The sequence below is a fragment of the Xenopus tropicalis genome, chromosome 4 (assembly GCF_000004195.4).
Source record: "Xenopus tropicalis strain Nigerian chromosome 4, UCB_Xtro_10.0, whole genome shotgun sequence".
NCBI classification, from domain to species: Eukaryota; Metazoa; Chordata; class Amphibia; order Anura; family Pipidae; genus Xenopus; species Xenopus tropicalis.
Window position 1 is genome coordinate 86,663,431 of NC_030680.2, and position 112,631 is coordinate 86,776,061.

A 112,631-nucleotide genomic window follows, 5' to 3' on the forward strand; every position below is an offset into this window, starting at 1 on the left:
AGGATTATAAATGGACTAAAGGACAGACAAAATATATTGAGGCATGGTAAAATATACCAAAGAATTGTTCTCTGAAATTGCTGGCCTTTGTGAATTCCATAGCCATAGCTTTTGTCTTTCAGATACAAAAGCAATTATTAGTCACAAAATGTACTTTTGTATAAGTTAAATTCCTTCAAAATAGTTGTTACATAGTTACTTAGGGTTGAAAAAAGACCAGAGTCCATCAAGTTCAACCCTTCCAAGTAAACCCAGCACACACAAACCTATACTGACCTATCTATACACACATACATAAACTATATATACCAACAACAATACTAACTGTAGAGCTCTGTAGGTTGTTAAAGGAGCAGTAACACCAAAAAATGTAAAGTGTATCAGAGTAATTTAAATATTATCTATGGTTTGCTTTAGTACTACAACGGTTTACATAAACAAACAAAGCTGCCGTGTAGCCACGGGGGAAGCTATTCAAATTGAAATAGTGCTAAATGGCACAAGTTACACAGCAGACAACAGACAAACCCTGCAAAACACCATTGTGTTCTATACAGCTTAACCGTTATCTGCTGTGTAACCTGTGTAAACCCCGTGGCTACACGGCAGCTCATTTCTACAACCCAGGAAATAACTGTAATTTAATTTTTTTTAAAAAATACCTAAGTTGTGTTATTGAATCTTAATTTTCCCTATGGGTTGGAAGAATGACATTCAATTAATTTTTCTAATTGATTTTTAAAATACAGAGACCCCAATGACAAATCAGCAACATTTAAATGAGAAGGAGCTGGGGATTTTTGTGTATAACAAGCTGTGTAATTCTATGCAGTGTCCTTCTGTGGCTACTACAGCAAGTAGAGTGCTGTCTTGCATAAAAAGGGCATTAATTCAAGGGATGAAAATATAATTTTGTCTCTTTATAGATCCCTGGTAAGGCCTCACCTTGAGTGTTTAGTGCAGTTTTGGGCTCCAGTCCTTAAGAAGGATATTAATGAGCTGGAGAGAGTGCAGAAGTGCAGAGACGTGAAACTAAACTGGTAAAAGGGATGAAAGAATGAAACTTGGAAGACTTTCAAGGTTGCTGTTGTTTTATCTGGAAAAAAAAGGACAAGATTACCCTTTACAAGTACATAGGGGGCATTATAGACAGATAGTGGAAGGATTTTCCATAGAAAAGATCAACACACTAGAAGCTATGCCTTTAGAATAGAGGAAAAGAACTTTCATTTCAAGCAGCGTAAGTGGTTCAAATGAAAGTGAGGCAGTGAGGTTGTGGAATGCCCTGCTGGGTGCTATGGTGTTGACAGATTTTATTTAATGCCTTTAAGAGGGGCTCGGATGACTTCTTGAACAAGCATAGTATCCAAGGCTATTGTGATTCTAAGAACTACAGTTATTTAGTTAGTATTGATAGTGGCATATATAAGTTGCATATGTGAGCGCATAGATTGAAAGTATGGATATACTGTGTATGTGCACTGGGGTTCATTTAGAGGGGTTGATTTTGATGGATTTGGTCCTTTTTTAACCTAACTTAACTATGTAATGTTTGTTTATAATGTAGTTATGGCTTTCCGTACTTACCAACAAAGGAAGACAATGAATAGAATAACTAAGGGAAGACAAAAACTAACCATGTAAGTTGCTTTCAGCTTTTAAAGATTCCGTATATAAATATTTTGGCCACTGACCAGTTCTCTTTCTTTACTGAATAACAATACCTCTGAAATACTTTTATTTCAAAGTACAGAAACTCAGATGATGCTTGTGCACCTTACTTTTGAAATATGCCGCACATTCCTAACTGGATTGAGATCAGGATTGGGTCATGCAGGACATTCACCTTTTTTTGCCTTCAACTACTGTTATTTTTGCCTTGTGTCTATTTAAACATACTACCAAATCTCTGCTAATGAAAAACAACCCCACAATATAATGTAACCATTGTAATGTTGTATGATGTGTCAATATATCAATTTAGACTAAGTTTAGGCCACTCATTCAAGGTGCTTTTCAATTAACACACATTTATGGGCTTTTTTTTAGTTTTTTTTAATGAACATTTTTAAAAAATTTGAATGTTTACTTATAAATATTAAAAGCTGGGTTGAAAAAAAACTTCCAGTTAGTCGAATTTACAAAATTGAAAATCTGAAAAAAAAATGGCTTGATTTAGCCTAGGACAATTGACTTCCACACGAATTTGCAAGCTTTTAGATGAACTCGCAAGCTCTTTACATTCAAGTTTTTTGAGTTTTTGCACTAATTAAATGTTGAACATTCAAGTTTTTAAACCTTAATTTGAATATTGCGAGTTTTAGCGCAAAAAAAATTTAATTTTGGAAAAAAAATGAATCCGAACGTTGATAAATCACCCCCTTAATGTGCATTTGAAGTGCAGAAAATCACCTTTATCTACCTTTATGTACCGATATAAAATAATAGACTGGCTACAGCAAGAAATTAAGGTTAGGATGTTACAATGAACCCCATTCCTCTGATGAATTGTCTGCCTGCAGTTTGTTATGCATTGGCCCTCATCTGAGAGTTGTAGAACAGGTTAAGGCATCTCTAGTCATTCGCATATTTAAGTTTTACTGGAAAAGGTAGTTATATGGTATCAGTGTCTACAAATACAAATTATTATAGGGGCAGGGCAAAAAATTCCAATATTTCCACACAAACAATTTACATTCAGACAAACAAAATGGGTAGCTTTAAAAGGGACCTGCCACCAAGACATATGTAATAAAAGACCTTTTTAAAATAAACATCAAATGCACAGTTTTTTTTTTATTAAATTATCCATATCCGTTAAAAATGTTATTGTTTGTACATATTTACATTTCATTTTATTATTTTATGTAATAAAAGGCACTAAGTTTTCCCAGGAGCAGAACCCATAGTGACCAATCAGAAGGTAGCATTTAAGCATTTACTGGTCACCTGTTTAAAAGCAAACATCTTATTGGTTGCTATGAGTTACTGCTCCTGGGCAAGATTAGGGTCTTTTATTAATTATAGGGGCTTAGCTCTTAAATAGCTCTGCATAACTGACATGTGGCAATAGTAATGCCTTCACGTATACTACCCAGCACGCACACACACAAACAGAGCTGAATATGTTTATTGCAAACATTTCTATGTCTTTATAAAATACACAAAGGAAATATGCATCCCCAAAATCTTGTGATTACCCATGATTAATACTGTATGTTATAATCTGGTAGTGGGCTTTCTCACAATTAAGAAGGTTTTTCTGTGGCTACTTTGCTGGATATATGTTTTTCAAGCATCACTCACTACACAGATTTAAACAGTCAGTGTGTACACCTCGTGAATGGCTTCAAATGATTGTGGTACAGACTAATATTAAGTTTTTCTTATAGTTATGGTGCACATTGCAGCTGAGTTATTAAAATCAGGGCCGCCATCAGAAATGACAGGGGCCCTCACAACAAAATTTTCTGGGCCCCCCTCCTCCCATGCCCTGCCTCCCACCCCCTGTGACCCCCCCATCAGTACAAAGGACACACAGACATTGGTAGCCAGGGCCCTCATTAAAACTCCAATTGAGCCTATGACTAAGTACCCCTTTTGGTACAAAATGTATAAGGCTTTATTGGTATTATGTGTATAGCTATAATAAACTGATATGTTTTTTCTTTAAATTTGAGCTACTTTGAAAACTTTATTTGGAAGTACCGGTGTGCCTGCCTGAATTTTCCCTATGTGATTCCCCCAAAAACATTGATAGCCAGGGACTCCCTAAACCATTGGTAGCCAGGGTCCCCCTAAAACACTGGTAGCCAGGGGTTACGTTTTGCATTGGTACCAGGGCAGGGACCCCCTAAAACATTGCTAACCAACCCAGGGCTCCCTAAAACATTGTTGGTCTTCCCCCAGTGTCCTCATACTATTGCCTGCTCCCCGCTGCTTCCTTCTACCCCACTGCTTCCTCCCGCCCCCCACTACGTCCTCCAGCTACCCCCAGCATCCTCCAGCTCCCCCAGCATCCTCCAGTCACCCCCCAGCATCCTCAAGCTCTCCCCTATAATCCTTCCCAGCATCCTCGAGCTCCCCCCCAGCATCCTTCTCAGCATCCTCCAGCTCCCCCCAGTTACCCGCTGACCACCAATGACAGGGCCCCTAATTCTTTAAAGGGGGCCCGAGCTAAAAAACTGTATCATGGCCTTGCCCCCTTTAAAGCGACAATCGTCTGGGCCCGGGACAACTGTCCCCCCTGTGCCCCCCTAATGGCGGCACTGATTAAAATCACAAGCTTGTTCTTTAACAGGCATAGTAACTTAAAATTGATTTAAATTCTGGGGCAGCCCAAAAATACAGTGAAATCTGGAAGGGGCTAAAAATTGTATCACCATATAGTGCTGTTGCTGGAATGCTGCGCCAGCTTGTAAATAAAGCTCTAAGCTGCATTGGTCTGAGATTTAAACCAAGACAAAATGTAAGGAAGGGACCCTGCTTGTGTTTTTGTGTAGGAGGAGGCTCTTAATACCATCAGAGATAGTGGCATAGAATTTCACCTCCACATTTGGAGTAACTGGTAGGACCATATGTAACCTCATATCAGCGGAATACAAAGTACCATTTTATGTCCTGCAGAATTAGTGACTTCTTACCACTTCTTTCACTATCACTGTAATATCTGTAATTACTAGGGATGTCCAAGATGTGCTCTGAGTGACTGTGCCTGCCTCCCACTTATCATCTGATTCATATAATTGGATGAACAAGCAATGTGAATCTACTATACTGAAAATCTGTGGTTTCACCGAAACAGTTTACATATAGCAGAAAATGGGGAACTTGTAGATTTCTTTTAACTTTTGTGTCATTTTTAAAAGGTTTTTAAAAATAGCTCTTGATTTCCAGGAAAATAACTGCTTATCATGCACTGACTGTCTAGAATTAATACATCCTGGCATTTGATAAGGTACATATTGTCCAACCAAAACAAGCTACAGTTCTTCTTTAAAACAATGCAAATGCAGACAGTGCAATGCAACTATATGGTCACAAAGATCAGCAGAGTTCTGTGACTTTTGACATTTGCAAAGACCAGGAGTGTTTACACCAGAATTCAAAATCTGCATTCACTTGCTTGTGTTTGTGATTTAAAAATGTTAAACTGTTTATTAAAAACACATATATTTTATTTCATGAAGCATTTAAGTTTCTACTATACTTTATATCTAGGCCATTTATAATAATGATTTCACCTTTGAAACTGTCTTAAAATTAAAAGGTGCAACTAAAATCACCCCCAAATATGAAGATCTATACACCGAAAACTTCATCCCACTAGCTAACACGACTAGGGCAAGTCTCCATAAATGGGACGTACAAGGTATATCCTGGTTTGGCAAAATAGCCTCCATAAAAATGAATATACTCCCCAAATTCCTGTACCTCTTCGAAACGCTACCTGTAGAAATCCCATTAAAATATTTCAAAGAAATACATACTGCCTTCAATAATTTTGTGTGGGGGTATAAACACCACAGGATCAGCAAAAAGGTACTCAACACATCAAACAATCAAGGGGGCTTGGGGCTTCCAACCCTTTATAAATACTATGAGGCATCCCATATCCGACAAATCTTAGCCTGGTCCCGCTGGTCTCCTGAAATGCCATGGGTGAAAATAGAAAATGAACAATTCAACCCATATCACCCCAATGCGTGGTTCTGGCCTAGCCAAACATGTACACTACCAAGGGTCAATATGCTGAAAGCGACTGCACTCACACTCAAAGTATGGAAAAAGGCTAAACTAAAGTATAAACTTAGCTCCCCGTACTCTCCCCTGACTGCAGTCCTAGGTAACCCGATGTTCCTGCCCCTGGCTACAGCTTTACCCACCCGACCCAGGGAGAGAATCTCCCTATTTGCGGTCAGAGACCTGCTCAACCCTACATCAACGTCTATCCTACCCCTTGAAACCCTCCAGCAAAAAATTCCAAACCTCCGACTCCACTGGTATGTGTATTTCCAGCTAAGGCACTTCTTAGAACCATTCATAAGATACTCTCAAAGTAACTCACATACCCAATTTGAATCCCTAGCCTATAGAGGTCTTCCTCAAAAAGGCCTAATATCTAGAATACACGCTCTGATTAGTGACCCATTTCTTGAACAAGGTTATAAACACCCCTATATGCTGAAATGGGAGAAAGCGATAGGGTCAGAAATTACAATGGAGGATTGGGATCTCATCTGGGGGAATGCTAAGACAAGTGTAACATGTACTAAACAAAAAGAGAACTTATATAAAATATTGATGTTTTGGTACCTCACCCCAACGAGACTGAACAAAATATACCCGGAACATCCACAGACATGCTGGAGATGTGGAGAAGCCCCCGGAGATGTCCCGCATATATTTTGGTTCTGCCCCCTTCTGCAACCTCTCTGGGATGAGGTCCAGGATCTTCTGTCATCCCTCATGCACCAAACAATCCCAAGAACCATAACCACCCTTCTATTGGGCAGGCCCCTGACTGGCCTTACCAAACCACAACAAAAACTTGTCAACCACATACTAACTGCAGTCCGCATATCCATCGCATCTAAGTGGAAAACACCAACCCTCCCAACATGGGAAGAGCTCCATCAGAGAATCGAAAGCAACAGGAACTTTGAATCCAGGATCGCCTACCTCCGCAACACGACTCCAGCATACCTAAAGGTTTGGACCGCCTGGGAGCTTCGACCACTTACGCAGAGAGGGCAAGGACACATAACCGCCCCAACAGGGACAGCGACTGACACTACCCCGCCCTAACCCAACTTTATCCAGTAGAGTTAAGAACTGAGAATTGCATATATAACTCTTGATGCATTTATGAAACTACTATATCCCTTTCCCTCTCTCTTCCCCTTTTCTCTATATTTCTACTCTTTCCTATGTTCATATAAATGTATTTGCTTGCAAAAAAAAGAAAAAACAATAAAAATATAAGTTACAAAAAAATTAAAAGGTGCAAGAAGGTTAGAGCCTCGGCAGAGGTAGGCCCAGTAGAGGGAAGTCAGTGTGAGGATATTTCTTTAATAGCCCACTCTAGGAGTGTCAGTTAGGATTAAGGTAGTTAGTGAGCAGGCTGATGCTCCTACAAGGAAAGCAGAAGGATAAGTGTCCTGGGTGTATCACCTTTAGGATAGGGAACCAAGTATACAAACTTAGGGACTAATGTAGCTCGCCTAGGTTCTACTTGGAGGGCCTGAAGCTTGAGGTTAGACATTTTCAAGTTGACTATTCGCAGACTGATTACTGGCCCCCTGATGGGCAAACACTTCTAGAAGTCCTATTCATGAGCATATGCTGAACTACTATACTGCAGTTTATCTCTGCCCATTCTCCAAGAGATCTGTGCTACAGTCCTACAAATAAAACAGCAATTATTGCTTCTAAAACCACTGGTGCTCACGTTTATTGATTCCACTTGAGAATTACAGTTCTGCGGCACACTTCCTTCAAAAGTACACAAGGGCCCATTCCCAGAGCATAAGAATTGCATGGTTTATTTGTGTAGTAAACATATAGTTTCCTGGGTTAAAGCACTTCCATTTAATTATAGGATTACACACAGTGACAAGAAAGTTTAGAAATACGGCAATGCCATTAACTATAGTGTCCCGGTTAAACAAACAATTCTTTCTACTTATCAATTTCCTTTTTCATTGTAATTATAAAAGAGAACTGTGCACTTGATGTTATCTAAGCTAGCATAAAACCATGGTGATGGCAAACTCAACTCATTCTATCAGGTTTTTTTTAATATCCTTAGAGGCACCATGCTCTAAATTTGAGAAAGAATTCACTGTCATCTCAATACACTTATAAGTAAAAATACAAGTCCAAAACGACTTAAAGTTAGTACCCTTGAAGGACCTACAGGTTAAGGCAGATCAACCAAAAAATAGAGACTTGTTGGATAAATGCACTTAACAGGTCTGTACTTGTTGCATTTAAATAAAATGCAGATAATACAGCCCTGCTAGCTGTTTTTTCTAGAAATGTTGTCATATAATACATTTATTTTACTCCTTTCCAACCAAAACATAAACATCACAGAATAATTAAACTATAATTTATATTAAACATTATTGAAAATATGAATAGAAATTAAAATGAAGTAAACTAAAATCTAGTACAGCAAACAATTTATCTTTTTGTGTTTAAATTAGGAAAGCAGTCACTGGAAGTGAATAAAAATAATCTGTTTCCAGTGTTACATAATAATTACTGGAAGGTGTTAATGTATGTGGCAGAATCCCTATAAAGATCCACCAGCTGTAATGAGATTTATAGGAGCAATTTATCAAAGCTACACACCACAAGCGTATATACAGTATTAGATGTTTATTTCCCGAGCTGCTTTTAAACTAGAAGTATATTCAGGAGCAGATCCTGAGAAGGTATGGCTAATCGAAGAAAGAGTATTTGGTTGCTGTTAGTAAACAATGGTAATTGTGAGTGTTAGCTATTTATGTAGTGTATGAGACCCAACTGATCTAACGATCAAATGTGATGACCCTTGCAGACAGGAATAGGTCCTCATTAAAGATAATCTCCTGGAAAGTAAATGTTTGCCTTACTAATAAAGCTGTCTGATGGTTCAGGTATCCATGAGGGAGCTGGTTATAGTGAATGCTACCCTTTTTCTAACTCTGTTAAAGGATTTGTAATACCAGTCCTGCCACATCAGGGGCCCCCCTCCCCAGTCACAAACTCTTCTTTCAGCTTGTCAACCCCAATGCCAGCCTGCAACCACCCCCTCCTGCACGTAAATGCCATACTTTTTACTTCTTCCTTGTTCCTACCATTGGAGGTGGGATATTCAAAGAGCACAGAGTGGGCCTGGGTCAGTGGGGGGGGGGGGGGGATTTTCCCAGTGTCCTGCCAGGCTACTCTGAACTTGATACCTGTTGAGTGACTGTTCAACCATCACCTATTTTTATCACTACTTATTATTATCACTTGATTATTGTTGTCACTATGCAAGAAATAAAGTTGTTCACTTATTAAACACCTCAAAACACCTACAGCTATACACCTGCTTCCAAAGTGGAGGACAAGGGCCATAGAGGCATAATCACTTATAGTATTTAAGATGTTTTATATACTGTAATCTTATATTTTTTAGTTCTTTTTTAAGGGCTTAGGAAAACCTTGGTAGCAGCAACATACAAAGTTAATTGCACCGGTAAACAGAATTAATGACAGAGATTTACAGCAGCATTCTTAACTGGGTAAAATTTCTTCATTAGGATGTACAGCATTTTAAAGGAAATAAGAATTTACTTTAGAATGACATACTGGACATTATGAATGTCAAAACTATAGCCTTCTATGTTTTGTAACATATTATTATTGCAAGTGATGTGCAAGAACATTGCCCCACCTTTTGAAATTTTGTATGATGTTGCCCCGCAGCACTTCATTGAGAGTGAGGGTGTTGCAGGTGGCATAAGAGCATCCCATGGAATTGCCCAGAGTTTGCCAATCATTCAGATGAACAGGGGCTGCCAGGTAAAGGTGCAAGCTGCACAGACTATTGCCCCAGGCACAAATGCTTTGTGTGCATGGGTTCTACAGGGAGCAATTGCACTTGGATCTAGGGTAATATTAAATAAACCTTTGTGTGTTGTAGTTCTAATAATAACTCAAGGGTTAGTAATTTGTTGCTACTGCTGTAAAATAACAGTCAATATGGTTTTTCTGAGATTATGGTTTTATATGAGATACTGAAGGAAGCATCTTGAAGGCTGCATGAGAATGCTGGGAGTTCTACTTCTAAAATCAAAACAGCCAGAAGGTGAATATGTCAAAATAAGTCAATTAATTTTGATTAATAGACTTGAAAATAAAGAACAAAAACAATAAAGTATACAGTGATCTTTATTTTATTATCACAGATCAACTTAAAAGCTGTTACTTTCATACGTTCCTAAGAAGCATTCCTATGATTCCCATACAGCAGTACTGTCCAACTACTGTGGTACCAAGGGCTGGAATTTTTCTGGGTGGGAACAATACAGGGACTTAAAGGTAGGAACAATGCAGGAATTTACAGCCTGAATCTGAGGTGTGAACAATGCAGGGGCACCATTTAATCTCAATACTGATACTATTTAAAGCTTACACAAAGATAAGCAGTCACAGCAGTCAAACAGGTGGGGCGGCTACAGAGGGGAGGGCCTGCGGGATGCCAGTACAGACCATTTAACAATTAGATATATAATGAATGTAAAGGAATGACCAGAGTGCTTGATTACAAAATTCAGGAATAGACTTTGCTTAGAGGCATATTGTCATCATTCCTAAAAAATAATACCATTTTATTTTGTAGATGATTTTTCTGGCAGAACAGTTCAGCTAGCACATTTAATAAGGGAGTTGCCCCTTGGCACCAGAGAAGGAACTTATAATAATAAATACACGTTTGCTTTATTATATAATAAGAAAGGGAGACTGTTATAATACTTAGCACAATGTCCATTCAGGGACTGCTCCAATTGCCATTGTTTTTGGGGAGAATTTTTTGCCCTTCGGGGCAAACTAGAGACAGCTGGAGATATTTTTTTTTTACTGTCCTCTGGATCAACTAGTTATACAGGATTTACTTGGATGAAAGCGCTTCACAGATATGTGTCTTTTTTTCCACCATAGTTATTATATAACTGTTTTGAAAAGATCAGTATGGAAGATATAAGGCCTCTTCTTGGTGGAGATTTATAAAGCAGTAGTAAAACTGACAGAAAGTCCCTATGGAGTGCTCTGTATTATTCAAAAGAAACGACTGTTCTAAAATGGAAAATCTACAATGTATCCTCCCAGCTTTTTTTCTGAACCAGTGGCTAGCTAAGGATACTGAGAGTTGTAATTCAGCAAAAGCCCAAGGATAGACATCTCTAAAATTTTAAAACTGTGCATATGAATCAAGTTATACACCAATGATTGATTTATTTCTGCCATGCACAGGCACACTTTGTATACCAATACCAAACAGGCAAAATAGTGGCAAACGTGCCTGTTAACAGATGAGCACAAGCACAGAGGTTTTCAAGTCATTATCCTTTAGCAAGTTTGTAGGGGTCATTTATACAAAGTGCAATTTCAGACACAAATCAAATTTTATTTCCTGTTATTTATATTGCGCTTCACATATCTGCAGCACTTTACAGAGATTATACATCATTCACATCAGTCCCTGCTACAATGCAATCTAAGGTCCCGATCATATTCACACACAGAGAGGACAATTTTTATTAGAAGCCAGTTAGCCTGCCTGTATGATTTTGGTGTGTGGGAGGAAACTCACACATATGGAGAACAAACAAACTCCATGCAGATATTGCCCAAGCCGGAATCGAACTCAGGACCCCAGCGCTACAAGGCTAATATGCTAGCCACTGTGCAGCCAGGTTTATAATTTAGGCCTGTACAGGGAATATATAATTAAATATACTGGAAGATGACTGAGCTTATTTTATTTTCATTCACAGATATAGCCACATGTACATTCATACAACACCAGGTTGTGCTAGCATCCCCTTTTGTGTAAAAACAGCTTCTTTTTAAGCAATGTTGACTTTTTAATTAATATCATTCGCAAATAATGAAACATCAGATTAACTGCTGGCCACGGGATATGTGGTTTTTTAGCTCTATCTGAGTCTGTTGGTTAAGTTATGGGTCGTCTTTTAGTGAAGTGTTTTGCGAAAGTGTTCATCAGCTTATCTTTGTCAACAATCGATGCAACAACTAAGCAGAAACTAGCAATGAAAGTCGCCTTTATATAGAGGAGTATTTTCTGACTTAGGGTAGACAAAGGATGGAGATTGTATAACTTCCCCACCCTGGGTCTAATTTAGATAATAAAAGTGCCAGTAATATAAATATTATTTAAAATATTATCAAATGATACCGCAAGCAGGTTCCAAGTCTATCTATGTCAGTCAAGATCTTGTCAATAAAGTTATGAACTAGCCATTCTCTGGGCTAGAATTCCAGGTTTTAGTTGGTTAAATAACTTGCCAATCTAATCTACACCATGCTTTAATGAGAAAACTGGGATTCTGATCCCATTCTGACTCTCCCTATCAGGTTCCTTAGTAACAGTTATTTAGTGGGGTAAACTCTTTGGGTGGGGTGTTTGCTGTGTATATACACCTCTCTAACCGGTCATTCACTGTCTCCTACGCTAACAAAATCTCATCTCCAGTTCCTCTTAATGTGGGGGTACCCCAAGGCTCTGTACTTGGGCCGTTGCTGTTCTCCCTTTACACGCTGTCTTTGGGAGATCTTATCCGTTCATTTGGCTTCAAATACCATCTATATGCTGATGATACCCAAATTTACTTTTCGACCCCTTCATTAACAGTTGAAACTGAAACTCAAATCTCTAACTGCCTCCTGGCTATCTCCAATTGGATGAACCAACGCCACCTCAAACTCAACCTAACAAAAACTGAACTAATGATCTTTCCGCCTAAACCTGGTCCTACTCCCCCCTTTTCTATCTCTATTGAAGGCACCCTCATCAACCCTGTCAATTCCATGCGTTGTTTGGGGGTGATCTTTGACTCCAGTCTCTCCTTCTCTGACCATACTAACACCACTGTCAAAACCTGTCACTTTTTCTTACGCAATATTGCCAAAATCCGGCCCTTTCTTTCTACTGTAACAGCTAGGCTGCTCATGCATGCCCTCATCCTATCCCGACTTGACTATTGTAACCTGCTGCTAACCGGCCTCCCTAATTCCCATCTTTCCCCCTTACAGTCTATATTAAACACCGCTGCCAGAATTCTCCTCCTCTCATCCAGGAGAGTTCAGGCCCTTCCCCTGCTAAAGGCCTTATCATGGCTTCCTGTTAAACAAAGAATAGTTTACAAACTCCTTCTCTTAACCTTCAAAGCCCTCCATTCCTCTGCTCCTCACTACATCTCTTCCCTGGTGTCTCCGCACGTTCCTGGCCGTCTCCTTCGTTCCTCGCAGAGCAACCGTTTGGTTGCGCCCCCCACTACTACTGCTGTTTCCCGCCTTAAATCCTTCTGCCTGGCTGCCCCTTACATTTGGAATTCCCTCCCTGATGTCCTCCGGAGAGAATCCTCCCTCAGTCTTTTTAAAACTAAACTTAAAGACTACCTTATGGAGCACTCGCCCAGCACCTGATCTGGAAACTGGCACTTATACTGTAATGTCACCCACTGTGACCTATAGCACTTATATTTGCCTATTTGTGTCTGTTAGTTACCCTCCCATATAGATTGTAAGCTCTACGGGCAGGGACCTCCTTCATCTTGTGTTTCTGACTCTTATTGCAACTGTACCTTGTATTTATTTGTATTTATTGTTGTACTTTGTATTTATCCATTATCTTTAACCCCCCTGTCTGTATTAATGAATTCTACTGTACAGCGCTGCGTACATAAGTAGCGCTTTATAAATAAAGATATACATACATATACATACATACATATACATATATAATAGACAATAGCCATGAATATTCTGTCAATTATATCCTTAGAAACAGTGCATACTGATGTAATTTTAGAGGGCGACCTTCAGGTGTCTATATAATCAATACATTTAAAAAATATACATAAATAAAAGACCTCCCCAGCCGCCACCTGTCGGTGAGTGAGGGTGCAGAGCGGTGATGGAGGGTGAATGTGACATCATTTCCGATAATGTCACATGTAGCTGAAGTGGCACTGGACCTAAATACAGCCCTGGCCTTAGAAGGGATCTTAGAGTTCCATGATCTGTATTAATGCATTCAGCCTTTGGCCTTGTGCCTTTATATGACCATAGAACTTCTTAGTGATGTATTATAACATCTTTATATCCTACAGCAGTAGATAAAAGTTTTCCTTTATATCCACCATGTAAAAATAACATTTGTAGGCTTTATAAAGTGTGGTCTCTTCAACAATTGCTCTTCATTCTAAACTCGCAGTAAAGGATGCAGCTGACATTTATAATAAGCATAAGCTAAAAGTAATTTGCAAATCAGTTTATCATACCTGTCTCACAACAAAGAAATGAAAATCATTTAACAGCGGAACATTACTATTTAAAACCTTTATTACTGGCATGGTTGCAGATTGACTTCTATTAAATATTCAATTATGTGGCGCATTTAAACATCAAGCACTAATTGGGTAAACTATCTTTCTTTCTGTAGGAATTAAAAGGGAATACATTATACTGTGTATCATAAGAGTTAAAGCCACTTTTTGGGTTCTGAAAATTTCCTGTTATTTTTTTAAGGTAGCACTCAAATGAGTGTTTTATCTCTATTTTGACAGGTCTTCTATTAGAACTTGACCATGATTTATATCACCCTTATTTTAAAACTGCAGAGAGCTACAGTAAAAGCAGTCATTGATTGAATTATGGAGAGTGGAAAATAAGTGGCCACCTGCGGCCCAAATAGGGTTACTTCAAAGAAAAAACACAAGCCATTTGATGGACTTCACAGTAAAGCTGTAGCGTTAAAAATCCATGCTAAAGGTTTTTTCTAAATTGCATTAGCAGGCACATCTGAAGTCACCAAGAGCTGAAAGCATTGCCCAGTATCAAGTGGAATTTATTTACTGCTCCTAAGGCACTATTATTGCTAATGGGAAATTCAGTGTAAATAATGACTGTAAGAATATCCCGCTTCTGTATTAAGAACCTAATAAACAAACAAGGGCTGTATTTATTACAAATGTTCTCTGCAAAGGCCATTTCTACCGAGGAGCTATAAACAAACTGTTCATGAAAGGTACAGTTTTCCATATTCTATGTCTGACTGATATCTGCCAAGCTTTTAAAAATATATGAAAAGAGCAGAGACTTTTAGGGAAATTTAATATAAAGAATACAAGCAGATATTACTGGAATGAGGTTGTATGTTCCAATCCATAGTTATTTGCATACTAAAAAGAATCCAAAATTATTTTTTAATTATGTGAATAGTAAAAAAATGAAGCAAGAAGGGGTGGGAACTTTATTATCACGGGGGGGTACGTTGGTTGATGAGAACGGGGAAAAAGCTGAAATTTTGAACTCTTATTTTTCATCTGTCTATACATCTGAGGAGCCAGATAATGAAGGCTTCCCTTGTAATATGCCCAGTTCTAGTAATTTAGCTACTGACGCGTGGGTCACTCGGGAGGAAATTCAAAAGAGACTTGAACATGTAAAGGTAAACAAAGGTCCAGGGCCGGATGGGATTCATCCCAGGGTATTAAATGAGCTGAGCGCTGTGATTGCCAAACCTCTTCACTTAATTTTTCAGGATTCATTGAGGTCTGGCATGGTGCCAAGAGACTGGCGGATTGCTAATGTGGTGCCGTTATTTAAAAAGGGATCCCGTTCTCAGCCTGAAAACTATAGGCCTGTTAGTCTGACATCAGTAGTAGGAAAACTTTTGGAAGGGGTAATAAGGGATAGGGTACTTGAATACATTGCAGTTCACAATACTATTAGTTTGTGCCAGCATGGTTTTATGCGTAACAGATCTTGCCAGACTAATTTAGTTGCCTTTTATGAGGAGGTGAGTAGGAACCTTGATGCTGGAATGGCAGTTGATGTCATCTACTTGGACTTTGCTAAAGCGTTTGATACAGTACCTCACAGAAGGTTAATGATCAAATTAAGGAATATTGGCCTAGAACATAATATTTGTAATTGGATAGAGAACTGGCTGAAGGATAGAGTACAAAGAGTGGTTGTAAATGGAACATTTTCTAATTGGACCAGTGTGGTTAGTGGAGTACCGCAGGGGTCAGTCCTTGGTCCTTTGCTGTTTAACTTGTTTATTAATGACCTGGAGGTGGGCATAGACAGTATTGTTTCTATTTTTGCTGATGACACTAAATTGTGCAAAACTATAAGTTCCATGCAGGATGCTGCCGCTTTGCAGAGCGATTTGACAAAATTAGATAACTGGGCAGCAAACTGGAAAATGAGGTTCAATGTTGATAAGTGCAAAGTTATGCACTTTGGTAGAAATAATATAAACGCAAACTATCTACTGAATGGTAGTGTGTTGGGGGTATCCTTAATGGAGAAGGATCTAGGGGTTTTTGTTGATAACAAGTTGTCTAATTCCAGGCAGTGTCATTCTGTGGCTACTAAAGCAAATAAAGTGCTGTCTTGTATAAAAAAGGGCATTGACTCAAGGGATGAGAACATAATTTTGCCCCTTTATAGGTCCCTGGTAAGGCCTCACCTTGAGTATGCAGTGCAGTTTTGGGCTCCAGTCCTTAAGAAGGATATTAATGAGCTGGAGAGAGTGCAGAGACGTGCAACTAAACTGGTTAAGGGGATGGAAGATTTAAACTATGAGGTTAGACTGGGGTTGTTTTCTCTGGAAAAGAGGCGCTTGCGAGGGGACATGATTACTCTGTACAAGTACATTAGAGGGGATTATAGGCAGTTGGGGGATGTTCTTTTTTCCCATAAAAACAATCAACGCACCAGAGGTCACCCCTTTAGATTAGAGGAAAGGAGTTTCCATTTGAAGCAGCGTAGGTGGTTTTTCACGGTGAGGGCAGTGAGGTTATGGAATGCCCTTCCTAGTGATGTGGTAATGGCAGATTCTGTTAATGCCTTTAAGAGGGGCCTGGATGAGTTCTTGATCAATCAGAATATCCAAGGCTATTGTGATACTAATATCTACAGTTAGTACTAGTGGTTGTATTTATAGTTTATGTATGTGAGTGTATAGATTGGTAGGTGTGGGTTAGATGTGCTGGATTTACTTGGATGGGTTGAACTTGATGGACACAGGTCTTTTTTCAACCCTATGTAACTATGTAACTATGTAACTATGTAACTATGATCTTATGTAGTTTCATTCAATGCCACTAATATGAATTTGCTTCATATAATTTCAACTCAAAAGTTGTACATAACCCTGCAGGAGATATAAGGATAATGGCACTAGCCCTTATATATGTATTTGTGACATATGAATCATTGCTGATGTAATGAATAGTGATTGGTGAAACACTGATTGTTGGGTGGGGTTTTATGTTTTTAAACTGTGTAGATACCTGTAGTTCCTTAGTACCTATGACTACGTGCCATCGGAGCACAAAATGCGTAAAGCTGCAGACTGTGGGGTTGGTATATATTTTAATTAAGTTGTAATAAAGTCTTTTTTACATTTTTTTTATATTTTGAAGTGCAAAATAAATGTATATATTTTCCTTATGAAATCAACCTTTGTGCACATGTCTGCTGTGTAAATATGATAGGGATATTTACACTATAAGCTTCACTGCAGAAACACTGATAGAAACATGATCAATCTCTGTAAAGCACTGAAGAAAATGTCAGCATTATATAAAGTATAAAAATGATAAAATGCCACATGTGCTTTCAGATTTGCTGCATGGGCAGTAACTTGATGGGTCTCATGGTTCTTTTTCTGTAATTGTACTTGAAATGTTTTTATTTTTGCCGACCAAAGAACATTCAATGCAGCGCAAATTACCTTTGCATCCACAAAAACACCCATGATAAAGATATATTAAATTTGTGTAAGACTCATTAAAAGTTAAATGTGTAGTGAAATGCGATAAACCAAGACTGGAAAGGCATGAGTTTAGATTTAAAAAAAGAATGTTCTTATTGATATACAGGTATGGGACCTGTTATCCAGAATGCTTGGGAACAGGGGTTTTCCGTAACTTGGATTACCAAACCTTAAGCAGGTTATGGGACCTGTTATCCAGAATGCTTGGAAAGTGGTGTTTTCTGTAATTTGGATTACCATACTTTAAGCAGGTTATTTATGATTATGTTAAGTTTTTTTTTGCACAAATAATTATGAGTAATGGTTTAAAAACATGTTTTTTTCATATGTATTAGGTATAAACATGTGAAAAACATGTCAAATTTCGGCATCTGAAAGCTTGTGAGGTCATGTAGAAGTCTATGAATACTGTCCTAGGCAGAATGTAAACTATTTAGTCAATTCAGGTTTTTTCATTTTTTTAGAGCTCTGCAACAAATTAAAATTACAAATCTGATGTATTTGATTTTTTTCAAGGTTTTATTATATTGTGTGTTTAATTTGGTTTTTGTTGGTTTTATTCTGTCGTGTTTTTTCTATTCTGATTTTTTAATAAATAAAGTAGCATTTGCATCTCGAAGTCTAGAAAAAATAATTCAAACATAAAATATGAATTGTTTTGCCTCCAATAAAGGTTAATTATATCTTGGTTGGGATCAAGTACAAGGTACTGTTTTATTATTACACAGAAAAAGGAAATAATTTTTAAAAATTTTAATTATTTGCTTATAATGGAGTATATGGGAGTTGGCCTTCCCGTAATTCGAAGATTTCTGGATAACAGGTTTCCAGATAATGGACAAGAATGTGTCAGTATAATTTCCAATAGGTTTCAAGCTAAGCAATCACAACTGGGAAACTTACTTTCTGGATAAATGGCGTATTTAGCCTCTTATACAGCTGTACACTGATATTTTCAGTTCCTTTTTTCATTACAACTGTCTGCACCACTCCCTTTTTTACAGAGTATACAAAGACTGCATGGAAAAAAAACAATCAGACCCCCAAAGTGAGAAATCCTTGAAATCCATGAATGGTTGGTGTCACGGTCAGCACCCTAAACCAGAACAGATGCCAAGTTCCCTTGTCTCGGCTCGGCTTCACCAGTATTGTGACCGCCTTTGGCTTCGGGAGGAGCCCTCAGCTACTCGGATGCCACCTGGACTTAACGAGAGGAACAAGGCAGGAGTTCTGGCAAGCAAAGGGGCACGACTGTAGTTAAAGTCAATTAGGCCGAAGATCACGGTACAAAAGGATGAGGCAATTTCGTAGTCAGGCAGGCTGGGTCGGGGCAGGCAGTAAGAAGGATCGTCAGACAGGCAAGGATCAAACCGGATAATCAAAACAGCAGGACGAGACGAAATCGGAGTCAAAGTACAAGCCGAGGTCAGATATGGATTATCAGAATAGTCAGGAGCAAGCCGGGTCAAAAACACAGGAAGGCAACAAGCAGGATACAGGAACGAAATGCACAAGGCTCAGGAAAGCACCAGGATCAAAATCCTATCACGGGCAAAAAATGTAAACAAAAGTCCCTTTAAATAGTTTGAATTTCGCTGCATTGCGCGCTGACGTCATGACGTCAGCGCGCATGCGCCTTTAAATTGCGGAAGTGCGCGCGCAGAGGGAGAACGGCGTGGCGGGCGACCACGCCGCGCTGGTAAGTGACTTTTTATTACAGTTGGTATACAGTAGGTGTGGGAGGATTTTCGCTCATGGCTGTGTGCCACAGTTTGACCCAAAATAAAAAGATGGAATGTAATTTAAAATGTTAATAATAATGAGAAAAGAGCAGCTGAAGCAAACCAACACAGACACCCAAAGAACATACTAAGTTTTCTGATCAGAATCAGACATGGGACCCCAGAAGTGCAAAGAAAAGGTGCTATATAGATTAAGGACAATTGCAGAAAGCAGGGTTCCTACTCAAACAGCAAATTGAGATTAAGAGATTAATCCAATGTTGTACCTACAAGCTTCATTAATCTTTAATAACAACCGTAATATGTGACCATACAGTAGGCCTTCTTCGTCTGTTTTAATTATATACTATATCTGGGGGGTGGATATTTTCCTCCATTTTTAATAAAAGGCCTTACATTTGCACAGGAGAAGTACCCACAGCAACCAAAAAGATGTTTGCTTTTAAACAGGTGACCAGTGAATGTTGCCTGCTGATTGGTTGCTATGGGATACTTTTCCTGGGCAAACTTAGTGCCTTTTATTAAATAATCCCCTTTATGTGTTAAGTGGGTAGAGAGGTTAATAAAGAACATCAGTTTTAAATGGTATACAAAATACTAAAAAGTTCATTTTTATGATTGTTTAGTTCTAGTGGAAACAAGTGCACTACAAGAAACGCAAGGTGTAAAATCATGTACAGCTCTAGGTGTAAAATCATGCACAGATCAATGTACGTTTTTGGTAAAGCCTGTGGGTTTCATAAACCATATGTCACATTTAACATTTCAGTCTTTCAGAATTAAAAGTGAAAATGAAATTAGAATTGCTCTTATTTGCTTAGATGGTCTATAAGGGGGATTCCAGCTGCCTGCCACATTGTTCTGTTAAATGCTCTTTCCAAAGTACAAAACAAAATTGCAACCACAGAGACCACTGCAAGGTTTGACAGCTTCAACCAAAAGGGGATTTCAGATGGCAAGGCATATCTGTTAAAGGACAATTGTAATGACTACTTAGTCACCAGGAACTTTTGAAGGTTTAGGAAAGTTAAAGTGGCCATACATCGGCACCAACATCATTAACATCTTTTGAGACTTTCTTCTTTTTCCTATATCACGTTCTGCCTTGATGATATCCTAATTTTTAATTCCATCTTGACAGAGTATGGTTTTCAAATTTAAACAGGTCACACAAGATACAATGTTTTGAGGTTTAAGAGGTTGAACATTTTTTGGACTGCTGAGGACCAATAGGCTTTTAAGATATTAAAACAACCCTTCAGTTCACCTCCTGTTTTGATCATGACACTACTTGTCTTTTTTTTATTTTGTTGCTGTGTTCCATTTTCTTCATTCATGTGCTTTAACATGTGTCCATTCATCCAAATCCATAACCCTTTAAACCCTTATGTAGTCTCACAAGATTGTTGACCATCCTGGAAATAACATTTTAACTTATTGCTATGAGCTCAGCAGAAAACTCAATTTCTTCCCTATGGTCTTCTTCAGCCTTTGCCAGTTTCCAGCAAACCTTGGTTTGATATTGTCATAGATTTCATCTGTTGAGTTTACCACCATATTAATGGTAGTGGGTAGGTTCTCTAAGATGGCTCCTTTTGTCACTTTTTAGAAATTCCTGTCTGCTGCTTTCCTGGTCCAAATTTTCAGTGACATGTTTTGCCTGCATGGGATTCCATCTTCCAATTTTTCAAAGCATGGGACTTAGTTAGTTACCTAGTTTGGTGTACCTTTTACAAACTTCTGGAAATTACGTTTTATCATCCTCAAAGCAATAGCTTGTCTGAAAGAACCAACCAATCTAAATGGTTAAGTTTACTTATAACAATCTCAAGCATGATTCCTTGGACTTATATATTTTTTCTGTATTTATGAACTTAATATCTTGGACTCTTTACATGTCTCCCTGTTAAAACCCATTATAATTAATAGATTCTCCACTGTCTACACTTCTCCTTCTCTTGTCTTTCTTGATGGACATCAAGAACATATAGTACAGGTATGGGATGCCTTATCTGGAAACCCGTTATCCAGAAAGTTTCGAATTACATAGACTCCATTATAAGCAAATAATTCTAATTTTTAAAAATTATTTCCTTATTTTCTTTAGTTATAAAACAGTACCTTGTACTTAATCCCAACTAAGATCTAATTAATCCGTATTGTAGGCAAAACAAGCCTATCGGCTTTGTTCAATATTTAAATGATTTTTAGCAGACTTAAGTTATGGAGATATCCTTATTCAGAAAACCCCAGGTCCCAAGCATTCTGGATAACAGGTCCTATACCTGTACAAGAAATTGTACATTAACTGAGATATACAATACCCTATTCATTGGAAGGGGTTTGGTCCTGTGGAAACGTCTTGGGTTTATTCTAAAGACACTCTTGCCCCCCCCCCCCCACTTGGTTAAGTCTTTTTACAAACCCATGGGAACTCATTAACCCATGGGAACTTGGACCTTGACTTCTAGACTGTCCACAACCATAAATGTTGCCTTATCCCTGCATCTTTTCTGGTCAGTTCCTGTAATGCATAGTTGCCTTGTCAGACCCACTGCAGAAAGTTCTGGAGACCCAAAACGGAAGAACAGTGCTGTTTTGACAAAGGCATTACCAGCTGTCATCTGAGCTTTCTAACTGTTAAGAAAGATAGAAACTTTTCTTTCAAAACCTTTTACTCCTTCATGATTAAAATATTTATTTTAATATACAGTACATTCATTTTAGAACACATTGCTTCTTAATAAAATAGGAGAAGCAATAGATCTTTTTAATACCCTATAGATTAGTTACCACACAGGAAAGGCATTGTTCTATAATATCAGTCACAGTTAGAAAGGTCTGTATGCATAACTTCCTCTGCTCATCTGCTTAAAGACCACAAACCATTTCACATTTCATTGTTGCTTTTCATCTGAACTTACACTTTACAACAATTTTTTTAGCATCACTATAGCATAATTCATAATAATATCATTAATGATAAACCAAAGTTGGTTGGTCCATAATTATAAAAAAACCACAACCCAGCATAATCAATTCCATTACAAAGTTGTTGCAGAACTAATAAGGGTTAATTCACTAAAGTGCGATAAAATGAGCGCTATTTATAGCATGCGTTAAAAATGTTATCGCGTATTAACGCACGATTCACTAAAAGGATATTTGCCTTAATTTAGACGTGATGTTGTTTGCATTATTTAAGTCGCGAAGACTATTTTTGTGCGGTATTTGACGAAATTAATGCATTCGGTTGCGCGCTCTTTAATGCATACGATATAAGACTTAGCAACTTACTTTAGCGAATTGCGCTGGGTTTTTTCGCGTCAATTTTAACACAAAAAAACATGCGATACGCGTTATCGCACTTTAGTGAATCAACCCCATAGAATTTAATTTAAAGATTAATATACTTAAGGAATATAAAATGTGAAGCACAGGAATGTTGGCAGCTTATTTAATTAGAATCATGACTTCCTTAGGCAGAATTAGGGTCCTGTACATCTTGGTAAGTGTTGCTTGTCGGACACTATGTTACATAACATTAAGGCTCTTGTATAACTTAACAATTATCGGTTTCCCCCGTCCATTCAAACAAACCACTCAGATTTTTTTTTTCTGGATTTCCAACATGGCTTTTAATATACTGCTAGACTAACTGGCCAGATTTTGCAAGCCAAGAAAAGGTTTTACTTCAGTTAGTTACATACCATCTGGAGATTCCTGATCTTTACTGTAGAGTTTGATGCAAGAATTGTTTTTTCTGTTTTGTAACAACCTGAAAACCACATCACTACAGTGGTCACAGAAAACACAGCTGTATGGCTGAGCCACGGTGCGGATGACATAATAAATATCTACTTTCAGCATCATGTTAATGCTGTATGTTAATCTTTCAGGGAGAACCCATCTCTGCAAACAGCCGCCTCTCATTTATTTGAATGTGACACATATCGTTTATCTCAGATGCAGTTCCAAGTGGCACATCACCCCACCACCAAAAACCACATTTACTAAGTGATCGGAAAGTTTTCAAAGAATAGTTGCTCAAAGATCAATAAATGAATCAAAAGTTCTATTTCCTTTTTTTTAATGTAAAAGTGTTTTCATGGATTGTAAAAATGTTGAGAGCTGTAATTAATCACATGTATCTTCATGTGCTATTGACTTTGCCATTATTTGCAGAAAACACTGTTGATGCATCTTGTTTCACCTTTCATTAAATGTGTATGGCTGCAAGTGTATACATGTGTAATGCAGGGGTTTTAGTAAATATTTTTATTTCTTTAAATGCCAAACCAACCAGCCACAACATATTACTCTCTCTTTGATGGGTCCTGTCAATTTGCTGTTGGTCTTACTGCATGGAGACACCCAGGCCATGTAAAAAATGTTGATGCCACTACTATATTGGAATACTGGCTGTCCCTTCATGCAAAACAAATATTAATACATTACCAAAATATAATAAAGCAGGGAAGCAATCTGAGTGAATCTAAGCATGAACTGTTACTGACTTGCAAAAGCGGCAGCAGATGAACACACCAAAACAATTACAAAAAATATCATATTTACTTCCAAATCATATTGATCAAAGTGTCATGCATTTAAAACACAGACATATTAATGATTATATATATATATGAATGTTAACAAAAATATTAAGTGTCCCCCCCACCCTTAAAGTGTGGTATGAGCTGTACATTGGTTGGCATGCTTAACATTTTCATAATAAAACAGTCAGTCAGTAAAAGGACATCAGAATTTGGGTTTGGGTATCCAGAAGATATTTAGTACATTTTACCAGTCCAATATTGTCCCATTTACATTTACTTTTTAAACAGTGTATGGGGCACTGTAATACATTTGCAAATCTGTAGAGCATTGTCTGACAATGGAAAAAAGCTGCATGTTTTGTAGTCTGGGCCAGTTCAGAAGTGAATCCCAAAATGTATAATATAGGATAATAATCTAAGAAATAGCATTACATTGCAAAATCTGATTGCTTAATACATATTAATATGCAACTTTGTACACTTGTGGCAGTGAAAATCACAATCAGCTACACTTCAGTCTTATGACAACCCTGTACACAAAACAAAGTAATTTCAAATGCAACTACAAAGAGGGATGTGGTTATCAAAGATAACTTTCATTTTTGGACTCCATTATTTGTCACAAGGTATTGCTTTTATTAATGTTTGTTAAATTATTTTATCTTTTAATATTTGTTATGCATGACATAGTAGAAAAGCTAAAAACAGAAATGCGCAAACAGGCATATTGAACCACAGCTCTAAGCGGAAGGGTAAGTAATTATGTGCGTGTGAAAATGTTTAATTAAAAGAAAATAGTTAGTTGCTTTATAAAAAATAGCAATATTGACAATTGTTCATAATAAATCAGACTGACATTTTTAAAACAATGTACACCTGTTACTAAGTGCAATTACAAAAATAGGTCAATAATATTTGATTTAATGAATAAAAACACAATAACCATAAGAGCTAGGGGATTTCTAGCTGTTCCATATTGCATTGAAGTTCTGTATTACCCACTCAGCAACCAGCAATGCTTTTCTTTGCTTTAACCTCCTGCAGAACTATCACTGTAAGCATTGTTGCATGTTGTGCCTGTTACTAGTAAATGCCATCTTGCTAGGAATACACAAATCTCTTTCACACAGGGCTGCTTTAAGGTACCAACAGGCCCTGGGCAAAATTTCATTGGTGGGCCCTTACTGCCCCAAGAAATTTGTGATAGAATAACCCTTAAGCATGTGAGTTTAATACAGTAAGGCAGACAGTGAAGAAATGGTCTTACTGAAGCAGACATGATGCCCTGTCCAACAGCCCTAGGAGCAGAAAAATTACAAAATGGTGATGCCATTCTGTATAACAGGTCCCACACCTCTATACCCATATCCACCATAGTTTGTCAACAACTATCAAATACTCTACTTCTCACACCCCAGTTCATTTTCTCTCTCCTCCACATTTCCCACTACTACTCTCCTTACCTTTCTACCTTTACCTTAACATGTTTTATTCTACTCCCTTTACTATTTGACCGCTTTTAATGGCCTTAAAGGAAAACTATACCCCCAAACAATGTAGGTCTCTATAAAAATATACTGCATAAACAAGCTTATATGTAAAACGCTGCTTCATCTACATAATTTCATAAAAATATACTTTTTTAGTAGTATGTGCTATCAGGTACTCCTAAATAGAAAACTGCCATTTTAGGATAAGTGCCACCTCTTGGGATCATAGGAGTCACAGTGCACACAAACACAATGCCACATCAGCCAATTAATGGACAGATTTCTGCCAGTTAAAGTTGCATTATTTCTAGTCATGTGATCTCTGAGTGAGCACACAGCCCATCACTAAATGGTGGATCAAGAGAACAGATGTAAAAAGGCAATATTTAATATTTACTATATATATATATATATATATATATATATATACTTGAACAAGGACAGCACTCCTAGGATTTAAAGAATTGTGAGCAAAATGTAAATGCAAAAATAGAAAGGTTTATTACTCCATGTTTCTGTCTCACACAGAAACCTTCATCTGGAGTGAAAAACACTCCAGATGAAAGTTTCTGTGTGAGACGGAAACGTCGTTGGTGATATTGTATTTGAACGTAACTTTATTTTGTATTTATCTTTTAATCTTATCATTGTATTGATCCCTGTTGGTGTACTGTTCTACTGTACCGGTATAAGAAGATAAAAAATATACATACATGCAACTCCCCTGCCTACTTATACATTGTCCCTTCCTTATCTAAACATATTTATTTTTCCCTTCTGCTAAATCAGTTCCCCACCTCTGTCAAGAAGCCATTACATGCTTTCTCTTGCACCACTGCAAGTCTTTGACCTATGCTCTCTAGTTAATAGAACCATTTCCTTCCAACCTGGTCAAATAAGACAAAGTTTTTTTTTTTTTACTGAAGGAGTAACACACGGGCACATGTCAAAGTCTGATCTTACTGCTTAATACTTTGATCTGTTTGGGTAATGTTATTTTTAGATTAGACTGCACAAATAATATCAGCAAAAGTTGCTACCAGGTTACAAAGGTTACTAGCTATTTTTAGTTTGAATGCCTCAGCAAAGCAAACAAATGTGTTGTAGTAACTCCACGTCATCAACAAAGCAATAAAACACAGGCTCAGCAAAAGACAATTCACATTAATCATTCCCTGTCTCTGTTTCCTCTCACTACCTGCCATAAATGTTTATGAAATTATTTAAAGTTTTACCAAGGTAGAACAGATCTAAGGGCTACCCCTTTTTCACAATAAACATGTCTAGATGAGTTACATATTTTTTCCTGTTAAGAGTTATACAGTCAATATTCCATGAATTTTCATGTAAACTGTAAACATTCATGTATCCAACTGCTTTATATAAATAAGTGTTATGTGATTTACACAGTTATGCAAAAAGACTGTAAAATACATGCATTAATCATGTTCAGCATTCCCTTAATCCTCTACAGTTGGTAAAAAGTAATGCAAACAGAAAATAGGATACAGGGAATGTTTGGTCTTTAAAAAAGTCACTTTAGGGCACTGGTACTTAATCTTACCAGGTTGGACTGTATAGGGGGGCCTGGCTGGTTGGACAGTGGAATGTGGACAGAGGAACTGTTGGCTCTCCTGTACAATCCTTGAAGCCCAGCTTTTAGTGTAAAAATAAACCTGGGTAACTAGATAGGTTGTGCAAAATCAAAAATGTTTCTAATATAGTTATCCTAAAAGTGTAACCTATAAAAGCTGGAATGAGTGGATGTCTAACATAAAAGCCCCAGGGGGGCTGCATGGGACATAACTGTTGATTTGATTTTTTATTCTTAGCACTCACATCAGATTAAAATTTATATGAACTGCTTATTATACAGTAACATCAGCTGTTTATATTGGGATCTATTTACTCTTCTACATGAACTTCTACTTCTACAGATCCTTCACTAAGCTATTAGCACATAGCTAATTTCCAATAAAAACTATGTGTACAGGCAGATGGCATGTCACAATAAACACACAAACACACAATGGCATTATAGAAAAAATGCGGGTTCAGTTTATTTTATTTCATCTAATGCCATAATAAGTTATTACCTTTGTTTCATGATATTGTTTGCGTTTTTGTAATGAGTGACAATAATAATCCATCAATATAAGAAATTAATACATTTGAAAATAATTCATTTCAGTGAACTCTTAATATTGCCTTATATAATTAAGGACATTCTGACTAATGAGTCATTAACAGGACATGCGCTTTAGGAATAAGGATCAAAGCAGTCTTAAACCTTTCATATCAGAGGGACCACCAACGTATTGAGAGTATTTTCTGCACCACCAAAGCAGCAAAAGGTCAAAGTTAAGGAAAAGGAATTTGTACGCATCTTTTCCAGGACTCTTCCGCTGAGTGTTGTAAGCAAGAGGCTGGTAAAAGCCACCAACGTTGTGTAGTATCCCATGTCAATATATAGGAGTAAGTGAGAATAGCATAAACACATTCTGACTTTTTATTTGGGAAAATAATACTTGCCGACAGAATCAGAGATTGATGTTAAAAGTTTCTTGTGTTTTTATCTGTCCCCTCTTCTCTCAGTCAGTAAAATGCTTATAGTTCAGCTTCATCATTCGCCTCACTGTCAGCTGATCTTTGTAAATACATCAACAAATCTAAACTGGCCATCTATCTGTCCATCTTTTGTGAAACTGACAAAAATTTGCTGAGCGAGGAAAAAAGTCATTGTCTTGTAAAAAAAAGTAGTGAGCGTCAAAAAAGTTATGCAGTAGAAGCTTTTGACAAGATTTTCCCCGTTTTGCCAATTTTTCAGCAGTTTTGCAAATATTGTGGCCAATCGAAACGGGACAGATTAGCTCATCATTAGTCAAATTGAATGAAGTAATAATAATAATAATATCATGTATGGGTCATGGTCATATTTTGAACTCTGCCAAAATAAAGCTACAAAGTATTGTTATATAACACTGACATTCTTTACAGCCAATTCAGAGCACATAATTCCTTGAACTGCCGACATCAATTATGGCTTCCTCTGGGATAATGAGAACTCACACACACAGGGTGCACCAAGACCCACTGACTAATTTCCCTCTGCCAGCTTTAGTGATGTGTGGGAACGTGACCTACAGAGGCTTGGCTTTCCTGGAAGAGGTTTATCTCGTAAATGAAAGTGAAGGTCTGCTATATGTTTCCCCAAGCATGATTGGAATGTTTACCCTGCCCAGAGGAACAGAATGTAGGATTTCAAAAGGAACTCTATAAGTGTCAATACACAACAAAAATAATGCAGTTGAAGTCTTTGTAGGTATAATGATTTCCTTGTAGTGCCGATGATTAACGTTTTACAAGTGTTTATGTAGTAGGGGTCAAAGGTACTATAGGGTGATCTGAAATGCTTTTTGGCAGTTGAAGAAACCCATTCACAGGGATGCAGAATTGGTTATGCACCTAAATACGGAATATGTATAGTCTAAATTTGTCTGTGAATATATATACAGTGGTGTGAAAAACTATTTGCCCCCTTCCTGATTTCTTATTCTTTTGCATGTTTGTCACACAAAATGTTTCTGATCATCAAACACATTTAACTGTTAGTCAAAGATAACACAAGTAAACACAAAATGCAGTATTTAAATGAGGGTTTTTATTATTTAGGGAGAAAAAAAATCCAAACCTACATGGCCATGTGTGAAAAAGTAATTGCCCCCTGAACCTAATAACTGGTTGGGCCACCCTAAGCAGCAATAACTGCAATCAAGCGTTTGCGATAACTTGCAACGAGTCTTTTACAGCGCTCTGGAGGAATTTTGGCCCACTCATCTTTGCAGAATTGTTGTAATTCAGCTTTATTTGAGGGTTTTCTAGCATGAACCGCCTTTTTAAGGTCATGCCACAACATCTCAATAGGATTCAGGTCAGGACTTTGACTAGGCCACTCCAAAGTCTTCATTTTGTTTTTCTTCAGCCATTCAGAGGTGGATTTGCTGGTGTGTTTTGGGTCATTGTCCTGCTGCAGCACCCAAGATCGCTTCAGCTTGAGTTGACGAACAGATGGCCGGACATTCTCCTTCAGGATTTTTTGGTAGACAGTAGAATTCATGGTTCCATCTATCACAGCAAGCCTTCCAGGTCCTGAAGCAGCAAAACAACCCCAGACCATCACACTACCGCCACCATATTTTACTGTTGGTATGATGTTCTTTTTCTGAAATGCTGTGTTACTTTTACGCCAGATGTAACGGGACACGCACCTTCCAAAAAGTTCAACTTTTGTCTCGTCGGTCCACAAGATATTTTCCCAAAAGTCTTGGCAATCATTGAGATGTTTTTTAGCAAAATTGAGACGAGCCATAATGTTCTTTTTGCTTAAAAGTGGTTTGCGCCTTGGAAATCTGCCATGCAGGCCGTTTTTGCCCAGTCTCTTTCTTATGGTGGAGTCGTGAACACTGACCTTAATTGAGGCAAGTGAGGCCTGCAGTTCTTTAGATGTTGTCCTGGGGTCTTTTGTGGCCTCTCGGATGAGTCGTCTCTGCGCTCTTGGGGTTATTTTGGTCGGCCGGCCACTCCTGGGAAGGTTCACCACTGTTCCATGTTTTTGCCATTTGTGGATAATGGCTCTCACTGTGGTTCGCTGGAGTCCCAAAGCTTTAGAAATGGCTTTATAACCTTTACCAGACTGATAGATCTCAATTACTTTTGTTTTCATTTGTTCCTCAATTTCTTTGGATCTTGGCATGAAGTCTAGCTTTTGAGGTGCTTTTGGTCTACTTCTCTGTGTCAGGTAGCTCCTATTTAAGTGATTTCTTGATTGAAACAGGTGTGGCAGTAATCAGGCCTGGGGGTGACTACAGAAATTGATATTGAAATTGAAAATTGAAATTGATAAACCACAGTTAAGTTATTTTTTAAAAAGGGAGGCAATCACTTTTTCACACAGGGCCATGTAGATTTGGAGTTTTTTTTCTCCCTTAATAACGTAAACCTTCATTTAAAAACTGCATTTTGTGTTCAATTATGTTATCCTTGACTAATAGTTAATGGTTTTTGATGAGCAGAAACATTTAAGTGTGACAAACATGCAAAAGAATAAGAAATCAGGAAGGGGGCAAACACCACTGTATATATATATATATATATATATATATATATATATATATATACACTGTATATTGTATGTGTTTTTGCACATATGGCCTCTACTTACTTTGATTCTACTTACCTTATTTAAAGAATATCATGCAATGTTGAAATTGAATATAGCACCTTGCTATATTAAATGAACTGGTGCCTCCATAAAACTAAAGGTACATAAAAAGCAATAGGACAAACATTTCAAATGTACTGGTACTGCCATGAAACTAAATGTACATGCATAATGCATGCAGAGCACTTGTGGGAAATTCATGAAATGCTGTATTGATCAGCCAGAAAGACTACTTCAAAAGTAGTGGGTACAGTATTTTTTGAAATACACATATTTTACAATTTTGTAACACAAGTAACCCTATAAGGCAGTCATAATATCTAATGATATCACTTTGAAATGGATAGATTTTATTGACTGGTGCCAAAATAATGGAAACAACCTATACTGGAATCATGTACTATTTGTTGATATACATAGGGTTACCTGTACATTTCCTTATTGTATATTTTTCTGACAAATATTGTGATGTCAGGGTTTAGAAAGCATTGAAAGTGCGGTAAAAGAGTTAAACTATTACTTTATTGCACTGAGAGTATCAAAGTTAAATAATTCCCCAAGGTTACAGATTATTCAGATGTGTAGGCGAGAAGAGATTAGATGCTTGTATTTGTAAATGTAATTTGTGCAAAATGAGTCACAGCTTGTACACTATGGGAAAGTTATTTCACAACACAAACCCATGATAACATAGATTGTCCTCCTCCATACTGTATGTTCTGCCTCTCCTTACCAGTGTAACATTTGAGGTCTGAAGGTGGAGCTAATGTCTAAAGTCCTTAATTTCAATTTAGCACAGATAACAGGTGAAAAAAGTGGTGACTGGGTGAAAGTTGAAGCAGATATCATGAATATTGGCATGGTCAAAAGGTTGAACCATCAAAGGTCCTTAAGGTACTGCTCCTATGTCTCACTACTATCCTTCCCCAACAACCATATTAACACACTGTGATTAGAGTGTGCTTTCCTCTCGTGTTTCACACAGTTCACAAAAGTGTACAAACACACACTTTATAAATACATGTTAATAATAAAATAATAACCCAGTTAAAACCATATGGGTATGGTATCTGTTATCTAGAAACTCATTTTTCAGAAAGCTCCAAATTACAGGAAGGCCATCGCCCATAGAGTCCATTTTCAGTAAATCATTCTCTAGGAAGCAACTCGTGGTAGCCAATCCAATATTTGTTTTCATTGTTCAACCTGCAAGATTAAAGGAAAGGAAAGGTAAAATCACTGGGGGTGCCAAATGTTACGTTAAAAAAGGATCACTCACCTGCATGTACCCCAAGCAAGCAGGTTTTTTTTTTTTTTAAATCTTTATTTATAACTTTTTAATTGGGGGGGGGGAAACAGAAAAAAGAGAGGGTGGGGGGGAGGGTGTGCACGAGTATTACAGCAAAAAATACAATTTCACAGTAAATCACTTCATAGTTTATACTGTATTGCTTACTTTTATAAGCTGTATGGTTTCCCTAACTGAAGGCAGTCTTTTATTAGGGGAAAGTAAAAGGACCAGGACCCTGGAGAATTAAGCATTTGTGCGTTTGGTAGCTTTTCACTAATTTGTACTAGTTCCTTTTGGGGCTTAGGGATTTGTCTTGTGCATTCCAGATTGCATGTGTATCGTTGGTTTAGTGGTTTCTTAAGGGGGGACCAACTGTATTTAGTGGTTTTTATCTATTTTGGCGTCTGAGGAAGTTTATCTTTGAGGACCATGTATCCCAATATTTTGTACTTTTCCCATGTATTATCGCTGTTATTTCTTCCATTTGTCTTGTTTCTTCTAGCAGGGAGATCCATTCCTGCTCTTTCCATTTTTTTTGGTATAATAGCGGCACGTTTTTTTTTTTTCTAACAGGAGCACCAGCCCAGGGTGTCAGGTAGGTCAATACAATCACAGGGGGTGACTAAAATGTTGACGCCCCAGTGATTCCACCTTTCCTTCTCCTTTAAGAGGCCATTTAACTAATATTCAAGTTTTTTCTGAAACTTAGTCGTGAAAACAATCTCAAATAAACCCAATCAACACAAATGATAAAATAGCTTAAATGTTTAATAAATTCAAAACCTATCCACCCAGGGCCGCCATCAGGGGGGCACAGGGGGTACAGCCGTCCCGGGCGATTTTAACTTTAAAAGGGGGCCCGAGCTAAGAGAACTGTAGCAGCGCCGGGCCCCCTTTAATCTATTCCGGGCCCCTGTCATTGGTGGTCAGCGGTAATCCTATTGGTCGCGCCCCGTGCATACATGCACGTCAGTACGCACGGGCCGCAACCTTATAAAAGGGCCTGGCGTCTTTCGGCACTCAGAAGCGCAGTGCTGTTGGGAACGAAGGACCTCGCCGGAGAAGCCGTCGCCGGAGGAGCCCAAGGAGGGTTGTGCTGTGCTGGCTACCAATGTAATAGGGGGATTGCTGGCTACCAATGTAATAGGGGGGTTTGCTGGCTACCAATGTAATAGGGGGATTGCTGGCTACCAATATAATAGGGGGGGACTGCTGGCTACCAATGTATTAGGGGGGCCCTGCTGGCTACCAATGTATTAGGGGGGGCCCTGCTGGCTACCAATGTATTGGGGGGGCCCTGCTGGCTACCAATGTACTAGGGGGGGCCTGCTGGCTACCAATGTACTAGGGGGGCCCTGCTGGCTACCAATGTACTAGGGGGGGGACACTGCTGGCTACCAATGTACTGTGGGGGGCACTGCTGGCTACCAATGTACTGTGGGGGGCACTGCTGGCTACCAGTGTACTAGGGGGGGCACTGCTGGCTACCAATGTACTGTGGGGGGCCTGCTGGATACTAATGTACTAGGGGGGGACACTGCTGGCTACCAATGTACTAGGGGGGGGGACACTGCTGGCTACCAATGTACTGTGGGGGGCACTGCTGGCTACCAGTGTACTAGGGGGGGCACTGCTGGCTACCAATGTACTAGGGGGGCACTGCTGGCTACCAATGTACTAGGGGGGGGCCTGCTGGCTACCAATGTCTCATATCTGTGAGTCCTTTGTATTTGTGGGAGGGGGGCCCAGAAATAATTTTTTGTGAGGGGCCCCGTGATTTCTGATGGCGGCCCTGTATCCACCTGTTATATAAGTCAATGCAAGGTATATACATTCTAATGACTTTGAAGGATGTGCTTGGTCTGTAGAACTTATAATATATATATTTAGGCTACTGCCAGGCTGGGCTGATTCTCAGCTTGCAGGTCGAGAATCAGCCTATGCTAGAATCAGCCCTTTCCTGGACCTGCAGTTGAAGCAACTACGTCACCCAGGTGGAGGCACACGGAGCAGACTTTACTGCTGAAATGCAAGAGCATGCCAAATCTGGGCCATGTGCCTGCACCTGAGCCAATGCTGTGGGTCCAGGTGTAGTCACAGGAGAAGGCTGATGCCAGCGGAGGGGCTAATTCTTAGCCTGCATTTATCCACAGGCATTAACCTTATATGCAAAAAAGGGGCTGTTGACAATCACATCACCCAGCCTAGGAGTTTGGGAGAAACAACTCAAAAACCCAACACTTATCAGAAGCAATGTTGGTTAAGGATATGCAATAGCAATTTGATTTACTAAATGTTTATGCACCATATGCCCCTGTGAATTTTACATTTATGTGTCTAATATCAATGCTAGAATTTGGGGACAGGGACACAAAGTATTAGAGGTTCAAAAACAATGGGTTTTAGCCTAAATATGAAACTACTGTAGCTCACTGAATACATTTCAATAAGTAAACAGACTACTTCAATGTAGATGCAATTGAAGAAAGTTTTGCAAGACCTATGATGGGGTTATCTAATAACAAGTAAAAAGTGTGTTACTGGTCTAGTAACATATAGCAACCAGCATATACCGGTCACAGCTAAGCAACATCTTATAGGTGCAGACTCTGTGACTTTTATTACATATGGGAGTTAAAGGCCGTTACCAGCTTTGAACTGCTTTGTGCTTAAGAGGGCATAAATACCCTAGATCAATGCCTCACACGTTGGACTTAGACATTCCCAGTCACAGAAGCTCAATGAAACACACTGTTTCTTACCATATTAGGGATTGGGGGAAATTGTAGGCCACAGAATTGCCAGGCTTTTTAATGACAGTTAAATTAAATATTGCCAACTTGGGTGCACAAATGTACCACATGCTGATTCCATTTCCTCCTCAGTATACAGTATTATTTGTACTGTTTGCCCAGTGCAGGAATTTAAATGTCTAAGCTATGGGTGCTTTTTTCTCTCTGCTTTGGGAAGGACAACTAAAGGTAAAGATTTTTTTAACTGCTCAGAAATTATCTGAAAAGTAACAATAAAACGTACCACTATATATGGAGGTGTGTTATCTAGAAATCCATTTTTCAGAAAGCACAAAGTAGGGCAATACTATTTCCCATACTGTCCTATTTAACAAACAGTTATTCATGGAGGTTAATTTTTTCTGTAATAATAATGCATAGAGATTAGTGTATTTACTGTACATACTGTGTTGCTCCCAGAACTCCTTTTTGTTTTTATACTATGATTTGTCATCTTTATAGAAATTGTATTTAGGTGATATTTTACAATTCATGAAAGAAGCAAAGCTCATAGCAGAGTAAATCCCTATCTGCAGAGTAAAGCTGTTCTTAGCCGAATCAGCAGTCTAGCCACTTTCTGCTGTGCTAACTGGTCATAGTATGTAGTGCTATCCAAACACGTCTTTGGTAACCATGGACATAATAGGGCATTTGCCAAGTGAAGGCCATTGCGCAAACTGCAAAAAACAGGCACAAAACTGGTTTGTTCTTTTGCACACTTACACTCCAAAATGGTATGAAGATGGCATGGAGATATATTGCACCCCTACCACTGTGCTCAGCACCTTAAGTAAGATTCTTAATCTGGCACAAAGTGAACATTGCAGATACTCCACTGACACAAGCGCATTGAGATTGAGCACTAAGAGAAACAATTTTGCACTTGCTGCCGGGGCATAAGTAAATGATCCTTTTTTTCTTTGAGCAAAGGATAATTTGGAGAAAAAGGTATAGGAACCAGTTAGAGAATCTTGGACATGCAATTTTAGAGAATTAATTGAATGTAACTCTCTGTGTATGAATGTAATCAATTAGAAGAGGGATATATATATATATATATATTTATTTCTATATCTAAAATGTCACAGTAGTACAAATTTGCTATAAAGGTATGCATTATCAATCTGCAGAAAAGAGCTAGTGACTGATGTGAATCCTTGAGCCCCCTCTTAAATTCACAGCCGAATTGTTAATGTCAGAGGACAGTTTATCCCCTCAAATAAATGCCAAGCACCCCTCACTGTGGGAGTGCTACACATAATGGAATTCCCTGCTGCCTGTATAGTAGTCAGAGGCAGAGGTGGGACTAAGCGTCACAATGATGCGAATCGTTGATGTCAGGAAGGTCTTTAAACCTACATAGAATTAGCCATTCTATTCTGTAGCATACACCTACTTAACCACACACTTGTACTGTGCAGCTACAGTACAGTACTTTAGTGAGATAAACTGAAACCAAAAGATACTTCTTTCTTATCTGCAGCTGTATTTTATACGTAACTTTTGCATCCACAGAGCTCAATAAGCTTATAATTTGCCACTATTTACAGTTAATTTTTGCATATTTTTACATTTACAGATATATATAACATATAAATATTGAAGTTTTGAGTGTAATTAAGAGCTCATTACAAGCTGCCAATCATATAAGGCTGTCACATATAGCCACAGATGTTGCTAGGCTTCTATTTAATATTTGGCATTACTTATGCAACATTTTTTGCAGTAACATTAAAGCCAACAAACTACTTAATATACCCAGTTCAGCTCTGTTTGGTCAACATCCTGGGGCACCAAGTTAGGCAAAAAAAAACCATTCACATGGCAAATCTGGCCAAATAAGTAGATCTTAATGTGCAATGCAAGCTTTTGAATAATTGACAACATACATCTGATTGGTTGTTATATTTACTGGACCAAACATTTGCATGTTACTACATAGCTCCACAATTTGGATTGTATTATGGGGCAAGTTCAATGGACAAACCTCTAAAATTGATGCAAAAATGCCTAGTTTTAATTCCTGCATTATTGCAGGCACTCGGTAAATAATGCACATCAGTACTTGAGTAAGAATTAGAAATGCATCTGCTTCCACTTTAGAATAACTGAATGCTGTCACTTTGTTTGCATAGTGACATTAACATGGACTAGGTGTAAGTCAATTCTGTATGTAGTTTCAATAAGTTGAGGGAACCCTGGAAGTACCAGTTCCTGAAGGGCAGTGTTACAAGTACTTTGTGTCTGTGTGTCCTGTACTTTGCGCTTGCACACAATTATATTTAACTGATAAGAGCAGGCTGTGCTGGAAGTATGTGCAAATTGCACGGAGTCTATATACTGTCAAAGCAAAGTACTTTGCAGTTGTAAACAAGCCTTAAAATGAACAATAAGGAACACTGCAGTAAAGAAAGTTTTTGCTGTGATGGTTGTGATTTTATGAATGACGTTATGGAAAAAAAGGTGGGAGTGGGGACTGTGAGCAGGGAATTCTGGTTGAATACAATTCCCTGTTATATCTAAGTCTGTTTTAAACATCAAGCATACATAACTATCCCTATAGAATAACTCCCACACAGGAAGAGATGATAAAACATTGACCATCCCCTGAACACATGTTCCCCTCTCAAGGGGCTTGGTTTAAATTTGTTAGTAGGACAAGGGATAATGGCAAAGCAATGATCTGAATGTAGGTTTTTTCTGGCAGACAGCAAGTTACATTTGTATCAGTAAAACAAAAGGCAAATGATGAATGAGCAGGACTAGAGAATACCCAAGCACAAGAATGACCTGTGTACAGAGAAAATGGAAGCCAAACTGATAGCAAAAGAGATAGATAATCTTACGAAATGCACTATAACATAAAAAATCAGATTTTTATAATACTAATTAAAATAATGCAGACACATATTTATGTAAGTTGGTTAACACTGGTTATCCTCATCTTGAGTGCCAAGCATAAAAAAAGGTGTAATCCTGATATGAATCTCTCCTCCCCTTTACAAATTCTACCAGCAGGAAGCAAAGACTTTTGCCCCTTGCCCCTACACGGGCCGATAAGCTGCCAAATTGGTCCAAGGGACCGATATCGCAGCTACAATCGGCCCGTGTATGGGGACCTTAACACTCCCACCCCACTGCCGTTCAATCAACATTAACAACTGTTGTTGTTTATTTAAAAGGACCAGAGGAGGTAGAATGGAATAATATTTGCTAACTGATGGTTCATGATTGGGAGACAAAAAACAACCTGTTTAAATTACTTCATAAAGAATTTTATTTATAACATTTAATTTAAAATAAATCTACAGTTAATATAAATGACAAGGAAAGCTCGATTCACTGGTGGGTACCAGTATGTTAAGCACCCCCTATAAATCGAACCTCTAAGGGGGGCATTTACTAACGTTTGGATTTTTTGCACTAAAATGCAAAGATGTGACTTTTCTGAGATTTATTATGCGACAAAACTGCGACACTCCCTAATCCGAAAATACTTAATCTAAAACCTGTTGAGATCATTTAGAACTCAATGCAGATTGCCCTTCCCTGGAAGAACTTTCTTTGCTTTGAATCTTTAGAGGTTTTCAGATTTTTTGATGCAGGCTTTGTGTGACAATACAAAATAATTAATGGTTATCATGCAAAAAGTTGAAAAAGTCACAGTTTCCGTGACTTTTCTGCGATTTTTTCCTGCACATGATTTTTCAGTTCGGATTTTTTGATCAATGTCTGACATTCGTGGACATGACTTTATTCGAAGTTTAAAAAAAATAAGTCAGAAAAATTTGAGTTTTAGTAAATCTGCCTCTAAGTCTTTTTCCCTTGGTTGGTGCTCTATTTAGGGACAAAATTGCATTGGCAGGTAAAAAAACAAAAGAACAGATAAGCATGCTTTAATTTCACCTATCCCAGGCATCCCTAGTCCTAGGGATGTACATGTTCATTAGAGTAGAATCAGATAATTTGGCCCTACTGTGTATGCACATGTGAAAGCGCAAGCCAGGGATATTTGGCAATAGAGTAAAATGTTGGCACAATACTAAAAAGGAGCACTGACCTGGGGAACACACTTGATTTAAATCACTGGGGAGGGGCTAACATTTTGGCATTGTGTAGTAAATTAGCCTTTCCTAGTACTTAACAAAAAACTCAAGAAAGGTACAGAGTACATTACACACAGGCACATAGGAGCACCTTTCATAAGCATCTGGTAAGCACAGGGCTCCCTAGTGTCCACTCAGTGTGTTCTGAATGACATGCCAGCTAAGGGCATCCTAGGACATGTTCTGCCCAGCTTCCACCTCTCCTATATGCACTACTGCCAAATGCAGGCCTTACTCCATACAGCAAGAAAGGCGCAACTTCTTGCACTCCATTCTGGGATCATAAAGAGTGGCGTGTCTGTGTGCTTGGCACGCTGCAGTTATTTTTTGCACTCTGTACCTTGGCATTTTTTTTAATAAAGTCAATAATCTTTATAAAGAAAATAAATGTACTTTTTTACAGGTATGTAGATTCAAGCCCTTGATTTTACTAAAGATCAGTGGTTCTCTTTCTTCACCAAGGCCACAACCTAAACAGTTTAAAACATTACAACCAAAACGATCACGTTGTTTACATGTCCCTCCAAACAGTCTGTCATTTAGTGTAGGCTCTATGAAAAAGAAGCAGCAGTTACTGCCACATGTTTGTTGCAAGGAGTCCAGCTGAGCCTCAACAGAATTGAAAGCTATCTTTACAGCAGGGGAAATGCTGCAACAGACTGTATAACTGATCCATATTAAATTATCTTTTTGTTTGCAGCTAGTTAGGCTAGTGCATAGTATAGTCCCCCAACATGACCCTGAACAAATCACTGCAGTTTGGCCCTGTAATTAATGATTTACATCTTTGAGCAGAGGGAAGGGGGGTGAAGGCAGGCTATGGGTGGGCTAGTAGCACTAATGTCCTTAAGGTAACTAGCTGCCTGGCCACTGCCATTGACTGAAGTGGCCCTAGCCCTAATAAGATATCTGCGTATCTTATCTGGAACCACATGCTGTAAAATGTGTACTTTGTAACATTCTCGTATAATTAAGTTTTATTCACAGATAAGCCTGTGATGTTTAACCTGCTTTTACATATCTAGGGTGTTTCTCTGTCTGCACAGAAACACAGGAGGAGAAACAGACAATTGTATCCCCAAACATCCACTCTGTTGGTTGAGTGCACTTTTAGGGCTCTGGCACACGGAGAGGTGTGTGTAAAGGTGAATGTAAATCGCCGGTCTGATGGCATACACGGCGCCGCAATTTCCCCCGAAATCTCAGGAGCTGCCTTGAGAGGAAACTTCTGTGATTTTGGGGAAATCGCGGCACCGTGTATGCCATCCCACCGGCGATTTACATTATCACCGGTGGGATGGCATTTCGGGGAGATTAGTTGTGGGCGACTAATCTCCCAGTGTGCCAGAGCCCTAAGGCACCGTTTTAAGTTGTGTGCACACAAATGGAGGAGATTTTACCAAAAAAATGCATACCTTTGCACACATAGGCTGATGAAGGACCTTATCACTAGGAGCAGATAGGTGCTAATTTGCTCCCATTTGCTGTTTATCCACCTGAGTTTCTAAGGCTGTAACAGGTAAGGGACCTGTTATCCAGAATGCTCGGGACCTGGGGTATTCCAGATATACTTTAAAGGTGGCCATACACTGAAAGATTCACTCTTTTGGTGAGGTCGCAAGCAGATCTTTTCCTGATATGCCCATCTTAAGATATAGGCATAGGCGCCATCAGATCGGGGGCCACATAAAGGAGCCGATGCGATCCCCGATCCATCCAAACCTGCCCAACTGAGATCTGGACGATTTTAGGACAGATCTTGGTCAGGAAGGTCCATCGGTGGTGCCCCAAATTGGTCTAAAGGACCTGAATAGGCAGCTAAAATCTGGCAGTTTATGGCTACCTTAAGTCTGCTAAAAAATAATTTGAACATTAATTTAACCCAAGAGAATTGTTCTACCTCCAATAAGGATTAAGAATATTTTAGTTGGGATCAAGTACAAGGTACTCTTTTATTATTTCAGAAAAAAACAACATTTTGTATTATTTGATTATAATGGAGTTTATGGAGATGGCCTTTCTGTAATTTGGAGCTCTCTGGATAATCTGGGTTTCCAGACACCAGATCCCAAACCTGTATCAGCAAGGTAAAGGTTTATTTACAATGAAAATTGCTAAACTGACACTAAAATGTGCACATTTAAGTGCTAATAATATGTGAACTTGAATCTATATATGCTCCTTAGCTACCTTGAGTTAGCAGCAATTACTTAGTGGGTTGTGTCTACACATGCGGCTAACTTGTGTAAGTAATCTGATGCACTAACTGACACCCAATTCACCAAAGAAGATGATGACAAGCAGCAGATTTAATTTCCATTTGTCACTTAAACTTATGAAACAAAGTTAAAAGCAAGAGGTCAGAAAACAAAATGTGCTCAGAAATCCTCCTACCAACCCCATCCCCCAATATTAGCTGTACAACAATGGCAGTATCCTCTGCTCTATCTAATGAGCTTTCTATGGAAGTTAATGACAAACATGACTCTGGGGAAAGGGTATTCCTATATTTGGAAGCTTTCTGGATAAAAGGCTACTGAATAACTTAATCCATACCTGTACATACAGGGGCGCTTCTGCCATGAGGTGATTTGAGAAACTTTCCTAAGGTGGCAATGCCCGGCACATTACCAAAGGAGATAAAAACACCTGCTCCTAGTTACTTAAAGAGCCAAAATTGCAAATTAAAAATTAAAATCTGAATTTCGGCTTTTCTAGTGCAGAGACTGCTATTGCGCTCCCTGGTATAGAGATGCGGTCCCTCTTACCCCCACCTCAGGGTGACAAGGCCCACTGAGGCAGCCCTGTGTACATGTATATAGTTAGCTCTATAAATGGTTTAGGAGGCTACTACATTTGTAACTTGGTGAAAAAATTGGGTTGTAAATATTTTTTGTATAGGAAAATAAAACCTGTTCAAGTTCCTGTAGTCAGAACCCTCCTCGGTTTTATGGGCACTGGATGTCTGCAGTGTTTCCTTAAGTAATCAGACATTTGTTCTGATAAGAAATAAGTGGGTGGAGAGAGAACTGCCAAAGTCTGTATGTCATAAGGGAAGTCTGATCTGACTGCCCTCGAGACATGAAATATATTGACATTGGACCTACTACAACATAATGGCCTGTCATGTTACTTATAACCTACGGTGACAGGATTTTTGAGCTTGTATTGTGGCTGCTGTGTGCCAGCACAATGAAACACTGAAAAGTGAGCAGAGGAACAAGCTTGTGCCAAGGAATGCAGGCATGCGGAAATGTGCTAGCTTCATTTTAGGTGACAGGATAGTGTCAATGTTCACGTTACTGCTCTGGTATACCAAGTCTGTGACTGGACAACAAACAAATTTAAATTACTTTACCGTGCATTGTTTTCAATAACTGAATATGATTTAAAAGTCACGTTTTTAAATAGCCCTATACTGAATATGCAAAAAAACTTTGCTTATTCAGGCCAGTCTCTCAGGAAAAAACATCATTGTGAGCTTATGGTTTTGCTTAGTTTGGGAGTAGTGTCTGCAGAGAATTCTATTTTGGAACCTGAAGCTATACAGATGTCATGATTCGGCCTGGATTTTGTATAAAGTACACCTGTAGTAAGTGCCGGTTCAAATCTTAACATCTAATATTTACCTCCATATTGGCTCTACCTATTATAATCCAGCACTCCTGCTTATCCCTTAGCAATTGCAGTACTGGGCTTTCCTCATTATTTTGAATTGCCCAATAATTATTGCTGACTTACATATATATTCTAATCAGAACTAATGCCAGGAATGGGGTATGCCTGGCAGTTACAAGGCAGAATGGCTGGCTTTTACACATACAGCACAGAGAGGTGCCTAGTATACTATACCTTGTCTTGGAGTTAGACTCATTGAGCTAAAGCAGTAATAGAGCTGTTGAACATCATTCATTGTCATTTCCATTGCCACAAGTTTGAGGGTAATGTCTTTGCATCGTCTTCTCTATAAAAAATAATGGGTATCTTAAATCAAAAACGAGACCACTCTTGGATAGAGAAGAATGCATGGATGCTTGCAATTAACAGAAGCAAGAAAACTTCTCAATGTCAGCAGCAGTAAGAGACTCAACAATACCAAAATGAAAAAGGGAAATGTTATAATGTTAATGTTATAAGGCCATTTTAATGTGGGACCAACATGGTAAAAATTGTTGCCAGAATGGGCTATGAAGCAGCAGCTGAAAACCAATTCAGTACCACCTTCCAATGATTGTGCCAGCAGTATATAATATTTTATCCTTTTGAGCACAGCGCACCAAATCAGATCATCCTTCTTCTACTTTTATATATCTTAGGTTACCAGGTGCAACCAATAAGGTATTTCCATCCTGGAGAAAATCACTATAAGATCATCAAAATTCTCCTTTCTTATACATGCCCTTCTATATATATTGTCCTTTTATAATACAATGTTACTTCCTCCACTGGTAGAACATGTTAAGTAGAAACATAGGATTTACATGGAGGAGCAGTTTTAATCTTACACATACATTTTAACTGGGTCCCAGAGTTTCTGTGCCTTATTTATAGAACAGTACTAAAGTAATAAAGGCAAGATAAAACTGATAGTTAATCTCCTCAGCAGTACCTTGAGCCCCTTTAAGAAACAAAAGAGAATGCTACCTGCTGTAGTGTGTAACCACTACTCTACCAAAAGAACACTGTCCCCACAGCCTGACTAGGAAATGGTCACTTTAACCTGGCTGACTTTAAGCCTCTTCCTCCACCATAGTTACAAAGTCTCTCAGACCCACACAAAGGAATGAAGGTGTTCTCAGTTTCTGAGAATTACTTTCCTCTCCCAAGTAACAGGCAACTCTGCCCTCTCTAACCAATGACTAACTATAAAAACAGTCACTATTCACAATAACTTTGGAATTGAACAAATTAATATAGGGTTATGTTCATTTGTTCCATTTTAAAGTTAGTTACTGTCTTCTACACCTTTGCTCTCTATGATCAGACAGCTAAGATCTTGATTCAATGTTATGCTATCATTTTCAAAAGAGCACAAAACTCTTTGGGCTGGCCATGGAAAAGAATTTCTAATTACAATCTGAACTATAAAGACTCATCAGCACTCCCTGGCCTTAATACCAATGTTCTGCCTGGTGCACAGTGTGTAATGAGGGATCAGCAACCTCCAACCCAAACTGGAACAAACATAAACACTGGCACAACAAAGCAATTACACGCAGGGTTTACACTGCTGGTAAATTCCTTGTTGTGCCAGTGTTTATGTTTGCTGCAAAGAATTTCTAAGGTTCAAGTTATGGTTATGATAACTATTAGGCTTTATATTAGTTTTGCTATGCTGCTCTGCTTATTTACCCTGAATAGGTGTATTCGTGGAAGAGCTCACAAAGGCTGGCCAAATGTTGATGCAGAAAAAGTAGGTCTTAAGCTACTGTTCTGGGTTTCTATTCTTTCACCAAAGATGCTAATATGTTTAAAGCTTAAGTGAAATGCCAAGGTGGTTGAATTAAGAAACTGGTGGATACTTGAGGACATGGGAGTTTTAGGGGATGGGGTAAGAAGGGGGCTCCTAAACAACATTTTACACTGGGGACTTCTAATGTCGGATGTGTCAGATCTGATATGATTAATTCTTCAAATATTAAAGTGTTCCTATGACAAGTGTATTTATTGTTTCCTTTATTGTCACTCACTTCAGGGTTGCCAGAGAAAACATGAAAAGAAATGGATTTATTTTATGATGGACTAAAGTCTTACACAATTAGCTACATGTTCCATATTGCAAAATATAGATACATTTGCAGATGAGACTTGGTGGAGGCAGAGTGTCACACGACACTGCCTAAGTTAGCAACAAGTGATAGAGGTGGGGGGGAGTATGTCACTATACATGGTGTATGTTATTCCTGGAAATTGGGAGTAGGACTTATATTTAAATGACACAAAATTATCCTCAAAAAGGCTTAAAAAAAAGGTGGCTAAGAGTGTTCACTTTTTTGTGTAATAAAAAGTTGAAAATTTGTCATATTATTTTATGATTTCTGCTCTCTCTAACTATTTCCTGTCACAGGAAATTTTGTAATTAAAAGCATGCATACTGTACACATAAGCAGGAGTGCTGGAAAAGTGCAAAAAGCTACAATCCAGTGATGTGCCTGTTCTGTGCCATTTAAGTTTATAGCACTTAGATTTTGTGTCCAGATCCAGCCTTAGTGGTAATATCACCTAGTGATTATCAGTACCTTGGATGCCCCTTGATAAACAGCAAGTATCTAACATTTTTATTCCTTCCCTTTCCATACACACACTCAAACTGATATTTAATAACATTCAAGTGTCATGGCTAACAAGTGTAAATACAATAAGAACATTTGTATTATTTATATAGTTTAAGTGAAGTTTATTTTGCTTAATGGTCCCCTTTAACAAAATTGGTATTATGTGCAACTGACTGTGGGGACTGCAACTGCACCAGTTTTTGGTTGCTGTGGTCAGAGACTTAAAAAGAGATTTAAAAGCAGGAAAAAGGCAGAAAAGGAAGACAATTCAATAACTATATAAGGTAAAAAAGTGGTTAAGAATAGGCTTTTCAATAACCTAGAAAAGGTTAAACTACATCTTTAAGCCCCAATATGTGTTATCTAAATTCATTGCTAACCAGAGAGTCTTTAGTGGATTCAAAGAGGTGTTTCCTGGGAGAAGTATAGTAGCTAAATAGTCATATGTTCCACAGTCCTACTATATACATAATACTATATAATAACAAATAATGGGATATGCAAAGTTTGTTTTGCCCTATAATCTGCTGGTAGACTCCAGCTAACGGTGCATTACTATTCCTAGGTCTGTGGTAAATGGCAGTATTTTTGCCCCAAAAACGGAATCCCATTTGCAGTATAGACATTTTTTTAGTAATATTTAAAACATGCAGACCTGCACCCTTGATAGTAAATGAGGCCTACAAAGTTTCTATATAATATTATTCCTAACTCCCTAATAAATGGGCAAGTTTGGGATCTGATGTAGAATTGTCAGTGACAACAAGGCTGGCATTCATTCTAACAATTCCTATAAATATTATCTCTTGTATCTGGGAAGAACAGGCTATCACTTGAATTGTTTCAGAATGTGCTAGAACATCCCATGCTCTGACCATAGTGATGTTTCCACCTCTAGAGTATAGTCTGTCAGGTTGTATATTATTTTTCTGCTATATATTTTAGTGTCTTTCATGTCCTCACAATTTATGGAAAGGCATGTCAATTTGGGCTCACCTGCTATTAAAGAGGTTAGGATGTATGTTGATCTTTCAAACAAAGCGAAGAATTCCTCTGATCAAAGTGTTGCTGCAGGTCTACAAATACTTTCCACTGCATTTCATATCACAACATGGGTAAAACTGACATGTTGTAGTTATGAAAACTATTTTCCATCCAATTTCCATCCATGCATAAAATACAAAGCTATGAGCAAAGTTCTGATATTCATTTCATGGGATTTTTCTCAGACAGGCCCCTAACACCTGGAAGGGAATATCTCCATAATAAACAAATGAAAGGGAAATCCAAAAGATTCATATAGCCTGGCCAAGATAACAAGCCAATCTAACTCAGTTATTGCAGCATCACTTGGGCTGAGCCTTTTCAGTGCTTGCAATAAATCGAAGCAAACACACAGAAAGAATTCAAAACAAATTAAGTTTTTGTGCCAAATATACAGATAGAGCTAGTTTACAAAATCTACAATAATGGGCACTTAAGCCTTCCTGTCAGTGTTGCAGCTCTGTAACCTAAACAAATGACTGAGTTAATGTAATAAAAGGTACAAAGTTTGCTGCTGGTTTATTAACACATAGCATCCGGTCAGCACGTAGCATTTTGCTTAGCTGTTTAAAAACACCAGATTGGTTGCTATGGTTACGAGACATGGGCAAACTTTGCTCATTTTCTTACATAACCCTGATTATAACCAAGAAGTCTGTGTTTGTTTAAAGAAAGGGTGACTTCTGCTAGATTCAGAAAAACAGATAGTTCCATGTACTAGAAAGAGCAAATTTCCTGTTTGCTCAATCAGCATTTTCTGTGGCTTGTGCTGTCACCACGAGAAGAAAAGATAGTCGGAGCAGCTCTGTGTTTATGGCCAGGTCTATATGAGCCATTAGGTCTCTGTGATGTTGGGTCACAAAAAGGGGCCTTGAATCCAAACAAATCTAAAAACCTCTGATGTATGGCATCAGTACTAAATATGTACATGGAAACCCTCCAATCTGCAGCCTTGGTCACCCCCAATCCCATAGGTTATCAGTTTTTGTATTGTAATCTGTATGTTCAATTTATACACCACTTATTGTACAGAGATGTGGAATATGTTGGTACTTTATAAATATGTCTTAAGAATGATAATAATAATAATGATAAGACAGGTATAGTATCCATTATCCAGAAAACCCGTAATCCAGAAATCCATATTACGGGAAGGCCATCTTCCATAGACTCAATTTTAATCAAATAATTCAAATTTTTAAAAAATTTCCTTTTTCTCTGTAATAATAAAACAAGTACCTAGTACTTGATCCCAACTAAGATATAATCAATCCTTATTGGAAGCAAAACAATTTTATTGGGTTTATTTAATGTTTAAGTGATTTTGTAGCATTAAGGTATGGATATCCAAATTACTGAAAGATCCCTTATCCAGAAAACCCCCAGGTCCCAAACATTCTGGATAACAAGCCCCATATCTGTAAAAACTGTATGTGATGACTCAAAATTAGGCCTCCTTATGTTAGGTGTCCACTAAGCAATGGTGACATTAAACAATATATTATAAAAGTGTATATTGGGAAATTAGCCAATGCTATAAACAGCAGTTTCTTGATGTGAAATCAGAGAGTAAACCTTCAGCTCATTCTATTAGGCTCCAACATTTTTCTGACCATGTCATTGTTCATGTGTTTTCATTTATCCATAGAAAATTATTTTTACCCAGGAAGATCCTTAGCATTTCAGTAAGTGCTTCTAGCATAGGTCAGATGAGAAGGGGTAGCTATTGAAATTGAAGATACTGAAAATACATTCAAAGTATTTTACAAAACAGACAAACTTTCTTCAAACAAGCATTTGTGAACTGAATTGCTGTCAATGTACCTCTGAAATCTGTCATCTACAGAGTTGATAGATTGTTTCACTAATCTTAAACATGTTTTAGATATCACACCTGCACTATCAACAATCATGGAGAACTCTTCCTGTGTGCTCACAGGCAGTGCATCAAGGAGGGGAGAAGCGCAGGAAGAGAAAAGCTGATCATCAGCCATGTGTAACATTAGCCTATATATATATATATATATATATATATATATATATATATATATATATATATATATCAATCCAAATGGTGTCCGCACTCCAAGGCTCAATATTCTGCGGGGTGCATAGCCAAAATTATGTATATACAGAAAATAATAATCATCCGTGGCCAGCACACCCTTCAATGCTTTATCAAAAATTTATTGAAAATATATTGTTTAAAACCGACGTTTCGGTCCTCATTAGGACCTCTCTCACCCTTGAGAAAGGTCCTAATGAGGACCGAAAAGTCGGTTTTAAGCAATATATATATATAGAACATTGAATGGAGAGCACACCAACAAACTTAGGCAATACCTGGGTGCCAGAGCTAAAATAGTAAAATAGACTTAGGCAGTGTCGGCACTCGCAGGGTTTTAGCAATAGTAGTATCAAGAAAAAGCAAAAAGAAAATGAGATGCAATAGATGAGATTTATTGGACCTACGTTTCAGTTTCCTACTGGAACTTTTTGTGAACTGAAACGTAGGTCCAATAAATCTCACCTATTGCATCTCATTTTCTTTTTGCTTTTTCTTGATACTACTATCGCAAAAAAACCCTGTGAGTGCCGACACTGCCTAAGTATATATATATATATATATATATATATATATATATATATATATATGCAACTACGTTTTTAATATGGGGTCAGAAGAATTAATGCCCTAAATGTATATTGTCTACCTTACTATTACGTACATTTATGGCTAAATGTAATAAATGTTTATTTTAATAAACAGATAGAACAAAAGTATAATATGAAAACAGTTTTGTGATTCGTGTATGTTACTGGGCTTGTGTGATTCAGATGGACACTAAGTTCTCATTTAATTTTCTTTTTTGCTTGAAAATGGAATTAGTTGTATGCTATACGAGACAAATTATCTTTATTGCTACGCTCCATCAAATGAACTCCTGTATCTTGTTCTCTGCCTTTTTCAGAAAGCAATCTGATTGACAGGAACCTCCTTTAAAAAACATTCTTGCTGCCCTTTGGTGGAAGGTGTTACATAGCTCCAAATATTTGTTGATCCAGTTACCCCAGCAACACTGGCACAGCAGTTCTCAAATAAAACACACCAAAAGTGCTCAATGCTCTATACTGGCTTTAGCTTCAAGGTTTACACCCTTACCTCATTGTGTGCTATAGTCTGAATGTCTTATTTAACTGTTTCTTGAGGAAATACAGGTTGCTTTACTTTTGTGTGCAATGCACAGCAGCTATTTTAAAGTGAAAAGAGAGACAGAATCACTGTAGGGTGGCAAGTTTTTAGGTACCCCTTAATTCTAGTCACATGATTTCTTATTGCTTATTATTGACCAGTGTCTTTCTATCCAAGCTTGAGAAGACTTCACTACAGCCCAAAGATTCTTAAGGGAGATAGGCCCAGGCCTTAGAAGATACAGAACGTCCAAGGCCCCTAAAGGTACTTTACTTGGGAGCATTATGCAGCCATGTTTATGTCTCAGACATCCCCTGAACCACCACTTAGCACAAAAGTTTTTCACTGATTGTGTGCCCAGCTTCAGGTAAATGTGGACCTGAAATATTGCTATCTGGAATCTGTGCCAAATATGTAAAATAAAAGCATTTTAATTAAAAAATGCTAATATAATCTTGGAGTGCTGTCTGGAATATATATACAAAGTCGTGACCTGTGTGGAATGAGCCCAGTGGATTGTGCACCCAGTTGAGTATTTAAATCCTGTGTGGTGCCGACTTCCAGTCTGATATGTACCAGCTTCAGTAGGTGCATAATATAATATTACGTTTGTTTTAAAATCAGGAACCATTTCATTCCAACCAATATTTAATAATATGGGAAATCATGAAGACAGCATATGTTTTCTTCACATCTAGAAAAAGGATAATAATAATGTTGCATTTCCTGTCAAGGCCCAACAAGGACCCTTGTTCCTTGCCTAAGTATATCAGCTTGTAGCAGATAAAAAATAGAACTAGTTTTGTTTTATTTATTCATTTGGCCATGTAATTGGCTTCTTCCTGTTTACTGCCTAGGCTGGCATATTGCCCAATCTTAAACTCTCTATTATTAAAATCTCTAGCCTGGCTCTTGACCACTGCTTGCTAAAAGTCTGCACATTAGGAAAAATCAAGGAGAGGTTTCACCTGTGCTTGTATAAATAAAACCACTTTGAAATACTAAAACAAACCAATTCTACCAAATAGTGATATAATTGTCAGATTTGCATTTTGTCACTGCAATAGCATATCATCTTATTTTTGATCAGTTTCTTTCTGCCTAAGCCTGCAGTCATAAGTATAGCCCAGATATTCTAAGGGTAGGTTGGACAAGAACTTGAAAACTTGTAGACAAAAAAAGTCTGGGGCCTCTAAATCACATTTATTGCATATTGGCTGCAGTAGGTCTCCTGCATTCTAATCCAGTAGGGCCCCCAGAATTCCAGTGTAGTTTTGTAGTGTATCTGTGGGTGTCTGTAATTTTACTGCATGAAATTAAGATTCTATGCCTTATTCTTATATAAATATATAATTTTTTTTAAAAAAAAGTCATAGCCCTTATGCACATTATACCTGAATATGTATTTTTATTACATATACTAATGTAGTCTCAAAATGCAAATCTAACAATTATATCACTATTAGGTACAATTTGTTTGTTCTGTTATTTATACTAGCACAGTTGAAACCATTAACTTCTTTCTTCCAATGTTCAACAGTTAAGCACCAGGTTCTTCTAGACAAAGCAAGTAGTTTGCTAACAAACAATTCTATACCATTTGAACAAGATCGTTGATTCCCTATATAACCAACAAAGCAACACACTGAAAGACTCCATTTACTGCAAATTATGGGGGAATGTTACCAGAAACGAGTTTATGGGTCTGTTCTTTTATTTATTTATTTGCTTTATACCAGTCCTTTAAGTAACCACTAAAATCGCACCCCCACAAAAAAAAGGGCAAAAAGAAAACCCTTTGAATCAAGTGAAAGTGTGGGCTGGCTGCCAGGAATAATGAAGTGGAAAATGTTCACACCACAGGCAAAGTTACAATGCACCTGTACAAATAAAAAGAAATCTGGACCTGCCCCGTGATATACTGCTCCATATTTATTACTTCTATTTTCTTTAAAACAAGTGATTGGAAAGCAGTGGGATTCTAGACAACCAAGTTGAAATTCCTGCTCATGTATCCAATTAGAATAGCCTGTAAATTCTAAGCAATTAACCATGTGTGGTGAGCAATCAGATTAATGCTTGCATGGCTAAAACAGTGAAATGGACAGATCTGGGCTATTTGAGCAGACCTCTCTCTATGTGAATGCTGTCAAATCAGAATACAGAACATAAATAGTGACTTACAAATACATTCACCTTGTGAATAAAAGACTAAAGTTAAATTAATGCTTTCTACATTAATATAAATTAATGGCAATAACTTGGTACAAGGGGATCATTCAAAATCTACCTTTTCTAACTAAAACATGTTTGTTACATAAGAAGCACACATTTTAAAAATACCTAGCTAATTGCCTACTGAAATCAGAATTCTTAAGTAGCAATAACTGGAAATTCACTTTCACTTAGTTACTGGGTATTGCCCTGCTGCAAGCTGATTTTTCATCCGTGTTTTTATTAAATACACTGTGGCCCCAACTAAAGCTGCAAAAAAACACCACATTATTTAATCAGCTTAGGGCTCTTACACACATTGCATCAAGTTGTGTTCCACTTGCGTTCTGGGTTTACCTTTGGCAGAGTTAGTACAACAACAAAAGGAAACACACAAGCAAATGCCCATGTGTAAAAACCCTTAGGCTAGTGTCACATGATGCATTATTATTATTAAATATAATTGCACAAAACATGGAAAGCACTGGAGCAAAGTTGTGAGCATACAATTTTTAAATCCAGCTCACACAACAAATTGTGGTATGCACAAAGAATTTTGTATTCTGACCTGAGCACACATTTTTTTTTAAATATGCCCAAAAAATGGCGCACATAGCTGAGAGGTAATTAGAAGGAACACTGAATAGGTGTCTTTGCTATGTTGCAATGGCATGATTAGTCAAGAAGAGGAGAGGAGAAATTTGTATTGTGAATATAAAAACTGCAATTTTTTATCAAAATAAACCAAATATTTCTTGGCCTGTGACTGAAAACATATACAATAATTAAAATCACTTTGCCAGTTTCCTGACATACTCTAAGATAACCTCTTATATAATAATGAATTTTAGTTTTGGTCCATTTTTAACTAATGCTCCCAAGTAACTAATTTCTACATGGCAGCACCACCACTAAGTTATGACTGTGTACAGTGTGCGGAAGCCTTTACAAGTATTACATTCTTTTTTATGGAGCAGTGTAAAAGTTACACTACGGAGACTGAATAATTGGAAAGAAATTGCATCACCTGCAACTTTGTCACGAAATTTCATGAACTCTCTCTTTCTACTTACTCCATTCACTGCTCAGATGGTACATGCAAAGAGTGAAAAGTAAAGCATGTGTTATAGTGCCCCACAAAAAAAATGGAAAAATGCAATATTCTGTTTGTGGGTACCACTTCATTAATCCCACTGATGCTGCCATAGACAGACAGGAGTAAATTGTTCCAAACAAAGTACTTGGTAACATTCTTTTTTATATTGTTTTCTTAGAATATGTACTTGTAGATTTAGCCTCTAAAGAACAAAACCCTAAAAATAAATATGGCCACAAATGCCATATCTTATATACTAAACTTGTTGCACCAACCTTAAAGTTCAGCATTTCAATAATAATAGTTATGATCTAGCCATCAAAGCTGTCATAACGGGTCACCATCTTGCATACTGTTAAAAGTGTCAGTGACACAAAGGGGCCCATTCACTAAAGTACGATTGTGTCCGAATGCTAAAAATTCGTATTTTTTCTAAGTTTTAGAACTGTTCGTATTTTCTGTGATTTTTTTGTTAATTTCCGCAACTTTTTTGTACTTTGCGACAATTTGTGCGACAAAATCGTATTTGTCGCAAGCAGTACGAAAGTTTTGTTATCCATTCAAGCTTCGGTATCGTGACTTTCCTTTGGCCAGGTTGGAGCTGCAGAGTGCCTTAGAGTCCTATGGGAGGCATCCAAAAACATGTCAGAAAGTTTTTTGCGCCATTTACGATTGTTCTGATACGAAAATTCCGAAACTTTCTGATCGTACCACTATATCTTCGTACAACCACAATTACATTACATTACATTAACATTTATTTATAAAGCGCCAACATATTCCGCAGCGCTGTACAATAAGTGGGTTACATACATTGGACATACAGAGTAACATATAAAGCAATCAATAACCGATACAAGAGGTGAAGAGGGCCCTGCCCAAAAGAGCTTACAATCTACAAGACCACAATGCGATTTTTCGAGCAATTAGCACACATCAGAAATTTTTGTATTTGATAAATCAGCCCCAAAGTGAAGCTGAGCTTAAGGGTTGTCACTTGTTGCAGATCAAGAAGAAAATTACATTTCATATAAGCTGAAACTATAAGGTTGATTATTAAATTCTGATGCTACTGGGGGCATCTTTGGAGGCACAGATCCTCCCTGCTAAAGGGCTGTGGTTGCCTTGGGCTTTACAGAAACCCAGAATCATGATATGCAGCATTTCTGCCCTATTTCTTTAGTTAAGCTTTAATTCTCCTGTAAAGAAAATGTCATGGTTCTATCTATTCCAAAAACAAATGTCCATTAGGGTAATGTAATAAAAGTTTGCTACCTAACTATAGCAACCATTCAGCAGGTAGCCTTTACAGGTTTAAAACTAAACATCTTATTGGTTGCTATAGATTATAGCAATGGGACGAATTTGTGGTTGTTGTTTCATATGGTGGCATGTTTTATATGGTACCATTCCACAAAAGGCATGAAGGCCATCAAATTCTGCATTATTTTTTTAGATCTGTGCAGATTTTCCACAATCCCCTTCTGAATGGATGGACATGCCCCTGACCCAATTGCTTTCATTTCCCAATGATTGTCATTTTAAGAGATTTGTTGGGATTCCCATCGACATCCCCTTCTGAAAAGAGGGTGGGTATGCTGAAACCCTTACCCAAAGGCAGTGGGAAGCAATACATCCTAAATACTGTTTGGGCTTAGGGATCAAGGTGAACTTTGAGTAGGATTTGGAATCCCATCTCTGTTTCTCTTTTCCTGTGCCTTGTAGAGTAGGAGCGTTGGGTCACCATTGAACTCCACCTGGTGGGTGCAAAATGAGTTTTGAAGTATAACATGAGGATTCTACTTAGAGAGGATGATTCTATACCTATATACTGTAGCAGATAACACCAAAAAAAAACCTATATACTGAAGGGCTGATTATTTTTATTATTTACTATCTACTACACAGTGGCTGTAATTTAAGCTGTATAAGGTTGAAGACACAGCACAGGTGTGGAAATGACATACTGAAATAATTTGGTTACAAAGAACTTACAGTGATAAGTGACACACATCTATCAAAATGTGAGTTACGAGCCTAATACATAAAAACTCACCCACATTCTATTTATTCCTATAAATATGTTTAGAAGCATATTCATCAATAAATATAGGAATTAACTGAACATGGGTGAGTTTTTAAGCTCTAAACTCACTTTGATAAATCTGCTCAACTCATTTTGATAAATCTGCCCCCTAAATGTGTGCGGTACCTCAGGCCTCAAGAAGAGAGCTACCAAACATCTGAAACTAATAGGAGCAAAGTCAGTGGCAAGGATCTTCACTGTAACAGAGCTTCTATTCCTTTGGACTGTACAAAGTACTAGTCATACACTTGTGTGTGCCTTAGGTAAAACATATCGCTATTGCATACTGTTATATAGATGTATTGTACGTGCAGAACAGGGTAGTCTAAGGAAGATTCACGTCTGCCAGCATGAAAGTGAATGACGGTGAATTTATTGAAGCACTAGGACAGCTGTCATTGACTGAGCAACTAAGACAAGGCTTAAAGTTTACTCTTAGCCAAAAAAAAAAAAGAAAGATTCTCAGATAAAGCTCAGACCTCAAAACAACTTCCTGCAAGCTGCATTTGTAAAGAAAGTACTATACTAGGCAGGAAAAAAAGCTAAAATTCATCTGCTTTCAGTTTAGTTGCTCCACACTTCCGAGAGCCCATTGCCTCTTCCTCTGTTTACATCTCTTGATAGGAGAATACTGCTAATCGTGAATCACATCAAAAGCTCAAATTCTTTAATTCTTAATAATGATTATAACCATGATCCATTCCATGATTTCTATAAATGAATGAGTTGTGTGGCATATTTCTGCCTCTCCCTTTCTTTTCCCCTTATAAGTCTGTTTCTAAATTACTCCAAGGTGTACCTTGGGTGATTTCTAAGGAAACTCGAAGTTAAAGGGGTTGTTCACCTTTGAGTTAACTTTTAGTATGATGTTGAGAGCAATATTCTGTGGCAGTTTACAATTGGTCTTTATTTTTTATTACATGTAGTTTTTTTAGTTATTTCAATTTTCAGCAGCTCTCTGGTTGCCAGGGTCCAAATTACCTTAGCAACCAAGGAGTGGTTGCAATGAGAGACTGGTATATAAATAGGAAAGGACCTAAAAAGAAAAATAAGTACTAAAAAGTAACAATAACAACTAGAAAGGGAAGTTTGAGAACAAACCTCATGTTGGGTTGAAAAACGTGAAGTCACTGAATGAAATCTGATCTTTTGTCTGCCCTGCCCTCTTCTTCTAACCTTGGCCCACGGTTATAGAGTAAAAACCTCTGTACAAAGTTTGGGGACCCTGGTTTTAATACTGTCTGAATGGCAGCAATTCAAATTTCCCCACTGAAAGTCAATGAGTGACATCTGATTGGCGGTTCGTGGCTCCACCCCCTTTATCTAACCTGGAACTGCTGTTACCCAGTGACTAACTCTGCAAAGTTTAGTTCTTTAATAGTTAAAGAACGGCAGCAGTTTAAATTTAAACCAATAAAAGTCAATAGGTAAATTGTGATTGGTGGTTGGTTGGTTGGTGTGCCCTCTTTTTTTAACCTTGTGTCGAAGTCATCCAGTGACAAATAATGGGCACCATGGCATAAATAGTGTGAGAATGACAGCATTTTAAATTTAAGCCAATGAAGTTCAATAGATGAAATCTGATTGGATTTTCCCATTTTTAAAATCGTCCCCCAGTGACCAACTCTGAAAAGTTTGGGGACTGACAGCATTTTACATTTCACAATTGAAAGTAAATAGGTGAAATTTGATTGGCTGTTGATGTCTCCACCCACTTTTTCTAACTTTAAACCACAAACACCCTGTGACTAACTTAAATAATGGCATCAGTTTAAATATAAACCAGTTAAATTGAATGGATAAAATCTGACTGGCTGTTAGTGGCCCAACCCACTTTCCCTATTTTTGAACTGCAGTCCCCCAGTGACCAACTTTGCATAGTTTGGGGACTCGGGCAAAAAAATTGTGGGACAGCATTTTACACGTCACCATTGAAAGTAAATAGGTGAAATGTGATTGGCCGTTGGTGGCTCCACCCACTTTTTTCTAACTTTGAACGGCAAACACCCAGTGACTAACTCTGGAAAGCTTAACAACCCTGGAATTAATACTTAAATAATGGCATAAATATAAACAAATTAATGGGTGGAAATGGATTGGCTGTTGGCTCTGCCCACTTGTTCTAGCCCTGAATATGTAGTCAGCCAGTGACTGACTGTGTAAAGTTTGGGAACCCTGACATAAATAGTGTGAGAAAGGCAGCATTTGAAAGTTAAACTAAAAATATTCAATAGGTGAAGTTTGATTGGTTGTTGGTGGCCCCACCTACTTTTCTAAACTTGGAACATAGTCACCCAGGGACAAACTGTGCAAAGTTTGGGGACCCTGACATTAAACATGTGAGAATGGCAGCAGTTAAAATTTCATAACTGAAAACAATGAAAGAAATGTGATTGGCGTTTGGCAGCCCCGCCCACTTTTTCTAACCTTGAGTATGAAGTCACCCAGTGACTGACTGTGCAAAGTTTGGGAACCCTGGCATCAAACCAATAAAATTCAATAGGTGAAATCTGATTGGCTGTTGGTGGCTCCACCCACTTTTCCAAAACTAAATCTGCAGTCCCCTAGTGACCAACTGTGAAAAGTTTGGGGACCCTGGGGTTAAAGGAGACATATTGGATAAATGGGAAAAACGCTAATTTTGTAGGGAATTATGAATAATATCCGGTGCTGGTTTCCCTTTGGGCTAAACATTAACCCTATCTGTAACAATGGCCCCTTTATTGGAGCTCCCTATAGATCCTATCACTTCTCTGTCCAGTGTGAAATAAAGAGTGGGCATGTCCTAACGGCCCCTGCCAGAAGCACAGTAGGAGGGGGATAGCCAATCACAGCCCTGCACTCACACAAGCAAAGACAGGCTTCAGTTCCCTATCAGGTCAGCTTAGCTGCTGATTGGTTCCTATCCTACAGTGCAGTGTACGGAGGGCCGCCGGCTCCCCAGCTCATCCAGAGAATTCAGCCAGCAGGAAGTGGAACGGATGGGCGGGGCTAGTGGGGTTTTTGTGGAATTTCTCAATAAATCAGTCAGAAACACAACTTTTTTAGCAAATTCCTTCTATATCTAGAGGAGTATAATTCACTGGTACATTGTTAATTTTTATAGGATATGTCTCCTTTAATACTGTGAGAATGGCAGCAGGTTGAATTTCCCCATTAAAAGTCAGTAGGTAAAATCTGTTGGTGGCTTCGCCCCCACTTTAAAAAGAAAAAAACAAACTTGAATACATAATCACCCAGTGACAAACTGCAAAGTTTGGAAACCCTGGCATCAAACCAATTAAAATTAATAAGTGAAATCTGATTGGCTGTTGGTGGCTCCATCCACTTTTTAAAACTAAAACTGCAGTCCCCTAGTGACCAACTGTGAAAAGTTTGGGGACCCCGGGGTTAACTCTGTGAGAATGGCAGCAGGTTGAATTTCCCTACTGAAAGTGAATAAGTAAAATCTGATTGGCTGTAGGTGGCTCCGCCCACTTTTTCTAACCTTGCACTGCAGTTACCTGGTGCCTAACTCTGCAAAGTTTGGGGACCCCAGAATTATTATTGTGAGAATGGCAGCAGGTTGGATTTCTGCCAAGTCAATAGGTAAAATCTGATTGACTGTTCACATCTCCGCCCACTTTTGGGCATCCAACAATCATCATATTTTCATTCAGACTGACTCCATGACTATGTGATTCAAGTTTGGGGAGTGTAGCCTCAAAGCTGTAAGATTGGCAGCAATTTCCCCATTAAAGTCAATGGGTGAAATTTGATTGGCTGTTGGTGTCTCCACCCACTTTTTAAAACTAAAACTGCAGTCCCCTAGTGAGCAACTGAGAAAAGTTTGGGGACCCTGAGGTTAATACTGTGAGAATGGCAGCAGGTTGAATTTCCCCATTGAAAGTCAAAAGGTAAAATCTGTTCATAACTGTTCATAGCTCTGCCCACTTTTGGGCATCCAACAATCATCATATTTTCATTCAGGCTGAGCCCATGACTGTGTGATTCAAGTTTGGGGAGTGTAGCCTCAAAGCTGTAAGATTGGCAGCAGTTTCAATTTCCCCATTAAAATCAATGGGTGCAATTTGATTGGCGTTTGTTGACGCCTCCCACTTTGGGTCATCCAACAAATGTTGCCGTTTCATTTGTGGGGACCCCATGATTAAATTATTCAAGTTTGGGGGTGTAGCTTCAAAGCTGTAAGTGTGGCAGCAGTTTGAAAATCTTCTCTGTCAAAGTCGATGGAAAAATTGGGGTGTTCGGAGCGGCGCCACAAAAAGACGGGGCGCGGGATCGCTTAGAAAAGCACAAGCAACCTGCTCCGCTATAGGGTGATGAAGTGTTGAGAGTTTAGACATTGTACCCCTAAAACTGTAGGAGCAGCGTTTAGAAAATGGGGGACGCTAAGAATAAGAAGAATCAGCTGAAGTCAAATAACAGTATATTGGGTTTTTCAAACCTACATAATGACACTTTAAGGGTTAAACAGTACATTTCCCTTTTATTAAGCTGCTTTAATATAGATATGTCATAAATTTTATAGATCCCTTTATGCCTACAATCTGACTACAAAATGAAAGGACAGTTGAGCCAGATCTGGCACTGAAATCTTAATGCCATACATTCTATCACTTGGAGTAGTGCTTTATCATCACTAGGATGGACTGTAAAGCAACCCAGAGTGGCTAAACTGTTCCGTATGACTTTGTCATGTGATTGTCCAATCTAGCTCCCATCCATAGCTTGTAGGCTTTGCTGCTTAGTAGCTCAGCTGTTTCATTTAATATTCTGTATGACACTGCAAGAAAGAGACAGGGGGATTCCATCTAGTCAGGACACAGGGAAGAGCCAAAATAAACAGAGTTTGGGAACACAGATTGGAAACTGCAACCACAAAAATAACATTCACAATATAAATGCTGCTGCCTTATTTTCCCAACAAAGGGAAGCACAAACAAAAGAAATGTCTTCGACTTTGGCAAAGGAAACCTAAATATGCAACTCTGAGAATATACTAAACATAAAAAGGGCACTTGCCAAAAACAAATGCTTAAATCATGTGAATTTCATTTACCGACACCCTTTTAAAGGGATACTGGCACACTTTCAAAAACTATTCCAGTGTTTCCCCAAAGGATATCACTTTTGCCATTTAGTAGCTGTGGATATAAAGTTGCTGATCATCTATACCAGCGAGATCCCCAACCAGTGGCTCTTGAGCAACATGGTGCTCACCACTCCCTTTGACCTCAAATTAGGTGCTCATTTTTAAATCTCTGGCTTGGGGAGGAGCAAGTTATGGAAGCACAGTGTTATCACAAGCAGAGCTTCCTGTGGGCTAGCAGATCACACGGGGCTACCAAATAGCATACCACAGTCCTTATTTAGTATGACCAAAGAGCTTTTATTCTTGCTTGTGGGGCTTACAAGAAAATAAAAAAGTTGGGAATCCCTGGTCTATTCTATATAAAGCATCCAGCAGCCTAACTTTTAGCGCTGCTCTAGTGTTTTGCAGCCCGAGCATTCTCGCTCCATGGTAAAGCGACAAGGTGTAGACATTGGCCCTCATTCAAAGTGTATGGGAATCACCTCTGAACACCATGCCCTTTCAGATGACAAAACCAAATTGTTTAAAAATGCATGTTTTAGAGGAGCAAGCACGTATTACTAGCCTGCACTTGGTTGTGGTTCCAATTGAGTTTGATGGAAAATAATTGTCTAAATCAGTTCCCCTCAATTGCGTTTTGCATTTTGAACTCAGAATTCAGCTGGGTATTAGTGCAAAGTGCAACTCACAGTAGCTTTTTCCACTATTACTATTAATTCAAACACACATATAACTGTAGGGAATTCAGATACCCAGTTCAGTTTTTAGCCGCGCCAGAAAACCTACCACCTGAGGCAAAGTTCTCACCTCGCCTCACGGCAGGAGCTGCCCTGAAACCCAGACCCATATAATTATATGTTGCTACCTTCAGTTTTTGTTTACTCTTGCACATATCTTAACATTTACCTACTAATACTGTGTATAAGTGTCTGTTCCACAACGGCATATTGTGTAAAAAAAAAAAAAAAAAAATACAAAAACCCCATAAAGCAAAGAAACAATGCATCAAAAGAGAAAATGGTTAAAATAGTTTATGTCCTCCTGAAGGAAGTAAAGAAGTAATTTTTTTTTTTTTTTTTTTTTTACTGATGATGTGGTTTCTTCTGTTCTCTCCAGTGTCCACATGTGTACTTAATTTAGGTCTCTTCTTCCTTCCCCAAATGTTTCTATGGTCAATATGTGCAAAATACTACATAAGAATTCTCATCAGTTTTACTTTGGAGGTGAGGGAGATCCCTAAACATTAAAAAACAACAAAACCTTAATTCTTCCATAGTCCAGATGATCCTTTTTATTTATTCTTTCTTGACTATACATCTTACACATAAGTATATCTTAATCATCCTAGGAGGTAGCTTAAACTCAAGAGATGTTTTCTGATACACATTTTCTGTTTCTTGAGAAGGAGGTTGTTGTCACTGCAAAATGACCATTCAGTGAACTGCACTGGAACCAGACTATTGAATAGGAGTAAAGGTGGCCATACACACTATCTATGGGTGGGCGATATCGGGCTAATTCGGCCGCTTGGCCCTGGGGCCAATTTGGCAGCCGATAAGCTGCCAAATCGGTCTAAGGGACCGATATCAACAGCTAGAACTGGCCTGTGTTTGGGCACCTTAAGGGTATTAAATCTAAAATATCCAAGGGCAAAATGGCCTACCCTTAAGGGTATTAAATCTAAAATATCCAAGGGCAAAAGGCCTACAGTGGTGTGAAAAACTATTTGCCCCCTTCCTGATTTCTTATTCTTTTGCACTTTTGTTTGTCACACTTAAATGTTTCTGCTCATCAAAAACCGTTAACTATTAGTCAAAGATAACATAATTGAACACAAAATGCAGTTTTTAAATGAAGGTTTACGTTATTACGGGAGAAAAAAAAACTCCAAATCTACATGGCCCTGTGTGAAAAAGTGATTGCCCCCCTGAAAATAACTTAACTGTGGTTTATCACACCTGAGTTCAATTTCTGTAGTCACCCCCAGGCCTGATTACTGCCACACCTGTTTCAATCAAGAAATCACTTAAATAGGAGCTACCTGACACAGAGAAGTAGACCAAAAGCACCTCAAAAGCTAGACATCATGCCAAGATCCAAAGAAATTCAGGAACAAATGAGAACAAAAGTAATTGAGATCTATCAGTCTGGTAAAGGTTATAAAGCCATTTCTAAAGCTTTGGGACTCCAGCGAACCACAGTGAGAGCCATTATCCACAAATGGCAAAAACATGGAACAGTGGTGAACCTTCCCAGGAGTGGCCGGCCGACCAAAATTACCCCAAGAGCGCAGAGACAACTCATCCGAGAGGCCACAAAAGACCCCAGGACAACATCTAAAGAACTGCAGGCCTCACTTGCTTCAATTAAGGACAGTGTTCACGACTCCACCATAAGAAAGAGACTGGGCAAAAACGGGCAGCATGGCAGATTTCCAAGGCGCAAACCACTTTTAAGCAAAAAGAACATTAAGTCTCGTCGCAATTTTGCTAAAAAACATCTCAATGATTGCCAAGACTTTTGGGAAAATACCTTGTGGACCGACGAGACAAAAGTTGAACTTTTTGGAAGGTGCGTGTCCCGTTACATCTGGCGTAAAAGTAACACAGCATTTCAGAAAAAGAACATCATACCAACAGTAAAATATGGTGGTGGTAGTGTGATGGTCTGGGGTTGTTTTGCTGCTTCAGGACCTGGAAGGCTTGCTGTGATAGATGGAACCATGAATTCTACTGTCTACCAAAAAATCCTGAAGGAGAATGTCCGACCATCTGTTCGTCAACTCAAGCTGAAGCGATCTTGGGTGCTGCAGCAGGACAATGACCCAAAACACACCAGCAAATCCACCTCTGAATGGCTGAAGAAAAACAAAATGAAGACTTTGGAGTGGCCTAGTCAAAGTCCTGACCTGAATCCTATTGAGATGTTGTGGCATGACCTTAAAAAGGCGGTTCATGCTAGAAAACCCTCAAATAAAGCTGAATTACAACAATTCTGCAAAGATGAGTGGGACAAAATTCCTCCAGAGCGCTGTAAAAGACTCGTTGCAAGTTATCGCAAATGCTTGATTGCAGTTATTGCTGCTAAGGGTGGCCCAACCAGTTATTAGGTTCAGGGGGCAATTACTTTTTCACACAGGGCCATGTAGGTTTGGATTTTTTTTCTCCCTAAATAATAAAAACCCTCATTTAAAAACTGCATTTTGTGTTTACTTGTATTATCTTTGACTAATAGTTAAATGTGTTTGATGATCAGAAACATTTTGTGTGACAAACATGCAAAAGAATAAGAAATCAGGAGCAGGGGCAAATAGTTTTTCACACCACTGTATATATGACCCAGTTAAAGGGGATTTCACAATATTGCTGTTGCAATTGTAAAGTACCAGAAGTTTTTTTGCACTAAAATATATTCAGTTTTCATTTAGTTACTTATTTTACAAGTTTGCAGTTGACAAATGATTTCTATTATACATGTATTTCACAAAATAGTGTGTGCTGGTCTTCCTACGTCCACATGTATGCCCAAGTTGAATAACAGAACATATACATTTGCATATATAAGTGGCAGTTTATAAAATCTGACAAAAAATGACAATCAGACACATGGACACATTAGCAGAATGTGTGCTTCTTCCATGAGACCTAACATAGTGGATATTCAGCCATATAGTCATACAGTCAGTATAATAACATAATTTAAAAAACTACTACTTAATAAATTTCAATAAAATCTGATATTTAGTTATATAACTCTACTGTAAACAATTCACCAGACAATATTTAAGAGCTGCTTTTACATAATTCAAAATGGTATCTTCCCAATATATAGTCTTTAACCATTAATAATGCCTCACTTGAGGGCAGGTCATAGATAAGAATTCAGCCCTCTAGGATGCCATTGTAACACTAAACATGAAGAATCCTAGAATTAACTATAAGGCTGAGAGCCTTTTCCCCCCCAAGGCTCATGGTGCATTCTGCCTTTATGATATTCTTTAGATAGAAGAGCCTTGTTCCATCCCAGTTTCTGTACATAGGATCCTTGAACAGAGGAGAAGACACTGTGGAGTTTAATCCACGATGGCAACCTGGGCTGTACAGAAGATCATTCACAATTTAAAAAGATCATTCATAATGTAAAATTTATGTGTCAGTATCACTTCTGTCAAAGATTTTGGACTTGTATTCAGTACATCTGTACCGTGCTACCAGGGGCATTAAAGATACACTCTACAAAATCTAGTTCTAGCAGTGGAAGCCTAGAGGAAGCGAGATAGTTAAACAGTTGATACCCAACATATAGTATTTGAGTAATCTGCAATTTACATAAGGGCTCTGGCACACGGGGAGATTAATCGCCCACGACAAGTCTCCCTTGTCACGGGCGACTAATCTCCCGAGTTGCCATGACCCGCCATCCCACCGGCGAACATGTAAGTCGCCGGCGGGTTGGCACACGCGGCCGCGTCTGCCATCCCACCGGCGACTTACATTGTCGCCGATGGGATGGCAGGGGAAGGCAACTCAGGGAGATTAGTCGCCCGCGAACAGGGAGTTTTGCTGTGGGCGACTAATCTCCCCGTGTGCCAGAGCCCTAAAGGCTCACAGAAAAAGGTTTGCATAATGAGGCTTGTAGTATCTGAGAGGCACATGAGCAGTCTCGACAGCAGCAATATTAAATTGTCTGCTAGTCTTGTCTACATTATAACACAGGGAAAACAATTCAAAGGGTGTGGTGCACTAACTAAATGGACCATCATGCGTCACTAAGTACAGCTTTTGTTAAGCACTTACACTGCAAGAGCTGCCAGATTTTCCAAGGTGTTGCACAACTGACCGGATGCAGCCTGTTGTGCAGATATCTTACATACTAAAATTATCTGCGGCTAGATTTCCCTGTGTTGTGTTTCCCCTCTAGTTTATATTTGAATACTACTTTGAAAAAGAGATTTGCAGATACACTATATAGTCATCGTAAATCCTTTAGTTGCAAACTGGAAGATCTTTCGTCCAATACCTCTTTGCATTCCTACCACTTTGAGAATAAACAAGCTCAACAGTGGCGTAAAGGAGAAAAGAGTTCATCTCAAGCTGCAGGCATACCTTCAGTTGTCTCAATAGTGCCCTTAAGTCTCCCCAAATTTCACCTCTTCAGATGATCAGAGGCAAAACAGGAAGAAAAAACGCTTAGCTGTGTAAAAAAAGTTCCCATAATGCCTCACTCCTGCACAGACACCCAGACATGCTCAGTTAGTTACTATGAGTCAGCTTCCTGCTGATTGGTTCAGATCCACATTCCTAAGGGGGGGGGCGAGTTCTTAGTATTCTTGAGGGAGGGGGAAGCAGGAGAGAGGAAACAGAACTGCGTGTCTCTGGTAGAGGAATTACAGACACAAGAAATCTTTTCACAGAGAAGTCAGTGCAGCGTTTCTGTGAGTGCTTATGGCTGTATTTACATAGACCTTTCTAATAAAGCTTACTTAGTTTTTACCATTCTTTCTCCTTTAAATTAAATTTAATGTGGAGCGCTAAAGTGACATCAAGCTGGAACATTTTTAGATTAATTTTAATCTAATATTAACATTGCCCTGGCATAAGTGCCGTTTGATGACATGGGCACTGCCATCTCCTCAGGGTAAGAATGTAATTAACAAGAAAGTATGATTTACAGTGTAATGCATACTTATCTATAAGCAGAAGACTCATCTGACCTTGAGTGTTCTACTGCCCAAATTATTTGTACTTATTTTCTAAAAAAAAAAAAAAACCTGCAATTTTGGCTATAATGCTATATCATATGTATAGATTATTGATCAGCATCTATATTGCTAAACACAAGTTTTTTATGGGCAAATTGAAGTGATATTTTTGTCAGATCAACTATAGTTAAAATATTTTTAAACAGTATAATCTAATATGAATGTGGTGAAATACCTCCTGCATCAGATAAATGTAAATAGCCTTCTAGTTATGCAATCAAAAAACCATCCCACTACTACTTCTGATTTTCTGCCCTGAACTGTATATTATACTACTCAGAAAGTAGCATTTATTAGGATTAAATACATATTTCTGTAGATACACATTAAACACAAACAATAGAGAGTTGTTTCGGACTTTATCACACCAGCATGTTTTTACCAGAATGGAAGAATGCATGCTTATTTCTGCCTGCAAGCAGGACAAAGAAATAAACATTACTTTTTAGGCTTATGACACACAACGGGATGCTTTCACACCAACAATAACGTAAATCACCAGATCTCCCAATGTGTCATTAGCCTAAAACTGCCCAATAATTCCATTGGACACAAAAGGGATCTAGCAATTCTAGTCAACTTTATGTACAGTGGAGGAAATAATTATTTGACCCCTCACTGATTTTGTAAGTTTGTCCAATGACAAAGAAATGAAAAGTCTCAGAACAGTATCATTTCAATGGTAGGTTTATTTTAACAGTGGCAGATAGCACATCAAAAGGAAAATCGAAAAAATAACTTTAAATAAAAGATAGCAACTGATTTGCATTTCATTGAGTGAAATAAGTTTTTGAACCCTCTAACAAAAAAAGACTTAATACTTAGTGGAAAAACCCTTGTTTGCAAGCACAGAGGTCACACGTTTCTTGTAATTGATGACCAAGTTTGCGCACATTTTAGGAGGAATGTTGGTCCACTCCTCTTTGCAGATCATCTCTAAATCCCTAAGGTTTCGAGGCTGTCTCTGTGCAACTCTGAGCTTGAGCTCCCTCCATAGGTTTTCTATTGGATTAAGGTCCGGAGACTGACTAGGCCACTCTATGACCTTAATGTGCTTCTTCTTGAGCCACTCCTTTGTTGCCTTTGCTGTATGTTTTGGGTCATTGTCGTGCTGGAACACCCATCCACGACCCATTTTCAGTTTCCTGGCAGAGGGAAGGAGGTTGTCGTTCAGGATTTCACGATACATGGCTCCGTCCATTTTCCCGTTAATGCGAATAAGTTGTCCTGTGCCCTTAGCAGAAAAACACCCCCAAAGCAAAATGTTTCCACCCCCATGCTTGACGGTGGGGACGGTGTTTTGGGGGTCATAGGCAGCATTTTTCTTCCTCCAAACACAGCGAGTTGAGTTAATGCCAAAGAGCTCTATTTTGGTCTCATCAGACCACAGCACCTTCTACCAGTCACTCACAGAATCATTCAGGTGTTCATTGGCAAACTTCAGACGGGCCTGCACATGTGCCTTCTTGAGCAGGGGGACCTTGCGAGCCCTGCAGGATTTTAATCCATTGCGGTGTAATGTGTTTCCAATGGTTTTCTTGGTTACTGTGGTCCCTGCTAATTTGAGGTCATTAACTAACTCCTCCCGTGTAGTTCTAGGATGCTTTTTCACCTTTCTCAGAATCATTGACACCCCACAAGGTGAGATCTTGCGTGGAGCCCCAGAGCGAGGTCGATTGATGGTCATTTTGTGCTCCTTCCATTTTCGAACAATCGCACCAACAGTTGTCACCTTCTCTCCCAGCTTCTTGCTAATGGTTTTGTAGCCCATTCCAGCCTTGTGCAGGTCTACAATTTTGTCTCTGACATCCTTGGACAGCTCTTTGGTCTTTCCCATGTTGGAGAGTTTGGAGTCTGCTTGATTGATTGATTCTGTGGACAGGTGTCTTTTATACAGGTGACTAGTTAAGACAGGTGTCCTTAATGAGGTTGACTAATTGAGTAGAAGTGTCTAACCACTCTGTGGGAGCCAGAACTTTTAATGGTTGGTAGGGGTTCAAAAACTTATTTCACTCAATGAAATGCAAATCAGTTGCTATCTTTTATTTAAAGTTATTTTTTCGATTTTCCTTTTGATGTGCTATCTGCCACTGTTAAAATAAACCTACCATTGAAATGATACTGTTCTGAGACTTTTCATTTCTTTGTCATTGGACAAACTTACAAAATCAGTGAGGGGTCAAATAATTATTTCCTCCACTGTATGTGTACACAATTTGCTTAATTATGGCATTAAGACAAATATTAATAATAGCCTAGATATAAAACCTCAAAAATATTTTATTAAAAATGGCAAGTAACCAGTTATAAAGCAATACTGACACATTCCTATCAGAAATGAATTCAGCATCACTTAAAACATGACTGCTTTTTTTCCTCTACAAAAAAAACAAAACAAAAAACTCTTCCCCTGTGCTCAATATAAGATTTCAAGACTCAAGGCTCAAGACTAGAGCTGTAATATTGCACCAGTGCCAGCAGTAATTGTTCCAACTTTCCATAGGGCAGGGGACATATCTCTGATAGGCTGCTGCACAAATATAATTCCAGCCTATTGGACATTGTGCCATCCTAGTTTATGAAAGAAAAATATTAAGCTAGATGCGGGTCATATCCTTACTGAAAATCAACATTTGTCTCTCTTTGAAAACTGTTCATATGTTATGCAGCTGTCCCACAACGACACCAACCTATGAATAAAATTATAAGCTGTACTGTTTAAGTCAGAAGAGTTATAGCAGATCAGTACAGCGTTAAAACATATTGCATATATTTATTCTGTAGGTTTGCATGGCTACTGGCAACTAGGGTAGATGTTGACACCAGACTGGACTGGTTTTTATATATTTATGCCATGCTGCAATTAAAGGAATACGGTCTTGGGAAAACATTTTTTTCAAAACACATCCATTAATAGAGCTTGTCCAACAGAACGAAGAATCTTTTTTTTTAAATTTAATTTTGAAATTTCACTTGGGGCTAGCCATATCCTTCATTTCCAAGGGTGCCACAAACAATGTGACCTGTGCTCTGATAAACTTCAGTCACACTTTACCACTAAGCTGCAAGTTGGAGTGATACCACCCCCTCCCTTCCCCCCCCCCCCTAGCAGCCAATCATCAGAACAATGGGAAGGTAGCAAGATAGCAGCTCCCAGTAGACATCAAAATAGCACTCAATAGTAAAGGTGGCCACACACGTGGCGACAATCGGTCGCATGAAAGATCGTTCTAATCCGCCATTAACGTTCAGGGGTGAAACGGCAGATATGGAGGTAGAAACAATAGGAATTCTACCTCCTTCTGCCGATTCAGCCCTGAAGGCAGATTTTGCTCAGGCGACTTTTATGGCGCCCGATCAAAATCTTTTAACCCACCCGATCGGCGAGTCGACCGATATCCGCAGCCTCCTGCGATATCGGTCACCTCGCCGACTTGCCATACACGCACCTCTTTCGTACGATATTATCGGTACGTGTATGGCCAGCTTAAGAAATGCAAGTCTGGCTTGGGACTCCTCCAGTTACATGGAAGTAGGAAAAATAGGTTAACTGAAAGCAGTTCTAATGTGTAGCGCTGACTTCTTCTGAAAGCTCAGGCACAATGCACTGAGATGGCGCCTACACACCAATATTACAATAAAAAAAAAAAATACATTTGTTGGTTCAAGAATAGAGAAAGAACTCGGTGCAATGTTTGTAAGTTCTTATGACTGTAAGAATGGGCTCCATTAACTCATGTGTTCCTTTTAGGTGGGGGGGAAAAAAAAGCCGTGGCAGAGGAACCCATGGAAAAACACTCATGTTTAAGAGTCCTTAACATGCATTAGAACTAATGACCAACCCCTGTAACTAGCAGAATTGTTTATTTTAGCCACACCCATTGCACACAAAAATGAAGCACACAGTCATGTAACCTCCACCAAGGTGCAAAGCAGAAACAGGTAAGAGAAAACAACAGTTCAGATGTTATTTGCAGTTCAAAGATATATGCACACTAAAAAAAAAAAAAAGGAAATGGCAAGTGCTTAAGCTTGTATTTACTAAAGACCACATGGCCTTTTTTTTCAAACTCCACGCTGTCTCTGAAAAGACAGCACAAGAACTATTAGTAAGGGGTCTAACAAGGCTCCTACAGCCAAATGACTGCACTATGCCAATCATCATCTGAAGTGGTATAATAGTCACCAGAGGCCCAAAAATTCCCTCCGCCAGCCCAATAAAGGGTAACTGCCTATGGCATTTTACAGGAGCCTGCCTTGCATTGCCAGAAACCACAGATTGCCAGTCCAGGCCTGACTGTCACCAACACTGGACTCTGGAGCTGTAAAATTGCTTTTCTGTAGTAATGAATTACACATCTTCATCTGTGAAATGATACAGTCTGAGTTAAGCCAATTCCAAGAAAACGGTGCCCGCGTCTGGGCAGTTTATGATTTGGGCTAGACTCCCATGTTGTAACAATGAAGGCAAACCTTAAGAATACACAGACTTTCTTGACAAAATAATGCTTACTATTTGGTTACAGCAGTTTCCTGTAGTACAATAAAGCTCAATCAATGCAACAGAAAACTCTTGACTACCCTGCCTCTCTCAAACTCAATTAATATTTGTGTGATTAATTTGTATGGCAACCACAAGCGATGCCTCTGTGCCAAACCTTACTAATGCTCTTGTGGCTTAAAGGATGCAACTGACCCAGTTCTGGCCTTACAGAGCAGTGTCAACCACTGTAGCACTTGATATCTTACTATTTGTGTCTAAGTTACTCACTTAGATTGTATGTTCTATAGGGCAGTGATTAGACTTAGCTCTTAATGTAACTTTACTTTTTTGTAAATTATTATTTTAATGACCCCTGTTGGCTCTATTAGTTTTCTGTTCTGCTGTACAGCACCACGTTTATCTAGTAGGGCTAAATAAATAAAAAAATATGCATATAACAATGCTCCAGCATCTACTGGAAAGCCTTTCCAGAAGAGTAAAGGCTGTTAGCTGCAGCAAAAAGAGGACCAACATCATCTTAAAGAAACAGTTAATCACTGGAAAGGTGGCAATTTGATAGACACTCTCCAATATAATCACTATACACAGATTTCTCTTTAAGAAAACAGCACCGACTTGCGTTTTTTTTTTTTTATTGAGAAGCCATCTTCTGTCTTGCCCCGGGAGCATAGGAGGAAAAAGCTCTAAAAAGCTTAAAAGGAATTCATTTCTATCTTAAAATGTCAGCAGGGGAACAAACTATTTCCTACACCAACTTAACTATTGCTTTCACAGCCTTGCCAACCCCAAATGAAGGTGCATATTGATGGAGGACAAAGTACATTCCGCAGAATTGTTATTACTAAACCACTTACTCAGGCAGAGGTCACCCATAGCTGAGGTTCAACTCTTTAACTGCCAATAAAACAGTGGCAGGTAAAGTTGATTCTATTTTTCCTGATCTGTATTCTTCTACAGACTGCCCGGTCCCCACAGAAGTATTAACACAAGACCCTGTATTAGTGAAGCAAAAAAATAAACATACATAAGCAGCTTTCAAAGATCTACACAATGGTGTTTATGGAAGTAACTTTAGCCTGGCACAGTAACAGCCATATAGAAAATAGATTGCTATAAAGAATTTATTCCTACACAACCTTCACCAATGCATAAGAAGGGATTTTTTATACAGGAGAATTGCACTGCAACTTGCACTAATAATTACATTTAAAATTAAATGAGTGTGATTTAGTTCAGCCAAAATGTAGATTTATAAAACATACTTTCTTTTGGTGAAGAAAAAGTACAATCTAACTCTTTGTACCCAAGAAAAGTTTATTTGCAGACAGAACGTTAGCTGGCAGTGAATGAGTTATAGCCATGACACTGTTTACAGCTGAATCATGTGTGCTCTGCATCTTGGAGCTTGCCCCAGCCCTATTTCTCCTCCACAACTCCCCCGCCTTCCGCTGTGCTGAGATCCTCCCTCATCATCCTGCAAAGCCATTCCCTGACTCTTGGCAATCCATTATTACAGTGACAGAGCTGTGGGTGATCAAAAATGCCAAGCGTGGGGTGCTATAACTATGGCATCTGATTAAATAACTAATGGAATCAAATCACCTCATCAGTATAAAGACATGAAGACACATCAGGGAACAGGCAGAAATATCACACTGATTAGCAGAAGTCAACAAATAAAAGTATTCACTGCTACAGAATACCTGTAGAGCCTGACTTGAAAAATTAATCTATTAATCTATAGACCCGATGTAATATTTGTCAAAAATTAAAGCTCTTCCTGTAAAATTAGTATGAACATATAACAAAGAACTTATTTGATACAGGATAGTGAAATAGTTAAAAGCCAGGCTGTGCCAAAAAGTACAATCCTGTATTTAATGCCTTAGCACAATAACAACCCCCCCGAAAACTTGCTGAAATTTTTCCCATGAATAAGATGAGTTTCCATCTGTCTTTGCTTTTGCTTGGTTCTACACATAAGACCAAGGGAGAAAGGGTTAAACCAGTTATACCATGCCAACTGTACTGGTACTAAACAGGGCCACTTTGAGCCACAACCCAAAGTCAATCATTTCATGGCCCCTTAACCCCTAATCAAACACACATTTGCCCTGCCTTATATTGCAAGCCCCACCCTTAAAGAGTTCCATAATTTCAGATTTGGAGTATGATTTATTTAAAGTAGAAGAAAAGCCACCACCAAATTACCTTGTGTTTTTGGCAAACCACCCTCCCGTGACCCCAGTCACTAAACTTTCTGCAAAAAAAGCAATGCACCTGTTTCAAAATGTGTCTAACATAGGCAGGAGCAGTGTGAATACACACGACAATAGCAAATATATTTTAGAAACATCACTTTTACCACAGAAATTTTACCGAATGGGGTCGAGGAAAGTGGTTTGCCAAAAAATGGGTGCATTCTGAACCATTTTAGGGTCTAGCAGGCAAATAAAAATTGCTATCCCTCTGTTGCAGTGACTGTGTAAACATGGACTATAAAGGTATTGAGTCTGAGGTAGCTATAGAATAAAACAAATGCAGTGCAAGTACTGGAGCCCTCTGCTTACTTTGTCTTTAATTTACTACGTTAGAAAGCTAAGTTTACAATGTACTTTCTCAATGAAGAGCATGGCACTCATGAGCTTCATCATTTTACATGCCATTGTACAGCACAGAGCACACAGTAGTCATCTTGCGGACACCAAACACTGCTCTTTAAAAACACTAAGCAGGTAAAAGAGCCCTTAAATAAAATGTATACAAGATTATAATTGTATCCATAAAAAAGACACAGGACTGAATAGGTGCCTCCAAAGTACAAATAGGTTAAAATAATTTACTCCTCAGAGTCCTAATGGTAACTACAAAGGCCACAGGTTTATACAGATCTTAGATATGTTTGTATCAGTTAAGAACAGAAATTTTAGGCATCCCATCAAGACAAAGTACTTTTACATACAAATGTGTTTGCTACTAAAACAGATTTCATGGGTAAAAAAAGTTTGCTTAAATTGCCCTTTTGAGTTTTATTTAACCTTTTCAAATATATTTGACTTTTTATGGTACTGCACCCTGATGCAGACACCATGTAATGCTGTGCAGGTTGCCCAGAGATTAAATAAACAGGTGGCTTCTCCACTGTGCAGTCACTCTGCATATGGAGCATTCTGTCTCCCATCATTCTGTGGAAAGAGCTCTGCCTCCCTGTAGCATTACTCTGCAAGTTCCCGTCAGTTTGTGTCTGATGGAGGGAAGCTTTTTATGCTTACAGAACAGCATGGCACAGGAAATCTCTCCTGCCTCTAAGTACAGGTATTGGATCCCTTATCCAGAAAGTTCTAAAATACAGATAGGCCATCTTCCATAGACTCCATTTTAATAAAAAATAAAATAAATAAAAAATTACATTTTCAAAAATGTTTTTTTTTTCTCTCTCTAATAAAACAGTAGCTTGTACTGGATTCCAACTAAGATATAATTCATCCTTATTGGAGCCAAAACAATCCTATTGGGTTTAATTACTGTACAGGGTTTAAAAACCTGTATAGGAATGTGTTGACAAACATACTTGATAATCTCACAACTGGAAAAGCAATGTCTTTATTAACAAATGTGTTGCATATTACCTTTGCAAACCTGTATAAGGTAAAAAAAAAAAAAAATTATGCCCACAGTTATTGCCTAAATAAAATAATTCCAAACAGTCCACTTGTTTTATGATGTTGAATTTCAGCCCACCTAGACAGCTGGTTTGTTTCCTGAAGTACAAGCAGTAGCACAAGTGGATCTCCTAGAACTACCCACCTATTTGTTCTCGCATGCATCTTATTTGATATTCTCATTATATGCCCCTTTTTAGTTTTGAAACTCAGTCATGAGATACTTAGCATTTTATCATTTAAAGCCCTTACATTTACATAAAGCCCTTATATTTAAATTTTATCAAAGGAACAGAAAAAGAAATCCATGCATTTAATCTCCCATGGTTTTGCAACTACAGGGATCTATAAAAATAAGTGCAAAGAACATAAAAACTTTAGTTTCCCTTTTGTAAGGGGTTAAAGCCCTGTCTGCTGTTTGACTAAATGTACTTGACAAGCTCTGGCTAGATGATTGCAGAGGAGGAGCTAGCTGATGCTCACACACACACACACACACACAAAACATGGTCATTATCTCAGTTTCTCCCAGGACTGGACACATTTCCAGTAACAGGGGAAAAAAAAGCAAGTGCACTCCCTGCAGTACAAAACAAGCAGATCAAGTCCCCAACAAATATTTGATGCTTTACTGCTCATAATATGCTTATTCCATATAGGAGTAAGAACATCCTGTTGAGGAAGGATGTTCTGGTGTTATAATTTTAGAATACATTTTGAGAATGAAAAGAACTGTAATATACGCCGCACTAAGCAAGATTAAAAATACTGCAATCCTATTATACATAAACATGCCAAGTTTAAAAACCAAAAGAATTTATTATGAAATATTAAGAGAATGTTCATAATTTACATTAGTTTCTGTTCCAGTGGTGCTTTATCAGAGTTTTATCAGGAGGCAGTTCACCTGCCCCAAGTGTTTTGGAGTGTGTGGGGGAATCCCACAGAAAGCATGCTACCTCTAAAGCTGGTAGTCCACTGTTCAGAATTAAACCAGAAATGTGCAAGGTGGGAATCCTCACCAAAAATTCATAAAGCAGCAACATATTCCACAGATCTACGCTGGCTAAAAGTTCAGCTGTAATGCCAATTTAAAATTTGACACAAATTACTTGTTACTTTTTTTTTTTTTTAACCTAGGGGGTGGGGTTAACATATTACATGATCTCCTACCAACAACAGTTTAGGAGAAAAATCCTATATCCTATATATGCAATTAGAATGCTATTTGCAAAGCTCAGTCTCAGAAGGGATTTCCTCACCGCTTTCTTCTTTAACCCATTAATAACCTTGGCACTTATTCTTACATTATGGTTTCTCTTAATGTTTTCCTGTACCATGTGGATATACAAAAAAGAAATGTTGCTATTTAACACTTTCAGCAGCTCTTCATGAAAGATGTCCAACTCAGTTAGGGAACTATCCTCTGTGGAGGAATGGCTGGGTATCATGGAAGCTGTAGCTCAGCAGCTGTTAAGAGTGGGTTTAATACTCAAGATCTCTATCAATTTCTAAGGATTTTCTATTCACTTTGGTGATAAACCAAATAGCCTGCCTGCTCTCTACCCATAAAAGCCAGTCTCCGTTCTCATGGATGCAACCTGATCTCCTGTAAACTTTTTAAGCCTCCCCAGCGCTCCCCCTACCTCCTTCACCCTGCTTCCAATCATCCTTTTTTTACTTTCATCAACGCCCACATCATAATCTACACACCCACCCACCAATAAACTCCCTCCCCCACCAAATTAAAAAAAAAAAAAAAAAAAAAAAAAAAAAAAAAAAAACTTTCCCTCACCTTTTCTCCCTGGCTATCCACCCCAGTGCAGAAAGGCATGATCATTAGAATGTAGCACATGCCTACACAACACTGGGACCCTTTTAATAACAATGATGCTATACAGCCTTACATGTTCTCTGTCACTGACACTGGTGTATCTATGCAATGTTGCGATCCTCAAGCTCTTGTTGAACTCCTAGTCACATACAGCCCCACCCCCACACACGGACCCGCAATGGCCGGAGGGCTGCAACTTGGTCTCCCCCGTGTCCTACACAAAGTAAAACAGCGAAGAGAACAATAACTATAAAGCCAGTAAAACTATACCACACTAATAACATTCTACCGAAAATAACCAGTTGTTTCAAAACTACAACTCCCAGCAACCACTACCACATTTTAGTTCGGCAACTAACAAACAACATATTGAAAAACCTGCCATACTGATCGCTTAAACCTGTGGAAATAATCTGTTTCAACTCTGAGTTTTCAGTTTCACCAGCCGACAAACACAGCCCAAGTCCTCCGGTTCCTTATGTGACAGACAACCATTACAACCATATCGCGCTTTGCTAGGAAAGGGATGAGTCTCCTCCGCGGCTTACGACTACCATACAATTGCCTCAAGCCCCTGTCCAGTACCAGGGGGTGAGCGGAACAGCCCTTATGGCGGGAAACCCACGTCAAACTACCATCCCAACTACCAAAGCAAGGAACGGGCACCGCCAACAACAATACGTCAGCCCACAATGCCCAGCGGCAAAGGAGCATTACCTCATCCCATGAGCCTTCGCGAGAGTTAGAATCTTCTAGGGCGGTCGTCATAGCGACCGAGGCTCATTTGGCCTCGCTGGCCCGCCTCCCTTCCCAAGGCTCAACCAATAGCAGGACGTTGGGGTGACATCATGTCTATTTTTAGTGGGTGACCGCTCGCAGATAAGTGTTAGCTGCACGCTGTCCCACAGCCCAGTACAAGTGAGTAGAGCTCACACTGACAGCACTTGTGGCGCTTGGGGAGAAGGAACGTCTAACTTCTCAGTGACTTCTTCCTTGTGTCCGTGTGCCTGACACCTATACTGGGCACACGCACACACCCAGCGCTCGCCATTACATATCTCCGGCGGCGCTTTGGAAACTTTCCCGGGAGTTTATAAGAACTTTTGTGGCGTTCGGAGTACGAGGACCTCTTTGCTGCTAGAGACACAAAGTAAGTCGCATTTATTTCTGTTATGTGCCAGGCTGGGAGCAGTTGTGCTTGAACTCTCACTACGGGACACTGCCAGTTGTAGTTCGGCAGGCGAAGCATAAGTTCCATTTAGAAGAGGGGTGGAGGTGCCATGGGGTTCGGTGTGTCAGCTAACAACCTGTTCGCTCTTCTCTCTAGGCTGGTGCTGGTGTCACACTAACGTAAGGTCCAGTCATCGTCCCTGTCCGGCATCCGTTCTATGACTGCAAGGATGGAACCTACTTTCTACGAAGATGCCCTGAGTGCTGCTTTCGCCCAGCACGATGCTACTCCCTATGGTTACAACAAGGTGCTGAAGCAAAGCATGACCCTGAACCTGTCGGACCCCAGCAGCGCCATCAAACCTCACCTGAGAAACAAGGCAGCTGAACTGCTCACCTCCCCTGATGTTGGGCTTCTCAAGCTCGCCTCCCCGGAGTTGGAGAGGCTTATCATCCAGTCCAGCAATGGCATGATTACCACCACCCCGACCCCCACCCAGTTCCTGTGCCCCAAGAATGTCACAGACGAGCAAGAAGGCTTTGCAGAGGGGTTTGTTAGGGCACTGGCAGAACTCCACCATCAAAACAACTTGCCAAGTGTAACCACTGCCACCCAACCTGCCAGCACGGGACTGACACCTGTATCTACTATTGCTGGAAACACTGGCTTCAACAATAGTCTTCACAACGAGCCCCCTGTGTATGCCAATCTAAGTAACTTTAACCCAAGTACCATCACCACATCATCGCCTTTTAACAGCAACACCATGGGGTATACCGGCCAACATCAGAGTAACCCACCAATACCCGTGCAGCACCCCAGGTTACAGGCTCTGAAAGAGGAACCACAGACTGTACCTGAAATGCCTGGGGAGACTCCTCCACTGTCCCCTATTGACATGGAGTCCCAGGAAAGGATAAAGGCTGAAAGGAAGCGTATGAGGAATAGAATCGCAGCATCTAAATGCAGAAAAAGGAAACTGGAGAGGATTTCCAGGTTGGAAGACAAAGTTAAAAACTTAAAATCCCAGAACTCTGAACTGGCATCCACTGCCAACATGCTTAGAGAGCAAGTAGCCCAGCTCAAACAAAAAGTCATGAATCATGTCAACAGTGGGTGTCAGCTAATGTTAACACAGCAGATGCAAACATTCTGAAAAGGCTTCTTTGGGAAAGAGATGTGAGAATTATTTTGTGGAGGGAAATAGTTTCATGTTGAAACTCCCTGGCTCAAAATGAAAGGCACTGAGACCTGACTGTTCTACGTGCGTGTGCGGGGAGTCCTGACAAGCCTTTAGGTGGAGCCTGTGGCAATGCAACAAGCAGTATCACTTGTCAAGTGCTGTTCCTGCTCTAATGAAACATCAGATACATGTTTAACATTGACCAAGACCTGCATGGACCTAACATTCGATGATCATTCAGTATTAAGAAAAGGTTAAACTGCTAGAGACACTAGATTGCTTCCGTAGTTTTCTTACAAAGGGAGGGTGTGGGAGGGAGGCATACGGGACATTGAAAAGTAAAATTAATGACAAATCTGCCTGCCTTCTACATAACTGTGTATGTGTACATATTTGTTTTTTTTATTATAATATTAAGAAAAACTGAATTATTTCAGTAAAATTGCTTCAAGCATTTGTAAGTTATTTTTATGTTTGGGTTAATAAACCCACTACTTTCTGTAAATAAGAGATATTGAGCACTCTTGAGTTTACCATTTGTAATAAAGTATAATAATTTTCTATGTTTTTGTTTCTAAGGACAATTCCAGACGTTCAATTATATTTAAGATATTAAATAAAAGATGTGGAAATTAGATTTTTTTATTTATATTGATATTTTTTTTTACACTGCAATAAACGTGCATGTTAAACTATCTCCTGTGTATAGTACTTGATATATTGCATGAGTCTATTCAAGGGTATTATATTTTGACAATTATTTGATATGGGTATTGGGCAATATAAAAGTAAAAGCAGAAAAGAACATACTGACCAATATTTTCTTTATATCATAGCACTTGGGGTTATTTATATATGCTATTATAAAGTTCTGGGCTTTTGGCAAGAGTTTGCTGCTGTTATTATATGTTTGAGGGGTTAGGAATGGTTTACAGTATTCTCCAGCCTTATTGGCTAAATAATCATTTCCAAATTGTGCACCACAAATACCAACTGGTTGCCAGCCCTCTTCAATTTTACAAATTGATAAATAGTTGCTTTTCCTAAGTTTATTGAAAAAAGAAAAGTGTAACAAATTGATATAGTAGTAGTAACTAAAGTAGCTACTGATGAGAATATACCAACTAATTTATTAAACTGTAGCATTTTAGAGTCCTTGTTTCTTAAGGTGCTACTGGGAAACACAAGAGGTGTGAAATAAACACATTCCCTTGTAAAATGTACATTTTATAAAAACTTTTTTTTAAAAAAGTCCTTTTTGTGGTGTACTATATGTAAACAATATTTTGTGAAGGAAACTACCCTTATAATGACTATGATTATTGAAGTCTACATGTAAGCACCACTAAGGAAAGTAAACCCACAGGGCAGAGATGACTGGTCCACACTAGGGTTAATGTGCTTGTTCCTCTCAGCTGTGGATGCTAGTGTGCTTTTTACCTATCCTGTTATGAGTGGCAATTAGAAATTGTAGTCACAACATTAGATGAACACAGTGATTTATGCTGAACAAGTTGGGAATAACAGTAATTACATTTGTCTCCTGTTAAAGAAAATTACTTTGTGATCCAGCCATGACTAACCCATATTTGAAAAATAAGCTCTGTGTTGGAATGCATAGGCCCAAGTTGCTTTTTTTTGTGATGTAAATAACATTCTTATAAAAAATATTAGGATGCAAAATGCAGAGGGTTGTATACCAGGTACAATAAATAGGCTGACAGGAAGGATTCAAAATACATACAAAGCACAAACAAATATTTGCACTATTTGTTTTGGCTTGAAACAGGTGGTACATTAAAAAAAATAATACAAATGCTCTTTACTACATAATATTATAAGCATAGTTTCTGTTTTCATAAATTAAACTGAGAGATATGAAAACTCCCAAAAATGAATACTGCTGAAACAGTGTTGCTAAGTATATTTGCAGTGTAATTTTATGTATTTAAAATTCTGAGTGCTACTGTACCAGCAACCAAGGAGAAATTACATTTGCATGCATCTTTTGCAATGGAAACCAGTTCTGACATTAACAGAATGCCATCTCTGGTGTCCACACCTTTTGTACAGAAGTCTAGGGACAGAGTTGCCCTCCTTTACAGCTCCCAGCCTTGATAACACCTCTTATTTCCTCATGCTGGCAAATTAACATTAAATTGATCTGGCTCTCACATGGAGAAAGAATTCCCAACATTATGTAAAAAAAGGCATGTGGGCAAAGTAATCCATTTGTTGGGAAACTGACAATTTGTTGAGCTAACCTTTGAGGACAGTAGTATGTATGTATGTATGTATGTATAACTTTATTTATAAAGCGCTACTTATGTACGCAGCACTGTACAGTAGAATACATTAATATAAACGGGTATTAAAATAGATAAATACAAAGTATTACAATAAGCACAAATAAATACAAGATACAGCTGCAATAATACAAGATAATACAAGATACAGTTACAATAGTGTTCCTTAAGCACTGGTACTAGTTACAGAAAGTTGCACAGAGAACATGTTTTATTAAAACCGAAAAATTTGTAAATCACAAAAGTGCTCAGAAAGTTTAGAGGGTTTTCATTTTTTATTTAAGTTAAATAAATAACTTACCCTATGAAATGTATAGTGTATAGTTTAGTTTTTTTTACTTAGGAATTGTATATACAGAACCTTAAACAATACCTGAACACATATCTGGGAATTATCAACTTGGGAAAACAAATCATATACCATTTGTTTATACCAGGTATAAACCAAATAATATACGGTAGATGTAGCTGGCGCTGCAATAAATCTGTATGTAATTCTTTAAAAACATATCTAAGTTCTAGAAATTATTGGTGTGGTCAATTCCCTAAAAAGAATACCTGCACATTCTTCTTTTCTGTTTTCTCTTCTCATGTATTGTATTTGCACCTTTATTCCTAATATTAATTCATAATCCTCTGCCCCTAAAAATTATACACAAAAACATTGCCTCTCTTTTTGCTGCTAAAGATTAAGTTGCACAAAGATGTGGGAGTTGTAGTTCTGAAACAGCTGGAGAGGCATTACTGCATTTTCATGGTTACAGGTTGAAGGTTCATGGGTTCAAGAACAGTTCATACCTTTATCTCAGGCAAGTTTATGTTTGAATTGCATATCTGCATCATTTGCAGTCTATCATATGTTCATGCCATTCTAATATTTTTATTGTTTTGCATTTAAAACTGAATTCTGCGCACAAGTTATTGAAGTCCATGACCAGATCTCTGATGAGAGTGGAGTTATTGCTATTGTTGGCAGGTAGGGGGTGCAATGCCCTGTTTCAACAGTGTCTTGTAGTGTTTGGTTGATAAGGGTTGATAACAGAGCTTGGCCTAGGCCTACAAAGAAAAAAAGACACGTTGGGTTCCCTGAGCAACAAGAAAGTGTGACTTAAGCAATTTGTACTGCAGCATTCCCCTAGCAAGTGTCTCCAGTGGCTCCCAGCCAGCTGGCTAAAGCTTTACTGCAGGCACAGGAAACCTTCTGGAAAACATGGTGGAGGCGGTGTTTTAAATGCCCAAGGAAGTCACGATTCTGGCCTTAGACACTGTTGGGTAGATTTACTAACATAGTTACTAAATTGCAAACAATCAGAACATTTTCCAACTCATAGGGGCAGATTTACTAATTCACGAACGGAGCGAAAGTGTCCGAACGCGTTTTTTCATAATGATCGGTATTTTTGCAACTTTTTCGGCGGCGGCGCAACTTTTTCGCATGTCCCACAATTTTTTCGCCGCCGTTGCGACTTTATCGTATATTTTCCCCAACTTTTTCGGCGCCGTCGCGGAAAAATCGGATTGGTTTTTCCGCCGCTTACAATTGCTCAATATGAAAAAATCACGACGGCGACAAAAAAGTAGCGCAAAATACGATAATGCAGTGACAGCGACGAAGAAATCACGCAAAATACGAAAAAAACACGACAGCGACGAAAAAGACGATTTTTTCCCATTTGGGATTCGGATTCGTGGATTAATAAATGTGCCCCATAGGCTAATCAAAAATATTTGCTAACTGGTTACTATTGGGAACTGCTCTGTTACAATCTAGCTGATTCAGCCCCTATACCTACGATGTACATTCTTATTTTGGTGCCTGAGCTATAAATTGCTGCCAAAGTGCTGCCAAAGTGCTGCCAACTTCAACAAAAATGAGATGGATATTTTATCAGACTCAGCACTGTAGTTGATTTTATGGTTCGGCAAATGTGGTTTTAAGGCTTATTTATTAAATGGAGAGGAGACAATTCTGTAAAACAAAAAAATACTGTAAGAATTCTACTAGTGAACTCTCTGGAATATTTTTTACAGAATTGCTTATTTGCCCTTTGCTAAATATAAGCCTGAATACTGGACAGTGAAATACACTATTACATACCTGCAAATATAAACAAACAAATGAACAAAGTAGCAAAATGTTTTGTTATAAATGTGATTATCTTGTCCAGTACTGACATTATAAACAGAATGTGTGTTATAAGCAGGTGTTAATAATAAATGTTAAAGGGGTGGTTCACCTTCAGGCTAACGTTTTGAATGCTATAGAATGACCTATTTTTTTTGCAACTTTTCAATTGGTCTTCATTTTTTTCTTTAGTATAGTTTTTTTTAATTATTTGCCTCTTTCTTCTGACTCTTTCCAGCTTTCAAATGGGTTCACTGACCCTGGAAGGCAAAAAACTATTGCTCTGTGAGGCTACAATTGTTTTGTTATTGTTCCTTTTTATTACTTATTTTTTTATTTAGGCCCTATTCATACTCCTGTCTCTCTTTCAAATTGCTGCCTGGTTGCTAGGTTAAATTGGACCCTAGCAACCAGATAGCTGCTGAAATTCCAAACTGGAGAGCTGCTGAACAACAACTTAAATAATAAAACACTGCATCATAATAAAAGTTATTATAAAGGTGAAAAACATCTTTAAAGCATATCTGCCCATTTGTAGCTGTTGTAACATCCACTTTCGACTGTGGCCGCGTCTTACTAGCCACTAACAAGAGCTTGCACTGATTCTCAGCTTCTGTGTGTTGACTTGTATGTATTGTGTGCTGCAAGGCTGTGATAGGCTGGAGACATTGTTTACAAGAGTATAAAAAGCACTGCCCAGCCACTCAGTACACAACATCAGAGAAACAGTGCTGGCATCCTACAGCAGCTGATGGGATCTTACAGCAGTGCTAGTGGTGGCGCTGAGTTGTGGAACACACAAAGACCAGCTGTATTTTGTTGAACTACAGAGAGAGAGAGAGCTGGCAGAAGTGCATACCCCACATTAAAAATAGGGCCATTTAGGCCACAGCCATGCCCAATTAATACCAGTCACACCCCTGATCCACCACCCACTTTCTGGTAAATTCTGCCCATTGTGATTGTGGGTTTTTGTACTGTCACATAGAATCAGTACCAGTAGGAGACATGCAACTGTTAGATTTTCATTAATCGTGCATAGAAATCTAATGACCCATGGATTGTTTTTACTACCTATTTGCAGAATATAGTGGTGGTAAACACAGTGACAGGCAGACCAGCTGATTAAAAATTGGTGGATGGCAGTCTGCCTGTCACCATTAGTTCCATTTCAATTTTGACCTTTATAGGAATGGGGCACAGGCAGATACGGTTTTTTCATTACCACTGTCAAAACTCCTTTTTTGCTAAAGGCCTAAAAGTTAAGCAAAATTAAATTATTTCATTCATTAATACCAAGAAATCAGCAAAAATGCAACTACAATTATGAAGGAGATGACTTGGCAGCCACTTATTTCCAAGCATATCTTTTAGTGTATACACAATGGGGCTGATTTACTAATCCACGAATCCGAATCCCGAATGGGAAAAAATCGGATTGGAAACGAACATTTTGCGACTTTTTCGTATTTTTGGCGATTTTTTCGTCGCCGTTGCGACTTTTTCGTAGCCGTTACGACTTGCGCGAATTGTCGTGACTTTTTCGTAGCTGTTACAACTTTTTCATATTGAGCGCTAGTAAACGGCGGGCAAACCTTTCGGATTTTTTTGTAATGGCTACGAAAAAGTCGCGACGGCGACGAAAAAATCGCAAAATACCGATCATTACGAAAAAAACGCATTTGGACGCTTTCGATCCGTTTGTGGATTAGTAAATCGGTCCCAATGAGTCAGTTACTATCTTCAAAACATTGTTATATTTCATTTTGTACTGGTCAGGATCCCAGACCAAAGATTTAGGTTGAAAGGTAACCATTAAGAATTTCAGGAGAAGAAAGAAACTTTAAGTGATACAGACAAACATTCCTATGAAAATCAATAGGATTTTACTAGGAGAGAAGCGGCACAATTTTTGGACAATATTTTACAAAAACATTGTTTGCCTTATTTCCTATTCATTTTAATAGGAACATGTCACTATCACTAACAATTCATCTTCAGGTTCCAGCACCTTTGTTAGAAAAGCGCATAGAACATGTTTCTTTTTATTTATGTGGCTACAACTATGAACAATAGATTAACATTTTCAATGTATTTCTCTTCATAGATTTATTTAGTTTTGCTTTCAGGGTTGGCAAGCTGCAGATCAATCTATCCATGTTTCTTTAAAAAGTAATGTTTACAGCAATGGTTTCAGATGTCAGATGGTTGCTGGGAGGACACAATTGTTGTCCGAGAGTATTCGCTGGTGATGTCAGGACTACGGAAGTTCAGCTCAGTTTGACCTTATCTGGATATGAGGTAAAAAAAAACTGCTCTACAGTATTCATGGGTGTGTCTGCCTATAAACTCCAGCTCTTACCAACTCGACAAGTATTTACCTGCTCTAACCGATCTGATTTCTAGAGGGAGCAGTGTTATTCAAGCATAACAACTGTCTTACAGCAGGTTCACATGTACTCTACTCTTCCTCTGTAATGCTAACTGTATTGAACCACTTAAATTGTGAATAGTGATTTCTCATTTTTAACTGTTACAAGGGGAAGCTTAACTTAAAATATAGGTTTAGTATGATGTAGACAGTGATATAGACAATAGGGCTCCTTTATGAATGTCCCCTGTGTTAAACTAAATCATAAGGGTTGAGGAAACCTCTTCATACGTATCCTGGCTTCTGCTTTAAAAACCCAATGGGTGAGCTTTAGACTTTAGGATAAACCCATATAAATGGGATTTTCTTGGGGCTCTTTGGGATTAGTTCCCAGAATTCCTGTGTTAAACTAAAAATCTGGCACATGGTGCAGCACTGACACCTGCCACTTAACACCTGCCATAAGAATGTCATAGGTAAAGGGCTTCCTAGTGCTTTGTTTAACCTAGGTAACAGTATGAAAACAGCAGCCCTAATCAGTTAAAGTTGCAGTGCATGTTTTGGTCATAGAGGTTTCTTGCCATACTAGAACCTTTCATTTGTGTGGGCCAAACTGCAACAGGAGGGAGAAATAGGGCCTGTAAGTTAACTTTGATTTGAACTTTGAAAGCTTTTCTAGCAGCTTTGAATTAATTGCTTTAGTTTCTGGATGTCTTTGTACTATTATGGCTATTGTACCTTCATTACTATGATAGGGACATGAACTGCGGGACCTTGGGTTTGCAATGCTTTCTGGTAAGGTTTTGGGACAGCCAATTATCTACTCAACTTCACAGTGTTAATCAGTAGGTGCTACTTATTATCAGTCTCCTCCCATTCACTCTGCTCTATATTAATCTAAGCCAGCCAGGCATACACTTATTGCCTATTACAGTTATTATGTCCTGCATTGCTGCAAAGCAGGTTGTGCCTTGTATTTTGCCATGCCCAGGTTCACTGTACATTCTTTGGGTTTGGGTTCTTGTTGTATGATGCTAAAATGATTACAAGCTATATAAGGTTTAAAAGAAGACCAGCAAGTTTTATGGAACAATTTGTACACACGAGAGATTATAAATATACAAGGCCTTTTACAAGCACGAGAGTTCTTGCCAGAACAGAAACATACAATGTATTTCTAATGGCATCCCTGACTTTGAGTTTTATTATATTTCTGCCTTGTATCCCATGTTAGAGAGTCTGAATACACAGAAACTCTTTTATAGTACAACATAATTGCACAAACTTTATCAGGGTAAAATGTTTTCTGTAGTATATTGCAGTATATTGTAGTCTTATACATAAGATCCATTATAGAATGAGGCGAATTAGTGCAAGACATTCATAGGCTGGAGTATCAATGTAAACAGCATGTCCAGCCTAACACAGCTTCTCACTGTTTGGCTCCCTTTACATTTTACCATGATTAAACCAGATCACCATGATTAAAAGGTTTTACTTGCAGTAATTTTAATGTTATACTATTGGAAGTAATTTTTGGGAGATTTGTTGCCTGCGGTAGTGTGGATGGAAGCCTGTAGCAATGGCAGGGGGCTCAGACTGAAGGTTTTTTTTATATGGCTGATAAGCTGACACACCAATATTTTATTGTGTCTGTAACCATGTTATGAACTAAAAGGGAGGGTTCCTGACCAATGGTTAGACCTTCAATGGGAGCTTGAATTGAAAAAGTTGTATGTATGTATGTATACGTACATGTATATCTTAATTTATAACAGCACTTATTTACACAGCACTGTACAGTAGAATAGATTAATACAAACAGGGGGTTATTAAGATAATAATAGATAAGTACAAAGTATAACAATAAATACAAATAAATACAAGGTACGGTTGCAATAAGTTAAGAGTCAAAGACAAAAGAGGATGGAGGTCCCTGCCCAAAGAGATTACAATCTAGAATTATCCAAAAAGTTGGACAATTGCTGGTTTACAGCAACCCCCACATGTTGAAAACTGTAGCAAACAACAGCTAAAGTACTGGGCTATGTATACCTAGGGGCACATTTACTAATCCACGAATCCGAATCACGAATGGGAAAAAATCGTATTGGAAACGAAAATTTTGGAAGATCGCAAATATCACGAAAATGCTTACGAAAAAATCATATTAGTCACGATAATATCGTATTGGCGATCCGAATGTCACGAAATTTTCGTACCGAACAATTGTAAACAGCGGTAAAACCTTTCCGATTTTTTCGTGCAAACGTCCGAAAAAGTCATGCGCCGTACGAAAAAGTCGTGCGGACGCCCGAAAAAATCGGCAAAAATACGCTCGGAGCGTTCGCATGAGCGCTCGAGCGTTCGTGCCTTTGTAAATGTGCCCCCTAGTATATGCAACAAATGAAATGCATTTGAAAATCATGTTGTTATACCTGGTATAGTCTCTTTCTGCAAGTATTCATTGGAAAGGCCTCTAACCTTTCCTCCCCCCCCCCCCCCCAATAAAAAGAATAAAAATCCAGGTTATTAGTGTCCTTTAAACTTTAGCTATTATAGTTTTAGATTTGTGATCACTTGGGTTTATTTTCTATTTAACTACCACTATATATTGGTCAGAAACCTATAACCACAACTATGTACATATTCAAAAGCATATATTTTTGTGTTCTAGTTAGCATGCAATTAGTCTATCCTACTTTGCCTGCTTTTCCTCAGGGTAAATCTGCAGAATCATCAGTACAACATTCTTTTATATTTTACAGACAGTAATTTAGAAGGTTTGATTCAGACAGAAACTGTATGGAATACATAATGATTCTTATTTTATGAATCCATATTTAAAGCAGAATTGAGTTCCAAATGCTTGGTCTTCGGGTGTGGACAATCAAAGCATTTGGTCTTATCTGTTTTAATCATCGGCTTTCTTTTCCAACATAAATACTCCAAACTGTCACAGTATGCATGTGCCAAGTCACATAATCCTAATGTGGTCTGTGCAGACATGGAAGCTATTGTTTAAAATGGGATTTCCCAGATTAGGGGTCTTTTCTGTAATGTGAATAATAGCCATAAGGTTATATAAACCTTTATATATCAGAGAAAAAAACAAGTGTGTAGTATGTTTTTGTAAGTACAACACTGTGGAAAATGACATTGTTGTCATTTGAGCTCTCTGGATAATATATTCCATACCCGTATGTAACATTTATTTCCAAACTGGATATATAAAGCATTGATTACTTAAGATGGTTTGAGTCTATAAAATATTGCTTTTTATTTTTTTAAGAGTTGTTGCTGGAACAAATGGCTGCTTGTAATTTTGCCATAGGACATCCCGTTCAGTGTGGATGCCTTTCACTATTATTAGTGGTAATGCTAAATACGAAATTGCTAGTACTACAGATTTGCTCTTTTTTACTAAATACATGGTTAGAAAGACAGCTAAAATCTCTGCTCCTATCAGGAAACTCCCACAAAGTGTTCTCTGTAAACTGTGCATGGAAACACTTTTTGTTGCCCCAGCTGTGCTCACAAGGGAAGGCTTTGCAAATATGGCATTGTGAAATATATTTTGTTTGGCTGCGAGTACTGTCAGCAGAAACAGGAAGTCAAAACTTCAGGATTACTAAGGAGACAAGGCTGTGACTGATCAAAATACAGAGAAAATGGCAAGGAAAGACAGAACAGCAATATGCCCAATGCTGTTATTGTTTGAAAAACCTGGATCACAAACTTCCATATAATAATATCTATTAAGATTATGATTTTTTTAAAAAGTAATTATAATGGTTCACAAAGTTTAAGTGTTGTTGTCTCTCAATGTATGTATGTATAGCTTTATTTATAAAGCACTACTTATGTATGCAGCGCTGTACAATATTACTTCAATTAAAATATAAATAATTAATGAATGTATCATGATGTCCCTGTTATATTACTTGCCTGGTTTCTATACAGGTTTCTATACAGGAAGTTGCCTCACAAGGAAACTTTGGGTGACTTCAGAAAACTGAAGCGAGGCGTATGCCATCCCACCGGCAATTTACATTCTTGCTAGTGGGATGGCATCTTGGGAAGATTAGTTGCCCGAGGTAGCGCTGATTTAACGTGGGTGACTAATATTCCTGTCTGCCACCTCCCTAAAGGACAAGGAATCCCTGGGGGGGGTCAAGACGTTAGGCACCAATGCCAATGATTCTAGTTACTTATCTGTTTCCCTTGGCTGGTGTTCCTCTTTTTCATGCTGCGCATACTCCCTGCAATATTGCTGAAGGGGACTCCAGCCTTATACTAGGCCATACATCAGTGCGTCAGTCAGGACTGCTTCTGCCATGACGCAAGGTGAGAACTAGCTTGTTAATAGGGGTGGCAAAAAGCTGAAAAAGCTGTAAGTCAAATTTTTGGTTTTCAAAAACATTAGCGCATTAGCACTCTCCGCATTAGTGATGCGACCCACTCCAATGCTAAAGTTGTAAGTGAGGAGAAGGAGAGAGGGGGCTACATCAAGGCTGCAGCCCCAGAATTGCCACTTGCGCCAATGTCTGTTTAGTGTATAAAGCACAAAGGAACTTTGTACCTAATTCCTGTCTGGACTAGGTTGTAGGCCTGTTACTTTTTTTATCTCCTTAGTGCAGAAAAAAAAATCAATTGGATATAAATAAGTCATTTTGCAGTGTGATCAATATTTAAAATACCCAATCAACCGGTCACATTGTACAATTACAGTTATGGGAAAAAGTAATGTACACAACGCAGGGCTAAAAATGTAATAAAAATGTGCCCACCGCTTTGGAAAACTCTAGGATAGATTGCACAGACTCCTGTGCTTGTTCTCTAGGGAGATGTGCAAATATACAGTAAGTTATACATTGCTAGCACTCTGTGCCTTTGAATGCCAGGATCTGGCACACATAGCCACACAGTGTTTGCATTTGTAATAAATGTTCTGCTATATGCGTTACCTGTACCAAATAAATTAGATGGATTAGATGGTTGGATACACTGGAGCAAGGTGCAATTAAAGGGGGGGTGAAAGGAGTGTCTTTGGACAAAAGTACCTTAAATTAATGGTGCTAATACAGGCAACAAGTAAATGTAAAATGTTTGCAAAACTGTAGTTGTGTATGCAGTTATAAATAAACCCTAAGGGCTGCAGCAGGTGCAGCTTTAGGTGCAGTAATGGATGCAAAATTAGCCATGCACCTAATTCTTGTGTCCTGTTATAGAAGTATACTCTACAGTTATGCCACTGCATCAAGCACATTGCATACTGTGTTCCAGGGCAGTGGAGGCTGTGCAGGACTAACTTTGTGATTTGTGAAGTTCACTATTGCACCTACTATATAACACACAAGTGAAGGGTGTCCAAGTGGACAACTATGTCCTATCTGCCAATAATTTGCACATTTTACATTTACACCGGCATTCTGGGAAAGAATGGGTCATTGCGGGTAAAACATGGTGATTTGCACTGACTTTTTGCACTTTGAATTTCCACAGTAAATGCCCTGCTGACTATCCCAAAGTCCTCCTGCAACTGGGCATATGGCAAATGCAGCATTTCTCTTTTATCAGCAACTATCACCTGGCACCCTGGATTTGAGGTAAGATTTAGTAAAGCAGAAATGAGTAAGGAAGAAAGGAAATGTCAAGTGCTATTTTGTAATCATTGCTGTATGTGAAATATAAGGCTCCATGGAAATTTATGACCACAAGTGTAACATGCAAAGTGCAACTTTGACACATCGTCATGTTTTTCCCATAATACATTTTGCAGTCAAAATACACACAACTGTGTTTGCACTTCAACCAATGAGACATAATTGTGAAGTAAAATTTAAAGAGTGTGAATTAATTTTTTTTCTGGCACTCGGTGTCAAAATTACATCTGCGGGTGCAAGTAAATTGCACCTGTTACACTGGCCTCTCCCCCACATCAATACTGTATGTGCACTTTCATGTTTTTCTAAAATTGTTTTTATTACCCAGACTGCATCTTTATTCCACAAGAAAATATTCAATCACCCCATGCAAAATGTCAATCCTTTGTCACAGTGTCATAGCTATAAACATGCACCCCCATTATAGTTAAATTTAGTTTTTTTGTTTTTTTATGCAGTAATTCTATATACAGTACAGTAGTATAAGTGGGTGCCATTAACCTAACAACCTAACATTTGTTTCTTGCCGCAGATGTTTCAATAAATTCAGATACCACTTCTGTTCCCAATAAGGGAAGGTATCAGTAGGGCAAAAAAAAAGTGGAACTTGCAAAGTAAGCTAAATCCTATACAGAGGAAGCTCAAAGTCAAACCTAAAAGCACTGGTCAATTTAGAACCTCATTAGAGACAACTGAAAAAAACAGCTATTTTATAGCATAGGAACTTTCGGGTAGCTATGTCTGTCACCCGATTACATTTCAATAACTTACCATTTGTCATTAGTATCAGAACTTCTGGCATCCACATGGCCAGTTATGCAACATCTGCACTACCACATCTGTCTAGTTTAATCATTGTCAGTAAAGTGGACAATCCCTATGAGCTCACATGGTTAAGAGCTGTTAATCCACATACAGTATATAGAACTTTCCTGTTGGCAAACCTAGATTATTACTTCTCCTGATTTTATACATTTGGGCAAATAGAGAATCCAAATGCCAAGGGATTCAAAATAGCAAAGGGGCAGAAGGAAAGAAGAGAGTGAAGTCTATATAATATTAATGTTATTCTTAGCATGCACCAACGTATTCAGCAGTGCTGTACAGTAGAAGGGTATATACATCAAACATACAAATTACTTATTGGGTTTCCAGCTTTCCATCACCGTGTCCCCTGACAATGCCAGGTTAGACCTCTGAATGTCACACAAGCTGAGCGGCAGTCCAGGGGATGTCCATGTTCTACTCAGCTCCAGCCCTCTATGTATTATGCATTACTGAATGCAGGCAGAACTACACAGAGAGATGTAACTCTTTGGACTCCATTTTAGGAGCGCACAAAGCTAAAGTGCTAAGGCACAAGAAGAGGGACAAGGTGTAAAGTGCAGAAATAAGAGTGAGAGTGATAAAGGATTCACAAGCTGGGTTTAAACATGGGTCAGATGCCTGTCAGTAAGAGACATCTGTGGTTATGACTATTAAAGTGATAATGAGGACTGTCAGCAAAATAAAATATTTAGTTTTTGGCAGAATGGGCAAAGTCCAAGGAAGGGTGCAAACTACAAAAAAAAATGCAGGGTCTGTGCTCCCCCCAAAAATTCATGAGGGGCAGCTGGGGAGGCATAAGGTACAAATTGCCTCAGTAGGGGTTTTTAAATCCATAAAGGAAGGCTTTTGTTTAAGATGAATTTAACTGAAGGAATTTGGCATATGGAAGAATGTTTGTTAACAAATTGTAAAACTTACTAAACCGTAGGAAGGTCTTAGAGAAAGTATTGTGTTTTTGCAGGGTGCATGTTTATTAAAGGGGAACTCTTAAACAAAAGAGCCCTGCAGAAACGCCTAATATACCACTGTAATCTGAATAAATACCATTTGTATGTGCTGAAGTCCAGCTGCAAAACAGTTCTTCTCTTTCTGCATGATTTGAGATCCTGGCAGGGGAGAAGGGACTAAAACATTGACGTTACAAATTGTAACAATTCTCCACTACTTGCATGAACTACATAACCCACAATGCATTGCACTGTGATGTTGCATAGTACGTTATGTGTGCAGGGAACTGTGGGATTTGGAGGATGCAAGCTGAAGGTAGGCTGAGCACAGTCGACTACTGTTACTTTTTTTTTTTTTTTGTAGTCTCCAAGTAGTCAACCAGATCAGCAGCAGAACAGGGGCCAGGCTTAGGTGACAGTTCCAAACCATAATATTACATAAATAATCATGAAAAGGCTGCTTATTTTTTAATTGGTATATATTGCAAAGTTGCCTAAAATGATGTTTACTTTTCAAAAAGCTTAAGTAGTATTTGGGTGGAGTTCCACTTTTAGCAGTGTGACTGAAATGTCTGCTCTCACAGAGCTGCTGTAGCTATTCCCATACTGGCCACTTTGATGGACTTGCCTCTGAAGACTTTAACAATAAAAAAAGAACTCCAATATTAAATCAGTACACTGGTCCCCATCCCCATACACCTGATGCTGTAGTATAAAGCACACCAGTTTGTAGTGTTATGCTAGCCAGTCTGACACAGCTTTTCCCTGTTTAGATGTGAATCACAGGAAGTATTTACAGGAAACCTTCTTTCCTTTACTTTTTGTTAAATAGTTGTTGGAATTTCAGTCAGGGTACAAATATGTGTTAATTTTGGCACAAGCAATATATTCATAGCAAGCAATCACTATCATAAACTCCTGGCCAGAAGAGCTATAGAGAACATCTCTGGGACTGTACAAACTTCACTAGGAGATATTTTTTTCAAATTTGTGGTAAAAATTGCCCAGTGTCAAATGCTTTTTTTCTCCTGCCAAAAGGTTCTTTATATACTGTGGTTATGGAATTATTTATTGCTGAAGCTTCGTGTAGAGCTTGGAAAATGAAGACTTTGAACAAATATGTTAATAGTAATACTGCTATTAATCAGAGTTTCCCCTCGTAGTCATTTTAGATTAGACTTAGATTAGGAGCATATGCAGTGGCTTAGGAAGTACATACCAAAAAACCCTGACCAGTGGTAGTTCAGAATCCTTTTTAGGAAGCTACACCCCTAAAATAGGTATATACTTTAGAATAAATGCAGGGACCTTTGTGCAATGTTTAAGAATAATTCACAGGAGTAATTTCCAAGAGTTGCTCATATAGCCAAGTACTCTAATGCCCTTGACCATTGTTGTAATAGTCCTCATTATATCTAGCTAATTAATTGCTGTTTCATAGTAAAGCCTGAATTATATCTGCTTTACATATTAGAGTTGTGTATGGTAGCTGGTCACAGTGGTCACCACTGGTAGTTTAGATACTTAAAATAGAGTAGCAGTGATATGAAAGAAGGTGAGTTCACATTTGCAGTTGACTAAAGTTAGTACAGGTATGGGATCTGTTATCTGGAAACCGTTAAGTAATAAAGGTCTAAATTCTCACAAGACCATTTTCCATAACCTACATTTTAATCAAATAAATTTTATTCATTTTAAATGAATGAATTTTATTCATTTTAAAATGATCTGTAAGCATAAAACAGTACTTGATTCCGTCTAAGATATAATTAATTCTTATTTGATGCATAATAATCTTGTTGGGTTTATGTTTAAAATATTTTTTAGCAGACTCCAGAAAGATATGAAGATCCAAATAACAGAAAAAACCCTTTATCTGGAAAACCCCAGGTCCTGAGTATTCTGGATGATAGGTCACATACCTGTAATGCAAAAACAGTACAAATTACCCTAAGCATTAATATACTGTAAGCATTTCTCTGTTCGCCAATTAGTGGAGAGACAAGTCTTATGTTGTCCTTTATCACACCAGCCTGACTTCCATGTTCCATTTCTGAATGGAGAGTAGCTATTGACAGTGTTACAGATCTGTTACAGCTTATCCAAAACAATTTGCCATTATTTTGCTGAAGCACTGCTGGGAGTGCACCCACAGGTAGTAATGGGTGAACACAGAAGATAAGAAGAAAGATAGGAACTTCTTAATAAATATTCCCAAATTCTAGTGAATTAAAAGTACAAAGGATTTCTGAAGTACATGAACACAAGTCAATAGATTTTCTGAAAGATATCTAACCACAGTAACGTTACATTATCTATATTTAAAGTTCAGTTAGCAGCCCAGTATATGCCACCTTTGAAAATATTTATAGAAACAGGAAAGCCAGAAAGAATTGCTATGCGATGCAATTATTTAAGCTCCTGCCTCAACAAATAAAGAAGCTTAGGGCCTTATTTATTAAATAGAATGAAAAAAAAGCAAGCAGGGAGAAAATGCAGAGAAAACATGACAGCATATTCATGGGTGTATTGTTTTGCAGACAAAAACTTGCACACAAGTGAGAATCACATTGTTCCATTCATTTTCAATGATGAGGCTGAAAAAATTAAATACATTAATAAAGTTGTTCGTATAGAATATAAAAACACAATGCACAGCTGATTAGTAATTAATTCAAATTCTTATTAAATAGAAGCTCTGAAATTTGTACATTTTGCATTATAATTCAATAATCAGCTCCAAAGCATCAGCTTCTATCATATGTGAGCTTCATTTTCTGTTTGATCATTTTCAAGGACCCCTAAGCTTAGCCCAAAGCACACTGAGCATGTGAGTGTCACTGACACTCCTAACAAAATCCAAGATGGTGACTCTCTGTGCACAACTTTGAAAGCCTGAATCATTCCTGCTTAAGCGATTTTGAAAATATAGGTTGGTACATTAATTCAGTATATAAAATATGGCATTTCTACCCATATTCATTTTTAGGGTTAGTTATCCTTTAAGCAAAAATTAATGTGTTTCTCATTGCTACCTATGATCCCCTTTCAAATAATATAAAGTAGAGGTCCTATTCATAATAATTCTAAGCATGTCCTGCAACCTTCTTGAAACTGATATAAAGTACAGTGTACTTGACCTAAAACTATCATTCACTTAGTATAAGTAAATAGAATAATTTCATCTTGAAATTATTATATTAAAAGTAATGCACAAAGGATGACTGTATCCTAGACTGAATATTGTATAACCGAGAAGATGCTAAAGGAGTTGTAGAAATGCTTAATGTTTTTGCTTTGATTTTGCATGTTAGGCAAGGAAGTAATACAGGAAGTGGTTTCCTGAAGCAATAGCTGGAGTTAGACGAAAGCAAGCTCAAGAAACATTGTAGGCTTATTCAGCTGATGCAAATTTCAGAAATGTAGCTATTTTTTTTCTTGTTCAACACTCATCTTGCACATCTAAACATCTTGCAAATGTAATTCTCACTTTCTCACATTTGCTGAGATGCTTGTTCTTCTATAGTGTAAAAATGTATCATTGAATATCTCATCTAACAGGTTGCATATGAATTAGATAAATGAAGAAAATGCAGGATATATATATATATAAATAAGCTAACAATATGAATTCAATTCAGTCAAACCTTTACCTCAAGGCTTCAAATATTTTATTATAGAGTGTAAAAGTGTGTAAAAGTTAATAATTTCAAGAGACTACACAAACTGTCATGCCAATGTGGTCGTGCCTTTGTTTAGTTAGGTAGGACATCTTATGAGTGAAGGTCAATTCAGGTTAAATTTGGAGTGAAAATGTATTTGCCGTCCTAGATATTATTGGAACTGAGGCTCAATAACTGATACACTAATGCTTTCTCCTATATCTGTACACTCGTTTTATGGGAGGCTCTGGCCAAGGGTCAAGTACCAGTAACACCAAGAAATGACTTGTCCCAATAGCATTATACATTTTGTTTTATCAAGTCCAACTGAAGCTGAATATTATGAAACACCGACTTAAGGGACAAGGAAATGTTAATTTACTGGGTGTTGCCAATATGTTGGACCCAGTTAATTAAATCACTACCTTTTTCCCCCCAGGCAGATACTCCTCTCTAGAAGAAAAACACACTGCCCACCCTCATGCCGTAGTTCCCAGGGATCCTTAGCATAAGGACTTAAAGTGCAAAACCACACTTGTATCTACAGACTGGCTGCACACTGTACATCATGATGATTAAGAAATCCATACCATAAGGCAGGCAGTGAGTACAGGGTGCCATTGCAGCGTCCACCAGCACTCTTATACTCTTTAACTCAAGACTAAATATTTCATTATAGAGTGTAATAGTATGTAAATGTTAATAATTTTAAGAGGCTACAAAAACTGCCTTGTCAATGTGGTTGCACCAGCTGTAGTCATTTTCTAAACATTTTGCCTTTGTTTAGTTATGTTCCCCCTACACTGCTACATATTTGCATAATAATACCCATAACAGTACAATGTGCCACACACCCAGTGCACAAAAGGAACGTTTCAGGGACATTTTATATTTGGATCCCAAGAATATGTTTGTGGTCATGTCACATGGCTACACAATATCTCTAATGCATATATATGCAATATTTCTTGGTCATGCACCTCTCCTCTCATATGAAGACTGTTACTAAAATCTTGTAGGTGAGATACAGAAAAGTGGAGTTGGGGTGGATCTGGTGCAAAGTGTTTTCTTTTATGACCTCAGAGTAATAGTTTCATTACAACAGTGAGCACATTTACATTTACAGTATGACCAGAAGGCCATCTTTCTATGTGCCAACTAGGTCACTGATCACAACCTGTTATTATACAATTATATCTATTTTTATTGCAGGGTGGAGTGTGTAAAGTCCTTAAGATGTTTTCTTTTAATTAGATATAGGCAGCAGTGCTAGTAGAAAAACAGTTATGGGCCAAGTACAAATTAAATGTGGGACCGGTCATATTCATTATATATATATATATATATATATATATATATATATATATATATATATATATATATATATATATATAAAACACTTGGAATGTACTTGGAGGCAGAGACAGAAGAATCTCAATATAGCAATTAAAAATGGCTAAAAATGTTAAAAGATTATTAGTCAGAGGTCAGCACATTAGAACAGAGCGTGCTGGAACATTTACATTTATATAGAGGTACTGCTGACTAAGTAGTTTACAGTATAGTCTACTTCCAACAGTTCAGGGTTTCAAGCTGTGCAGTATGAAGAGCTTTAAGAGTCTTTACTTGCACACATATACTCAACACCACCACTCCATCACCTACATATATGCAGGTTATGTTCTATTAGTATAGACCAGTGCTGTCCAACTGGCGGCCCGCCCCCCTCTGTGTGGCCCCCACCTGTCTGGCTGCTTTGTGTAAGATTTAAATGGTATCAGTACTGAGATTAATTGCCCCCCTGCATTGTTCTCACCTCAGATTTAGGCTGTAAACCCCCTGTATTGTTTAAAACTGTAATGCCCTCTGTTGTTCACACCTTTTAATCCCTGCATTGTTCACCCCCTGCAGTGTTCACACCTCAGGTTCAGGCTGTAATCACTCACATTGTTCACCTATTCACACCTTAGACATTGTATGTACAGCCTGGCCTATGCTGTCTGTGTGTATGGCACACACAGGTAGAGCAGGCAGAGTATGGCACACACAGGCAGCATATGGCAGGGAGGGTATGGCATACACAGACAGGGTAGGGCAGGCAGAGTATGACACACACTGGCAGTATAGGGCAGGCAGAGTATGGCACACACAGGCAGCATAGGGCAGGCAGAGTATGGCACACACAGGCAGCATAGGGCAGGCAGAGTGTGGCACAAACAGGCAGCATAGGGCAGGCAGAGTATGGCACACACAGGCAGCATAGGGCAGGCAGAGTATGGCACACACAGGCAGCATAGGGCAGGCAGAGTATGGCACACACAGGCAGCATAGGGCAGGCAGAGTATGGCACACACTGGCAGCATAGGGCAGGCAGAGTATGGCACACACTGGCAGCATAGGGCAGGCAGAGTATGGCACACACAGGCAGCATAGGGCAGGCAGAGTACTGCCTGTGTGTGCCATACTCTGCCTGCCTTATGCTGCCTGTAGGAGGTGAACCTGGCATGGGTTTGTTCTGCGAGTTAGCAGTCGGAAATAGCCAATAAATGGTCCCTAAGGTGGGTAATTATGTGCTGGGGGTTACTGTGCTATACACAGGGGAGGAGGAGGCATATGGATTTAAGGGTATGTCTTAATATGACATAATATAATTCTTTCACAAATGAATGATGGTTGATATCCCTGCAGTGAGGACCATGCATTTGGATTTTTGCTGCACTACCACCATTGTGATAAAATGGGTGTGGTTTGAAGTGGGCATGGTTTAAAAGGGGAGTGGTCAAAACTGGCTTCCATTAGCGGCCCTCCACCATGTATGCTAGAGAAATTCCGGCCCTCGGCACCACAGAAGTTGGACAGCACTGGTATAGACTAAAGCATAAAGGGGGGCATATGGTTAAAGAACAACTTTGAACCTCATGATTCTTGTGGTAAATAAGTGCTGCTAGTACACCAATGTGGAATGTAGGGTCCTCACCCCAAACTATTTATATGTAGGGGAGCACCTGCCATTATTCAGTGGTGAAATATGTCTTATACCTGCAGCAGACAGATGAAAACAGACATTGATGACATGTAATTATTGACTACTCAGAATAACAGCAACTGGCAAAAAGCAAAGGAGTAAAAATTTGAAAAAAGTGGATGCAGCTAATTTTAATGGCAAGTCCACTGGCATTCATTCTTATGATGTTTTGACTTTGTATGTGAAATGTGCTCTTTAAAAAAAGTCTGGGAATTTATGATCTGTTTCTGAATAGTTTTCAGAAAAATAAATTATACTCATTTTTTGATCGCTTGTAGACCTTGGAAAGGGCTTGCCTCATGAATCAATCCTTTAGATTTTCTATTGTTGTATTATTTCTATAGGAACCAAGGCCTATGCAATTTGATATTTGTTAAAAAGAAAACTGTTTTACAGGAGTGCTAAAAAAAAAAAAAGAAATCTAAAATAAAAAATGCTTTAGAATATCATAATATTTATAGAAAATCCTTCTTGCACTGTGTGTGTTACATACTTTGTTATTTTAAAAGTCTGCCTGTACTTATAAGAGCAGTTTCACTCTAATTTCCTAATTGCTTCCTTAGTATAGAGACTCTCCTTCCTGGCACATCCAGTTCTCCAAACCACCAGCTAATTAGGGCCATTGCTATTCTTGTTCCAAACCCAGATGCCAAAAAATGATTCCTTTCAGGTTTCAGTTACCACAAACTGTTTTTAGCTGCTCTAATGTGCTTCTGCTTTCACAGTGAAGCCATGTGCATTCTGGTTGTGAAATGCTGGGCATAGTAGTTTTAATTTAGCGTGTGTTTTCCATTAGCAAAAGCAGTTTATTTCAATGTACTACAAACTAATTTACGACACACCACAAATCCCTTCAAATTAAAATGGAAAGAGAAGTTACTTTTATTTTTTTATTATTGTAGAGATCACTAAATTGTACATTTGCTTACTGATCTGCCTCTTCCTACTAACCAATTTGGCAACTTCTATGCATCTATCTCTCTTTGCCAACACGCGGCAGTGTGAAACAGCTTCTTCATAATAAAGTTTTCTGATTTGAATGATCTATTCATTTTAGGCAAAGGGCCTGGTATTCGTTGAAACCCCTATATCTAAACTGCTGCTTGGGGGCCATGATTTTATGCATATTTTTGAAAAATCACAAATGGGTAAATTATAATAACAAAGTCACAGTGAAAAGATAGTATTACAACTAGAGAAAAAGGAAGGGTTAAAATAGGGCACACAAACACTAACACTAGATATCATTTATTATATGAATTGCTTGTTATACAATATTGCCCACCCATACCATAAAAACATATACAAGTGCAGTATATAACAGGGGGGCATCCCCCTCACAATTCCATGGAGTACGGAGGAATCACAATACACAATGATTATTGCTTCTACATTGTAGAATTGCCTACAACATTGGGGGGGGGGGGTAACGGGGTTAACTTATGCTATATGTCTAATTTAATCTAATGATACCTACATTTATTTATTCTCCCATCTTCCTCTGTGACTGTCTTACTTTCTGCTTTCCAGCAATATGGATGACCTGAAAATAATTTCCATTTTTTTTGTAGTAATAAAACAGTACCTTGTACTTGATGGTAACTGAGCTACAAGAATCCATATTGGTGCAAAATAATTCAGTTGGGTTTTTTTTATCAGATAAATTTTGTTTTTTAAATGAAATAACACACAAAAACCCACAAATCACGATTTTTAATGACCAATGTGTTGGTCATGCAAATCACAGTTGTGCTTGACCATAGTAAGGATCTCAAGGATCTATAAGTCACTCTCATGTCTGGGCAAACCTAGCAGCTTTTTTAACAGTATTAAAAAGTGTCAACAGTAAAAAAAACAAACAGCATAAACAGGGTTAGACAGAAATAATGGGGCTTTTCAGTCCAGAGATAAATGAAAAACAGCACAACAGTTGGTGGAAAAAAACTACCTCGGATATACAGGTAAAGGATGTGTCAAGATCCGGTGCTTGGGACCTGGGATTTTCCTGAAAATGTATCTTTCCATGATTTGGATCGCCATACCTAAAAATGATGTAAGCATTAAATAGACTCAATAGAATAGTTTTGCTACCATTATGGATTCATGCTGCTCAGTTACCATCAAGTACAAGGCACTGTTTTATTATTACAAAGAAAAAGGAAATTATTATTATAATATTTTTCAAAATTATCGTTATTTTTTTAAAATGGACATTGCCTTCCCCTAATTTGATGCTTTGGGATAAATGTATCATTTAAAGGGTTGACTATTAATGGAAATGTTTTCTTAGCTTTTGAAATGTTTTGTTCTAGGTTTTGGTTGATCATCCATATAGCAGGAAAGCAAAAAGTTATATAGTCCCAGAGGAAGATTGGAGAATAAATAAACATGGGTATCATTAGCTAAAATGAGACATATAGCATAAGTTAACCTCCCCCCCCCAAACTTCTAGGCAATAATGAATAATATATGGTGCTGGTTTCACTCTGGGCTACAAATTATTATTATCTTGAAAAATGGCTCCATTCTTGGAGCTTCCTGTAGATGTTCTCTGGTCCCTCTCCATGTTTCAAATGAAGGGTAGGCGTGTTGTAACGGTCCCTGCCAGAAGCACAGTAGGAGGGGAATAGCCAATCACAGCACTGCTTTCACATAAGCAAAGACAGGCTTCAGTTCCAGATCAGATCCACCTAGCTGCCGGCTCCCCTGCACAACTTGGGAAAGGGGGCAGCAAGTATTGGAACAAACGGGTGGGACTAGTAGGATTTTGGGGAAATTTTTCAATAAATCTGCCCAAAACACAGCTTTTTTTTAAGCACAACCCTTCTATATAGAGCAGTATAATGTACTGGCACACTGAAATAAAAGATGCTAAATAGGATATTTCAATGATAAGAGAACTGAGAGAAAGAGGAAATATGTCTGTACATAACTTCAAGACAATACAACTTTCAATGTTATTCACTGTGTTATAATGATATAAAGATCCCTTTTTGCTTCATATTTTTGATCCCTGTATTCAGAAAATATTTATTCACTTCTCTCAGCACATATAATTATGATCAATATTCATGTTTAGCAAGATTTTTTTTTATATAAATTTGACCTTTTTAATTCCTTATTTATTGTTTTTTCTATATTAATGTTGAACTTCAGAATAGGTAGTGACTTTTAAATAAGGAAGATTAATGACAACTGGCATCCATAAAATTGGTAAAATAACATATCTGAGTTCTCCTATACAGTTTTTATATCACACTCTGATACTTAGATAAATGAAGGTAATGGGATATTCAGCAACCATTAACTCTCTTTGGTGCCATTTAAAATATAAAATACTAATAAAAATGGTTGAATACACATCAAACATTTAATGAAACAATTTAAACTCCAGATCACACAGTACTTCTTTGTGTCCTTTAACCTGTGGTCCTGGGGCAGGTTGCATCTGGATATCTGTAACTGCTTCCCGGAAGAGTGCTACTGTATATTGTGACCAACAAAGGGACATGGTTCACTGACACTATTGTGTTTTGCTCATAAACTACACTACCAAAAAAGCAATGGGGTTGAGAAGTCAACTTTCCGTTTCAGCTAAGCCTGACATTTCCCTGTATGCCCTAAATTGTGCGACTTGTGCACTTGCATCCTCTGTAATCATTGTTCTTTCAGACTCCCACACACTATAAACAAAGGATATTCCCTATGTGCTTTACAAACAATGGTAAGAAAGAAAGTGAAAACTAAATGAATACAAACAAGAGTCAAGGTAAAGTAAAAAGCACATTGTTTGTTTCATCAACTAAACAGGAAATAAAATATTCAAATTATAGTTTATTTCCTACAAATTATTAGATCATATTGCAAATTCCAACAGATAAAATGTTTCGGATGATTTATGGAAAAGACTGGAATACAGCCTGTTATTATGTTTTACTTTTGTAATAAGGGGGTATACCACTTAGCTGCTGACAAAGAGAACACTTGGCACAATGCATTTCCCAGCAACCAATGTGAGGTCCCTTATCCAGGACAGAGTGACCCCAAACACTGCAATTATATTTACAATTAACCTTTAAGACACTAAACAGTTTGCATGAACGTGTATAGGAAAGTTGCTTAGAATTGCATTTGTTTTATATGTAGGGTTGCCACCTCCGAAGATGATGGAGGCGAGGGTAGAAATACCCTAGGCTGGTGCAGTTTTTAGTGAACAGGGGCACAGGCCCAGGACATCGTGTAAGATTTGTATCACTGGGAGTGCCAAAATGTAAGGCACCCTCCCAGTGATTTAAGCTTTAGTTCTCCTTTAAGTTGTGTTTGGGTGGAGTTCCCCTTTAATAACATTGGCCAGGCCTATAAAATTACTGACCAGGTGGCAACCCTATTCAGAGGGTAAAATGTATATTTGAGTTTGCTACTTTGTAAGCAATACTGTATCGGAATTAAAGCATAACATGAAACATATATCTAAGAACCTATTTATTGATTTGAGTAGCATTGACATTACTAAACTATGATAGTTAATCCTATCAGGCACATTGCACCTGAAAAATACTTTATACTTCATACTGCATCATAAATTGTGCTATATAAGAAAAATACTATAATCTATAGGTTTATGCCTTTGTGCAAGGGTTCACAAACTAAATAATATTGGGTTTTGATAGTGCTACTTTTGAATTGGTTTCTAATGCAGCTGAAACAACCCTTATTATTTTTAAATGACATCAGCCAAGGGTCCATTAATGTATGTGGGATTGGCTGCTGACCATTGGAGCTAAACAATGTGCTGAATACCACTCCATCAGCATCCAGTGAGCTGGGTGCATTTTTACTTCCTTTAGTTCAGGGGTCTCAAACTCGCGGCCCGCGGGCCATTTGCGGCCCTCGGTACAGTATTTTGTGGCCCGCACCAACGCCTTCTCAAAAGCAATGAATGGATCGCGATTTTTATTGCGATTCAAGGGATAATGCAAGGCACGGCGGGCGGGAGCTGCTGATTGCGGAAATGACTTTATGCCATCATAACAGTTATTATGGGAAGACGTTCTGTGTGCACAATTAGCTCCTTAGCAGCTAATTGTGCACACAGAACGTCTTCCCATAGTAACTGTTATGATGGCATAACGTCATTTCCACAATCAGCAGCTCCCGCCCGCCGTGCCTTGCATTATCCCTTGAAAGCCAATTTTTTGTGAAATCCTTTATGCGGCCCAGCCTCATCCTGACTTTGCCTCCTGCGGCCCCCAGGTAAATTGAGTTTGAGCCCCCTGCTTTAGTTCATTTAAACACACCTCCTAATTAAAATGAAACTGGTTTTTGTCTTTATGGCATGTCTGGAATGTGGACTTTCTACTGCCAGAGCAAATGGGTCAAGAATCTGTATTCTAAATAAGAAGGCATCTTTTCTTAAAGCAATGATTGTACAGGCAATGGGTTAGCTTCTTGAATTCCAGACTGAGAATGACTATTTATTGTTCATGCCTTGTTTTGATGTGCTGCTGAAATGGAACATTAAAGCTGGAGATATCTTTAAAATGGGCTCAAGTATACACTGGCACCCATAAATTAAATATGCACAGTACTGCTTTTATGTATTTTCCATTCTAAGACAGCAGAAGAGATAAAGAACATTTTACTTAATGAGAAAGAACTGAACTTGGATGGCGGTGCCGTGCACATAAAGATGAGGCAGTATTTCATTATCTAAAGACAAGTTTCTGCAAAAGTTGTTTTGCTCTAAGTCAAGTGACTATGATATTATAATTAAGTCTGATTTATGTTTGTATTAAAGTCACCTAGGATGCATAAAGGTACATCTGCCAGATTTGTTTTGTTTCCCAGAACCTCTGATTCATATATTTATATTTACCAGGGCTATAAGCCTGCCATCTAATGCACAGTGGAACACAATACTGTCTGTCTTGTAAAATAAGTTCACAAGGTGTGACGCTCCACATTTATTGGATGAATGTGTAGTATGGTAAATAGAGGAGCTTATTACTTTTACAGTACCAAGTTGTTTTGACCTGTACTGTGTGTTCCTGCACCACAAAAATTGTCTGATATTATTTCTTACTGTGAGCAAACACCAAGGCAGGTTAACCTTCTTATCCACTGATATTCCATTAGATAACCCTCAAATGTCCCATTTCCCTAGTACTGCAACATAACAGCATAACTCCATCATGTAGCAGACAGACCCTACACTTTTGCAGCAAGTATATGGACATAAGAAGAGGGATGCTCCAAATTCAGATTTTGATTTACTGGACTGGCCAAACCCTTATGCTAAGCAGAACTGAAGCCTAATCTTTAAAGTCATGTTATCTTAAAGCAGTGTGGGAGTCAATTTTTTTTTCACATAATGCATCTTTGCAGGTTTTCCTCAAAATGGAAATGGGTCTTAATTGGGCTTAGTGTCTCTACATGAGGCACTACACAAAAACAGTTTAACTGGTACAAATGCTTACTTAATTGGGCTACCAACCATTGTTCCATGAGCATCTCCAGTTCCTCTGGCCTTCTATGTTAACCTACTTCTCATGTTTTTCCTTGTATTTGGCAACCCCCAGTGATTTTAATTTTTCTTCTACTTTAATATTCTGGTTATAAATTAGATTAAAGGGCCAGTCAATGTCATAGCCCCCCCCCCCCCCCCCCCCCCCCCCCCAGTGTATATAATAGCAACATTTGGACCCTGGGTCTGTTTGGGAAAATGCGCCAGCCATGGTATTATTTCTTGGTTATTGTGCCACGATTATTTCTCGAAGCCCCAGAGATCATCTACGCTGTCCCAGATAGCATGCATGCAGAATTACATTTTCTAGTTCTACTGTGTAAACACTGTGCCCGGGACAATGGAGAACATCACTGGGGCTGATGCTGGTGTGGGGCTTAGGATTGGTATTCTTGTCTAGTAGACAAGAACGCAGGTTGCTAAGGTTATTGATAATGGTCACTGTGGGTGCCTAACACATTGTCACCCACCAGTGAATACCAGTTGACTTGCTCTTTAAGTCTTATTAAGTTCACAACTGGATGCAAACCTGAATGTTCATTGACACTAATCATAAAGGTACTTAGGCTCCTTGAAACTTGCAATGAGTGCCAACATGCCCCTTCAGTCTATTCTGATGACCTACATGCAAGTGGATACACTGAAACAAGGGAACAATGGAATTGCTTGCAGTCGAAACCTGCCACCATAACTACAACTGCAAAAAAATCCATCTGGATTTTTTTGCTGTTGGATATTGACCCCCATGCAAGGTGAGGTTCTTCCAGTATTTGCACCTGATACCTGTTTGGGTAAGTTAACAGAGGGTTGAGCTCCCCAATACTGCTATTACCATAACTATAACTGACTTGCATCAATTGAACAAGGCACTAATTTGAATCCATATTGGCATATTGAGTCCAAGCTGTGGTGGACGCATCAAACACTGTACTGTCAGACATGTCAACCCCCCTGATTTTGCTGGAAATTGCCTGGTTTGGACCCCCTCTCCCTGGTCTCCTGTCACCATATGACATTCCCACGGGTTTTTACCATTTCACTATTAAATTCAACTTGCACATGCAAAGTAAGCATTTAGCAATGTCAGAGGGAGCTTATGTGCACGTGCAATGAGAATTCAGCATCTTCAGAAGCTCATGCAGTGGGCATGCAAAATTTCATTACATCAAAAGACAAAGTTGATGTGCAAAGTTGATGTCTCTGGATTATGCACATATGAATCAGTTAGTAATTTGTATTTTTAATGGTTAAGGAATTGCTCTTACTTCAAAACCTGTATATCTACTTATATACTAACAAGATACTTTGACAAGAGTGTTGAATATTTCTAAATATTTAATGAGGCCTGTTCTCCTTTCAGCGTAAGCATCACTCTGGTTATAGATATATTAGTTGTACTATACGTGGTAAAATGATTCCGGTGGTGTGTGTAAAACTCAACTGGGATTGAAAGTAAAAAACAAAGATAGTTTCAGTGCTTACTGTACAGCAACACCTTATAACTCAAAACTCTAATTTTATCTTCAGTTTTTTTCCTGTTGCTTGCAGCCTTTAAGGAACAAGAGAAAATAATCTGTCTCAGTACCCAGACATCATACCAACTGCGGAAAGTTAATTTGCTGCTTCACTCAGAATATTTACTGATCAGGTTACAGCAAATTTTATATAGTCGCATTGTGCCAAACTTTTGATTTTGCATGAAGAAACAGTGACACCTTGTGGCGTTTATTTGAATTTGAAAACTGTTCTTGGTTTATGAATTAATTTAACTACACGAGTGGTCTTATTTTTTTAAGGGTATGGAACACACACTTGTTTAATATTAATATGCCTAATGCATCTATGAAGAAATTGAGCTGTATGAAGAGTGCCTTTAAAGAAAAAGTGCCAAACTGCAACTAAACTTTTTTCCACTTTTCTAGCCAAAGGAAAACAGAGGTTATTTATAGCCCTTCTATGGGTCTGCACTGAGAATAAAAATAGACCCTGGCTTTTCAAGTACACAGAGGCCCAAACGGCCACCCAAAGGCCCATTAAACAGTGACTCTATGCTATGGCATCTTACAGCAGTTTTTGCCAAAATAAACAATTTGCCAGGCCAGGCCTGCCCTCCTCATTCTAATGTATCTGTATATTCCACATGGTTCTAATCTCTCAGAAGCTATGTCCAACAACGCAGTCACATGACACAGGAATTCTGGCACATAAATGCGGCATTGTGGGAACATGGTGAATAGTATTACGTAATAAATGCACCTTCAAATATGCTAATTGCTGTGAGATCAATGAAGATGCTGGCAGCTAAAGGTGCCCATATACCTTAAGACATCGCCAAGCGAGCGAATCTTCTCCCGATATCCCCCCACCTACGGGTCGGCGATATTGGGAGAATCCAGGCTAATCTGATCCTTTGGCCCCAGGGTATAGGCAAAGTCGGTTCGGGGACCGCATCAACGAGCCGATGCGGTCCCCGATCCGACTAGATTTTTTAACCTGCCCGATTGAGATCTGGATGATTCCAGGCCAGATATCAGTCAGGCAGGCCCATCAGTAGTGCCCATACACAGGCCGATTAGCTGCCGAATCAGTCTAAAAGACCGATATTGGCAGCTAGAATCGGCCTGTGTATGGGGACCTTAAAGGACAAGGCAACTCAAAATATAATTTTTTGCCTAATAAAAGAAACCAAAATTCTAAGCAGCTTTGCAATATATATTTATTACAAGTTTGTAATGGTTTTTGAATTATTTGTATTTATAATTGCAATTAGAAGCAGTGCTTGCCTGTCCTTTTCTATTCCCTGCCCTGGTGGCTCAGACTGTTGAAACAATGTAACACAAGGCAGCAGACTGCTGACCTTTGCAACATTGTTTAAAATGTAACAACCAGGAGTTCAGAAAATGCTGCTTTCAATAGCAATTACATTTACAAATAACGTTTAAAGCGCTATAAATTTTTAATGATTTCATATTGGAAAGTTGCCGGTGGGATGGCACACAATGCCCAGGCGATTTCGGCAAATCGCTGAAAATGTCTCGTGAGGCAACTTCGCCGAAATCGCCTGCGCAGCATGTGTCATCCCACTGGCGACTTACATTTTCACCGGTGGATGGTAGTTCGGGGAGGTTAGTCGCCCATGACAAAGGAGATTTGTCGCGGGCGACTAATCTCCCCATGTGCCAGAGCCCTAAAGTAACAAGACTGCTTGCTGGGAGTTGTGAATGAGTGCGGTAAACTTTTGAGCTGGGATTTGGATATTAGATTGAAAGTGGTGGAAGTTGAGATAATATACCACCCTTTAAAGTTTTCAAGGCTAATAGAAGTCATATTGTAGTTTGTAACCTTTATAAAAACAACTGGTCTGTCTATATAGTCTATATATTGAACATATGTAGCTACACTTCTTTATTGTTAAAATAGATGGTGCTAGGTTTGGTGAAATTAATCAGTTCAGAAAGATTAGCATTTACAAGCCAACTAGTAATAATGTGATCTGCTTCACTTTATTACAGATACTTTTTCAAGTATGCTCAGGAGAGTTAAAACCTAGCATCAAAGCATATTAAATTTATTTTTGAGTGCTTTCTTTCTTAGGGCTCTGGCACACGGGGAGATTAGTCACCTGCGACAAATCTCCCTGTTCGCGGGCAACTAATCTCCCTAAATTGCCATCCCACTGGCGACAATGTAAGTCGCCGGTGGGATGGCACACGCTGCGCAGGCGATTTCGGCAAATCGCTGAAGTTGCCTCGCGAGGCATTTCTGGCGATTTGCCGAAATCGTGCCGCCGCGTGTGCCATCCCACCAGCGACTTACATTGTTGCCGGTGGGATGGCAACTGATGGCAACTCAGGGAGATTAGTCGCCCGCGAACAGGGAGATTTGTTGCCGGCGACTAATCTCCCTGTGTGCCAGAGCCCTTAAGGGACTGATATAATATGTTAATAGAAGTCATATTGTAGTTTGTAACCTTTATAAAAACAACTAGTCTGTCTATATTGTCTATATATTGAACATATGTGGCTACACTTCTTTATTGTTAAAATAGATGGTGCTAGGTTTGGTGAAATTAATCAGTTCAGAAAGATTAGCATTTACAAGCCAACTAGTAATAATGTGATCTGCTTCACTTTATTACAGATACTTTTTCAAGTATGCTCAGGAGAGTTAAAACCTAGCATCAAAGCATGTTAAATTTTTTTTTGAGTGCTTTCTTTCTTAGGGCTCTGGCACACGGGGAGATTAGTCACCTGCGACAAATCTCCCTGTTCGCGGGCGACTAATCTCCCCAAATTGCCATCCCACTGGCGACAATGTAAGTCGCCGATGGGATGGCACACGCTGCTCAGGCGATTTCGGCAAATCGCTGAAGTTGCCTCGTGAGGCATTTTTGGCGATTTGCCGAAATCGTGCCGCCGCGTGTGCCATCCCACCGGCGACTTACATTGTCGCCGCTGGGATGACAACTGATGGCAACTCGGGGAGATTAGTCGCCCGCGAACAGGGAGATTTGTCGCGGGCGACTAATCTCCCCGTGTGCCAGAGCCCTTAAGGGACTGATATAATATGTGACTTGGCCTGTTCACTACTCTTTCTGTATGTTTGGTACTGTTCTGATTGTACTGATTTCCCAATAATGACCTGGTTAGCTTAAAGGACTTTGTATCATCTTTTCAATTTGGCTCAGTTGATTGTGCTATATTGTTTGCTTCAGGATTATTGCCTCAAGTGCCCTGAGTCCTGCCCTGCCTTTTGCCATTTTACATTTCATTCATCAGCACTGCAGGCCATTCATTCATCAGCACTGCAGGCCATTCATTCATCAGCACTGCAGGCCAAGAAGCCCCAGGGGGTATATTTTCTACAGTGGTTACTGTTTATCATTGCCGTATTGCCTGTGTATCAGTTACAATCTACCAGCTACTAATTTATTAGAACTTACCTTTAGGGGCAGATTTATCAAAATATGAGTTTAGAGCTTAAAAAGCTCACCCACATTCTTTTCATTCCTATGGGATTTTTAGAAGTGTGTTTATCAATGGGTAAAAGTTAGAACTCACCATTTGGTAAATACGCTTTTAAAAATCACATCGGAATGAACAGAACATGGTGAGTTTTTATGTATTAAGCTCTAAACTCACATTTTGAGAAATCTGCCCCTCAGTTTCTCCAGAAGCCTTTAAGTAGTAACGTAAAATCAAAAATGTAATTCTACCAAATAAACTTTAACAAGAGGAGAGATTTATTTGGTCCACCTAACCCAACCCCCCATCTCTTACATTTCCTCTGGCTGATGTATCTTTGCTTGTGTTCATACAGATATACAAAGATGGCTAACAGTGCTTGGTAAAGTCATTTGCATCACATGACTCACTGAAATATGTGTATTATGAAAAATGATATTAGCTTGGAAGTACAGATTATAAAAACACTCTTCACTATGAAGGGGCATTATTGCTTTTGTCTATGGATAATATGCCTATAGGTGCAGATTTGAGATATAAATATTATATATATAACTATTTTTAATATTTTTCAATAAAAGCACGTTTGTTTAAGGACAAATAAAGTCTAACTAAAGAAGTAGGCTAGAATGTTTATGTGTTGGGCTTTTGTAACATACCATGGCAACCAGAGCCCATTAACATGGAAGATCTGTGCCTCCAAAGATACCCCAGTAGCTCCCCATCTCCTTTTCTGCTGATTCACTGCACATACTCTAAAGTGCTGTTTTAAGTTAGTGAGCTTAGTGATCCATTCACAATATACTGTATATATAGAATATGAAATGGTAGGTCTGAAACCAGTGCAGTATTCAGAATTAAATAATCTGACCTGAAACATCAGCTTTTATGGCAGACAAACCTCATTTAGCTTCAGCTGTTTAGTTTAGCTGCTGAGAACATACTGAGCATGTGAGTGTCACAGACACTTTACAAGTTGGGAACTGTGAAGGCTTGGATCATTAGTGCTATTGAAGTTTTACAGAAGTTTTAGACTGGTGCAGCAAGTACAGTATATGAAATATGGCATTTTTAGACATATTCATTTTTAGTTCTCCTTTAAGTAGTATGTACAAACTTTACAAATGTATGTTGTGTGATGCCTATGAAGTAAATCACTTCAGCTATTGTATTCATAGCAACAGTAGTTAGGTTGTTGATTTTGTTTGTTAATCCTGATAATCTGCATAACTTCCTACCAGGTGCAAACAAAGAGCTCCCTCACAACAATTCCCCTGAATAGGTTGCTTCATTGTGTAGAAACCTTGCCATACTGCAGTAAGAAGATATGAAGAGAAGAAAATCAGCTCAATTGTTTCTGCTGGCTCTTGGTGATATGGATATCAAGCCTGACTGTTGTTAAGAGGGCAACAAAAAACAGAAAAAGACCTTCAACTAAAACTTTACACTTTATGCTGAAAGAACCTTTTTATTTCAGAAAATGAGTACTCCTGCAACACAGCTTCCAGCTATCAGTTCCACCAGCCTGTTTACAAATCCATATGCTGTTGAAGTACTAAAGATGAAAAAACAAGAGCTCGTTGAAGGGATCAAGGATCCAGACACACTCCTACAGAGCCTCATAGATAATGGCATTATGTTGTCAGATAAAAAAATGGTTTTGTCCTATTACAAAACAAAGACAGAGAAGAATTCCAGACTGATAGACATTCTCTTATCAACAGGTGAGAGAGCTTGTCGTCTTTTTTTCCATCCTTGCCTGAAACAAGTAGAACCTAGTTTGTACAACAGTGTGAAAAATTATGTCAGCACTGTGAATGATTCTGTTGGAGATGGAAGGAGGCAGTTGGTGGGTTATTTGCTTGAAAGAGATAAAGATGTCCCTAAGACCATTATTAAGGATAGACCTCACAAAGCTCAGCAGAGAGAGAGCCTACCAAAGAAAGTGAAGGCTCTGGATGAAAAACCGAGTTACTCAGAAAAAGAAAAGAAAAGTGTTCCCCAACAAATATCCAAAGATGTTAAAAGAACTGATTCATCCTCTATGACTGTTTTTGATGCTGTTACAAAAGGAGATTTGTCCATTTTGAGGAATATATTAAGAGATACTGATATTAATGCTGTAAATCCATCCGGTGAAACTCTTCTGCATATAGCGGCAGCTAGTGGTCATGTTGCTGTTATTGAATACTTGATTAACAAAGGTGCTAAAATAGACTGTAAAGATATAAAACACAGAACACCACTGCACAGGGCTGCAGAAAATGGACATGGAGAGGCTGTAAAGGTTCTATTGCGCGCTGGAGCTTTCATTTACTCATTAGATGATGAC

The 112,631-nt window shown here is 38.5% G+C and overlaps 2 protein-coding genes and 1 long non-coding RNA gene across 3 annotated transcripts in view; 2 read left to right on the top strand and 1 right to left on the bottom strand.

Moving 5' to 3' along the window:
* Nucleotides 1-31,081: 31,081 nt before the first annotated feature.
* LOC105946992 lies at nucleotides 31,082-76,311 on the bottom strand. Its single transcript, XR_001170442.3, has 3 exons — nucleotides 76,246-76,311; nucleotides 42,620-42,731; nucleotides 31,082-31,784 (listed from the first exon to the last, which is right to left on the bottom strand). It is a non-coding gene; the product is annotated as an uncharacterized LOC105946992 (long non-coding RNA).
* Nucleotides 76,312-76,411: 100 nt separating this feature from the next.
* jun (jun proto-oncogene) lies at nucleotides 76,412-78,578 on the top strand. The gene has a single exon (XM_031900902.1). The coding sequence runs from the start codon at nucleotides 76,917-76,919 to the stop codon at nucleotides 77,853-77,855; it is 939 nt and encodes a 312-aa protein (XP_031756762.1). The 5' UTR covers nucleotides 76,412-76,916; the 3' UTR covers nucleotides 77,856-78,578.
* Nucleotides 78,579-111,546: 32,968 nt separating this feature from the next.
* The window catches only part of LOC100497775 (ankyrin-3), a 4,098-nt gene continuing 3,013 nt past the window's right edge, over nucleotides 111,547-112,631 (top strand). The window contains exon 1 of the mRNA XM_002931610.5: nucleotides 111,547-112,631. This exon is cut by the window's right edge and continues 3,013 nt beyond it. Within this exon, the coding sequence (XP_002931656.2) occupies nucleotides 111,780-112,631 (852 nt within the window). The 5' untranslated portion in view covers nucleotides 111,547-111,779.

What these genes read in the sequence shown, in the direction of transcription:
- jun (XM_031900902.1), top strand. Translation starts at nt 76,917, where the DNA reads ATGACTGCAAGGATGGAACCTACTTTCTACGAAGATGCCCTGAGTGCT.